The sequence below is a fragment of the Nicotiana tabacum genome, chromosome 8 (assembly GCF_000715075.1).
Source record: "Nicotiana tabacum cultivar K326 chromosome 8, ASM71507v2, whole genome shotgun sequence".
In the NCBI taxonomy this organism is placed as follows: Eukaryota; Viridiplantae; Streptophyta; class Magnoliopsida; order Solanales; family Solanaceae; genus Nicotiana; species Nicotiana tabacum.
The window spans coordinates 99,188,312-99,332,490 of NC_134087.1; the positions used below are offsets into that span (position 1 = coordinate 99,188,312).

At 40.1% G+C, this 144,179-nt stretch overlaps 1 pseudogene; it reads left to right on the top strand.

The window, feature by feature from the left end:
• Positions 1-132,236: 132,236 nt before the first annotated feature.
• Positions 132,237-134,467, top strand: LOC107789769 (aquaporin PIP2-4-like; annotated as a pseudogene).
• The last annotated feature ends 9,712 nt before the right edge of the window (positions 134,468-144,179 follow it).

A 144,179-nucleotide genomic window follows, 5' to 3' on the forward strand; every position in this document is an offset into this window, starting at 1 on the left:
TGTGTCAGAGTTCCCTAAGGGCCTCAATAGGACCCTGGGCAGTGCTCACACCCAAGTTTCACAACCAGAATAGGGACAAGTGCAGGGTGGAAATGCCAGCCCTCATGTATCCAAGTTCAGAGGGAGCTCATGGGTCCCAAGGCAAGGCTCACATGAGGGGGGAAGAACATAAGTCTATGAGGAGAGTGCAAGTGTAGAAATAGAGCTTTAAGAACTAAGGAAGTAAAGAAGAGGGAAAGAGGTGTTGGGAAACAGCCATTAACACTTCAAACAAGTTGATAATTTTACATCAAAGGGGCCAGGGGTTTGGGAATTCATTGCAAGGAGCCTATATACTTAGGCATAAATTAATTCTGGGCATGCACAACAATAAGGAGTGCTGTCATGCTGGTAAAATCAACCAAAACACACAACATATAAGGGTAACATGGAGGTTATGATCCTAGGAGGACCAAGTTTGAGTCATGTTCAGCAATATTCAATGTTGTCATGCCCCAAAAAAACCATAAGTACCAATCACATTGGGGTAGGGATTTAGGATTCATAATGCATTGATTCAAAATAGGAGAAAAGAAATTACAGCATGCTAAATAAGGTACTGAATTAGATACAAGCAATAGGCAGACAAGAAGGCAAGAATATTAAGTAACCATGTTGTTGTTGATGTTGAAAACTTAAATAGAACGTACCAGTCAAAGAAGCAAAAAATGCAGTAAAGAAAGGTAGCAGGACTTCAAAATATAGCTTTGGCTTCAGCCAGCTAAACAGGCCACAGTACAAGAAGTAAAGCAAGAGAGAGTGTTTTTAGTGTAAGTGTGAGTTCAGAACTAAAGAGTTCTTGTTTGTGTTAATGAGAGAGTATGTATATATAGTAGTTCGAAACCATGTAAAATAAGGCAAGAATTACAATTGTATAGTAATTATGGAACTTAGAACCAATTAGAACCAAAATTAGTACAAGTACTCCCTTAATTTAAGGGAATCAGTTCAAACGGTAAAAGCAAGTAACGAATAAGGAAAGAAATCAATGTGTAGACAAGGAAATAATTCGAACATATTAGGCATGGAGTAAACTATTAGAGCTAGGTTCAAAAAAACTCTAATTAGGGGAATAGACAGTAAGAATCAAACAGCCAAGGTAAGGGAATCAATCAGATTGAGTAGAAAGTAGGGATCGAAGGTCTAAAGGAAAGTGTTCAAATTAGACCAAGAAACGGGGAATCAGAATCAATCAAAGAGAAAGCAATATTTTGCATATAAATAAAGTAAGACACAGATGGTCAAGAGTCGACATACAAACCTAGCAAACATGAGAGTCAAATAATATTGATTTGATGAGAAAGAGGCAAGTTTAGAACAAGTCAAGATGAACATAAGCACGTAGAGTCAGTGTAAGTTTTTACAGTAAGAAACTGAGTAGAAACAAATCAAGGCAAGATAGTCACGAAGAATCACAGAAACTCAAAAACGAGAACTAGCTAGTCATGCTGATACACAAAACTAAAAAAAGAACCCCCTAAAAATTAGGACTTTCAACATAGATGAGTTAAAGAGAAGATAGAAACCCAGAATCAGAAGAATCACACAAAGGGAACAAGAAATTTTGAAAAGAACTTCTGCTCTTAAACGAATAGTCTCAGACCCCAAAACCATAAGATTATTCAACAATAGAAGGGTTTTAAAAAGAGGATAAACAGACAGATCGGACAAAACTTAGGCAAACAAACATTCATTTAATAAACAAATAAAAGAAATTAGGTCTTTTTTAACATGCAAACTGTGGCAGAAGGATAATACGAGCAAACACAGCAAAACATATCAAAAATCAAAGAAAGGCTTCAAAATAACTTAACAGAACTTTAATTAGAAAGATAAGGAGTTTTGAAAGCGGAGTTTTAAAAGAAACTTCGAGAAAAGTACTTAGAAGTTCAGAGTAGACATAGATCAGAAACAGATCGAAGAAAAATCGAGAGAACCTTAAAGGTTAGGGTTTCAGAAGAACCCCAAGTTGTGAGAAAGGCTTTGAAAACCATTGATCTAAGCAGAAGAGTCAAGAGTCAGACTCAAATAGCCATGGCTGGCCGGAGAAAGGTCAGAGATGAACAGAGAACAGCTGTAAACTGAAATTGACCAAGGTCTGGACCAAGCTCCTTCAAGATCTAGCCTTGAAACCATAATAATCGAACACGTAGAAGCCATGAGAGGTGGATACAGGTCTCCGATGACCTTGGAAGCCATGGATTTGGGAGGTTTTAGGGTTGTAGTTGAGGGCGGGGGCTAGGGTTTGAGATGGGTTGAGAGTGGATTGAGAGAGAAGGGGATTCAGAGGTGGCGGAGTGTGTGAAATGGGGTTAGGGTTAGGGATCATTTGAATTAAAAAAGGTAAGGATTGTTGTTGGCCGTTGATCTGAATGATCAATGGCCTGGATTAAAACGGGTGAGTAGGTGGGTTATGAAGACGGGTTTGGGTTGGATTAAACAAGGATTGGGTCAGGGAAATTGGGCCTCAGATTAGGTTTAATTAGGGTGCAAAATCAGGCTAAAATTGAAATAAAATGGGGCTAACATTTAAATAGCCACTTTTCCTTTTTTGATTTATAAAAAATAGTAAAATATTTTTTGGAAATAAATTAAGGTACTAAAATGATTAATAGTACATAATTATCAAATTAAAATACTGGACTTAATTTTTATGAATATAAACGTAATTAATCTTAATAGAGGCTAATGTTGTAAATATATACAATTTAACTTTAAAAATACTAAATGACTTTGTAAAAATATGTAAAACTTATATTACCTCTATTTTAGTATAAATATGAGAATCCATTAAGTGAGTCACCAAAATAATAATTTTGGGAAAAATTATTTGGTTTTTCTAGATAAAATGGGCAATAAATTGATTTAAAAATCTTTAAAAATTAAGGAAAAATAATAAAACATTTGGACATACATATGCTGTTTTGAAATTATTTTGCATATTAAAAATATATAGGGATAAATGGGGGTATCAACAACGTCTCCGATTGTACATGATGTAATGAACGAGCTTCCAAACATACTCTACTCTTAGAATCTAGCAGTACTTACATTGTTTCCCTTCCTATGGAGCGATTGATGCTGATGTTGCTTCTACTATTCTTATGTTATCAATGTTCTTGGTACTTCATGATTCTTATAAGATTCATGATGAATAGTTAGTCCTAATAACTTGTACAGAGGATACCGACCTTACGTCACTCCGAAAGGTTCTGAATATTATTCCATTTAGTCTAGCATGAATTATATATATGTATCTATTTTACTCTATCAAGTCGCACTATAGACGGCCGAGTATCGTACCTATTGTGCAACCACTAATCATTTCTGTTTTACCGAGCTCTACGTGGCCGGGTACGATTCTACCGAGCCTTATGATGGGCTGGTATGTTTTTATCGAGCCAATTACGGCCAGGTACGATATGATAATGATGATTCCCACAGAGGCGTATGTTTTAAAAGTTTATGTATATATATGTATGTATCATGCATTTCATGTCAGTAGCCCCCAGAGGTACCCAAATGTTATAGGTTGTATATTCTCTATCTCCGTTTACATTATTGTTCGTACTTATGATTTCCTGCCTTACATACTCATTAATTTATTCGTACTGACATCCTTTTTATTTATGGACGCTACATGTCGTGCTGCAGGTTCTGATACATGGGTAGACACAGGTCCCCTACCACAGTAGCCTACCTAGTTTAGCGATTATTGGCGAGATCCCTTCTCTGGACATGTCGTGTTCTTGGTATGCATTTTTGTTAAAGACATTATGGGTATGTCAGGGCCCTGTTCCGGTAATGTTGCATCACTTATGTTCCTTTAGAGGCTCATAGACAAGTGTCGACTCAAGTATAGTTTGGTATGCCTTGTCGGCTGATTTTGTTGTATAGTCTTTCATGGTAGTGTGGTAGCTCGTACCTTATATATAGTTTCTTGATTGTCTGGTCATCTCGTGTTATGTATATTCATGCCATAATCTTTTATTGTTGGTTGTCCATGATCCATGTCTACCATTTATAGTGATCTCGTCGACCCTAAAAGATAATAAAGAAGGTTAGATAAAATATGCATTGGTGCACGGCAAGTATGGTCGGGTGCTAGTCATGGCCCAATTGTTTGGGTCGTGACAAACTTGGTATCAGAGCAACTTTGTCCTAGGGGTTGTCTATGAGCTGTGTCTAGTAGAGTCTTGATTATGGATGTGTAGTGCACCACATTTATAATCAGGAGGCTACATGACATCTAGGGTTGTTACCTTCTTCCAGAATCTAGATCATCCGTAGAGTTGAGTCGTAAGTGTTCGTCTCTAATATTTACTTTGTTGTCTTTCAGCGATGCCTTCGACTAGGAAGCAAGCGATTAGTAGACGGGTTGATACAACTGCCGGAGAGGGTACCAATCATGTGCCCCAATCCAGAGCAGGCCAAAGTGAGGCTTACAGTGAGATGCCTTCTCATACCTTATCTACTTCGTCTCTTCCAGAGGATATTAGGAGGCACCCAGCACCACCAGTTCCTCAGTCTAGCACTACAGACCAGGATATGTGGAGTGCGGTGTAGTTGTTCAGGCTCAGAGGCAGAATACTGATGTTGTTGATAAACTAGTTAGTATGAGAGTTCGTGATTTTATTAATCTAGACCCTCCAGTGTTTACCGGATCAAACCCCAAGGAGGACCCACAGACTTTTATTGATTAGGTTCATCATACACTGCGGGTTATGCATGCTAGTGATATAGAAACAGTAGAGTTGGCTTCTTATAGGTTACGAGATTTAGCAGTTTTCTTGTATGATAGTCCAGAGAGATCTAGGGGTTCGAACGCTCCTCCAGCTGTGTGGAAGGAATCGTTTGAGGCCTTTCTTCATCACTACTTGCCAGTTGAGATACGACGAGCTAGAGCTGATAAGTTCTTAGATAAGGTAATATGAATGTGCGAGAGTATAGTATGCAGTTTGATTCTTTAGCAAGGTATGTTCCCCAAATGGTGGCAGAGATGAGCGTTAGGGTGCATCTGTTCGTGAACGGGTTGGGACCACATCTTATAAATGACTGCATGACAGCCTCCTTGGTGGAGGGCATGGTATTTCCCGTATATAGGATTATGCCAAGACCCTAGGAGATCTTAAGCACCAGCAAAGGGCAGATAGGGAGCAGGATAGGGCCCAGCATAAGAGGGCGAGGTTTGTAGGGTATTCTGATGACTTTAGAGGAAGTGTAAGGCCCCAGACTTTGAGGAATTCGGCGCTACCTATAGCTAGTGCTCTTCCACAGTTTCAGAGGCCTCGATATGATCGATTTACCTATTCTGGCCCAGGTCAGAGTTCGCAGGAATTAGGCTCGCAACATCAAAGGGATACCAGTCAGACGAGACCCCCAACACCACGTTGTGATCAATGCAGCAAGGCCCACTTTGGACCGTGTTGTCGAGGTTCTGATGCGTGCTATTCTTGCGGACAACCAAGTCATATGGTGCAGGATTGTCCTAAGAGAGGAGGTGGTGGTATGGCTCAGCCGACTGGATCTGTTTTTGGTTCTTCCTCATCAGTTCGACCTCTAGCATGGGGTTTTCAGCAGTGGACATGTCGTGGTAGAGGTAGAGAAGCAGTTCTGAGTTCGAGTGGTTCTCAAAATCGATCCTATGCTCTAGTAGGTCGACATAATCTCGAGTCGTCTCCAGATATTGTTACAGGTATATTGTCTGTGTTTTCTTATGATGTATATGCGCTGATTGATACGGGATCTACATTATCATATGTTACAACCTTTGTGGTTAATAAGTTTGGCGTTGAACCTGAATTGATAAGTAAACCCCGCGGTATCTACTCCAATAGGAGATTCAGTGATTGCTAGAATGGTATATAGAGGTTGCAGTGTGATAATTTGTAGTCATCAAACCTCGGCAAATTTATTTGAGTTACAAATGGTTGATTTCGATGTGATAATGGGAATGGACTGGTTGGCCTCATGCTATGTAAATGTTGACTATCGTACGAAGATGGTTAGGTTACAGTTTCCTGGTGAACCCGTCAATGAATGGAAGGGGAACATTGCTACACCGAAAGGTAGGTTTATTTCTGTCACAACCCCGATAACCCCTCCGTGAACCATCGTGACGACACCTAGTCTCTACGACTAGGTAATCCTAAAATACGGAAGATAAACAAAATTTGCGGAAGAAAACAATTTAAAACAGGAATAAAGTAATAAAACAACGTTTAAAAGTGTCGCTCGGCATACACAATATTAACTCTTAAAAACCAATACATTTTTCCCAAAACCCGAAAACCCATGAATCACAAGATACAAATATAACAAAAATGCTCTAACTCCAGAATGTCTACATCAACAGAAGAAAATAAAAGTGCTATCACTATAAGATAAAATGAAAAGGGACTTCTCGGTCTGCGGATGCGGCCGATATACCTCGATGTCTTTGGAGCAGTCGCCTCGCCTCAAGAGTGATAGGATTGAGTCAAAGTACATGGATCTGCACATGAAAAACATGCATAGAAAGGGCATGAGTACACCACAACGGTACTAAGTAAGTGTCAAGCCTAACCTCGATCGGGTAGTGACGAGGAAGGTTAGGTCCCTACTGAGGTTAAATAAAATATAAATTTGACAGTGTAGAACAAAATAGTATAAATAAGTACAACTATAAAAGTAACACAAGATATAAAGGGCAGCAACAACTATTATAGAGGCAAGGTAAACACAGAAAGAAATATGGCTCAACACCAAAATAACAATCGGGGATCTCCCAGGATACCATCTTGTAGTCCCAAATATACATATCCAATGGATCTCCCAGGATACCGTCCCATAGTCTAAAGTGCGTGGGGATCTATCGTAATCCCGTTCCGTAGTCAAAATGTAAATACCCAGTACTGGGGGAATCTACCATGTGCAGTCCCGTAGTTCCATATAACTGTGTTGGGGGATCTACCAGAATCCCACATCCGCAGTCTTACATAAACAGACAAGGGGGAGCTACCGAAATCCCTCATCCGTCCCAAATGTAATTACAGAACAGCATCAGAAAAAATATTCAAAAAATGTCAATTTCATATTATGGAAAACAAGTAATCCTAGCCTAGCATGCTTAACATAATTCAGGTAAGCAGTTGAGCAAATAAGGCAATTAAAACACTTAGACATTCTTTCCTACGTTAACAACATGCTTTAAGTGCAGGTAATATAAACAGGAAAAGAAACTTACTAGTAATTACTTAATGAAAATCAAATTTTCAACAATTAGCACAAGTACGCGCTCGTCACCTCACGTACAAGGTATTTCAATTAACAGCAATACCAAATCCTAAGGAGAAGTTCCCCACACAAGGTTAGGCAAGTCACTTACCTCGAACCGACTCAAAATCAACTCGAAACTACGTTCTTTCCACGAGTACTCGACTCCAAGTGGCCCAAATCTAATCAATTCAATTGCATAATGTAAATAACACTTCAAGTAACTGATTCTACAATTAAATTCTAAGCTAATATGTGAAATTAGGTAAAGTGACCCAAATGCCCATCGGGCCCACATCTCGGAATCAAGTAAAATATACTTTTTCCAGAATCCTCACACTCTCACGAGTTTAGTCGTACCAAAATCGAACCTCAAATGGTCCCTCAAATCATCACTCAAATGTCTCTAATTAATCAAGCCCTAACCCCCAAATTACCACTTATTTTCCTTAATTTTTCATGCTTATAATGATAGAAATCACTCCATTAATGTGTTTCGGGACCAAAGACCTTACCCCAATGAACTCCTCTAAAATCTCCCTTGAAAATGCTCCCCCAAGCCTTCTTCCCATCTGAAAAGAGGTGAAAAATAGCTTAAATTTGTGAAGGCAAGAATTTATATGTTTTTGCCCAGTTAATCCGCTTCTGCTGTCATGGGACCGCACCTGCAGTCCCGCTTTTGCAGACCAACGGTCGCATCTACAACAATCACTAACCCAACCTATTTTCGCACCTGCGATTCCCTACTCGCAGAAGCGGTACCGCTTCTGCGGTAAATTTCTCATATCTGCTGACCCTGCTGCTCCTGCCAAATTCTGCTTCTATGATGACAAATGCTGCTTCTGTGGCTATGCAGCTACGGGACCCAACCATAAGTGCGGTTAGGACAGAAGATCAGCAGTTCCAGCTGAAACTCCAAACTCAAAATCCTTCCATTAACCATCCGAAATCATCCCGAGGCCCCTAAGACCTCAACCAAAGGCACCAACAAGACACCCTTGCCCAAACTTATAAAACTCCTTAAAACACCTAAAACAACATCGAAACAACATATCAACCACGAATTCAAGCCTAAGAACTCCAAAACTCTAAAAATATGCTTTTGATCAAAAAGTCTACCAACTCTCGTCCGAATGACCTAAAATTTTGCACACACGTCACATTCAACACTACGGAGCTATTCCAACTTTCAGAATTCCATTCTGACCCTTGGATCAAAATATCACTATCGAACCGGAAACTTCAAAATTTGACCTTTCGGTATTTCAAGCCTAACTTACCTACGTACCTCTAAAACATAATTTGAATATGACCCTAGGCCTAAAATCACCCAACGGAGCAAACGGAACCTTCAAAATTCCATTCTGAGGTCGTCTTCACAATGTTCCAACTATGGCCAAATTTCCAACAGTTAAGTTCTCATTTAGGAACTAACTGTCCCAAAACTGTCCGAAACTCAAAACCGAACATCCCGGAAAATTAAAATAGCAGAAATAAACACGGGGAAAGTAGTTAATAGAGGATCGAGGTGTTAATTCTTAAGACGACCGGCCGGGTCATCACAATTTCCTATCTTAAGGCAAGGAAAACGATCTCAAAAGGTTATATTTATCATATCGTTAGCGTTAGGGATGCAGAGGCGAAGCCGCCTACTCAACAATAAATCCTCGTTGTCAATGAATTTCTAGATGTTTTCCCAGATGAACTCCCAGGCCTTCCTCCTGAAAGGGAGATTTAGTTTAGCATTGATGTGTTGCCTGACACTCAACCGATCTCTATCCCTCCATATAGAATGGCCCCGACAGAGTTGCGCGAGTTGAAGGTGCAGTTGAAGGACTTGCAGGATAAGGGCTTCATTAGGCCTAGCACTTCACCTTGTGGTGAGCCAGTCTTGTTCGTGCGGAAGAAAGACGGGTCGTTAAGGATGTGTATCAATTATCGACAGTTGAATAAGTTTAGTAAAAACAACAAGTATCCACTTCTAAGAATTGACGACCTTATTGACCAACTCCAGGGTGCCATGTATTTCTTCAAGATTGAATTACATTTAGGTTATCATCATGTGAGGGTTAAGGAGAAGGATATTCCAAAGACGGCCTTCCGGAAAAGATATGGGCACTTTGAGTTCTTGGTGATGTCGTTCGGGCTAACAAATGCCCCAGCAGCTTTTATGGATCTTATGAATGTTGTATTTAGTCCTTATCTTGATATGTTCGTGAGTGTATTCATTGATGACATTCTGATGTATTCTTGTTCGGAGGCGAAACATGCGGGCCACTTGCGGATAGTATTACAAACGCTTCAGGATCATAAGTTATATGCTAATCTCTCCAAATGTGAATTCTGGCTGAACTCAGCAGCATTCCTTGGCCATGTGATATTTGACGAGGGTATTAGTGTCGACACTTAGAAGATCGATGTATTAAAGAATTGGCCGAGACCTATAACACCATTAGAAGTTCGTAGCTCCCTAGGGCAAGCAGGATATTATAAGTGGTTTGTGGAAGGGTTTTCCTCTATATCAGCACCATTGACTGAGTTAACATAGAAAGCTACCAAGTTCCAGTGGTCTGACACTGGTGAACGTAGTTATCAGTAGTTAATGAATCGATTGACATCCGCGCCAGTGCTCACTCTCCCTGAAGGAACAGAAGGTTATATGGTATATTGTGATACCTCAGGTATAGGTTTGGGGTGTATATTGATGCAACGTGCGAAAATGATTGCTTATGCATCAAGACAATTGAAGAAGCTTGAAAAGAATTACCCAACCCATGATTTGGAATTGGCTGCAGTAATATATGCTTTGAAGATATGGCGGCACTACTTATACGGCGTCCATGTTGACATCTACACAGATCACAAGAGTTTACAATACATCTTCAAGCAGAAGGAGTTGAATTTGAGGTAGCGTAGGTGGCTTGAATTACTGAATGATTATGATGTCGAGATATTGTACCATCCTGGTAAAGCCAATGTTGTGGCAGACACTCTCAATCGTAAGTCAATGGGAAACTTAATACACATTGAGGTAGGTAGACAGGAGTTGACTGAACAGCTTCATCAGCTAGCCAATATGAGAATCAGATTGTTAGACTCTGATGACGAAGGTGTTACTGTACAGAATACAACAGAATCATCTTTGGTAGCCGAGGTAAAAGCACAACAATATGAAGATCTTATCTTAGTATGATTGAGAGAGAACATTCAATAGTGTAAAATTACGACTTTTGAGATTGGAGGAGATGGGGCACTGAGATATCAGGGCTGATTATATATGCCTAATGTGGAAGGGTTGCGTGAGAAGATTATGAATGAGATTCATCCATCCCAATATTCCATCCATCCCAGCTCGACAAAGATGTATCATGACGTTAATAAGCAGTATTGGTGGGCTAACATGAAGAAGTGTATTGCAGAATTTGTAGCCCAGTGTCCTAATTGTCAACAAGTAAAGATCGAGCATCAAAAACCCGGTGGATTGATTCAGAATATAGAGATTCCAACCTTGAAATGGGAGGTGATTAATATGGACTTCACTATTGGATTACCTCGCTCTTATCATAAGTTTTATTCCATCTGGGTTATAGTTGATCGCATTACAAAATATGCCCATTTTCTACCAGTTAACACAACTTACACGGCTGAAGATTATGCACAGTTTTATATCAAGGAGATTGTTAGGCTTCATGTTGTGCTGGTATCTATTATATCAGACCGAGGAGTTCAATTTATGGCTAACTTTTGGAGCTCTTTTCAGAAGGGTTTAGGCACACAAGTGAATCTCAGCACTACCTTCCATTCGCAGACTGACAGATAGACTGAACGTACCATTTAGACACTTGAAGATATGTTACGAGCATGTGTTCTAGATTTCAGGGGGAATTGGGATAACCATCTACCACTCATACAATTTTCCTACAATAATAGCTACCATTCCACTATTAAAATGGCTCCGTACGAAGCACTATATAAGAGAAGATGTAGATCACCAATTGGATGGTTTGAAGTCAGGGAAACAGAATTATATGGGTGAGATTTAATTCACGTGCCATTGAAAAGGTGAAAGTCATAGAAGAACGACTAAGGACGGTGTAAAGCAGACAAAAGTCTTATTCCGATGCACGATGTCGTGATCTGGAGTTTGAGGTTGGTGATTGGGGTTTTTTGAGGATCTCGCCGATGAAGGGTGTTATGCGTTTTGGGAAGAAGGGTAAGCTGAGTCCGCGATATATCGGTCCATATAAAATTATTCGACGAATTGGACAGGTTGTTTATGAGTTAGATTTGACATCCGAATTGGAATTTGTCCATCCGGTATTCCATGTATCTATGCTGAGGAAATGTATTGGAGACCCTTCTTAAGTCATCCCTATCAAATATGTACTAGTTACAGAGGATCTATCATATGAAGAAGTTCCAGTGGATATATTAGATCGACAAGCCCGCAAGCTGAGAACAAAAGATGTAACTTCCGTCAAAGTATTGTGTAGGAACAAGAAAATGGAAGAAATGACATGGGAAGCAGAAGAGGGGATGAAGTCTAAATACCCTTACCTATTCCAAAAGGAAGATAACGAGGATGCTAAGGGAACGCAGGACGCATTAGGAGGTGAAACAACTCTATGAGGTAAGCAATATGTTGAGAATACTCTTCCTTAATACAAAATGGTGATATGCAGATAATGTATATATCCCTTATGCTTTATATAACCTTGTGAGGCCATACGTTGGGCTTAACTGCTTGAAAGTTTGGCTAGTAACCATTTTATAGGAGAAAATTGACCGGAAATTTCCGTTGGAATCCACGATGATTTGGACTCCCCATAAACCCTTACATTCGAGGACGAATGTTCTTAAGATGGGGAGGGTGTTACAACCCATATTCATGTATGTTAGTTTAAGCCGTAAGTTAGTCAACTTAAGACCAAAAAGAGATTATCTTTGATATAATAAGAAGTTAATCCTATTGGTCATAAATGATACAAAGGTGTATAAGGGTGGTTAACAAGTATTAGAAGTTAAACGAATCAAGGATGTTGTCAGTCGTATTTTCTGGTAAACCTAGAGGTGATTAATACACTCAAGAGGTCATGTTTTAAGGTAGTTGAATCATATAATATCCATATCATAAGTCTTGAGGTCAAACGAGTTATGAAACAAAAGTCGACAAAAGTTGTCGCAACTTACGTTCGTAATTTTACTTAAACATTAGGACAAATGTTGCTAAGCTTTTCTCCTAATTTACTTTGAATTATGGGGTGATCAACCCAAATTGAAGATCTATGAATCTAGTTTCCAATGAATTTAAATGTTCATCGATACGATTCGGAGTAGAGAGATATTCGCATTTTTACGAGACTGCGCCAAGCACCTCTCTGTGGGCCCCACATAGTCGGTTTAAGAGATATAGATCTATATAATATTCCTAGAACCCGTTTTAAGTCATTAATTTTAAATATATTCAGACCTTAGAACCCTAGAAATACCCTCTCAAGGTTGTCTCAAGATTCTTGACCCAAACAAAGGGCAAACAACACAAATCAAGTGTCGGGAATCCCGTGGTGCCAGTACGTTTCTTGTTCTTCTAGTTGTTGCTCATTTTTGTGTTGTTCCGACTCGTGTGGGAGGTTGTTTTAAAGGGGTTTATGTTCTGTAAATACTCCCTAAAGTTTTAAATATCAACCCTTGGTGATTTAAAGCCTTCTAAAGTGATTCTAATACCGAAAAAACCTAATTGATTGCTAGTTTTGCTTCCTTGTTGTTGTGGCAGCATTGAAGAGATATTTTGTGGGAAATAAAAGTCAAATTGGAGTTGTTATTTTTGTCTAAAGGTAAGGAACCTATTATTCTACATGTATTCAATATTATCCAAGCTGCGGCTAAGTCATTGAAGCTAGAACTTGTGAAATATATATCGAAAGGCTTGGTAGTAATGTTATCGGTTGGTGGACTATTTTGGGAGGCTCAATATGATTAACATTAATGTTGTTTGGGCTGTTTGGTGATTTTTTTTCACTTGTGATAATTTATATAAATAGGGGAGGTGCTATCCGTTTCATCGTAAAAGATATTGTGGTCAATACATAATAGTTATGACGCTTAAACATTAACGATAGTGTCATTTCTCAAATTGTAGACTAAGGAGTCGTGACATTTGCATAGTGTTTACCATGAAAATGGTAACAACAATAAATTTGTAAATGGTATTCTAAAAATACGTGATTTATATTTATGCTAGTTGTTAGAGCAGATGATGCTAAGAATATGAAGATTGACGATAAAATACAAGCTAAAATGGGGCAGTGATCAAACCAAGGAGCCTGCTGCACTGGCTTCGAAATGGTCGATGTAGGACATCGAGGTCGATATCTAGGCTCGATCTCGAGCTATCGGGGGTATTCGGGAATGGGATAACAGTTAAGATATGATTAAACAAGGCACTTTATGGCCAATACCAAGCAATAAATAAAGAACAAGTAAGAGAACAGTAAGTGCTAGAGTGACCTCGAGCTAGTAGGAACGGGCAAGTTAGAGAAAAGAAAGAGATAGAGATATTATTGATCTTGTGGAGGAATAGTTGGAGCAACATCAGTCCCTTACAAAGTAGTATAGGTTCCCTTTATATAGGAGGGGAACCTGGTTATAGTACAACATGTATTAATTGTAAAGTATGGAGATGGGACAGCGAGATGCGACACTTCGGCATAGGCTCTGGATAGGCCGGCTCTGTCAGATTTAGCCGTGTGCCTTGGGAGCTTCCCCTTCTGCTCTAGCCTCGACCTCCATCTTCTTAGAGTCGGGCCTCGACAATACCCGAAGAAGGGGACTCGGTCGTGGATCCACGTCCTCGGGGTCTCGAGGCATTCTTCTGAAGTGGCTTGATATCGAGGAATTAAGTCCTCTAATTTAGCCGCATACACATACTCTCCGCATTTACCAGAAGGAAGAGATGGGAAATGATTTTGACATACACTGACATCGTACCAATGACGCGACCTGTGGCATGAGCTTCTGAGGCAATCGGGGTGTCCCATGGATTTGTGCATTTTGACATCATTTAATGCACTGTTGACTCCCGTTCTCCAAGGTGAATGTACCGTCGTCGATTCGGTTCTTCAAGAATGTAGTAATTGCGCCCACCGGTCAATATGCTTGGATGACCGCGTCGTTACCCCCTATAAATGGGGGTGCCTTGGCATTGTTTTTTCTATCCCAGTACCTTCTTTGGCTCATTTTCCCATTTCTTCCCATCATCTTCTTCTATCCTTGAACATTATGCTTAGGGCGTATGGCCTCAAGGCCGTTTGGCAAAGCTCCCGTAGGTTATGTTGTGGCCTCCTGCCAGAGCTTCCCTTTGTCGAGCATGACCATGTTGTCCTGTTGCTACTGTGTTTGTCGTTATGATTGACGCTACTATTGTCGTTGGCTCGAGATGATGACAAATAGGGAGTCAGTTTTCCCTTTATGTAGACAGTCATTCGGACTATGCACCGCTGCTCACTCTCCTACCTAGGCCTGATGTGGCACTTCATCCCTTGGGTTTTCCCTTTCCCAAGGGATAAAATGGCACTACCGGTCATTGAGGCTGGGGCCCGCCGAATCTTCAACCTTTGGCTTTGGCAGGCTATGTCTCTTTTCTCTGCCTCCTCTGCATCCTCTCAGTTTCCTCTTCTTCATCTTTTCCCGTAGTGGGGACCCCCAGGGGATCGAGCTGGGAACCTAGAGGAGGTGGCGGCCGAAGGAATCGACTTCGAGGATGCGTGCTCCAGGGGGTGACACTCGCGGATGCTAATACCGAAGATGGGCCTTCAAGGATGGACTGGGCTCTTGGGTTTCATCATATGTACATCCTTCCATTCCTCCATTTTTGTTTAGAGATCCTCTGTAGGCCTTTGTAATTGTATGTAAGGACCCCTCGAGGGCTATTGTACATGGATATTTATGAAAATGAAGATACATCCTTGATTTCTATTTTCGATTTTTGCCTTATTATTTTATGCTCTCATGCCCTTCGAGGCCTTTGAATATTTTCCTTTGTCGTTGACCGCTGATATCTAACTCGGACGTGAGCGTTCTTTTTTATCTTCTGCCGATTGACATGGTTGTTTTTCGAGTCCATTATCATACTTCGGACCAAGCCTGAATTGTTCTGATAGACCCAAACTGTCTGACCTTTAAGTTGCATGGAGATAGTTTACTGAGTTTCAGATCCTTCAAGAGTGGTATCCTGAGTGAGGCTCAACTACGGGTACCCGGAGGTCTGTTTTAAACTTGACACATATAGTCTTTTTAAAGCATAGTGGATAGACTTCCTTTAAGGGGTTGCCTATACTTAGGCGATGCCTTGAGCCCTCCTAGAGTCTTCACGATCAGAGCTTTGCATGCTTATTTTTCTTTTTAGGAAGAAAATTTTTGAGATCGGGTACCGCCTCGAGTTCTATGATGGCGGTAAAAGATTCCCGAAGCCTAACTTCTTTTTTGGCGGAGATCCTTGAGGTCGAACGCTGCCTCAAGACTGGAGACAATACAGGTGAAACAATAAGGCCTGACTTCTTGTCGATGGATGCCTCTAAGGTCGGGTACCACTCCGGGATCTAAATCGAGGTCGTTGGCCTCCCGGGGCTTACCCTAGATATGCGAATCGTCGCTCCTTCCTGCATATATGTGGGGTGGCTTTTGTTTCCTTGGGAGATCTCATTATTCAGGATACTTACCCCTCCGCCTTGGCATCGGGTCCTTCGTCTCTTCAAGCGCAAAAAGAGTTAGAGCACATCTTTGCCTTAGTCTGTCAATTCCATCATAGCCATGGTAGCTACTTCGGGGCCGGCGCGGCAGGGAGGGGAGAGTCCCACTCCCAGCATTCATGATCTATAGAAGTGCACTCTCAAGACTGTGTCTTTGATAAGAGAGGAACATCTGGAGATGGTGAGGAGATACTACGGATGGAGCGAGGGGATCGCGCTGCAGGTGCTTTCCCCGGATGAGAGTATTACGGACTCTACTGATCAAACTGTAGTTCCTTTGGGAAGGATCCGAGGAGTGTACCAGTCTGGGCCATCTAGCGTCCCTGATTTTGCTAATGGAGAACACGATGTCTGTCACATCGACGCTGAAGCTATACTCTGATAGGCGGGGCACCCCAGTTGACCCTACATATCCGTCGAAGCCACCTCTATTGAGGGTTCCCCGAGGGTTCTGTCCTTGGTTTACCAATCGGTCATTACGGGGCAGATTGCGCTTTGGAGCAATTCTCCTATCATCGGGGTATGGATAATACCTCTCTTTATTCGATCTTGACACATTCGCTAAGAGCTTTCTCGGGTATACTAAGCCCAAAGGGGCTCCTAGCTGGTCGTCCTCAACCCTGATCTTTGACTGGTATCGGTTGTGGACGTCCGACCAGGTTACAACGGGATACTCGATCAGATTTTCTTTCAGCTACCTTGATGCCAATGAGCTTCGTTCATTCAGGCCTTGAGTGAAGGCCTGCACTGCCCAGTCGTCGGAGACCGGGGGTAGCTCTTCGTTCTGCCTGAAAACAAGACACAAATTCTCGCAACAATTCATTCTCCCTTTACTCAATCTTGAATACGTCGACTGCCTCGTTGCTACTTGATGGCACCGGCGTGCGCCCTTACGAAGAAGTCCACCATTATGGCGAACGAATCTATGGAGTTGGGAGCTAGGTTTTGGTACCACATCATAGACCCCTTCAAGAGCGTTTGTCCAAATTTATTTAGTAGGACTGACTCGATCTCATCGGTTTTTATGTCGTTACCTTTCACCGCGCACGTGTAGGTGGTGACGTGCTCGTTGGGATCCGAGGTCCCATTGTATTTTGGGAGTTCTAGGATTCTGAACTTCTTTGGAATGGGTTTCGGAGCCTCTTCCTCTGGGAACGGCCGTTACACGAACTTCCTCGAATCTATACCTTTCAGCATCGGGGGTGTGCCCGAGATTTGGTCGACTTTGAAGTTATAGGTTTTGACCTTGTTATCGTTGGCTGCTATCATATTCTCTCCTTACTCAATCCTTCTAGTGAGATCCTCTAGCATTCTCATGATGGTAGGATCGGCTACCGATCCGTCATTGCTTCACCTCTTCGGTACCCGTTCGGCAGGGGGAGTAGTTTCTAGCGCTACTGTGCTGGGAGTCTTCGGATGGCTTTATAGCTGAGCAATAGCCAACTGTTGTGCCTGCAACATTTCAAAAATATTGTGAAGACTAATTTCCAGTTCTTCACGGGCTGGGGTTTTTTGTGCTTCCTATCGGTCGCTATGTCGTATGCTTTTGTTGGTGTGCGAGGTTTCGTTGAACTGTTGTGCGTCCTGTGAGTCCGCGTCCGTGTCCGCTAGAGTCGGCCCGGGTGCGTTATTGGGGTTCTGTGGTTGCGTTCCGGTAGCTGGAACAGCCACGCCATTTTCCCCGTGGTTTTAGAGGTTGTGATTCTCGATTTTGTTTACTGAGCCAGTCATTTTGACCTAAAGTCAAGAGATCTTGGACAAGAAAAAGTGTGAAAGGTAACTTGCATTTTTGTAATGAAACCAACAACAAAATAATCACTATTATTTTTAGCCCCACGGTGGGCGCCAAACTGTTTACCGTGAAAATGGTTACAACAATTAAATTTGTAAATGGGATTCTAAAAATACGTGATCTATTTTTATGCTAGTTGTTAGAGCAGATGATGCTAAGAATATGAAGTTTGACGATAAAATACAAGCTAAAATAGGGCAGTGATCAAACTGAGGAGCCTGCTGCCCTGGCTTCGCAATGGTCGATAGAGGACCTCGAGGTTGATATTTGGGCTCGATCTTGAGCTATCGGGGGTAGTCGGGAATGGGATAATAGTTAAGATATGATTAAACAAGGCTCTTTATGGCCAATTCCAAGCAATAAATGAAGAACAAGTAAGCGAATAGTAAGTGTTAGAGTGGCCTCGAGCTAGTAGGAACGAACAAGTTAGAGAGAAGAAAGAGAAAGAGATATTATTGATCTTGTGGATGAATAGTTGGATCAACATCAGCCCCTTACAAAGTAGTGTAGGTTCCCTTTATATAGGAGGGGAACACGGTTATAATACAACATGTATTAATTGTAAAGATTGGAGATGGGATGGCGAGATGCGACGCTTCGACATAGGCTCTGGATAGGCTGGCTCTGTCAGATTTAGCCATGTTCCTTGGGAGCTTCCCCTTCAGCTCTAGCCTCGACCTCCGTCTTCTTCGAGTCGAGCCTCGACGATCCCCGAGGTAGGGGACTCGATCGTGGTTCCACGTCCTTGGGGTCTCGAGGCATTCTTCCGAAGTGGCTTGATAGTGAGGAATTAAGTCCTCTAATCTCGCTGCATACACATAGCTTGAGGTTGGGCAGTATATACAAGGTATGTGAGGCTATCCCTTTCCTTCTTTTGCACGACTCCGATTGTACATGATATAATGAACGAGCTTCCAAAGATACTCTACTCTTAGAAGCTAGCAGTAATTACATTGTTTCCCTTTTTATGGAGCGATTGATGTTGGTGTTGCTTCTCTTATTCTTATGTTATCAATGTTGTTTGGTACTTCCTGATTCTTATAAGATTCATGATGAAGAGTTAGTCCTAATAACGTGTACAGAGGATACCGACCTTACGTCACTCCGAAAGGTTCTGAATATTATTACATTGAGTCCAACATGCATTATATATATGTATCTATTTTACTATAGTCGGCCGGGTATATAGTCGGCCGGGTACGACACCTATTGTGCAACCACTGATCAGTTGGGTTTTACCGAGCTCCATGTGGTCAGGTACGATTCTACCGAGCCTTATGATGGCCGGGTATGTTTTTACCGAGCATATTATGGTCGGGTACGATATGATGATGATGATGCCCACAGAGGCGTATGTTTTAAAAGTTTATGTATACATTCATATGTATCATGCATTGCATGTCAGTAGCCCTCAGAGGTACTCAGATTTTCACAGGTTGTATATTCTCTATCCCTATTTACATTACTGTTTGTACTTCTGCTTTCCTGCCTTACTTTGTCATGCCCCAACCTTGGAAGGCATGGCTGGAACCCGGTACCGCACTGGCCCGAGCGAACCACTCTCTAAATCATTTATTCCTTTGAAACTATCATAGGCCAACATGGCCACGACACGTAATGTACAATTTTAAGTGGGCAAATGTTATATGAATGAACCTTCGTTCACAAAACATGAATACATATGGGCCGTCAAGGCCTCTGACATACTGTACATAATAAACATGTGTCTGCAAAGTCTCTAAGATTATTTGACATAAAATGGGACAGGGTACGGGCCTACCCATGAGTCGGTAGTAAACCTCTGACACGATGACTGATAGATTCGGCTACACTACGAATGAGGTGGAGTCTTACCGATCCTTCGTTGAATGCCAATCTCGTCTACTATGCGGGCTCGTCAAACTGTTTATCTACACCTGCAAGCATGAATGCAGCGTCCCCAACAAAAGGAAGTCAGTACGAATAATGTACCAAGTATGTAAATTGGAACTAAAATATAACAGTAAATCAACTTTAATTAAGGACATGGAAGAAACATGGGATAAAAGACTCAACCTGTAAGTCTGGATAACTCCGTAAATCATGAAATATTTATAATTTCATGCATATGCGTGTGAATATCATCAAGCCTCTGAGGGCATCCCATCATAATCATATCATCTCAGCCACTTTGGGAAAATTCATTAACGTATACCAGCTGATCAGGCGGTGATGCATATATAACGTCATAACCTTTTCTCGTATCCTATATACATATATATATATATATATATATATATATATATATATATATATGTACGCGTATATAATGCCATTTGAGTCATATTTCAGCCACTGTGGGTAACATCATCATCGTATACTAGCTGATCAGGTGGTAGTGCGTATATAACGCTGTAACCTTTTCCTATATCCCATATATATACATACATATATACGCGTATATAACGTCGTATGAGTCATCGGTAAATGTACATGTAAACGAATGCAATGCATGAGAAGTACTTTAATAAAATTCTTCAAAATGTCATAAGACCATTATGCCTTTGAATAATATCATGAAATATATTTCTTTTCAACTTACGTATTTTTCTGAGATCCATGAACATACGATAGAATAATAAGCCCTATGAAAATTTCAGAACATAGGCATCTCTAATACTTTCCTGACTCAAGTGGATAATAATAGTGGCAGAACTATGGTTTGTTTATACGTCTCAAATTTTCACATTCAATATATTCTAAATATCTAAAGACGACAATGAGCTCACTTCTAGTTGCAAGTTTAGCATATGTGGTACTTCAACCAGAGGGATAATTTTTTTGATAATCAATCCAAAGGATTTGATGCAAATATTGAAACCAGATCTTGTCCAAAATTTTATTTTATCCAGTACTAATTGGATTTTGTCATTCTTGTTGCATTAGTTTCATTCATGACCTCGAAACCTGTTGCAATTAGTAATAAATAAACAAAAAGTGTTCATTTCAAACTACTTAAGTTTTTAGAGGAGGCGGTTCTAATGAATTGAAACAGGCACAAGTTCTTACCACCATTCATGAAAAAAAATAGTTTCCACCTACTTGGTCTAAGAAAAAATTAGGCCATAATGTGTTGCAGACATAAATAAATAAAGAAACCTGATTTATAAACCGATTCTGAAGCAAACAAAAAAAATATAAATAAATAAATACTAATAGTTTTCCATAAACGGATTCACTAAACAAATTATGTCTCACCTACACTCATCAACAAGAAGAAAGTATTTTCACGTACTTGTTGGAGTTTAATCGTATAAACAAATAGAATAAAAGAATTTTTAAATTTTTTTATAATAAGTGAGATTAATAGGTTAAAAAAATAAGTAACAAATAACTGGGTACAACAAGTTAAAATGGACTAATAATATTTAAATAAAAAAATTGAAAAGGTAAATATAAAATTCTTTACGTTATCGCACCTATATAAGTTAAATTGGATATTTAATACAGTAATAAAATCGAGACAGTACGTTAGGGGCGAGTTAAAATGTCAAATAAAGACAATTCAACCACCTACATGAACTAATATTTGTTGTCTTAAAATTGTAAACTACAAGCTTAAGGTATGTTGGATAAGCGTTATCCAAAACAGTTAAATTAATCTGTATACCTTTTACTAGTCAACGAGCAATTAGTTTACTTTACATATTTAGACAGGCTTGAATATCACTTTGCAGGAATGAATAATATAGATGTCCTTAACTGCTAAGAGTAAAACCTCTTATGGTATAGTATTACGTTTACGTATTTTTACTTGGATCATTCCAAAAGAAAGAAGAGATAGCCTTAACATACCTAAGTCAATTCTCTAGACAATCTCCCAAGCTATGCAAAGAAAATCTTCATCAAGTCTATCTAGATGCCCACTAACACTGTTGGATAGTATCAATTAAACCTTGTTGGAAAATCTTAAGTCCTGAATCTTAATGGAATGCCTTAGCAGCTAGAATCACATTAAAAAGTTTTGATCACCAGAATTTCAGCCAAAAGTTACTTAAATTAGCCGACATGGTAGTTGGATGTGTATTGGCTACTGAACATATATATTTGTGTTTCATACTCTCAGTTTTATAGGCAATCGGAAATGTCCCTAGCACATAGGCAAAATGGATCTTCTCTTCACTTCAGTTTGGTAGTGTTCTAGAAAAGTAGTTTCCCTTTATTACTTCATGCCGACTACTAGCCTTGCTAGAGCATTTGAGCAGCATCTCATTTATTCCTTTATACAATAGTTTTAATCCTTATAAAGGTTTTGTAATCAATAGGTGGTAGTTACCAATGCACAAGAGTTGAGTTAAAGAAGGATAAACTTACACTTCTAAATGCCACCTATATTAATGACTTAAGAGTCATTTTAAATTGAAAGGGTGGCTTCCATGTGCAAGATCTATTAGCCTTATCCAATAAACCAATTAGTTTGTTAATCTTCCATTAAAATCATTAATTACCCAATCATCCACATAATTAAGAATTATCTCAACTTACTTAAAATACTACTCACATTTTACACTTTATATACCTTACTATTATGGTCATTTGGTGTCATACAAAATAAATACATACACTATTAAAACATCCATGTAAAATTACACATATTTTCTTAATCTCATATTATGTGTATAATTTAAAGCATATTCGAAAGTAGTAAAATTAATAACTATATAAAATCATATATTTCAAACCACCTTTTTTATCTTTATAATAATGTTCCACTCAAAATACTATATCTAATATATATATATAACGGTATCAAGGCTTTTACAAAATACAAGCAATGCCGTAAAAATATAAATTAATAAATTAAAAAAGGGATAAAAATGATACTTAATTCTAAAGTCAATTCTTTCAGTCATATAGCTGAAGTAAGGTAAAATTTAAGAAAAATGATATATTCTAGGATTTACGTATATGAATAAACAGAAGGGCCATAGGTAATGTTCTCATCATTTCGGCAATTTAACCACCGCTAGATAACATTACTTGGGAAATTTAATATTGTATATTGCATATCCGAGCTTTTGAGTTGCAAACTACAGTGACATTTGCTGGAAGAGTCGAAAAGAAACCCATTATTGTTGTTGTCATCATATAATATAACTTAGGAAGAAAACAAGTAAAAATTGATATGTCTAAATATTGATGAACCGTGACTCATTCTAATCGAATGGCTCATTTTTATCTCGCCTACTATTGAAGTATGGGATGTAACATTCTTCCTCTGTTAGAAACATTCGTCCTCAAATGTTAACACTTAGATATTTACAAAATTTGTGTTAGGGTCTCCTCTGTAACTTAAACTAAACCCCAGACTATATCTGAAGTATTGACTATTCACAACCTTTGTACTTGATTATCTCGTATCTTCTTCACCTTTATTTTACCTAACTCACTTTTCAATCTCGCATCGTATCTTCTGTCGCTTTCATAACCTCCATTTCAGATAGGTAGAAATTTCATCTACGCCATAGAGCTCTATTGTAATAGTACCTCTTGTGCATACAAAATCTAGCGAAAGCTTTATACAGATTTCTTACAACTCAGCTTTATGGCACGATTTGGAAACAAAAGAAAGGTAGCATTTCCTAAATTCCATATATACTCTCAATTATAAATGTGGCGTGCAACACATCCATAAGTGAGACTCTACTAGGCATGGCTTTATAGACTCCCTAGGACACGACCCGCTCTGATACCACTTTGTCACGCTCTAACATTGCGAGGCGTGGCTGGAACCTGGTACCGCACTGGCCCGAGCGAACCACTATCTAACTCATTCATTCCTTTTGAAACTATCATGGCCAACATGGCCACGACTTGTAATGTACAATTGTAAGTGGGCAAATGTTATATGAATGAACCTTCGTTCATAAAACGTGAATACATATAGGCCGTCATGTAATGACCCGACCGGTAGTTTTGAGCTTTTGCACTTGATCGCTAGTTCTCGGGCATGACTTGCCCCGTGTAATGTATTATGACTGATGTAGATCGTTGGTTTTGGTTTTTAGGAAAATCAGAATGGATTTGAAAGAACAGTCTCAGATGAAAGCTTTGAATTTGAAAGGTTTGACCAAGAGTTGACTTATTTTTATATGATCTCGAAATGAAATTTTTATGCTTTGGTTAGCTTCATTGGGTGATTTATGACTTAGGAGTGTGATCGAAATTGGTTTTGGAGGACTGGAGTAGAACTAGCCTTTATTGGCGAAGTTGAGATTTTGGCGATTTCCGGTTGGTAGGTGAGATTTTGATCCGGGAGTCAGAATGGAATTCCGAGAGTTGCAGTAGCTTCGTTATGTCAGTTGGGATATGTGTGCAAAATTTCAAGTCATTCGGACGTGGTTTGGTTGGGTTTATTATCGAAAGTGTATTTCGGAAGATTTTTGAAACTTAGGCTTGAATCTGATGTGATTTGGTAGATTTGATGTTGTTTGAGCTGTTTTGACGATTTGATCATGTTTGAATAAGCTATTCGGTTATGTTTGTGCTTTTTGTTGAGGTCCTGAGGGCATCGAGATGATTTCGGGTGGTTAATGGAAGAGTTGAGGTGTAATTGCAGCTTCAGATTTTGCTGCTTCTGGCATTCGCATATGCGTGTTTTTGGCCGCAGAAGCGGGAGAGGAGAAGATGGTCTAGGATCGCTGAAGCGGTCAGGTTAGCCGCATCTACGGAGTCGCAGATGCAGAGGTTGTTTTGCAGATGCAGGGCTTGGTCCCTTTAGTGAGTTCCGCAGAAGCGGACGGGTGACCGCAAATGCGGTACTGCAGAAGCGGGCTATTGTTCGTAGATGTGAAAAATCCCTGGGCAGAATGTTTTAATTCGTTTCATCCGCAATTTTGAAGCTCATTTACTCTATTGTTGATCATTTTGAGATCCGGTTGAAGAAAATTGAAGAGGGATTCGAGGGGAATCACCTAGAGGTAAGATTTTTGAACTTAATACTCGATTATTATAGTCAAATCCACCTAGAAATTCATGGAACTAAGCTAAAAATGGAAGAACTAGGGCTTGGGATTTTGTACTTTTGAATTGGGATTTGAAGAACCATTTGAGGTCGGAATTGAGAAATTTTGTTATGTATGAACTCGTAGGGTGATAAGGAATCTAATGATGTGAAAATTTCTGAGTTTCGAGAAGTGAGCCCGGGGCTGGGGTTTTGGTAATTTCGGGATTTGTGCCCGTTATTGGTTTTTTCGCTTGGACTTTGTTCCCTTAGCATATTGTGATGCATTTGTTCTGATTTTCGATAGATTCGACGCGCGTAGAGGCCGATTTGAGGGGCAAAGGCGTCGCAAGCTAGAGATTTTGCCGGCTTGAGGTGAGTAATGATTGTAAATGATGTCCTGAGGGATTGAAACCCCGGATTGCACATCGTAGTGCTATATTAAGGCATGATACGCATTGGATGATGAGCGTGGGGTCTTTTACTACTGGGGATTGTGACTTAGTCCATCCCGATTGATGATTTTACCGCGTATTTGACTGAAATTCATTTATTATCATCATGACTTGGGTTGATTGCCATATTTGGGCTTCATGCCAACTGTTTGAACCCTTCGGGAATTTTTATCACTGTTTCCTCACTACTTGACTTATTATTTGAACTCAGTCCTGTTGATATCTACTGTTTTACAAACTCAGCCACTTTTACTCAGATTTGAAACGTAAATGATATTTCTACATCATGTTTTGGGATGAGAACTACTTTTTTACTAATGCCCAAGGGGCTTGTGATGATTTTGACTGAGTGAGGCCGTGGGCCTGAGATACTTTATATGCCACGAGGTGGCTTAAGTGATGTGAGGTTGTGTGCCGAGTGATGATACCATGAGGTGGCTTGATATAGCGTTTGGGCCGTAAGAAGCCCCTCTGGAGTCTGCACGCCCACAGTGAGCGTGGGTACCCATTATGATCTGAGAATGAGCCCGAGGGGCTGATACTATTCTGAGTGATTTATACTGAGCCCGGGGGGCTGATACTGTACTGAGAGTGAACTTGAGGGGCTGATACTGTTCTGAGCGATTGATATTGTGCCCGAGGGGCAAATTTTCTGTTTGTTATTTACCTGTTAAATTACCTGTTTTAAAAAGGAATAACATTTGATTTCTTCACTGATTTACTGCTTTAAGTGATTTTACTGCTTGATATGGAATTGCTTTGTGCCTTTACGTGTTTTCATACTTTCAGCCATTATTTATAATTATTACTCATTGGGTCGAAGTACTCACATTACTCCCTGCACCATGTGTGTAGATTCAGGCATCGCAGAGTCCACTCCTGAGTGCTGATTCTCCCATTTCAGGCAGTGATTCAGAGACTGCGAGGTAGTTGTTGGCGTTCGCAGCCCCGTGCCTCCCTTATCTTATCATTTTCATGTTTTTAGAACTATTGTATTGGAATTAGTGTTCAGTAGACTTGTAACCGGATTTCTTAGTTGCTCATGACTTGTGACACCCCGGTTTGGGCTATATCGGGATGGTTTCCCTTGTGTTATTATCGTTATTTCTGCAATTATGGCTATCTTAATCATGTTTTAGACTTGTTTATGTTAATTAATTGTTAAAAGAGGTGTTTCATTTGTTTTGATTGGCCTTGTCTTCACGAGAGGCGCCATCACGACCGGGTTTGGGAATTGGGCCATGACAAGTTGGTATCAGGGCCTAAGTTACATGGGTCTCGCGAGTCATGAGCAGGTTTAGTAGAGTCTCGTGGATCGGTACGGAGACGTCTGTATTTTTCCTCAAGAGGCTGCAGAATTTTAGGAAAAACTTCACATTCTTGAATTCCTATCGTGCGTCCTTGATTCAGCTTGAAAAGTAACTCTTGAAATTCCTTCCACATGTTCGTATGCGCGCATGAGCGCTTAATATCAGATGTGCCTTAATGGCTTGTGATTCCTTGATCGAGGGGCGAGATATGATCTCTGTGAGTTGATGTTAGGCCAGTCTGGAGGACTTGAGGCCGGATCTTTGCCTATGGCTTGAGCACCGAGGTGCTGATTGTGTGAGCAAGTGTTTTGAACTTATATGTTCTGTGTTGTCCCTATTAGTGGGAGTGACGGTTGGGTAACTATGTGATGAGTATGTTAACGAGGAAGGCCTGCTGGAGGATAGAAGAACTATTAGGTGTTGGAATTCCATCTTGATTCGAGGTATAGCCCCGAGTTTTGGGCGTGTGAAGGATCTTTTCACGTTTCCCAATTGAGAGTGAAGTAAATTTTATGTTGCGGTACGAGTTCAGACTCAGGAAGACCAAGCGATTGTGTAATGTGTATGACGGTGGAAGGTATACAGAAATGTTAGATTGAGGCGAAGCAGGTGGGTTATCTCCTGCGGAGTGTTCTAAAGTGGTGTGATCCTTATGTGTATGTGAGAAGATCTCATGTGCAAGTGATACATACGTGTGAATATAATTTGGGTCGCTTGAGAGAGTGGGTTTAACTGTTGCAAGAAAGAGTGCGAGGTTTGCCTAAGATTTAAGTACTAGATGATCTGTGTTTTCACAAGATTACAAAGGATTCGAGTTTAATCTCACTATAGAATTGTGGCATCAATGTAATATAAGTGTTATGAGTTATTGAGTGTATTTTGATCTATGGCTTCGAGCCAAGTGGGGGAGTCTGCTGTTGATTAGTTGATTGCACGGCTAGGTGCTATGTCGGTTCTAGTTTGAGGCGTTCGGGTGAATCAGTTATGGCCTACGGGAATTGAGACCGAGGATGACTCGATGCATAGAACAGGAAGTTGACTGGATGTGTTGGGATGAGGATTTCATTCTGCGGTGTCAGAGTGCTAATAAGGCATGGGTGGTTCTGTTCGTTTGCTCAGGCTAATTGCAGTTTGAAGAGAGTGAGTAACTCTCAAGAATGGTTCTAATGTGTTCGAGGTTCTACATGTAACAATTGGTTATCTTAAAGTTTTATATGGGGTTAGAAACTGTGTTTTCATGGGAAGAGGTCAAGACTTGTGATATTTCTATATTGAATATAGGACTCTATGTATCAGTATCAGGAAAGCAAAGGTAACGGATTTAGATTCGCAAGAAGTTCCTCAAAGTAAAGTGTTTTGGAATGTGGTGTTTCTGGGAGTAATTGAGTGAGTATTCAACGGCTTATAGGTCTTAGATAGCGTGGTCTTGTGCTTGGTTCTCGTGTTGTGAGCCTGGGTTGAGGAATTGTGGTACTACAACAAGAGAGAATATCAAGTTGAAAATGAATCAGAAGGAAATTTAGATAGATGGAATAGTTTGATAGTAGACCGAATCGGTATGGTAAGGATATGATTAATTCATTGTGTGTGTTCGAGGTAATGACTTCTTTCAGGTATTTTGCGGCGATGCTCTTAGGTTTTGATGGCTTGCTTAGCTTGATCGAGTTTGAAGGATTGAGTCCTGATATGTCTGATTTGTGCAAAGGGAACTTGGAGAGTTCTTGATGGTTTTTACCACGGTTTGGAGATGTATATTTTCTATGGGCATGCGGAGCATGGGATGTATAGTGATTTTCCTTCTAGATTAGGACCAGTGGAAAGTTCTTGACCAATTGAGTATGTAGTTGTTTGTGGCTCGGAAAGAAGATGAAGTTCTCATGTTATCCTGAGATGGTATGGTATATGCGGTAAGTTGTGGAGGATTGACAATTGCGTGTGGAAGGTTACGGTTTAGTTCTGAACGGAAAGTCATAAATTCTTAGGCAGCACGGGCAGTTTCAGATGATTAAGGAATAGGTAGTGCTAATTGGGGTGATTTGATGAGGGTATGTGTTTCAGAAAATACAATGTGATTAAGTTGATGGTACTTCGGTAGTATTGCGGAACATTCTTGTTAGATCGACTAGTGATATTCTAGTTTGCTTGGGGGCACAGGGAAATTTTTGAGTATCTATCGTGGAATGATTGGGTATTTGAGGCGTAGCATGTATTCAGACGGCGAAATTGGGATCGGATGTGATGATTCATGGGCCATGTGGATTTGGAGATGGAAGTTCTCATATTCAGGCTATGTTGTGGTTGTGGATCGTATGTATTGGCACTGTTTAGCGACTATCGGGATTTGGAGGCTCGAGTGGATTTTTCTTTGTTGGTATGTTAGATGTTGGATGTGATGTTGGAGATCAGACTGGTCGTCTCAGTGTTGGGTTATTCTGGACCATTACGCTATGGGCTATGCCAGAAATGCCACGGGTTGAGTGGTGAGGGGCAGCAAAATATGTTCTAGTATGGTGGTTTATATTTCAAAGACCTAGCGAATGGCTGGGAAGGATTGCCTTTCTTAATTGAGCCTTCATGATGGATGTCAGTGCAGAGGATTCTACCACTGATTCAGTTCCGCTGTTGAGGAACTCTCCAGATATGTTCCTTGTGGCCGGGCATGTCGCCAGGCAGGGTTGTTGATTTCGGTATTGATTTGGCGCCGGGCACCATATCATATGGCTCAGGCAGGAGTTTTAGTAGTGGAAGGAGCAGCTTCGGGCTTCTTTGATAAGGAGTTCGTTGGCAGGCCAATGTGGATGCGTGTTCTAGCTGAGTCGTCTTAGTTGGCCCCAAGCTATATTGTTGAGGGACAAGTTGATTCGACCGTTATTGAGCTTACTAGTGATCTGTGAGATCTATGAGTTGCCTTTCTATGTTGCGAGACGTTATGATTTGTTGGTTATGGGCACATATGGTGCAGTTCTATTGGGGTTCATAGTGGAAGTCGAGCGGGAAAAGTAATTGGGTGTTGCTCGGTGGATGGCGTATCAGTTACATCCTCTCGAGTCTGCGTGGTATATGTTCCTTGTTTCGCCATAGGTGTAGTGAATTGCTTTGGATCCAGGTGTCAAATTGTGTGTGGTTGTCAATTTCGAGCATAGTAACTTGAGGTGTTTCATGTGGAACAGTGTTTGGATAGGATCGTACATTTTGCAGCGAAGCTATGTGGAGATATGACCTTGCGGGTTAGATTCGGGTGTTCTATTTCTATGATGTGAAATGGGTCCTCAGCCTTGTGTTGTGGTGGTACGGGTGAGCTTGAGGTACAACTCTTTCATTTGAGCCATTTTCATGATTTGAGTATGTTCAGACCGTTGCTTATTGGTGCGCGTATTATGCCAGTTGTGTCTTAGGCCTCTATTGATGTGTCAAGTCACCAGAGTGGTGTGTTGGGTTAGAGGAGATCATTGGGATCATTGATGAATACGAACGGATTCAATTTCAGCATGTTGGAAGGACAAGATTGAGGTTCGGCTCAGAATTTTGCTATGGTATTTGTCAGGGGAGAAGTAGCTTCATGAATGATTGACCTGAGAAATGGTCGTGGTTTAGTGCATATTTCATTTATCGTTGGCAGTATATGAAAGTGTTGGAATGAGACTTTAGTTGATAAGAGGTTTTCTACAAATATTCGATAGTTGTGGGCAGCTACTGTGAATAGAAGTTATTGCTACGAGTGTTTGAGTTATGTGGTAATCATGGGATTGCTCCCGAGGTTGCAGGCATGGGTTATTACAGCTGGTTCGGGTCTTTTTAGAGTATAGGTGTGAGGTTTGGATCGTATTGATGGTTTCAGAAATGGAAATGTGGTTCTATGGCTTATAAGGCAGACTTGATTGTGTAATTTCAGTTGCAATGTGTTATCGGACCTATATGAGATAGGGTGACGTGGGATCACCCCCGGGTATATGCATGGTAAAGTTATTCAGCGATTGGTTGGCTTTTAGAACAACTCTGGGTACGTTCGAGGACGAACGTGTGTTTAAGTGGGGGAGGATGTAACGACCCGACCGGTTGTTTTGACCTTTTGCACTTGATCGCCAGTTCTCGGGCATGACTTGCCCCGTGTAATGTATTATGACTGATGTAGATCGTTGGTTTTGGTTTTTAGGAAAATCAGAATGGATTTGAAAGAACAGTCTCAAATGAAAGCTTTGAATTTGAAAGGTTTGACCAAGAGTTGACTTATTTGTATAGGATCTCGGAACAAAATTTTTATGATTTGGTTAGCTTCATTGGCTGATTTATGACTTAGGATTGTGATCGGAATTGGTTTTGAAGGACCGAAGTAGAACTAGGCTTGAATTGGCGAAGTTGAAATTTTGGCGATTTCCGGTTGGAAGGTGAGATTTTTATCCTGGAGTCGGAATGGAATTCCGAGAGTTGTAGTAGCTCGTTATGTCATTTGGGATGTGTGTGAAAATTTTCAAGTCATTCGGACGTGGTTTGGTTGGGTTTTTGATCGAAAGCGTATTTCGGAAGATTTTTAAAACTTAGGCTTGAATCTGATGTGATTTGGTAGATTTGAAGTTGTTTGAGGTGTTTTGACGATTTGAGCAAGTTTAAATAAGGTATTGGGTTGTGTTTGTGCTTTTGGTTGAGGCCCCGGGGCCTCGGGATGATTTCGGGTGGTTAACGGAAGAGTTGAGGTGTACTTGCAGCTTAAGATTTTGCTGCTTCTGGTATTTTCGCACCTGCGGTTTTGGGGACAGCAGGTGCGGCATCGCATATGCGTGTTTTTGGCCGCAGAAGCGGGAGAGGAGGAGATGGTCTGGGATCGCAGAAGCGGTCAGGTTAGCCGCATCTGCGGAGTCGCAGATGCGGAGGTTGTTTCGCAGATGCGGGGCCTAGTCCCTTTAGTGAGTTCCGCAGAAGCGGACGGGTGACCGCAAATGTGGTACCACAAAAGCGGGCTTTTGTTCGCAGATGCGAATAATCCCTAGGCAGAATGTTTTAATTCGTTTCATCCGCAATTTTGAAGCTCATTTACTCCATTGTTGATCATTTTGAGAGCTGGTTGAAGGAATTGAAGAGGGATTCGAGGGGAATCACCTAGAGGTAAGATTTTTGAACTCAATACTCGATTATCATTGTGAAATCCACCTAGAAATTCATGGAACTAAGCTAAAATGGAAGAACTAGGGCTTGGGATTTTGAACTCTTGAATTGGGATTTGAAGAACCATTTGAGGTCGGAATTGAGAACTTTTGGTATGTATGAACTCGTGGGGTGATAAGGAATCTAATAATATGAAAATTTCTAAGTTTTGAGAAGTGGTCCCGGGGCTCGGGTTTTGGTAATTTCGTGCCCGTTATTGATTTTTTTCGCTTGGGCTTTTTCCCTTAGCATATTGTGATGTATTCGTTCTAATTTTGGATAGATTTGACGCATGTGGAGGCCGATTTGAGGGGCAAAGGCGTCGAGAGCTAGAGATTTCGCCCGGTTCGAGGTAAGTAATGATTGTAAATGATGTCCTGAGGGTTTGAAACCCTGGATTGCACATCGTAGTGCTATATTGAGGCAAGATACACGCTGGATGATGAGCATGGGGTCTTTCACTACTAGGGATTGTAACTTGGTCCGTCCTGATTGATGATTTTACCACGTATTTGACTGAAATTCATTTGTTATAATCATGATTTGGGCTAATTGTCATATTTAGGCTTCGTGCCAACTATTTGAACCCTTCGGGGATTTTTATCATTGTTTCCTCACTGCTTGACTTATTATTTGAACTCAGTCCTGTTCATATCTACTATTTTACAAACTCAGCCACTTTTACTCAGATTTGAAACATAAATGATATTTCTACATCATGTTTTGGGCTGAGAACTACTGTTTTACTAATGCACAAGGGGCTTGTGATGATTTTTGGACAGAGTGAGGCCGAGGGCCTGATATACTTTATATGCCACGAAGTGGCTTGAGTGATGTGAGGCCGAGTGCGGAGTGATGATGCCACGATGTGGCTTGATATAGGGCTTGGGCCATAAGGGGCCCCTCCGGAGTATGCACACCCACAGTGAGCGCGGGTACTCATTATGATCTGAGAGTGAGCCCGAGGGGTTGATACTGTACTGAGAGTGAGCCTGAGGGGCTGATACTGTTCTGAGCGATTGATATTGTGCCCGAAGGGTGGATTTTCTACTTGTTATTTACCTATTAAATTACCTGTTTTACTTGTTTTAAAAAGGAATATCATTTGATTTCTTCACTGATTTACTCCTTTAAGTGATTTTACTTCTTGATATGGAATTTGTTTGTGTCTTTACGTGTTTTCATACTTTCAGCCATTATTTATAATTATTACACACTAAGTCGGAGTACTCACATTACTCCCTGCACCATGTGTGCAGATTCAGGCATCGCAGAGTCCGCTCTTGAGTGCTGATTCTCCAAGTTCAGGCAGTGATTCGGAGACTACGAGGTAGCTGTTGGCGTTCGCAGCCCCGTGCCTCCCTTATCTTATCATTTTCATATATTTAGAACTATTGTATCGGAATTAGTGTTCAGTAGACTTGTAACCAGATTTCTTAGTTGCTCATGACTTGTGACACCCCGGTTTGGGCTGTGTCGGGATGGTTTCCTTATTGTTATTATCGTTGTTTCCACAATTATGGCTATATTAATCATGTTTTAGACTTGTTTATGTTAATTAATTGTTAAAATAGGTGTTTCGCTTGTTTTGACTGGCCTTGTCTTCACGAGAGGCGCCATCACGATCGAGTTCGGGAATTGGGTCGTGACACGTTAAGGCCTCTAACATATTGTACATAATAAACTTGTGTCTGCAAAGCCTCTAAGATTATTTGATATAAAATGGGATAGGGTACCGTCCTACCCATCAGTCGGTAGTAAACCTCTGACACGTTGACTCATAGATTTGGCTGCACTCCGAACGAGGTGGAGTCTTACCGATCCTTCACTGAATTCTAATCTCGTCTACTATGATTACTCATCAAACTGTTTATCTATACCTTCATGCATGAATGCAGCCTCCTCAACAAAAGGTTGTCAGTACAAATAATGTACCAAGCATGTAAAGTAGAACTGAAATATAACAGTAATTCAACTTTCATTAAGGACATAGAAGAAACATGGGATAAATGACTCAACCTGTAAGTCTGGATAACTCCATAAATAATGAAATATTTATAGTATCATGCATATGTGTGTGAATTTCATGTAATGCATAGGTCTGTACGTACATAATATCATCAAGTCTCTGAGGGCATCCCATCATAATCATATCATTTCAGCCACTTTGGGCAAAATCATCAACGTATACCAGTTGATTAGGCAGTGACGCGTATATAACGCCATAACCTTTCCCATATCCCATATACATATATATATATATATATATATATATATATATATATATATATATATATATATATATATATATATATATATATATAAACGAGTATATAACGTCATCTGAGTCATGGGTAAATGCACATGTAAACGAATGCAATGCATGAGAAGTACGTCAATAAAATTCTTTGGAATGTCATAAGACCATTATGCCTTTGAATAATATCATAATTTTTTTTTCAACTTACGTATTTTTTTGAAATCCATGAACAGACGATAGAATAATAAGTCCCATGGAAATTCAAGAGCATAGGCATCTCTAATACTTTCCTACCTCAAGTGGATAATAATAGTGTTAGAACCATGGTTTGTTTATACATCTCAAATTTACACATTCAACATATTCGAAATATCTAAAGAGGACAATGAGCTCACTTCTAGTTCCAGGTTTAGCATACGTGGTACTTTGTTGCATTAGTTTCATTCATGACCTCGAGACTTGTTGCAATTAGTAATAAATAAATAAACAAAAAGTGTTCATTTCGAACCACTTAAGTTTTTAGAGGAGGCGGTTCTAATGAATTGAAGCAGGCACAAGTTCTTACCACCATTCATGAAAAAAAATAGTTTCCACCTACTTGGTCTAAGAAAAAAAATTAGGCCATAATGTGTTGTGGACATAAATAAATAAAGAAACCTGATTTATAAATCGATTCCGAAGCAAACAAAAAAAATATAAGTAAATAAATACTAACAGTTTTCCACAAACGGATTCACTAAACAAACTATGTCTCACCTACACTCATCAACAAGGAGAAAGTATTTTCACGTACTTGTTGGAGTTTAATCGTATAAACAAATAGAATAAAAGAATTTTTAAAATTTTCAATAATAAGTGAGATTAATAGCTTAAAAAATAAGTAACAAATAACTGGGCACAACAAGTTAAAATGGACTAATAATATTTAAATAAAAAAATTGAAAAGGTAAATACAAAATTCTTTACGTTATCACACCTATATAAGTTAAATTGGATATTTAATATAGTCAGCACGTTAGGGGCGAGTTAAAATGTCAAATAAAGACAATTCAAGCACCTACGTGAACTAATATTTGTTGTCTTAAAATTGTAAACTACAAGCTTAAGGTATGTTGGATAAGCGTTGTTGTGACGACCCGACCGGTAGTCTTAAGAATTAATGTCTCGATCACTTATTAACTGCTTTCTCCGAGTTTATTTCTTCTATTTTGATTTACCGGGACGTTCGGTTTTGAGTTTCGGGGAGTTTTGGGACACTTAGTCCCTAAATGAGAGCTTAAGTGTTGGAAAGTTGATCGTAGTCGGAACAGTGTGAAGACGGTCTCCCTCGGAATGGAAATCTGATGGTTCCGTTAGCTCCATTAGGTGATTTTGGGTTTAGGGGCGTGCTCGGATTGTGTTTTGGAGGTCCGTAGCTAATTTAGGCTTGAAATGCCGAAAGTTGAATTTTTGAAGTTTTCGGTCCGATTGTGAGATTTTGATTCGAGGATCGGAATGGAATTTCGGAAGTTGGAGTAGCCCCGTAGTGTGGAATATGATGTGTGTGCAAATTTTTATGTCATTCAAACGAGGTTTGATATACTTTTTGACCGAAAGCGTATTTTTAGAGTTTTTGGAATTCTTAGGCTTGAATCCGATGAAAAATAGGTGTTTTGATGTTGTTTTGAGCATTTCGAAGGTTGGAACAAGGATGAATGTTGTTTAAGTATTGGTTGGTATGTTTTATTGAGGCCCCAGAGGCCTCGGGATGAATGTTTTATTGGCTGGTTCTGTCATAACCGCACCTGCGATTTGGGTTCCGCAGGTGCGGCACCATAGAAGCAGCTCACTGGCCGCAGAAGCAGAATTTGGTCATTCTTTCAGGAACATAAGAAGCAGTGGTAATACCGCAGAAACGGTACCGTATCTGCGGATTGGGAGTCGCAGATGCGGAAGCTGGTCCTTTAATGAAAATTCGCATATGCGACCTTGGCTTTGCAGAAGCGGGACCTCAGATGTGGTCCCTAGGCCGCAAATGCGGAAATCGCTGGGTAGAACATATAAATTCTTGTCTCGCGAAATTTAGCCATTTTTCATCTTTTCAAAATGGGAAGAAGCTTGGGGAGCACTTTTCAAGAGGGATTTGCAGAGGAGTTCATTGGGGTAAGGTCTTTGGTCCCTAAACTCGTTATTGGAGTGATTTTTATCAATTTAAGCATGAGAAATTAAAGAATATCAGTGGTAATTGGGGGGTTAGGGCTTGTCTAATTGGAAACTTTTGAGTGATGATTTGAGGGACAAAGTGAGGACCGATTTTGGTACTTTTGATATGACGGAACTCGTGAGAGCGCGAGGTTTCTAGAAATATAAATTTTTCCCGATTCCGAGTTCTGGGCCCTAGGGGCGTTTTGGTAATTTTACATAAATTCCCATATTAGCTTAAAATTTAATTGTTGAATCAGTTAGTTGAAGTGTTAGTTACATTATTCAATTGTATTGAATAGATTTGGGCCATTTGGAGTCGAGTACTCGTGGCAAGAACGTGGCCTCGGGTTGATTTTGAGCCGGTTCGAGGTAAGTGGCTTGTCTAACCTTGTGTGAGGGACCTTCCCCTTAGGATTGATATATTTGGTAATTGAGATGCCTTGTACGTGAGGTGACGAGTGCGTACTTGTGCTAATTGTTGGAAATCCAGTTTTCTTTAAGTAATTACTAGTATGTTTCCTTTCCTATCTCTATTACTTGCACTATTAAGCATGTTGTTAGCTTAGGAAAGCATGTCTAAGTGACTTAATTATTTTATTTGCTAAACCTGTCTTACTTGAATTCTGTGCAGTATGCTAGGCTAGAATCACTTGTTGCCTTAATATGAAGTCTTGCCATTTCTGTATATTTTCCTGTTGTTGTTATGTATTTATTTTGGGACTAAGGATGTGGGATTCCAGTAGCTCTCCCTTGTCTGTTTATTTTGGTATCACGGATGTAGAATTCCGGTAGCTCCCCTTTGTCTATTTATTTTGGGACTACGGATGTGGGATTCCGGTAGATCCCCCTGTATAGTTATATGGAACTACGAGAATGCACCCGGCAGATTCCCCTAGTACTGGGTATTTACATTTGTAACTACAGAACGAGATTCCGTTAGATCCCTGCGCACTATGAGTTGGACTACGGGACGGGATCCCGGGAGATCTATTGGATATGTACATATGGTGCTGAGCTGTATTTCTTTTCCGTGTTTACCTTGCTTCTGTATAGATGTTGTTGTCCTGTACATCCTGTGTTATTTTACTACCGTACTTTTTATAGTGCTCTATTTTATACTGTTGATCCTTATATTTTATTTAACCTCAGTAAGGCCCTGACCTTCCTCGTCACTACCCAACTGAGGTTAGGCTTGACACTTACTGAGTACCACTGTGGTGTACTCATGCCCCTTCTGCGTATGTTTTTCATGTGAAGATCCAGGTACCGCTACTCAGGCCTACCATCCTTGAGGGAGGCGACTGCTCTAGAGACTTCGAGGTACATCTGCCGCGTCCGCAGACCAAGAAGTCCCTTTCTATTCTAGCTGCTAAACATTGCCCTTCTGTATTTTCTTTCTTGTTAGATATTCTGGAGTTAGACTGTTAGATATTCCAAAGGTTTGTGATTTCGTGAGTTTCCGGGTTTTGGGATAGTGTATTAAATTTTGAGAAGTTGCGTTGTATATGCCAAGCGGCATTTTAAATATTGTTTTATTTGGTTATTTTTGGCTTTTGATTATTTCTTCCGTAAATTTTGTTTATTTTCCGCATTTGTTAGGCTTACCTAGTCGTAGAGATTAGGTTCCATCACGATGGTTCACGGAGGGCGAACCGGGGTTGTTACAAGTTGGTATCAGAGCTCTAGGTTCATAGGAGTCGTGGATAACAAGCCGATTTATTAGAGTCTCGCTGATCTGTACGGAGACGTCTGTACTTATCTACGAGAGGCTATGTAACTGTTAGGAAAATTCCACTTCATTTGATTTCCTTGTCGTGCGGTATTTTGACATCACAATTCTTAACTTATGTCTTCTATTCTCTTGTAGATGGTGAGGACACGTGCTACCCGAGATGATCAGGCACCCCCACCCCCTACTACAGCCATCAAAAGGCTGGGGCCGGGTTAGAGGCTAAGGACGCGCACGTAGTGCAGCCAGAGCACCTGCGCGAGCTCCCGCCGAGGTACCACCAGTAGTTCCAGCCAGAGTCCAGGCACCTGACACGCCTACTGCTACTACTACTCCAGATATTCAGGAGACTCTGGCATAGTTCATGAGCATGTACACCACTCTAGCTCAGGCAGGGTTACTTCCCCTTGCTGCAGGTACATCTCAAGCCGGGGGAGGAGCATATACTCTAACCGCCCGCACTTATGAGCAGCGAGTGCATGTTGAGCAGGTCTCTAAGATTGTTCCTGTATATCCTACAGTGCCAGTTCATCCCGAGGATAGGGCAGCGGCTTCCGAGGAGGAGCACCTGAGGCTTGAGAGGTTCAAGAGGTACAAGCCTCCTGTATTCAGCGGTTTAGCATCGCAGGATGCTCTGTGATTTCTAGATGAGAGTTACCGCATTCTCCATACCATGGGTATATCAGGATCGAGAGGGGTTTCCTTCACTACTTTCCAGCTTCGAGGAGCCACCTATGAGTTAGACAGTCCGGATGGGGCTGCTTCACTGACTTGGGCTCAGTTTTCAGATCTGTTCCTGAGAGAGTATGTTCCTCAGAGCCTCAGGGATGCATGACATGAAAAGTTTGAGCATTTGCGCCACGGTACTATGACTGTCTCAGAATATGCTGTCTATTACACCAGTTTGGCTAGGCATGCACCAGCCTTGGTTTCTACTATTCCCGAGAGGGTTCGCCGGTTTATTGAGGGCCTGATTACCAGCATCAGGCCTAGCATGGCTCGTGAGTTGGAGATGGATATTTCTTATCAGCAGGTGGTGAACATTGCTAGAAGGATTGAGGGTATGCATGCTAGGGAGAGAGAGGAGAGGGAGGCCAAGAGGTCTCGAGAGTCGGGCCATTATTCCGGTGCCTATACCCCAGCTGCAGGTTGTCATGGTAGGGGTTATATGAGTCGCCCTGTTCATTTAGCTCTTCTAGTAGCCAGTGGTATTCTAGCTCCTCCTGGACCTCGGGAGCCTTATTATGCACCTCCGGTATCTACTGCTCCTTCCGCACGGGGTGCTTTCTGAGGTCAGTCTAGCAGACATGGACCAAGCCAGTTACAACCACCACGTCCTTCCAGAGCTTGTTTTGAGTGTGGTGACACATGTCATATGGTGAGGGATTGCCCCAGACTTTGGAGGGGTGCACCTCAATAGACTTCTCATCCACAACATGCCCCGCAGAGTTCTCAGCCTATAGTTACAGCCGCAGTTGCTACCCCACCTGCTCAACCAGCTAGAGGTGGAGGTCGGGGAGGTAGAGTTCGCCATAGAGGGGGAGGCTAGGCCAGATACTATGCCTTTCCTGCCCATAATGAGGTTGTTGCCTCCGATTCTATCATCACAGGTATTGTATTGGTTTGTCACAGAGATGCATCGGTTCTATTCGATCCAGGCTCCACCTATTCTTATGTGTCTTCTTATTTTGCTCTGCATTTGGGTGTATCTCGGGATTCTTTGAGTTACCTTGTTTATATTTCTACTCATGTGGGAGATTCTCTTGTCGTGGACCGCGTTTATTGGTCGTGTTTGGTTAATCCTAGTGGTTTTGAGACCAGAGTTGATTTATTGTTGCTCAGCATGGTATATTTCGATATTATCTTGAACATGGACTAGTTGTTTCCCCATTATGCTATTCTTGATTGTCACGCCAAGACCGTGACGCTGGCTATGCCAGGTGTACCACGTGTTGAGTGGAGGGGTACTTTAGATCACACTCCCAGTAGATTTATTTCTTTTCTTAAAGCTCAGCATATGGTTGAGAAGGGGTGTGACGCGTATTTAGCTTATGTGAGAGATGTCAGTATTGATACCCTTTTAGTTGATTCAGTCCCAGTAATACGGGATTTTCCCGATGTGTTTCCAGCTGATCTTCCAGGCATGCCGCCTTATAGAGATATTGATTTTGGTATTGATCTGTTGTCGGGCACTCAGCCCATTTTTATTCCTCTGTATCGTATGGCTCTTCCTGAGTTGAAAGAGTTGAAGGATTAGTTATAGGAATTGATTGATAAGGGTTTTATTCGGCCCAGTGTATCACCTTGTTGTGCTCCTGTCTTGTTTGTGAAGAAAAAGAATGGTTCTATGCGTATGTATTGATTATCGCCTATTGAAAAAAGTTATAGTTAAGAACCATTATACTTTGCCTCATATTGATGATCTGTTTGACCAGCTTCAGGGCGCACAAGTATTTTCTAAGATTGACTTGCACTCAGGTTACCATCAGTTGAAGATTCGGGAGCCAGATATCCCGAAGACTGCTTTCAGGACCCGGTATGGTCATTACGAAATCCTTGTTATGTCATTTAGGCTGACCAATGCCCCAACAGCCTTTATGCATTTGATGCACAGTATGTTTCGTCTGTATCTTGACTCGTTCATCATTGTCTTTATTGATGATATTCTGGTGTATTCTCGGAGTCGGGAAGATCATGAGCAGCACCTGAGGACTGTGTTTCAGACTCTAAGGGAGAAGAACTTATATGCTAAGTTCTCGAAATACGAGTTTTTGTTGGATTTAATGGCATTCTTTGGCCACATGGTATCGAGTGAGGGTATTCAGGTAGATCCTAAGAAGATAGAGGTTGTGCAGAGTTGGCCCAGACCATCCTCAGCTACCGAGATTCGTAGTTTCCTTAGTTTGACAGGCTACTACCGTCGTTTTGTGGAGTGGTTTTCATCGATTTTAGCCCCTATGACTAGGTTCAGCCAGAAGGGTGCTCCGTTCCAGTGGACGGAGGAGTGTGAGGTGAGCTTCCACAAGCTCAAGACAGTTTTGACCACAACCCCAATTTTAATACTGCCTACAAGTTCGGGGTATTATACGGTCTATTGTGATGCCTCGAGGGTTGGCCTCGGAGCGGTGTTGATGCAGGATGGTAGGGTGATTGCCTACGCATCACGACCTTGAGTTAGCTACCATTGTTCATGCCCTGAAAATTTGGCTCCATTATTTATACGGGGTTCCCTATGAGATTTATACTGACCATCGAAGCTTGCAGCACCTGTTCAAGCAAAAGGATCTAAATTTATGCCAGAGGAGGTAGTTAGAGTTGCTGAAGGACTATGATATCACTATTTTGTTCACCTGGGTAAGGCCAATGTGGTGGCCGATGTTTTGAGTCGCCGGGCGAAGAGTTTGAGGAGTTTGGCTTATTTAGCAACATCGGAGAGGCCTATGGCGATGGACATTCAGGCCTTAGCTAGCCAGTTTTTGAGATTGGATCTTTCGGAGCCCCCGGGCTCTAGCTTGCATGGTTTTTCGGTCTTCCTTATTTGATCGTATTAGGGAGCGGCAATATGATGACCGTCATTTGCTTGTCCTCAAGGACAAGGTTCAGCACGGTGATACCAGAGATGTGACTATTGGTGATGATGGGGTATTGTGGATGCAGGGTCGGATTTGTGTATGTAATGTTGATGGGCTTCGAGAGTTGATTCTAGAGGAGGCCCACAGCTCGCGGTATTCCATTCATTCGGGTGCCGCGAAGATGTATCAAGATTTGATGCAACACTACTAGTGGAGGTAGATGAAGAAGGATATAGTTGGATTTGTAGCTCAGTGCCTCAACTTTAAGCAGGTGAAGTATGAGCACTAGAGACCGGGTGGGTTACTTCAACAGATAGAGATCCCAGAGTGGAAGTGGGAGCAGATCACCAGGACTTTGTAGTTGGGCTCCCACGGACGTTGATAAAGTATAATGCTATTTGGGTGATTGTATATCGGCTGACCAAGTCCGCTCACTTTATTCCTGTGTGTTCTACTTATTCCTTGGAGCAGTTAGCGGAGATTTATATCCGGGAGATTATTCGTCTGCATGGTATTCCAGTGTCCATCATTTCAGATAGAGGTACTCAGTTCACATCACGATTCTGGAGGGCCATTCAGCATGAGTGTGGTACTCGGGTGGAGTTGAGCACAACATTTCACCCTTAGAAAGACGGACAGTCCGAGTGCACTATTCAGATTCTTGAGGATATGCTATGTGCGTGTATGATTGGGTTCGGAGGGTCTGAGGATCAGTTCTGGCCATTGGCGGAGTTTGCCTACAACAACAGCTATTAGTCCAGCATTCAGATGGTACTGTATGAGGCTTTATATGGGAGACGGTATAGATCCCAGTGGATTGGTTTGACCCGGGTGAGGCCAGATTATTGGGCACAGACTTGGTTTAGGATGTTTTGGAGAAGGTCAAGGTGATTCAGGATAGACTCCGTACAGCCCAATCCAGACAGAAGACTTACGCGAATTCCAAAAGCTGGAGTAGCTCCGTAGTGTGGAATGTGATGTGTGTACAAAATTTCAGGTCATTCGGATGAGGTTTGATAGACTTTTTGATCGAAAGCGTATTTTTAGAGTTTTTGGAATTCTTAGGCTTGAATCCGATGAAAAGTAGGTGTTTTGATATTGTTTTGAGCGTTCCGAAAGTTGGAACAAGTTTGAATGATGTTTTAGGATTGATTGGTATGTTTGGTTTAGGTCCCAGATGCCTCGGGATGAATTCGGATGGTTGACGAAAAGATTTTGGAGTTAGAGTTGCAGTTTCAGCTGTTGGTTCTGTCACCGCAAATGCGGCCTCTAGGCCACAAATGCGAAAATCGCTGGGCAGAACATATAAATTCTTGCCTTCGCGAAATTTAGCTATTTTTCATCTTTTCAAAATGGGAAAAAGCATGGGGAGCACGTTTCAAGAGGAATTTTCAGAGGAGTTCATTGGGTAAGGTCTTTGGTCCCTAAACTCGTTATTGGAGTGATTTTTATCAATTTAAGCATGAGAAATTAAAGAAAATCAGTAGTAATTTGGGGTTACGACTTGTCTAATTGGAGACCTTTGAGTGATGATTTGAGGGACAAAGTGAGGTCCGATTTTGGTACTTTTGATATGACTGAACTCGTGAGAATGCGAGGTTTCTGGAAATATAAATTTTACCCCATTCCGAGATGTGGGCCCGAGGGCTGTTTTAGTCATTTTACATAATTTCGCGTATTACCTTAGAATTTAATTGTATAATCAGTTACTTGAAGTGTTATTTACATTATGCAATTGAATTGAATAGATTTGGGCCATTTGGAGTTGAGTACTCATGGCAAGAACGTGGTCTCGGGTTTATTTTGAGCCGGTTCGAGGTAAGTGACTTGTCTAACCTTGTTTGGGGGACCTTCCCATTAGGATTGGTATATTTGGTAATTGATATGCCTTGTACGTGAGGTGACGAGTGCGTACTTGTGCTAATTGTTGGAAATCTGATTTTCTTTAAGTAATTACTAGTATATTTCCTTTCCTGTCTCTATTACTTGCACTATTAAGCATGTTAGCTTTGGAAAGCATTTCTAAGTGACTTAATTGCTTTATTTCCTCAACCCGCCTTACTTGAATTCTATGCAGCATGCTAGGCTAGAATCACTTGTTGCCTTAATATGAAATCTTGCCATTTCTGTATATTTTCCTGTTGTTGCTGTGTATTTATTTTGGGACTACGAATGTGAGATTCCGGTAGCTCCCCCTTGTCTATTTATTTTGGGACTACGGATGTGGAATTCTGGTAGCTCCCCCTTGTCTGTTTATTTTGGAACTACCGATGTGGGATTCTGGTAGATCCCCTTGCACAGTTATATGGAACTACGGGAATGCACCCGGTAGATTCCCCCAGTACTGAGTATTTACATTTGGGACTACAAAATATGATTCCGGTATATCCCCATGCACTATGAATTGGACTACGGGACGGGATCCCGGGAGATCCATTGGATATGTACAGATGGGACTACAGGACGGTATCTTGGGAGATCCTCGATTGTTATTATTGGTGTTGAGTTGTATTTCTTAACCGTGTTTACCTTGCTTTTGTATAGTTGTTCCTATCCTGTACATCCTCTGTTATTTTACTGCCGTACTTTTTATACTGCTCTATTTTATACTGTTGATCCTTATGTTTTATTTAACCTCAGTAGGGCCTTGACCTTCCTTGTCACTACCCAACCGAGGTTAGGCTTTGCACTTACTGAGTACACTGTGGTGTACTCATGCCCCTTCTGCGCATGTTTTTCATGTGCAAATCAAGGTACTTCTACTTAGGCCTACCATCCTTGAGGGAGGCGACTGCTCTAGAAACTTCGAGGTACATCTGCCGCGTCCGCAGACCGAGAAGTCCCTTTCTATTCTAGCTGTTAAACATTTCCCTTATGTATTTTCTTTCTTATTCGATATTCTGGAGTTAGACTGCTAGATATTCCAAAAGCTTTTGTTTTTGTGAGTTTCCGAGTTTTTAGATCGTGTATTAGATTCTGAGAAGTTGCATTGTATATGCCAAGAGGCATTTAAGATATTGTTTCATTTGGTTATTTTTGGCTTTTGATTATTTCTTCCGCAAGTTTTATTTATTTTCCGCATTTGTTAGGCTTACCTAATCATAGAGACTACGTGCCGTGACGATGGTTCACGGAAGGCGAACCGGGGTCGTGACAGTTGACCAAAACAGTTTAATTAATTTGTATACCTTTTGCTAGTCAACAATCAATTAGTTTACTTAACATATTTAGACAGGATTGAATATCACTTTACAGGAATGAATAATTTAGGTATCCTTAATTGCTAAGAGTAGAACCACGTATGGTATAGTATTACGTTTACGTATCGTTACTTGGATCTTGACAATCTCTCCAACACACATTGATTGCAACAAAATACGGAATAAGTCGTATGAAAACTTGAAGCAATCATGTAGCTATGCAAAGAAAATCTTCATCAAGTCTATCTACATGCCCACTAACACTGTTGTATAGTATCATTGAAACCTTGTTGGAAAAGCTTTAAGTCCTGAATCTTACTGGGAATGTCTCAGCAGCTAGAATCACATTAAAAAGCTTTGATCACCAGAATTTCGGCCAGAAGTTACTTAAATTAGCCGACATGGTAGTTGGATGTGTATTGGGTACTGAACATGTATAGTTGTGTTTCATACTCTCAATTTTTATAGGCAATCGGAAATGTTCCTAGCACATAGGCAAAATAGATTTTTTCTTCACTTCTGTTTGGTAGTGTTCTAGGAAAGTAGTTGATCTTTATTACTTCTTGACGACTACTAGCCTTGCTAGGGCATTTGAGTAGCATCTCATTTATGCCTTTATACAATAGTTTTAATCCTTATAAAGGTATTTTTTTGTAATCAATAGGTGGTAGTGACAAATGCACAAGAGTTGAGTTAATGAAGGATAAGCTTACTCTTCTAAATGCCACCTATATTAATTACTTAAGAGTCATTTTAAATTAAAAGGGGCCTGCCACGTGCAAGATTTATTAGCCTTATCCAATAAACCAATTAGTTTGCTAGTCTTCCGCTAAAATCACTAATTACCCAATTATTCACATAATTAAGAATTATCTCAACTTACTTAAAATACTACTCTCTTTTAATACACTTTATATACCTTACTGTCATTGTCATGTGGTATCATACAAAATAAATACATACACTATTAAAACATCCATGTAAAAATACATATATTTTCTTAATTTCATATTATGTTTATAATTTAAAGCATATACGAAAGTAGCAAAATTAATAACTATATAAAATCATATTTTTCAAATCATCTTTTTTTTTTAATACGAGCTTTTAAGTTGGAAACTACAGTGACATTTGCTAGAAGAGTCTAAAAGAAACTCATTATTGTTGTTGTCATCATATAATATAACTTAGGATGAAAACAAGTAAAAATTGATAGGTCTAAAATATTGATGAACCGTGACTCATTCTAATCGAACAACTCATTTTTATCTCGCCTACTATTGAAGTATGGGATGTAACATTCTTCCCCCCTTTAGAAACATTCGTCCTCGAATGTTAACTCTTAGATATTTACAAAATTTTTGCTAGGGTCTCCTCTGTCACATAAACTAAACCCCAAACTATATCTGAATGCTTGACTATTCACAACCTTTGTACTTGATTATCTCGTATCTTTTTCACCTTTATTTTACCTAACTCACTTTTCAATCTTGCATCGTATCTTCTGTCGCTTTCATAACCTCCCTTTCACATAGGTAGAAATTTCATCTACACCTTAAAGCTCTATTATAATAGTACCTCTGGTGCATACACAATCTGGCGAAAGCTTCATACAGATTTCTTACGACTCAACTCTATGGTATGATCTGAAAACAAAACAAGGGTAATATTTCCTAAATGCCATATAGACTCTCAATTAAAAATGTGGCGTGCAACAAATCCATAAGTGAGACTCACATAGGCACGACTTTGTAGACTCCCTAGTACACGACCTGCTCTGATACACTTTGTCACGCCACAACATTGGGAGGCGTAGCTGGCACCCAGTACCGTAGTGGCCCGAGCGAACCACTCTCTAACTCATTCATTCCTTTTGAAATTATCATGGGCCAACATGGCCACGACTCGTAACTTACAATTGTACGTGGGCAAATGTTATATGAATGAACCTTCGTTCATAAAACATGAATACATATGGGCCATCAAGGCCTCTAACATACTGTACATAATAAACTTGTGTCTACAAAGCCTCTAAGATTATTAGACATAAAATGGGATAGGGTACCGGCCTACCCATGAGTCGGTAGTAAACCTCTGACACAATGACTCATAGATTCGGCTGCACTCCGAATGAAGTGGAGTCTTACCGATCCTTCGCTGAATGTCAATCTCGTTTACTATGAGGGCTCGTCAAACTGTTTATCTATACCTGCATGCATGAAAGCAGCATTCCCAACAAAAGGACGTCTTTACGAATAAGGTACCGAGTATGTAAAGTGAAATTGAAATATAACAGTAAGTCAACTTTAATTAAGGGCATGGATGAAACATGGGATAAATGACTCAACCTGTAAGTCTTGATAACTCCATAAATCATGAAATATTTATAATGTCATGAATATGCATGTGAATGTCATATAATGCATAGGTATGTACGTACATAATATCATCAATCCTCTGAGGGCATCTCATCATAATCATATCATCTCAGCCACTATGGTCAAAATCATTAACGTACAACAGCGGATCAGGCGGTGATGCGTACATAATGCAGTAACTTTTTTCCATATTCCATATACATATATACGTGTATATAGCGCCGTCTGAGTCATGGGTAAATGCATATGTAAACAAATACAATGCATGAGAAGTACGTTAATAAAATTCTTCAGAATGTCAAAAGACCATTATGCCTTTGAATAATATCATGAAATAATTTTTTTTTCAACTTACGTATTTTTCTGAGATCCATGAATAGATGATAGAATAATAAACCCTATGGGAATTCAAGAACATAGGCATCTCTAATACTTTCCCACCTCAAGTGGATAATAATAGTGGCAGAACCATGGTTTGTTTAAACGTCTCAAATTTTAACATTTAACATATTCTAAATATCTAAAGAGGACAGTGAGCTCACTTCTAGTTGTAAGTTTAGCATATGTGGTACTTCTACCAGAGGGACAATTTTTTTTTGATAATTAAACCAAAGGATTTGATGCAAATTTTGAAACCAAATCTTGTCGAAACTCTTTTTTTACCTAGTACTAATTGGATTTTGGCATTCTTGTTGCATTAGTTTCATTCACGACCTCGAGACCCGTTGCAATTAGACATAAATAAATAAAAAGTGTTTATTTAAAACCACTCATCTTTTTAGAGGAGGCGGTTCAAATGAATTGAAACAGACACAAGTTCTTACAACCATTCATGAAAAAAAAAGTTTCCACCTACTTTGTCTAAGAAAAAAAATCAGGCCATAATGTGTTGCGGACATAAATAAATAAAGAAACCTGATTTATAAATCGATTCCGAAGCAAACAAAAAAAATATAAGTAAATAAATACTAATAGTTTTCCATAAACGAATTCACTAAACAAACTCTGTCTCACCTACAGTCATCAACAAGAAGAAATTATTTTCACGTACTTGTTGGTGTTTAATCGTATAAACAAATAGAATAAAAGAACTTTCTAAATTTTTTATAATAAGTTAGATTAATAGCTTAAAAAAATAAGTAACAAATAACTGGGTACAACAAGTTAAAATGGACTAATAATATTTAAAACAAAAATTGAAAAGGTAAATACAAAATTCTTTATTTTATCGCACCTATATAAGTGAAATTAGATATTTAATACAGTAATAAAATCGAGACAACACGTTTTGGGTGAGTTAAAATGTCAAATAAAGACAATTCAACCACCTACGTAAACTAATATTTGTTGTCTTAAAAATGTAAACTACAAGCTTAAGGTATGTTGGATAAGCGCTGTCCAAAAAAGTTAAATCGATATGTATACCTTTTGCTAGTCAACAAGCAATTAGTTTACTTAACATATTTAGGCAGACTTGAATATCATTTTATAGGAATGAATAATGTAGATATCCTTAATTGCTAAAAGTAGAACAACTTATGGTATAGTATTACTCTTACGTATCATTACTTGGATCATGCCAAAAGAAAGAAGAGATAACCTTAACATACCTGAGTCAATTCTCTTGACAATCTCTCCAACACACATTGATTGCGACAAAATATGGAATAAGTCGGATGAAAAATTTGAAGCAATCACGTAGCTATGCAAAGAAAATCTTCATCAAGTAAATCTACATGCCCACTAACACTATTGGATAGTATCATTGAAACCTTGTTGGAAAAGCTTAAGTCGTGAATCTTACTGGGAATGTCTTAGTAGCTAGAATCACATTAAAAAGCTTTGATCATCATAATTTCGGCCAGAAGTTACTTAAATTAGGCGACATGGTAGTTAGATGTGTATTGGCTACTACATGTATATTTGTGTTTCATACTCTCAGTTTTTTTAGGCAATTGGAAATGTTCTTCAAAATAGATCTTCTCTTCACTTCTGTTTGGTAGTGTTTTATGAAAGTAGTTGCTCTTTATTACTTCATGACGACTACTAGCCTTGCTAGGGCTTTTGAGCAGCATCTCATTTATGCCTTTATACAATAGTTTTGATTCTTATAAAGGTATTTTTTTGTAATCAATAGGTGGTAGTAACAAATGTACAAGAGTTGAGTTAAAGAAGGATAAGCTTACCCTTCTAAATGCCAATTTTAAATTGAAAGGGTGGCTTCCATGTGCAAGATCTATTAGCCTTATCCAATAAACCAATTAGTTTGTTAACCTTCCACTAAATTCACTAATTACCTAATTATCCACATAATTAAGAATTATCTCAACTTACTTAAAATACTACTCACTTTTAATACACTTTATATACCTTACTATCATTGTCATGTGGTATCATACAAAATAAATACATACACTATTAAAACATCCATATAAAAATACATATATTTTTATAATCTCATATTATGTGTATAATTTGAAGAATATTCGAAAGTAGTAAAATTAATAACTATATAAAATCATATTTTTCAAACCATCTTTTTCTTTCTTTACAAAAATGTTCCACTCAAAATACTATATCATATATATATATATATATATATATATATATATATATATATATATATACGGTCGAAATAGATTTCAACATCCGTACGATTGGTCGAGTTCGAAACATAATCGATCGAAGCGAGACTTGATACTTAATTTTAAAGTCAATTCTTTCAGTCATATAGCTGAAGCAAGGTAAAATTTAAGGAAAATGATATATTCTGGGATTTACGTATATGAATAAATAGAAGGGCCATAGGTAATGTTCTCATATTTCGGCAATTTAACCCCCGCTAGAGTTATAACATTACTTGGAAAATTTAATATTGCATATTGCATATCCGAGCTTCTGAGTTGCAAACTACAGTGACATTTGCTGGAAGAGTCGAAAAGAAACCCATTATTGTGGTTGTCATCATATAATATAACTTAGGAAGAAAACAAGTAAAAATTGATAGATCTAAATATTGATGAACCGTGACTCATTCTAATCGAATGACTCATTTTTATCTTGCCTACTATAAAAGTATTGGATGTAACACATACTCAGTACTTTATTCATACTGACGTTCTTTTTTATTTGTGGACGTTGCATCTCGTGCTTCATGTTCTAATAGACGAGTAGATACAGCTCTCCTACCATAGTAAGCTGCCCAGTTCAGCGGTTATTGGTGAGATCCCTTCTCCGAACTTGCCGTGGTCTTGGTATGCATTTTTGTTATAGACATTAGGGGTATGTCAGGCCCTGTTCCGTCAATGTTGCAGCACTTATGTTCCTTTAGAAGCTCATAGATAAGTGTCGACTCATGTATAGTTTGGTATTCCTTGTTGGCTGATTTTTGTTGTATAGTCTTTCATGGTAGTATGGTAGTGTGGTAGCTCGTACTTTATATATAGTTTCTTAATTGTCTGATCATCCCATGTTATGTATGTTCATGCCATCATATTTCATTTTGTGTTGTCCATGATCTATGTCTACCATTTATATTGATCTCGTCGGCCTTAAAAGATAATAAAGAAGGTTAGATAAAATATATGTTGGTACTCAGCAAGTATGGTCGGGTGCTAGTCATTGAACCTCCAGTTTGGGTCGTGACATCGAAAACCGAATGCAATGCCCGGAGATAGGAGTACGAAGAATACTGAAGCCGAGTATGCTCGACCCCGAAATAGTACCATTATGGGTTTGTAATAGAATGAGCAAGATTCCTGCCAGGCCCCCAAGATCATGGCACAAATCCTAGAATAGCATTGTACTATTCCGTACTAGGCGATTAGACAGCTGTACCAATAATATTCCTTACTATAAATAGAAATGTACCTTATTTAGGGATACTCTATTATATAAATGGGACCACAATAATTTTGTAACATCATCTTATCATTGAGAAAAGAATACACTCTCTACTTTTCGCCTACTGTTTATCAGAATTGTCCTTTACATTTATTGTTCTTACTTTATTGTTCTTAGTTCACCTCGAGGTCACTACTACTGAGTAACAGTAGTTTGATTAACTTATTTCTTTCATTTCTGCTTCATATTTCTTGGTTATTAATTGGTACTGAACTAAATCACATATCTTTAAAATCACTAATCAAATTTAATTGTTATTCATGTTTTCGAGGTAGATAGTTTGGCGTCCACCATGGGGATAAAGATAATAGTAATTATTTCTTTACTGATTCTCATTACACACGTTTTTACACTTTTTTTGTCAAGATTTTTTTATTCTCAGGCTGAAACATGTCTAGCTCACAAGACGCACCTGTTCATGACAACAAAGGTCTTGGAGAAAACAGCAATACAGGGGTTGGTGTACCACCGATTAACCTAGGGGAAGTGCCTAATATGGAACAAGTTGATGTTAGTTTGCACATTGCTCTAAACGCATATTTAGGCATAGACCCCAGGGTAAATGTACGTAGGGAAGCCTGATCTGGTGACCAAGGAGCACAATGAATGGGAGATGGGGGAATCAGCCTCCAAGTGATATTCGAGATGCTGCAAGCTCAGCGGATTGCTATCGCTTAACTTCAAAGTTAGAATAAGACTCCGAGTGTAGTTGGAGATGAAAACGCTCGACGCGCTGAACCAGTGCCAGAGAGGCCGAACAGAAATGACTCGGGGACTATCTCACCATTATGAGGATTCTCGATGAGCTCATCAAGAGGATCGAGTTCGGAGAAAAGAATATTGAAGACAATGACAAAAAAGTAGAAACTTACACCTCCCGTGTTGACCAAATACTTGGGGCACCTGCTATTTTGAAAGGTTTAAATGCCAAAAATTTCATACAAAAACTATTCTCTTAGAGCGCTACTCTGATGCCCATTCCCAAAAGGTTTCACATGCCCTATAGACCCAAATATAACGGAACAACCGCCCTAATGAGCATATTTATTTATACACTTGCGGGATCATAGGAAATGACTTGAATGACGGTGAAATCGAATCAGTCTTACTGAAAAAGTTTTGAGAAACACTATCGAAATGTGCTATGATTTTGTACCACAACTTGCCTTCTAACTCTATTGATTCATTTGCTATGATAGCATATGCCTTTGTGAAAGCACACGTCCGGGCCATAAATGTGTCTACGAGGAAATCGGACGTCTTCAAGATAAAATAAAGTAACAACGAGATGTTGAGGGAGTTCGTGTCTAGGTTCCAGATGGAGCGGATAGAGTTACCACCAGTCTCGGATGACTGCGCAGTACAAGCTTTTATGCAAGGTTGGAATGAAAGAAGCTCAATTGTGTTTCAATTATTAAAGCAAAACATAATCGAGTATCCAGTTGTGACATGGCCGGATGTGCACAACCATTACCAATCAAATATCAGGGTCGAGGACAACCAGTTGGGAGCCCCCTCAGGTTCAATTCATCCTAACAGGTTCACAGTCAAGCCTTCGAGGGATGCAGATAAGGAATCGAGATTAAACAAGGAATGGTATCAGCCATACGTAAAGCGGAGAAACAACGACTCGGGTCGTAACACCCCTCGAAATGATCGAAAAAATGATCGAGGCCAAAGTTCTCGAGGACTTATGAGTAATAGTGGGTTCGATAAGTATACCGACCCCGCAGAGGCACCTCGACTGTCAAAGTATAATTTTAGTATAGATGCATCAAGGATTGTATCAGCTATTGGAAGAATCAAGGACACCAGGTGGCCTAGACCAATACAAACCGATCCTTCTTAAAGGAACCCAAACTTGATGTGCAAGTATCATGACACACATGGCCATAAAATCGAAGAGTACAGGCAGCTCAGGGAGGAGGTGGCTCGGTTGTTCAACGAAGGTCACCTTCGAGAATTCCTCAGTAATCGAGCCAAAAACCATTCCAGAGAGAGAGATGCAAGGAAAAATGAGCAAGAGGAACCACAACATGTAATTCACATGATCATTGGCAGAGTCGATGTCCCTCAACGACCTGTATTAAAATGCACCAACGTATCAATCACCAAAGAAAAACAGACTCGGAGCTATGTGCTCGAGGACGCCTTATCGTTCTGTGATGAAGAAGTAGAAGGCATATCTCAGCCACACAACGACGCTCTGGTAATTTCTATCCTTTTAAATAAAATTCAAGTTAAACGTGTTTTAGTGGATCCAGGTAGCTCAGCAAACATAATCAGATCGATGGTTGTAGAACAACTCAGCCTACAAGATCAGATTGTACCTGCATCCCGGGTCCTAAATGGCTTTAACATGGCAAGCGAAACAATAAAGGAAGAGATTATCCTTCTAGTAAACGTATTCGGGACCATACAAGATTCAAAGTTCCATGTCATCGAAGGTGACATGAGGTACAACGCGCTCCTCGGGAGACCATGGATACACAACATGAGGGCAGTGCCTTCAACTCTTCACCAGATGATGAAGTTCCCAATAGAGGAATGAGTGAAAATAGTCTACAGAGAGCAACATGCTGCAAAGGAGATATTTGCGATCGAGGAAGTGGTGTCGATACCAGAGCCCGACCTCGAAGAAATCGAGCATCGAAGGTAAACAGGCAGCCAAATAGAAATCACCGCCTCCAGCCTCGTTGGAATCGGAGCAATAGGTAATCAAAGATGAAGATGAGGATTTCCTTACTCCTTGAACCTTCGGCGTTCCCAAAGAGTTCGATGCAACTAAGTTAATGATCGAAGAAATGGAGCAGGTCAAACTGATCGAATATATGCCCAGAGAAAAGTATACCTGGGAACGGGGTTAACCCCCGAACTCAGGAAAAAACTCAATCAATTTCTTATCAATAATATGGATTGCTTTGCTTGGTCCTATTTAGATATGACAGGTATTCCACCGGAAATCACCACGCATCGGTTAAGCATTGACCCTAGGTTCAAACCGGTGAAGCAAAAAAGGAGGCTCAGTCCGAGGTGAAACATGCATTCATAAAGGATGAGGTAACCAAACTTCTTAAAAATATGGTCTATTCGGGAGGTAGAATACCCCGAATGGTTAGCCAATGTAGTTGTTGTTCCTACAAAAAGAAACAAACTTAGAATGTGTGTATACTATAAGGACTTGAATAAAGCATGTCCAAAAAATTCTTTCCCACTGCCCAACATCGATCATATGATCGATGCCACGGTCAGCCATAAGATCCTAACTTTTTTCGATGCCTACTTCGGGTACAATCAAATTCAAATAAAGTCGAAGGACCAGGAAAAGACTTCTTTTATTACTAAATTTGGAACTTATTGTTACACCGTAATGACTTTTGGGCTAAAAATATTGGAGCTACATACCAACGCCTAATTAACAAAATGTTCGAAGAACAAATAGGTAAAACAATGAAAGTTTACATTGATGATATGGGTTAAGTCCGTGAGTACAGAGGACTATTTAGCTCATTTGCAGGAAACATTCAAGATCTTGAGGAAATACAACAAGAAGCTTAACTCGGAGAAATGTGCCTTCAGAGTTGGCTCGAGTAAGTTTCTCAGCTTCATGGTGTCGAATCGAGGCATCAAAATTAACCCCGATAAAATCAAGGCCATCGAGGATATTGCGATCGTGGATAGTGTGAAGGTCGTGCAAAGGCTAACAGGTCGAATAGCTGCTTTGGGTCGATTCATTTCGAGGTCATCAGATCAAAGTCACCAGTTCTTTTCCTTGCTCAAAAAGAAAAAGGATTTGGCATGGACCCCGGAATGTCAACAAGCCTTAGAAGAATTGAAGCGATACTATCGAGCATGACTTTGCTTCATACCCCGAAGGTAGATGAAAAACATTACCTACATTTGGTGGTATCCGAGATAGCGGTAAGTGGGGTACTAGTTCGAGAAGAGAAAGGTACGCAATTTTCTGTTTGTTATGTAAGACGAACTCTAGGAGATGCTGAAACCAGATACGCTCACTTAGAAAAATTAGCATTTGCATTAATAAGCGCATCTAGAAAACTAAAGCCATATTTTCAGTGTCATCCCATATGTGTATTAACCATATACCCCTTCGTATTGTTTTGCATAAGCCCAAACTATTGGGTCGACTAGCCAAATGGGTCATTCAACTTAGCGGGTATGATATCAAATATCAACCCTGAATGGCCATCAAGTCTCAGATTCTAGCTGACTTCGTGGCTAATTTTACGCCGACCCTCGTACCCGAAGTGGAAAAAGAACTCCTACTGACTTCAAGTACACCATCGAGGGTATGGACCCTTTTCATGGACGGATCTTTGAATGTGAAGAGGTCTGGACTTGGCATTGTCTTGAAACCACCTCTGGGCAGAATTATTAGACAATCAATTAAAACTTCTAGGTTGACTAATAATGAGACCGAGTATGAGGCAATTGATTACAGGTCTCGAGCTAGCCAAGAGCTTGAGAGCAGAGGTCATTGAAGCCAAGTTCGATTCACTATTGGTGGTAAACCAAGTAAACAAAAGTTTTGATGTTCGAGAGGATAGAATGCAATGGTACTTGGATAAGCTATAGGTAACTTTGCACGGCTTCAAGGAATGGACTTTGGATCATGTGCCTCGAGAACAAAATAGTAAGGCCGGTGCACTTGCTAATCTGAGATCCTCGGTCAATGAAGATGACATCATCCCGGGGACTGTCGTCCAGCTATCGAGGTCTATGGGTGAAGAGGGTCATGCCGAGATAAATTCAACAAGTTTGACTTGGGGCTGGAGGAATAAGTACATCGGTTATTTGAAAGATGGCAAACTCCTATCGGACCATAAAGAATCGAGGACCTTACGAACCAAGGCTGCTAGGTTTGCATTAGACGAAGGTGGAATATTGTACAGGAGAACGTTCGATGGGCCATTGGTAGTATGTTTAGGGCTGGGGCACACCGATTATCTGTTACGAGAGGTCCGCAAAGGATTTGTGGAAATCATTCCGGCACCGAGTCATTGGTTCAAAACATCACAGAGCAGGGTATTACTGGGATATCATGGAAAAATATACTAAAGAATTTTTCAAAAAATGTGATAAGTGTCAATAATTTGCACCGTTGATCCTTCAGCCCGGAAAATAACTCCATTCGGTCCTATCGTCGTGGCCCTTCATAAAATGGGGAATGGATATAGTCGACCCTCTACCAACGGCCTCAAGTAAAGCTAAATTTATTTTGTTTATGATTGATTATTTTTCTAAGTGGGTGGAAGCATAGGCCTTCGAGAAGGTCAGAGAAAAAGAAGTTATTGACTTTATCTGAGACCACATCATATGCTGGTTTGGGATACCTACCGAGATTGTATGTGACAATGGAAAACAATTCATCGGCAGCAAGGTGACGGAGTTTCTCGAGACACATAAAATAAAGAGGATTTTATCAACACCGTACCACCAAACTAGAAATGGACAGGCCGAGTAAACAAACAAAACAATCATCAAAACATGAAGAAAATGTTGGACGATGCAAAGGGGAAATGGAGAGAAGTTCCACTCGAGGTCCTTTGGGCATATCGAATAACATAAAAGTCTAGTACAGGGGCTACGTCATTCTCTTTACTTTATGGCTCTGAAGCCCTCATCCCTGTCGAGGTCGGAAAACCCAGCGCCAGGTTTTGGCATGCATCGAAGGAGTCAAATAACGAGGCTATGAATGCTAGCCTCGAGTTATTAGATGAAAAACGAGAAGCAACGCTTGTTTGGATGGCCGCACAGAAGCAAAGGATCGAAAGATACTACAATAGAAGGACCAACCTTCGACACTTTGGAATCAGAGACTTAGTTCTACGAAAGGTCACCCTCAATACTCGAGCACCTAATGTTATTCGATATGCCCAAAGGAACATATCATTACTCAAATGATACTACTGCTAAGGTATGACTTTATCCTTTTGTCCATTTGTGTTTAAAACTAACTCATTACAGATTTTCGATCGAAGGCATACAATTTTGAAGGCACCCTTCTTACACAAAGGACTTAGGTTTTAAAGCACGTGTTGCACTCTTTTTCCCTTAGATCGGATTTTGTCCCAGTTGTGTTTTACCGGCAAGGTTTTTAACGAGGCAATTATGTGCTACCTAAGGAAAACTCAATAGTATCCCAGGCTTCTTTTCAATCAACCTAGAATACTGGGGGGAATCACCCTCAGAGGTTATATTTTCAAGGAAAATACTTCATGCCTAAGAGGCCCTCGATATCAGAACTTTGTAATAGGACAAACGGTCAGATGAACCATGTCCATATAGAATAGTCGAGCCCCGACAGCAAAACATGTACGCATGTATCAATTATTTGACAAAGCATTATGTTTATGTCAAAAACATTGTGTCTCAAAGAAGCTTACTATTATACGAGTTCCACACTTACAAGGAAATGGCTCAAGAGCCATAATGTAAATGTACCCCGAAATACTCGGGACTGTCACCGACAGTCAGCACATCCGATTCATCGAAAACTCAGACTCATAAGACCTCAAAAAGGCATCCCCTCAAAACAAAGGTCAAGGCCAATATACTCGGGGACTAACTTTTCGAACAAGTTCGAAAAGTTATCGAAAAACAAGTCCAAGTGGCATACCCGAAGACTACGACCATATTAAAGACTATGGTCATGTAAAAACGATACGCCCTGTGAGTCTCTTGTTTTACCTGTTCATCTATCTACTGGTTAAACTATGTTACCCTCGGCAAAAGCAAAAATAAAGGGCTTTGATAAAATCAGCCCTCTAATAATTTTAAGGCTTCAATAACATCAGCCTTCGAAAAAACCTCTAGAGGTATTCGAATATGTTTACAAAAATAAATTACTAATAAGGTTCTGATATGTCAAACCTTCGAAAACCCAAACGGGTACAAAAAACACATGCTAAGGCATGCAAGAATTTTCACAAAGTCTTTTAGCCGAAAAGAGGGAAAAACGATATAGCCACTTTAGAGGCCAAATTGGCCACACTCAAAGATCCTAAGGGCCAACCTAAAAGAGCCTAAGGGCCGACCTAAATGAGCCGAAGTGCCAAAATACATAGAGTTTGAGACTTTGCTCTCAGCCAAATCGGACTCAAGAGTCTCGACATTCCGAGCTCGCATCAACTCAATTTAAGATTAGCTCGAGGAGGTATTATATTGATCAATAAAAATCGAAGGGTTTATTATGTTATAAAGTCCAAACCAATACTCGAACTGATCATTTGAGTCGTACAATTGAAGTTTCCACAAACGAGGACAAAACATGATTCAACATAGGCCAAAGTTGAAACAAAGAGGTCCTTTTGTATTTCAAAATAGATGTTTGCAAAAAATATTTACAATACCCACGAGGGGTCCTTACACAAAAACAAAATAAAGAAACCTAAAACAACTACGGGACAACATCTTCAGCAGTTGCATCTTCGGGAGCCGCATCTTCGAGAGCCTCATCCTCGGGGTCTTCATCTTTGTCCCCCCACTCTCGGAGCCACTGGCTGAATCCTCGTCATTAAAAAGCAAAGCGGCAGCCTCTTCTTCCAAAGTCTTTGCCTTTTAAATATCGGCCGAGAGATCGAAGCCGCAAGCATGCACCTCCTCGAGGGTTTCTCTCCGTGGCTGTCGCCTGGCATGGTCAAGTGCACATGATAAATTGACTTCAGTCGCAGCAAAGATCTCCTTTGCCCGGGTGTTAGCTGCTTCAGTGTCAGCTTGGTATGAATATATAATTACCTCAGCGTCAGATTTGGCCTTGTCAAGCTCAGCAGCTGATTCAACTTTAACCTCTTCAATTTTGCGTCCTTAAGCTAGGCTCTCCTCCTTCACACTTTGAAACTAGTATTCGAGTGAAGCCAGCTGCTCCCGAAAAGTATCTTTCTTCGAAGCAAGACTGTTCATGCCTTGCCTCTACCCTAAGGTCTTGGCCTCCTTCATCTTGAGCTCCTCCCGAAGCTGCTCCATCAACTCGCCCTTCTACTGAAACTACAAAATTGATGTATTAGCCACCAAAATAAGCAAGTGCGTAGCAGACCTTCAAAGGCTATATTACCTTTTTAATGAGCTCGGTCTGTTCTTGACGAGCCTTCATCAATTCAACTCGGAGATCGCTGATCTCCCCCTTTATTTTGACATAGAGGATCTTAAGGGTGTCCCTCTCCTCCACGAGCTTCTTAAGTCTGGCTTCACATCGGGCAAGCTCAGTCTGAGATATGGCGAATGCTTGTCGGTGAAGTGATACAGCCTTCTCACAAGGAAAGGAGGTCAGACTTAGAAAGATGAAGATTAAATTCGATGTAATGAAAGACAAAACTTACTTGTTTTAGAAGCTTTTCGGCCTCCTCGAGAATAAATGAGGAATGTGGATCGGGACCTTATTTGATCCTGCAAGACACTCCCGAAATATATCGTTCCCTTCATGGGTCGTTCCCACATCAGGAGTCCCCTTTGCTTGGCATCTCAAAATTGCCCCTCGGAGAAGATTGGGCCCTATGGCGAGTCATTTATGCTGATTACCCCAAGCGGTTCACTTGGGATATTATCTTTTCTTTGAAGAGCCTCAGGGTTAGGCTCTTCGAGCTCATCCACCAAGTGCCCCCCCTCCTCCCCAGATAAAGCACGCATTTTCCACCTGGTGAATCGGGGACTTTGTTCGAGCTCCCCTCTAAAATTTCTTCGGTTCTAGATCGAACCGCCTCTTCCAACGTTGGTTCAGTGGCCTTCGAAACGTCATAGCCTCCCCTTTCTCGAGCTACCAGCAGGCAGTCATCATCTTCTCCCTCTTCTTCCTGATCTCGAAGACGTTGGGCCGTTTCTGAAGATAGTGCTACGGTGTCAGCCTTGGGCATATGAGCTTTGCTTTTCTTTGGCTTCGGGGAATTTGCAGGCGAACTACTCTTTATTTTCTTTTCTTTGGAAGGCTTTGTCATCTCTTCTTCACTAGGTGGGGGTGGCCTCATATCAACGGCATCTTCGAGGCCTGCATAAATATAAAGTGAATCATTAATTTCGAGGCCATCATAGGGACTCCCCTCCTCTTCCAAGTGGGACAAGTGTCCGCCACTTGATTTTCACTTCCTTTTCAATAAATAATTTTAAGGTCAAATTCTTGAAGCAGAATAACCCATCTCATCAACCTAGCCTTAAAGTCCTTCTTTGTCATCAAGTAACGGAGTGTCGCGCAATCGGTGTGCATAATCACTTTGGTACCCATGAGATATGGCCTGAACTTTTCCATGGCGAAGACAATGGCTAGTAACTCTTTCTCGGTCACCTATAATTGACTTGGGCGTCACTCATTGTTTTGCTTGCATAATAGACCGGATGAAATATCTTGTTGATCCTTTGCCCCAAAACCGCTCTTACCGCAACGTCACTAGAATCGCACATGAGCTCAAATGGTAAGCTCTAATTGGGTGCGGTAATGATGGGAGTGGTAGTCAATCTATACTTGAGAAGCTCAAAAACTTTCATCCAATCATCATTGAACACAAACTTTGCGTCCTTTTCAAACAACTTGCACAAGGGATTCACCATCTTTCAGAAATCCTTGATGAACCGACGATAGAACCCCGCATGCCCTAGAAAACTCCTAACTCCCTTGACGGAAGTAGGAGGAGGGAGTTTTAAAATCACTTCAATCTTCACTTTGTCCACTTCAATACCGTTATTTGAGATCTTATGGCCGAGGACAATGCCCTCCTCGACCATAAAGTGGCACTTTTCCCAATTAAGCACTAGGTTACTCTCTTCACATCGGGCCAACACTTTGTCCAAATTATTCAAGCATTCTTCAAAGGAGTCACCTACAACACTAAAATCATCCATGAACACTTCGAGGAAGTCCTCCACCATATCCGTAAATATTTCCATCATACATCGGTGAAAGGTAGCCGATGCATTACACAAACCAAATGGCATCCATGAGATTGAAAAGGTGTTATACGGACATGTGAAGGTGGTTTTCTCTTGGTCTTCCGGTGCAATCAAAATCTGGTTGTAAATTGAGTACCCATCTGAAAAGCAATAGTAGGCACACCCGGCAAGCCTATCCAACATTTGATCAAGAAAGGGAAATGGAAAATGGTCCTTGCGGGTCACTTTGTTCAGATTTCGGTAATCCATGCACACCCTCCATCCAGTGACAGTCCTAGTGGGGATCAACTCATTTTTCTCATTTTTGACCACAGTCATACCACCCTTCTTCGGCACACATTGTACCGACGAAGTCCATGAACTATCCGAAATAGGGTACACAACCCCTGCATCTAGCCACTTGATGATTTCCTTCTTGACTACCTCTTGAATAGCTCATTCAACCTCCTTTGATGTTCTCACGGAGGGTTTGACATCATCCTCAAGTATAATTTTGTGCATGCAAAAGGCGGGGCTTATACCCCGAATGTCAGCTAAAGTCCATCCAATTGCCTTCTTCCTTCTTTGGAGCACCGCAAGGGTGGCATCTACCTGCACATTAGTTAAGCAAGAAGAAAGAATAATAGGTAAAGTCAAACAAGGGACTAAAAATTCATACCTGAGGTGTGAAGGCAAAGGCTTCAACTTCAGTATGGAGGCTCCTCGACTGAGGGCTTTGTTGGTGGAGTCTTTTGGTTCTCAAGATCCAAGGAAATTTTCTGGGGCACATATGTGTATGAATCCATTCCTTGTAAAGCATTGACATATTCCACCAAGTATTCATCCTCAGCCACATCATGGTTCAACAACACACCTTCCAAAGAATCGTCCACATTAATCACAGCAATGGTGTCTTCAACAATCACCTTGGTCACAAGATCCACAAATGAACATACTCATTGCTATTGGGCTGCCTTATTGACTTACAGACATGGAACACAACTTTTTCATCACCCACGTGGAAGGTGAGCTCCCTTTCTCAAACCTTCCCTATAGCTAGGAAGGTTATCCCCAATATGATCGGCACCTCATAGTCATCTTCGCAGTCAAGTATTACAAAATCCGTGGGAAGTATGAACTTGTCAACCCACACTAACATATCATCAATTATCCCCAGTGGCCTCTTTATTGTCCTATCCGCCATTTGCAATAACATGGATGTGGGCCTTGGCTGCCCAATCCCCAATGTCTTAAATACAGAATATGGCATCAAGTTAATGCTTGCCCCTATGTCGCACAAAGCTTTGGCAAAATCAGCACTACCAATAGTGCACGGGATTGTAAGAGCACTGGGGTCCTCTAGCTTTGGGGCCATGGAATTTACAATGGAATTCACTTGGTGCGTCATCTTGATTGTTTCATAATTCATAGATCTCTTCTTTGTTACCAAGTATTTCATAAACTTGGCCTATCCTGGCATTTGTTCTAGAGCTTCCACCAAAGGCACATTTATGGACAAACTTTTCATCATATCAATAAATTTCTTGAACTGGTTCTCATTGTTTTGTTTTGCAAGCCTTTGAGGGTATGGTGGATGAGGCCTTGGAAAAGGAGCCTTGGCTTTAGGCACTACCATTTCTGATATGTCCATCACGTGTTCCCTGGATGGGATGACATCAATTTGTATTTCCTGCACATCGTCATCAATGTCAATTCTCACTTCTTCATTCACATTCTCGTCACTCACTTGCACATCATTGCTTTGCTCATCATCATCTTGCACCAACACATCATCACTCACAACCTTTCTTGCATTAGAGGTACTAACATTTCCACCTCTACCACTTCTTGTAGTCACCGCCATAGCATGGCCCGTATTGTTCCCTCCCTTCGGGTTTAATACCGTGTCACTAGGTAGTGCCCTCTTAGGGCGAGTATTCAAAGCTTGAGAAATTTGGGCAAGTTGGACCTCCAAGTTGCGGATAGAAGAAGTGTAGGACACCAATTGGGCATCGTAGTTGGAATTTTTCTTCATCATTTTGCTCAAACAGACTCAATTCATCCAATCTCATTTGTTGGATGAGCTAGGACCTTGTGATGGATATGGAGGCAGGTTGTTAGGTTGTTAAAACATCAGAGGCCTTTGAAATTTCGGCCTCTGATTTCCCTGATTATTATTATTCCAACCCCCTTGGTTATTATTGCCTCCCCAATTGCTATTGTTATTGCCACCCCAGTTTCCTTGGTAACCTTGGTTGCCCCAATTTTGATTTTTTTCCCCAGTTACTTTGGTTGTTGTTGTTGCCACTGTTCCAATTTCCTTGGGATCTCCACTGTTGTTGTTGATTCAGAGCATTTCCCGTTGTCCTTGGTAGTTGTTCACATACTGAACCTCTGCATTTTGATCATCATACACATCATCTTGATTGTAACCACTACCACCTTGCTCAAATTGATCCGAATTTCCTTGACTTTGTTGACCTCTTTGCCTCATCTTGTTGACCATCATATTTACCCCTTTCATGGCATTCACTTTCCTTGGCCCTTGAAATTGCTACCATTGAGCTTTGGCCAACTGGTTCATGGTTGTAGTTAACTCGGCTATTGCTTGGTCGTGGTCATGGAGTTCTTTGTGTAGGTGAATGATATTGGGATCATCTTGTGGCACATTAGCTCAACTTTTCCATGCCGAGGAAGTATCCTCCATCTCATCAAGTATATCACACGCCTCAGCATAAGGTGTGTTCATGAAGTTTTCCTCGGTGACTTGGTTAACTACACACTGGTTGGTAGTGTTGATGCCACGGTAAAATGTTTGTTGGATCATGGCTTCAGACATTCTTTAACCATCGTCCAATACCTTTCCCAAATCTCATGAAGTGGTTTATTTGGCTCTTGTTTAATGGCAGGGATCTCATATCTAAGTGTCGCATATGTCCCGGTGAGAAGAACTTTGATATAAATTTCTCGGCAAACTCATCCCAAGTGGTGATGGAATGGTTGGGCAACCTTTCAAGCCAATCCAAAGTCTTCCCACTTAGAAAAAATGGGAAAAGCCTTAATCTCAACGCATCCTCAAAAATGTTAGTTTGCTTGCTCCCCCAGCATCTATCAACAAAACCTTTGAGATGCTTGTAGGCATTTTGGTGTGGAGATCCGATGAAGAAACCCCTATGTTCCAAGAGTGTAAGCATGATGTTGGTTATTTGGAAGTTGCCCGTCCTAATCTTAGGCGGGACTATTGTACTTGCGTATCCTTCTTTGGGCAACACCCGGTGTACTGCCCTTGCTGGAGGTGGGGGAGGTTTTGGTATATTATCATGAGGCGGTCAGCCTCTCCTTTGTACTTGTGGTTCGGGTTGAATCTCATCCACATTATCATCATCTATCTCCTCCCCCAATGGCAAATTTCTGGAAGCATCATTGTTAAGAGCCATTTTGTACCTAAAAGCAATTCACAAACAAATTAGATAATTAGAAGGAAAGAAAAACAAAACACACAAATACTCGGAGATATAGCTAAAATCGTTTAACTCCGTGGAAATGGAGCCAAAAATTGATCGGTTCCAAACCTGCACTACTATTGAGTAGCAAGGATGGTCGATGTAGTTTTACCTAACAAAGGTCGGGATCGAATCCACATGGAGTTAATTAGTTTGGAGTTATGTTTATATACGAGTAGAGATGCGGGGTTTGCTCTTAATTGCACTTCCACAAATGGTTGCTTTTGTTCTTTCTACCTCTACTTCTATACAATAGCATGCAATAGTTAAAACTAAGTACAATGTTTTTTGTTGGTTATTTTCAAAGATTAAAAGGGACTAGGGTCGTGACTTCCGCCTAGGTGGATACCTAACGGGTAGCAAGAATCTAGGGCAATAATGTGATTAATTGGGGTCGTAGTATATCTATCACACTCGGGTACTCACCCTATACCTCTCGGTAGTTTGAGTGATATTGTCCAATTTGGCTTTCTCAAGTCCAAATGGGTATTCATGCAATTCAAGTGAATTTAGCTCAATTCGGGTATTATATCTCTAGGTCTAACCCTTTATCTAGGTTATCAATTTCTTGAGTTCACCCCAATTCCTTGTTAGCCTAATTTTCCTAGACTTAGTTCCACTTTCTCAAGTAGAGACTAAGTCATAAAGGCATGAATCAGTGTTTGCAACTACCAATCCCTTAGTTCTAGCAAGAACTAGGCTAAATACTAGTAACCCATACACATTCAAGCCCTAAAATTCAAGACTCATTAAATACCCACACTAGGGTTGGATCACAACCCTAGCTATGGGTTTAGCTTCTCATGAAAACAGCAGAAATAAAAGATAAAGAGAAGATAAAACCATAATGCTAAATTAAAAGATGAAAATCTAAAGTTATAAGGTAAATCTTGTACAAAATTGTCCAAATAGGAAAAACTAGTCGTCTCACGTGTTCAGCAAAACATAACTTAACCTAAAAATGTGAAAAAGATCCATTTATACTAGGCTTAAATTTTCAGACAATATTGCCCTCACGGAGGTTTCGCGACCGCGTATTCTGACTGCATCCGCACTCCTCCTTTTGCGGTTGCATAATACTGAACGCGGTCCGCGTTTCTTACATCTAAGGCTGGGCTAGAACTTGATTCGCGGCCCGCATATTTCTCATCGCATCCGCGTTGGTGATTTTTGCAGCCGCGTATTCTTATCACAGATCGCGTTCTTCATTCTTGTACAACTTGCAAAGTCTCTGAATCCTTAGCATCCGCTGTCATTTAGTGGCCGCTTCTTTTTGTTGATGTTCGTGCCTCTGAAGAGCCCAAACTACAACCTCTCTGATTCTCTCATTCGCGGTCCGCAAATTCATGACCGCATCCGCAGTGACACTTCCGCGGCCACACTTTTCTATCGCGATCCGCGTTCTACAGTCTTGGCCTAGTCTAGGTCTTTAATCCTATTTTGACTTCTTTATGAGTTGATCATGGCCACTTTGGCTCATTGTGAACAATTCCCTACAAGCAAGCATATTACATTAGTTTTCGAGAATACCTTTATGCATTTTAAGCCCAAAATCCAAGTGAGAAAGAAAAAATAATAGGTTAAAATCTCCACTTATTAGATGCCAAACCCTTCGTGGAACATCAAATAAGGTTGAATGAGGCTATGCAAGAGGTCGTCAAGAAAGAGGTCATCAAATGGTTGGATGCTAGTGTTGTCTACCCCATTTCTAATAGTTCATGGATTTCACCGATACAATGTGTCCCAAAGAAGGGGGGCATGACTATGATTACAAATGACAACAATGAGTTGATCCCCACAAGAACTGTCACCGGTTGGACGATATGCATAGATTATAGGAAGCTCAACAAAGTGACTCAGAAAGACCATTTTCCACTTCCAATTCTTGAATACATGTTGGATAGGTTAGCCGGACGTGCTTTTTATTGCTTTTTCGATGGGTATTCCAGTATAACCAAATTCTTATTGCACCTGAAGACTAAGAGAAGACCACATTCACTTGTTTGTATGGCATATTTGCATTCTCAAGGATGCCATTTGGTTTATGTAATGCATCGGCTACTTTTCAGCGGTGTATGATGGCAATATTCACGAATATGGTGGAGGACTTCCTCGAGGTTTTCATGGATGATTTCTCTATTGTGGGGGATTCGTTTGATGAGTGTTTGGATAATCTTGATAAAGTCTTGGCACAGTGTGAAGAGACTAACTTGGTGCTTAATTGGGAGAAGTGTCGCTTTATGGTTGAGGAGGGCATTGTCCTCGATCATAAGATCTACAAGAATGGTATTGAAGTGGATAAATCAAAAATTGAAGTGATATCAAAACTCCCACCTCTTATTTCCATCAAAGAAGTGAGGAGCTTTCTAGGTCATGCGGGGTTTTACCCTCGGTTCATCAAGGATTTCTAAAAGGTGGTGAACCCCTTGTGCATGTTGTTGGAAAAAGATGAAAAAATTGTGTTCAATGATGATTGTATGAAGGAATTTGAGATACTCAAGTATAGTTTGACTACCACTCCCATCATTACCACACCAAATTGGAGCTTACCATTTGAGCTCATGTGTGATGCTAGCGATGTGGCAGTAGGAGCGGTATAGGGGCAAAGAATCAACAAGATATTCCATCCGATCTACTATGCTAATAAGACCATGAATGACGCCCAAGTCAACTATATGGTGACCGAGAAAGAACTCTTAGCCATTGTCTTTGTTATGGAAATTTTTTGCCCGTACCTCATGGGTACCAAAGTGATTGTTCACACCAATCATGTTGTGCTTCGTTATTTGATGAATAAAAAGGACTCAAACACTAGATTGATGAGGTGGGTACTACTTCTACAAGAGTTTGAACTTGCAATCATAGAACAAAAAGGGAGTGAGAATCAAGTGGTGGACCACTTGTCCGGATGAACAACTCCTTTCCATGTCATTGACCGGGATGCCTTGGTTTGCCGATGTGGCTAACTATCTTATGAGCAGAATTGACATGAATGAGTTCTCTTCAAACCAAAGAAAGAAGCTCAAACGGGACTGCTTGGATTACTATTGGGAGGAGCCATATCTTTTCAAAATTTGCACTGATGGTGTTATCCAGAGATGTGTTCCAAAAGAAGAGCAATTGGGTATTCTTGAAACTTGCCATTCCTCACTCAATGGTGGTCACCATGGTGGGGCGAGAACTGCTACAAAGATCTAAGCTGTGGATTCTATTGTCCTACCTTGTATAAATATACTAACGTGCTTGGTTAAGCGGTGTGACGATTGCCAAAGAGCCTGTGGGATTTCCAAGAAGAACGAGATGCCTCTCACCACCATCCTTGAGATTGATATTTTTGATTTATGGGGCATCGACTTTATTGGTCCATTCCTGAGTTCGTATGGGAACACCTATATTCTTGTTGCTATGGATTACGTTTCCAAAGGGGTTGAAGTGGTGACTTTACCTAACAATGAAGCATGGAGTGTGGTGGCTTTCTTGAAGAAAAACATATTTACAAGGTTCGGCAGCCCAAGGGCCATCATTAGTGATGGGGGTTCTCATTTTTGCAACAAAAACTTTGACACTTTACTCTCCAAGTATGGTGTCACTCACAAGGTGTCAGCCCCCTATCACCCACAAGCAAATGGATAGGTTGCGGTCTCCAATAGGCAGATCAAGAGTATTCTATCCAAGACTATCAATGCAAACTGGACTGATTGGTCAAGGAAACTTACTGATTCTTTATGGGCCTATAGAACAGCTTACAAGACTCCAATTGGTATGTCTCCGTATCATTTGGTATTTGGGAAAGCATGTCACCTCCTGCTGGAATTAGAGCATAAGGCTATGTGGCGTTGAAGAAGTTGAACCTAGAATGGGATGTAGCTGCCAATATTCGGGTAGAGCAACTGAATGAACTTGATGAGTTCTGGTTCCATGCTTACTCTAGTTCGTCCTTGTATAAGGACAAGATGAAGTACCTACATGATAAGTATATCCGGAACAAAGAATTCAAAGAAAGTGACCTTTTTCTCTTATTCAACTCTCGGTTACGGATGTTTCCAAGAAAGCTAAAAATAAAATGGAGTGGTCCCTTCTAGATTTGAAAACAACAATGGTGAGATCTTTAGAGTCAATGGGCACCGAGTGAAGCACTACCTTGGTAAGGTTGATGATGGCCATGTTGTGGCATTGATCCATTTCAAGTGAACAATGGTAACATGCGTCGTGCCACGACGTTAAATCAGGCGCTTCTTGGGAGGCAACCCATGTATATTTTTCTTTCTTTTGATTTTTCTTCATAGATTAGGAATTGTTTTGGACTAACTGGTTGTGAAATGTATGTAGGAATTGGTTCTGTAGTGCAGGAAATTGACAAGGAAGAAATTTGGCTAAGTGACAAAAGTTCGCGGACCGCGCCCAAAATTTCGCGGACACGTGAGTATTTTGCGGCCGCACAATTCTATGCGCGGTTGTGTAGTTGAATTGAACAAAATGCCAACTCTCTGAAGTTGGCTGGTCCAAAACCCTTTAGGGTTCGCGACCGCGTTCAAATTTTTGCAGACCATGGTTATTTCCAGTCGTGGTCATTATTTCGCGGCCCACGCCCATGAGATTAAAGCAGTTCTACAAAAAGGTAACGAGTGCGGACCATTACAGTCGCACTCAGGTAAGGCGGTGGGTCCGCTGGATCTGAGTATAAATAGAAGATTTTGATTCTTTTCATACTTTACGAATCCTACGTGTTCAAACTCATCTAAAACACTGTGCATCTCTACTTGGTTTCCAATTCATCTCATTCTCATCAAGTGTAGATTTCCTACCACATTATACAACTAGTATGTTTATTTCAATGATTTGATTTTATCTTATTCTTCTCTTTTCTCTTTGTTTTAATTTTTCTTTTTAGTTAGGGTTAAATGCATGCCATAATGTCAAATTAATTCTTAATTGTTGCTTAAATACATGTGGGTAGTGTTTGTATGCCTAGTGGGGGTTGGGGTTAGTAACTTTGCATGTTTATTTTCTATAATTTGCACAATTAGTGAAAACCCTAGCTATCAGTGTTCTTCAGTGCCGAATTCAATTGAATTTTGCGGTTGCGGTCAGTTTTCTGTGGTCAACGATAGGGTATGCGGCTACATTTAAAACATTGCGGTCCGCGATACCCTAACTTCAAAGCTTTGAAGGCTGTTTAGTTTTTGCGGTCGTGGTCACTTTCTGTTGTCTGTGATTGGTCCTTCACGGCCACGTCCAAGGTTTTGTAGTCCGCTCTTTGAAAATTCAGTGATTTTATCATTTGCCTTCGCGGCCGCATTAACTTTTACGAGGTCCGCGATGGGTCATTCCGACTGCGTTCTATTTTTTGCGTTTCGCATTTTATCAGTTCAGAGAGTTAGTAGTCTTAGCCTGACCTCTTCGCGGCCTCGTTCACTTTTACGCCGTCCGCGATGGGCATTTCACAGCCGCTCTCACTTCTACGCGGTCTGTGGTGCCCTGTTCTAAGAAGTAGTGTTTGCATTTCATCTGTATTGTTTTACCACATGCTTAAAGCCGTATTTTAAATATATTTCACTGCTTCTATGTTACCTACAATGGTACATTCTGGAGGTAGAGGTAATACGTCCAAAGGGAGGGCAGAACCCTCCCGAGGCAGGGGTAAAGGCAAGACTAAGCTACCTCTAGCAGTGCAAAAGTCTAGCAGAAAATTAAGAGCCTCCATCAAAGTTGTGGATAAAGCCGCGGACCATTCTGACACCAGTAGTATGTCCCATCCCAGGAAGCTTCTGAAGGAGACTCCATGCTAACACATATCCCCACACAATTCCGTGAGAGACTACATTTAGTTGATGAGCCCCCCTCCTTTGAGGGTTCATTTGAGGGCTCGAGAGAGGGTAGTGCATATTCTGAACCCTCTTCCACACATGCTTCCCCAGCTCCTATTAATGTTGATGATGATAACGAGGTCCCGGATAACGGGAGAGGGGGTGATACCAATGCAGGGGGGTTGGCCAGGTCCAGAAAGCCTGAGGTGTGGGCTGATAGATTCGTGAGCAAGAAAGCATATTTGAAATTTCAGGAATGGTGGCCACAAAAGTCGCTCACCCCTGAGCGACAGTTGTTAGAGAGAGACCTCCTTCCCCACAATCCAAATGTCAAGACACAGTTTGAGGAGAGAAAAAGGTAGAAGTTCTTCACCAGCAAAGTGGTGGATGCAAATGAGTACCTTGTCAAAGAGTTCTACGCAAATGTTGCCCACATCAAAAAGGGCACCACTGTGACAAAGGTTTGGAAATTGAAGTTCCGATTTGATGGCCACACTTTGAACGAATATATCGGTTGTGATGATGTGGAAGCCATGCAATACTTGGATAATCTGGCCCTAGATGAAGCATCCCGTCCATGGATAGCAGAGATATTATCGCTTCTAGGGACGACACCAATATGGCTCACAGTTGGAGTCCCAATAGCCATAAATACCCTCAGCTTTGAAGCCAAAGGATGTTCCACATTTGTGTGTAGTCGGCTGGACCTGTGCCAGCAAAATAATGTCCTCCCACTCACCTAATAGATCTTGATAGCTTCCATTATTGCGGGGTATCCAATCAATGTGGGGAACCTCATGTACCACCACATCTCCAAGGCAGTTGGAAAAGAGGAAAGATCATATCCCTACCCCAACTTCCTCACTATGTATCTCGAGGACCAAGGGGTCGAGAAGAAGAACTATGACACAAAGGTGAAGCCAAAAAAGCCTTTTTGTTGGTATAGACTCCAAGGACCGGACAACCCTTAAACAAAAGGTAAAGCCACTACCTCCACTGGCCAATCTAAAGAGCCAAGGTTAGTGGCCATAGGGTCAGAGCCTTCCACATTAGCAGGATCATCAGCTGCCATGCCTCCTCCTTCATCCGGGCCATCCATCACTGTGCCATTATCTATGCCCTCATCTTCCACTTACCCTCAGACTGCATTGAGGGTTTCTCAGACATTATCCAGCATCAACAAATGAATGCAGGCAACTACATTAAAGATGTTTTTCTTATCCAATGTACTAGAAGCATAGTCAACCCCAGCACAACTTCAGGTACCTCTATCAGTGGAGGATTCATTGAAGGAGCTTCTGGACAACTAGAAGAAGATCTTGGAGACTTTGGATACACATGGAAAGGTTATCAAGGAACCGGGCAAGCGAGTGAATAAGATGAAGAAGACTTGGGCCTCAAAAGAGTCAATGCAGCTGTTGAAGAAGGAGGTAGAGAGGTTTACTTCTGCTGGAGACATCCCACTGGACTTTGCTCATAGAGGAGCAAGCCCTAGTAGCACAGGCACCAGATGTAGTAGATGGCGAGTCTGAAGAGCCGACTGCCATTGCACATATTGATGAGGAGATGATCCGGATGCTCCGTAACCCCGTGGTTCCCCAGTCAAATGATTTGGAGATCAAGTTAGAGCACTTGGAGGGAGCTGATGAAATGTAGTCCGAGGACTATACTCATGTGTCTGACCTGATGCAGACAGAGGCCACATAGGGAGTTTTTCTTTACTCTCTAATCCTTTCCCTGATCTTATTTTGATATTAGCATTGAGGATAATGCTATCTTTTATTTGGGGGGAGGGGTGGTCCATTTTGATTTGGTGGTGATGTGATGACATTGGTATATAATAACTATGATACTATTTTTCTTTATCTTTACTTCGCTTTATTTTCACTTTTGGTATGTGTATATTCATTATTTTTACTTTTGGTATGTATATATTCATTACTTTCACATTTGGTATGTATATATTTTTACCATTTGATATATATATTCATTTTTATTAATGTATATATTTGCTTTACTTCAAGTTTGTATATATTCAGTTTGATTTCCGTAGTTTACTTCATAACTTCTTTCGTAATTTTACTTCATAGCTTCTTATTTCCTTTAGTAGTTTCTTTTTAAGTTATTAGCTTCTTTTTATGTTTTATGTGAATAATAAGTCTTTGGTTTTCTTAATGCCACGATTCTTTCCAAATGTGGATGTTGTGTGAACCGAGTGGCTCTTCCCGACGATGGATCGCGTGACAACCTTCTTAACGGATTGAGTCCATTTTCATTATGTTTTGTTGTAAATAGTAGTAATGAATAAAAGTGTCTGAAGCAAGCTTCACTTGGGCCTAACACATTTACCTTCGACCTTATGGTTAAAAACAAGTTGATTAGCAAAGAATAGTTCTAGTTGTGACCTTTAGACTCTTGTGTTGACTAAAATAATCATCAAGTGGTTTCTTTGAGCCATTTGTGATGTTCAATCTTAGCTAGGGTTGTTGTGGGCCCTCGACTCCATCTCTTTAACAATCCAATAACTTGTGAGGTGAGGTATTGAATTGCAAGTTCAAGTTATGTGCCAATAAGTCTAGAACTTGCCCTAAATGTTTGTTTAGGTAACATTCTAAGTGCAGCTCAACTTGAGAAATGATTATAGGCTCTCATTGATCCAATTTGAAACTTGAAAGCTTTCGTAGCCTACCAATATGATATCCCTAGTCAACCCCTTTGAGCCGAAGCCCTTTTTTTCAATAATCGCGTTACAAGCCTTTATCCGTTCTATGATGACCCTCTCTTGGCAGCCGATCTTTCCTTGGCATTTTTGATAGAAAAGTAGCAAACGCATAAATTTGGGGGAGAGATGAGGAACGTGAAAGTGATAAAAGGTACAAAGATCAAAAAGAAATGAAGAAAAGGGAAGGCAAAAGAAAAGAAAGAAAAGACAAAAAAAATATGTCAAAAAGAAAGTGAATAAGATAGAAAATTGAAGGGATTCAAACAAAGCAATGATGAAAGGCATGGAATGATTAGAAAAGGAGAAAAATGATCATCATGAGCAAGAAAGAGTGATAGCATGTCTCTCTAGTTCCCCTATGGAAGAAGAAAATGATACAAAAAGTCAAGAAAGTAAGGGCCGAAATGAGAAAATAGAGTGCTTAAGGAAAGATGAAGCCTTCATATGTCCATAAATCCTACCATGATCCAAAAGCCTTCATTACATTCCCACAAAATCCCTATATGATTTCGAGTTGAGTGAGCTTACATTAGTGGTGATTTACATAAGGGACAAGCTTATGGTACTTAGAGTCGCACTTGTGACATTCCTTTGAGAGAGATGAGTGTATTTCTTCACAATCCTTGTTTTGAGTGTTACAATTCTAAAGTGAGATTTACTTATGGAGAGTAGAAGAGAAAGATTTTGGGTTCCACAATGACCTACGTAATAGAGCGAGCTTCCTTGGTGAAATTAAGTCAACTCTTGATGCACTAGTGTTGCAATAGAACTATGGTCTTCAAAAAGGTTTTGTGTTGTTGATAATTCATTTGTGTTGAGGGTAATTGTTAGTCCCAATTGATGCATAATTGATTCACATTAGGACAACTGAAATATCCTTCTATTTTGTTTTAGTGGAGGTGGGAATTACCTTATTTGCTTGAGGACAAGAAAATGCTTAAGTTTGGAGGAGTTGATAAGTAAGGATTTTAACCTATGATTTGCTCTCTTTTACATGTGTTTTAGGCCAAAAATGCATAAAGGTATTCCCGGAAACTAATGTAATATGCTTTATTGTAGAGATTGTTCAAAATGAGCCAAAGAAGTAAGAATAAACTCATAATGGAGTCCAAACTTGAACAAAAACCATGACTGGGCCAAGAGATCTGAAACGTGGACCACACAATTATAGTGCGGTCACGGAAGCCACAACGTGGCTGCGGTCACAAATACGTGGTCCGTGAAAGGAAGATTCACAGAATGCATTTTTCAGGCCAAATGAAGCAAGGTCCACGTTAGAAATGTGTGGCCGCTAAAGTCTCACCATGGCTGCTATGGAAATTATGCGAACCGCGGTTGCTGAGGTTCAGAGAGTTCACTTTTTAAGCTAAAACAAGAAGTGCAGTCCGCGTTAGAATTACGTGGCCACGGAAGTCCATTACGTGGCCGCGATGGAAATTATGTGGCCCGCAAAACTAACCTCACCCTAGATCCAGAATTGAAGAATGCGGTCCATAGTCAAAATTTCACGGCCGCGAAAGTAAGAGTGCGGCGACGGTAAGAATTATGTGGCCGCAAAACCTCCGCATAGGTATTTTTGTCCGAAAATTTTAGCTTAGTATAAATAGATCTTTTTGATATTTTTAGGTTAAGTTTTGTTTTAGCTGAGCACGTGAGATGGTTGGATATTCCGTTTTGAGTGATTTTGTATTAGATTCATCGTTTAACATTAGATTTTCATCTTTCAATCTAATATTATGAATTTCATCTTCTTTTTATCTTCAATTTCTATTATTTCCATGAGTAGCTAAACCCATAGCTAGGGTTTTGACCCAACCCTAGTGTGGGTATTTGATGGGTATTGAATTTTAAGGCTTGAATGTGTATGGGTTAGTGATATTTAGCCTGATTCTTGCTAGAACTATAGGATTAGTGGTTGCAAATACTGATTCATGCTTTTATGACTTAGTCTCTACTTGAGAAAGATGGACTAAGTCTAGGAAAGCTAGGCTAACAAGGAATTGGGGTGAACTCAAGAAATTTATAGCCCCAATTAAATGGTTAAACCTAGAGATAGTAATACCCGGCTTGAGCTAAATTCACTTGAATTGCATGAATACCCATTTGGACTTGAGAAAGCCAAATTGGGCAAAATCACTTAAACTACCAAGAGGTATAGAAAGAGTACTCGAGTGTGATAGCTATATTACGACCCCAATTAATCACATGAATGCCCTAGATTCGTGTTACCCATTAGATATCCACCTAGGTAGAAGTCACTGCCCTAGTCCCTTTAAACCCTTAAAAATCAGCAACAAAAACATTGTACCTAGATTCAATTATTGCAATCAATAGAATAGAGTTAGAAGTAGAAATCAAACCAAACATGTGTGGAAGTGTTCTTATGAGCAAAACACGCATCTAAACTTGCATATAAACCTAATTCCAATTATTAACTCTCTGTGGATTCGATCCCGGTCTAGTTGGGTTAAAACTGCATCGACCATCCTCTTTACTTAATAGTAGTGTAGGCTTGGACCCAATCAGTGCCAGCCTCATCCATTTATCCATACACTGTGCGGCGAGTCTCCCAGACATTGTCATGTCTCAACAGCTGGATGCAGGCAGCTACTTCAAAGCTTTCTGACATATCCAATGTTGTTGCAGCACAATCTTCTGTCCTAGCAGCACCATAGGTACCTCTGTCAGTGGAGGAAATATTGAAGAAGATCTTAGAAAATCAGAAGACTATTATGGAGACTCTGATGGCGCATGGGGAAGTCATTGAGAAGTTGGGAAATCAAGCTAAGAAGATGCGAAAGTCTCAGGCTACGAAAACATCCGTGGACAGGTTACGAAAAGAAGTTGCCAAGATTGCATTTGCCGGAGATCTACCACTAGATTTACTTATGTAGATGGAAACTTCAGCCCCAGCAGCATCAGCAGTACCCGAGGCATCACATACAACAGCCTACCAGTTTGAGGAGTCGGACCCTGCTACCTACACCGCTGAGGAGATGATCCAAATGCTCACCAACCCCGTTGTCCTTCAATCAGGTGATGATGAGATACAGTTAGAGGAGACCGAGGGTGCTGAGGATGCCATGAAGACTGAGACCACATAGGGAGTTCTCTTAACTCTCTATTCTTCCTTGTTCTTATTTTTGTTAAGCATTGGGGACAATGCTTATTTTTATTTAGGGGGGTGGTCTATTTTGATTGATTTGACATTAATATTTGGCCTGTAATAACTCTTATACTATTTTTCTTTTATATTTATTTCTCTTTGGTTATTTATATATTCTTCCCTTTCCCTTGATTTATATATTCATTTTTCCCTCGATTTGTACATTCATTTGTCTTACTTTACGTAGTTTATTTCATAGTTTCTTTAGTTTATCTTTCTCAGTAGTATAACTTCTTATTTATTTTAGTGTCTTCTTTTTTATTTTTTAGCTTTTTTTTATGTTTGAGCGAACAATAAGCCTTTGGTTTTCTTAATACCATGGTTCATTCTAAAGGTGGGTTTTGTGTGAACAGGGTGGCTCTTCCCGACGATGGATGGCGTGACAACCTTATTAAGGGATTGAGTCTATTTTCTTTTATGTTTAGGAAATTAGTAGTAATGAATAAAAGGTTCGCAAGCATGCTTCACTTGGTACCAACACATTTACCTCTGACCTTATGGTTAAAAACAAGTTGTTGGTAGAAAATAGCTCTAGTTGTGACCTTTTGACACTTGTGTTGACTTAAGCAGTCATCGAGTTGTTCAGTCAAGCAATTTGTGATTCTCATTCTTAACTAGGGTTGTTGTGGGCCCTTGACTCCGTTCTCTTTAGCAATCCAGTAGTGTGTATGGTCAGGTATTGAATTGGAAGTCCAAGTACCCCTGCTAATAGTCTAGAACTTGCCCCGAATATTTTTCTAGGAAAAATTCTAAGTGTAGCTTGGCTTCAGAAATGATTGTAGGATCTCATTTATCCAATTTGAAATTTGAAATATTCCATAGCCTACCAATGTGATATCCTTATTCAACCAATTTGAGCCTAATTCGTTTTTCTTTCAATAACCACATTACGAACCTTTATCCGTTTTGTAATGACCCTCTCTTGACACCCGATATTTCCTTATAATTCTTGAGAAACAATTGGCAAAAACATAAGTATGGGGGAGATACGAGGAGTTTGAAAGCTATATAAGTTACAAAGAATAGAAATGTGTACGGTGAAATCGGAGGGTCCAATTCCTCATAATCGAGGCACCTTAGAAGATCATCTCGAAGCCTCGAGGCTACAAGGCTATGGTCAAGTTTCCTTCCTCGAGGTTCGTCGAGGCCCGACCTTGGGACAATGTTGACCATGGCTATGGTATAAATGGGGAGTTCTCTAGGCACACAGCTAGGACTGACATAGCCTAGTGGGCTACCCTAACCCTGAATTAGGGTGTTATCTAGCTGTCCTATCTCTGCTTCTTTGTCATTAATGTATTTTGTACTATGTTGGGATTTCCCTCCTATATAAAGGGGATCCTTGTCATTTTGTAAACCTCTATTGCTTTAGTTGCTCCACACGAAATATACAAGAATATTTGCTTTGCTTTCTAACACATTCTCTTGATATTATTGCTTCCATTTATTATCTTTATTATTGTCCATCATTTATTTCTTATCACTGGCCATAAAGAGCCTTCGCTGATTTTACTATAACTGTTAGCCATACTTTGACCACCTTCGATACTTCCCAGTGGAGCTCAGGAATCGACCTCGAGGCCCCCGAATCGACAAGATCGAGGCCCCGACTGTTAAACTATCGGTTTGGTTATCACCTTATTCCTAACTCTTATCTCGTTTCTAAGTCTCACACATAGCATCAACTGCTTAACAACTAGCATAAAAATAGATAATGTATATTTAGTGTCCCATAATCAAATTAAATTGTTATTACCATTTACACGGTAAACAGTTTGGCGCCCACCATGGGGCTAAAAATAATAGTGATTATTTTCTTACTGGTTTCATTACACAATACAACTTATCTTTCACACTTGTTCTTGTCCAAGATCTTCAAATTTCAAATCGAAATGCCTAACTCAGTAAATAGAGATGAAAACAACTACCTCAAGAACCGAGGAGCGAAGGGTGTGGCTATTCTAGGTATTGGTATACTGCCACAGAACCCTGTGAAAGCACCGGAGCCGACCTCCAAGAGTACAACCTCACGCAACGCCCAATGCGTTAGCACTGCTTCTCACATAAGTGTGCCGAAAAGTTCCGCGGGAAACTTGGCAAAATCCAACCTGGGCAGAAAAAGAGATTCCTCGGCATGTCATTCATATGATTATTAGAGGGACCGATATTCCCCAAGGGCCCACGATCAAACGGAAAAAAATTATCCGCCGCAATAGACGGGTTGATCCGAGACCGCGTGGCAGAAGACACCCTCGCATTCAGCAAAGAGGATCTCGAGACCTTGGAAGAACCACACAACGACGCGCTGTTAATCTCATTTCATTTAAACAACATTCAAGTTAAATGTGTGCTCGTGGATCCAAGCAGCTCGACCAATGGCGACATGAGGTACAATGCATTGCTTGGCAAGCCGTGGATACACAGCATGAGGGAAGCACCGTCAACTCTGCACCAGATGATAAATTTCCAACAAAGGATGGCATAACAACCATATAAGGAGAATAGCATGAGGCAAAAGAAATGTTCGCGATTTACCAGGAGGCGTCAACCCCCGTACTCCCGACCTTGGATGTGTCTAGGAGCATACGGACCCTTGAGGATGACAAAGAAGATTTCCTCACCCCTCGAACATTCGTTGGCCCCGAAAAGTCGGATGCAAAAAAATCTACAATTGAAGATCTGGAGAAAGCTATTTTGATCGAACACCTCCCCGATTATAAGGAATACCTGGCAACGGGATTAACCCCCAAACTCAGGAAAGAATTCATTTAATTTATTATTAATAATATTGACTATTTTGCTTGGTCCCACTTAGATATGATAGGTATCTCGCTGGAAATAACCTCTCACCGATTGAGTGTTGACCTTAGGTTTAAACCGGTAAAGCAAAAAAGAAGACCCCAGTCCGAGATAAAACATGCCTTCATCAAGGATGATGTAATGAAACTCCTCAAAATTGGGTCCATTAGAGAGGTAAAGTACCCCGAATGGCTGGCCAACGTAGTAGTGGTACCCAAAAAAGGAAATGAGCTAAGAATGTGTGTAGATTATAAAGACTTAAATAAGGCGTGTCCCAAGGATTCGTTCCCATTGCCTAACATCGATCGTGTGATCAATGCTACGGCCGGCCACGAGACCCTCACCTTTCTCGATGCCTACTCGAGGTACAATCAAATTCAGATGAACCTCGAAGATAGGGAGAAGAGTTCGTTCATCACAAAGTATAGTACCTACTGTTACAATGTAATGCCCTTCAGACTAAAAAATGCAGGGGTGACGTACCAGTGTCTAGTTAATAAAATGTTTGAGAATCAAGTAGGCAAGTCTACGGAAGTTTATATTGAGGACATGCTAGTTAAGTTCCTACGCGCAAAGGACAATGTAGCTCATTTGCAGGAAACATTCGACATCCTCGGAAGTTACAACATGAAGCTCAAACCCGAGAAATGAGCCTTCGGAGTAGGTTCGGGCAAATTATTAGGCTTCATGGTATCGAATAGGGGGATCAAGATTAACCCCGATAAAATAAAGGCCATCGAAGAAATCATGGTGGTAAATAATGTAAAGGTCGTGCAACGGCTAATAGGGCGAATAGCGGATTTGGGCAGATTCATATCAAGGTCATCTGATAGGAGCCATCATTCTTCTCTTTACTCAAAAGGAAAAAAAACTTTGAATGGACTCCAGAATGCCAACGCGCCTTAGAAGAGTTGAAACGATAACTGACTAGCCCACCTCTTCTCCACACGCCAAAGGAGGATGAAAAACTATATCTATACTTGGTCGTATCCAAGATAGCGGTAACTGGCGTAATAGTTCGAGAAGAGCAAGGTACGCAATTCCCTATTTATTATGTAAGCCGGACCCTTAGGGATGCCGAAACTAGGTACCTACACCATGAAAAATTAGCTCTTGCATTAATAAGTGCACTGTGAAAATTGAAACCCTATTTTCAATGCCACCATATTTGCATTCTAACGACATACCCCCTCCGGAGCATATTGCACAAACCCAAACTATCGGGTCGATTAGCCAAATGGGCCATCAAACTCGGGGGGTATGATATCGAGTATCAACATCAAACGACCATTAAGTCCCAAATTATGGCAGACTTCATGGCCGATTTCTCGCCCTCCCTCGTGCTCGAGGTAGAAAAGGAACTTTTACTAAAATCCGGGGTATGGACCCTATTCACTAACGGCGCCACAAGCGTGAGAGGATCCGGACTCAGTATAGTCTTAAAGCCACCTACGGGCGGCATGATCAGACAATCTATAAAAACTACAAAATTGCCTAACAATGAAGCCAAGTACGAGGCTATGATTGCAGGTTTAGAACTGGTCAAAAGCCTGGGAGTCGAGACCATCGAAGCGAAATGCGATTCACTCCTGGTAGTGAACCGGGTAAATGGAAGCTACAAGGTCCGAAAGATAGGATGCGGAGATATTTGGACAAAATCCAAGTCGTATTACGTCGTTTCAAAGAATGAACTTTAGTCCATGTACCTCGAGAGGAGAATAGCAAGCTCGATGCCCTCGCAAACCTGGGATTATCTGTTGAAGAAGATGACCTACTCCCTAGGGCTGTTATTCAACTGTCTAAATCAGTGATCGAGGAAGGTCATGCAGATATTAATTCCACCAGGCTAACATGGGACTGGAGAAATAAATATATTAATTATCTGTAAGACAGAAAATTGACCGCGGATATAAAGGAATCGAGGGCCCTGCGAACCAAAGCAGCCCGATTCTTGCTAGATGAAAACAAGACATTGTACAGAAGAACTTTTGATGGCCCCATAGCAGTATGTCTGGGGCCAGGGGATACAGATTATGTACTCCAAGAAATTCATGAGGGTACTTAAGGAAATCACTCCGGTGCCGATTCCTTGGTTCGAAAGATAATCAGGGCAGGCTACTACTGGGACAACATGGAAAAAGATACTAAGGAATTCGTCTGAAAATGCGATAAATGCCAGAGATTTGCCCCTATGATTCACCAACCCGGCGAACAACTACATTCGGTCTTATCGCCACGGCCATTCATGAAATGGGGGATGTACATCGTCGGGCCCCTTCCGACGGCACCAGGTATAGCTAAATTCATTTTATTTATGACTGACTATTTCTCAAAATGGGTAGAAGCGCAGGCCTTCGAGAAGGTAAGAGAGAAAGAAGTCATTAACATCATCTGGGACCACATTATGTGCCGATTCGGGATTCCTTCCGAGATAACATGCAATAACGGGAGGTAGTTCATAAGAAGCAAGGTAACACAATTCCTTGAGGATCATAAAATCAAGATAATCCAATTGACGCCTTACCACCCATGTGCGAACGGCCAGGCCGAGTCCACAAATAAAACCATCATCCAAAACTTAAAAAAGAAGCTGGAAAGTGCCAAGGGAAAGTGGAGAGAAATGCTACTCGAAGTGCTGTGGGCATACCAAACAACTTCAAAATTAAGCACAGTGGAAACACCTTTGTCTCTAGTGTACGGTACCGAGGCTGATACCAGTGGAGGTCGGGGAGCAGAGCGCCAGATTCCAACACACCAATGAGAGCTCGAATAACGAGGCCATGACAACGGCCCTCGAACTACTAGATGAAAAACGAGAAGCCTCGCTGGTCTGGATAGCCGCCCAAAAGCAAAGGATCGAAAGATATTATAACAGGAGAACAAACCTTCGACATTTCGGAGTTGGGGACTTGGTTCTAAGGAAAGTCACCCTTAACACCCGAAACCCTAATGAAGGAAAGCTAGGACAAAATTGGGAAGGACCGTACCGTGTACTCGGAGTAAAAGACAAAGGGTCTTACAAGCTCGGTACCATGGAAGGGCGAACAACATCCAAGCAATTGGAACATATCAATGCTAAAACGATATTACTACTAGGGCATCCAATTGAAAATTCCAAAACTGCCCTCGGGTATGCGTTGCACTCTTTTCTTTCAACTGGATTTTATCCCTAGAAGGGTTTTACCAGCAAGGTTTTTAACGAGGCGACGGTCATACGGTACCTAAGGAGACTCAACAAGTATTCAAGATTTCTTTTGCAATCCACCTTGAATACTGGGGGGCATCCCCCTAGAAGGTCACCTGCTCGGGAAAGCCAAGATACTTTAAATGGGACCTCGATAGGAAAGCAATATACCGGGCCAAACGGTCGAACGAACCGTGCCCATATAGAGCAACCAAGCCCTTAGCAACAAAAACATGTATACTTGTACCATGTAATCAAAGAATACTTTTCGTCAAGGCATTTCACGCTGCAAAAGAAACTCGATGTTTTAGCAAAAAGAACTCCTCTGTCAAAAATACCCAGAACACTCAGGGACTGACATCAACAATTCAACACCTGAACGACCCCCGAGTCGGAACTCCAAACTTGCAAGCCCTCAACGAGGCAACATCAAAATCATAAGGCGTCTCCAAAGCCGAAAGTGACCCGAACACTCAGAGACAAGCGTCAAAATCTCTAAAATAGTACGACCTCAAGGTCGAAATCTCCGAAATCGTAAGCCCTTAATGAGGCAATACCAAGTTTACAAGTAACAACTCCCGAGCCAAGATACCCTTGATGACTCGGGGATTGTCTCCAATCACCATTCATTAAAAAACCCTAGGCCATAAGACCCCGAGCGGGAAAACTCGGTCTCATGAGACCTATATAAGGCAGCAATGACATCTGTAAGACCTCAAGCAAGGCATGAACCATACTTGTACCAAGTATCTAAAAACTGTAAGACCTCAAAGGCATGAAAATTTTGTAAGACCTTACTAAAGGCGTAAACCCGATCTCAAATTTAAGGCTATATATTGAACTTGTAAGACCCCTAAAAGGCATACCCTCGATATAGACGCCGAATCTACTTCACTCGGGATCAAAAATGGCTCCGGCCAAGCACAAATGACTACGGTCATAAGGCTGTAACAGCCAAACTAACGTGTCTCGGGGACGCCCGACCGTCGCTACAAAATCACAGGCCTTTAATTACTTTGAATCTACTTTGAAAAGAACCGGTTAAACATGCTACCCTCGATACATGCAAAAGAGCTTCGACCACGTCAGCTCCTAAACACCGATTTCGAGTTACTCATCCTCCAAACCAAACCTCTCGAGGTGCTCGATCATCGCCATATAACAACTCACAATTGAGGATTTTTATTAAGCCGTCGAAGATTTAGGCAAACATTATTTCAAAAAATCCTTATCGAGGGAAAAATAAAGCCTACATAAAAGGTCGTTTCAATCCAAGGCGTAAGAGCCATTGCCGCCAGCTTACCTAAAAGGTTGCTTCGACCCAAGGCATAAAAGCCATTGCCGCCAGCCCATATAAAAGGTCACTTCGACACAAGGCGTAAGAACCATTGTTGCCAGCCCACACAAATCCAAAACTTGAGGGTCGAATGAGCTCGAATCGAAACCTAACTCGGAGACTGAACTCAAAATAGTTAACTAAATATGCCTAAGGGCAAGGCGTAAGAGCCGTTATCGCCAACCCACAAGACTCCGACTCCGACTTGGAAGCCACCATCTCTATAGCCCAAGGGTCGGCCAGGTTTATCCCTCCCTCGGGCGCTGTCGAGAAGCTATTTTCCCCCTCAACTTCAACTCGAGGGTTTCCCGCCATTTCCGAAGTTAGGGCTGCCAGGTGGGCCTTAGTTTCTTCCGCCTTAATCTTCTTGGAATCCAAAGGCCCGTCCGATGGATCCCTTTGTCTCTTCTTCCCTTCATCAGGTACCAAACCACCCTCCTCGCCAGGTAATGCTCCCTTCATCAAGGCAACTTCCCCATACCTAAACAAATGCAAGAGGAAAGCACAGGGAACGAGAGCGCTACCAGTGGCGATTTAGGTCGGAAAGAATGAATACAACAGGGGTATAGGCTCACCATGATCCTAAGCTTCCCATCGAGCTTGGGATAAATCATGACTCACTCGCTCAACATACGGGCAAATCGAGTTTAGACGACTGACCTAATTCGGGAGGTCCGGAACCGCACCAGGATAAATTGCTGTAGCTGCATTAGTAAGAAAAATTAAATGCCTGGAAGAACGTAGTCAAAAAGAAGCAAGGGAATGCTAGATAACGTGTCTACTTACGTTCCACATTCCACCTCTCGGGAAATGGTATCATTTCCACAGGGATCAGGTCAGAAGTCCTTGGGGCTACTCAGTACAAGCGAAGAGGGCCCTTGGGCCTCGACAGCGGATCTTGATTAGACCCTCGCGGAAAAGACAGAGGTTGTATATCTTGATCAGTTGATCGAGGGTGAAGGGCATCTCCTCGATCATGTTCACATAGTACCTGATCATAAAAACAACACGCTAGAATGAAGGATGAATTTGTCCAAGGGTCACTTTATACCGTTGGCAGAAGTCGAGAATCACGGGGTCGATCGGAGGTGAAGATGGCTTCACCGGCCCTAGGGTAAATGGGTAAGTATACACACTGAGAAAATCGGTTTTGAATGTCATAATATCCTGCTCCCAAGAAGAGATATCCACAAGCACCGCGTCCCCCCAGCGAAAATCAGTTCTCACTCTTCCAACGTCTGTTATCGAGCTAATATACTAAGTCACGGGCTCACGGCACCCCGACTTCGAACAAGGCCTCTCGACCTTGAAATTAGAAGCCATCGCGAAAAATCCTGGAACACATTCCTTGACACGAGGAGGCATTGCCGCTTCACCTTGAGATAAAAGAGAAGAGGATGAGGCCACATTCTCCTGAGAAACAGAGGCGGATGTTTTTGCCATTACTAGAAAATTCTGGAAGAAAAAGGGAAGTCGCGTTCCTAGGAAAGAACAAAGTAAAGGCAGAAGGAACCTTTTTTGGGGTATGGAAATGTAGTGAGTTGGAAAGAATGAGAAGCAGAGTATTTATAAAAGCCTCACGTGCGCGTTGAAGAAGGCCAAGGGGCAGCTAACTGCCATAATCAATGCGGAGGACTCAAGGGCTACGTGTGCATCGTCTTTTGGCACCTTATGACTTTTGTCGTTACAAAGGTATCAGAGGGGGAAAAGGTTCAAGGTCGTTTCTTATCACTTTCACTCTAAGAAACACGGAGACTATATATGTATGGTGAAATCGAAGGGTCCAATTCCTTGTCATCGAGGCACCTCAGAAGATCATCTCGAAGCCTCGAGGATATAAGGGTATGGTCGAGTTTCCTCCCTCGAGTTTCGTCGAGGCCCGACCTTGGGACAATGTTGACCATGGCTATGGTAGAAATGGGGAGTTCTCAAGGTACATGGCTAGGACTGACATAGCCTAGTGGGATACCCTAACCCTAGATCAGGGTATCATCTAGCTGTCCCATCTCCGCTTCTTTGTCATTAATGTATTTTGTACTATGTTGCAATTCCCCTCCTATATAAAGGGGATCTTTGTTATTTCGTAAACCTCTATTGCTTTAGTTGCTCCACACGAAATATACAAGAACATTTGATTTGCTCTCTAACACATTCTCTTGATATTATTGCTTCCATTTATTATCTTCATTATTGTTCATCATTTATTGCTTATCACTGGCCATAAAGAGCCTTCGTTGATCTTACTAAAACTGTTAGCCATACTTCGACCACCTTCGATAGTTCCCAGTCGAGCTTTGAAATCGACCTCGAGGCCCCCGAATCAACAAGCTCGAGGACCCTCATGTTAACCTATCAGTTTAGTTATCACCTTATTCCTAACAGTTATCTCGTTTCTAGGTCTCACACATAGCATCAACTTCTTAACAACTAGCATAAAAATAGATCACGTATTTTTAGAGTCCTATAATAAGATTTAATTGTTATTACCATGTTCAAGGTAAACAAGAAAGAAATGAAGAAAAAGGAAGGCAAAGAAAAGAAAGAAAGAACAAAAAGAAAAATGCCAAAAAGAAAGTGAATGTAGAAAGTTGAAGGGATTCAAAGAAAACAATGATGAAAGGCATGGAGTAAATAGAAAAGGAGAAAAATGAATGTCATGACCAAGAAAGAGTGACGTTACGTCTCTCTAGTTCCCCCGAGGAAAAAATAAATTGAATTTAACTCAGAGAGTCGACAAATTATGAGCCAAAAAGAGAAAATGGAGTGCTTAAGGAAAGATGAACCCATTCAATTCCATCAAGTCCTACCTTGATCAAAAAAGCCTTCATTACATCCCGAAAAAGCCCTACATGATTTCAAGAGGAGTGAGTTTACACTAGTGGTGATTTACATAAGGGGCAAGCATATGGTACTTAAAGCCATACTTGTGACATTCTTTTGGGAGAGATGAGCACTATCCTTGAATTGAGTGTTACATTCTAAAGTGAGATTTTCTAAGGGAGAGTAAAGGAGGAGGAGTTTGGGATCCACAATGACTTACATGAAAGAGCGATCTTCCCTGATGAATAAAGTAACTTTTGATGCTCTAGTGTCACATTAGAACTATTGTACTCAAAAAGTCAAATCGTTGTGTTGTTGATAATTCATATGTGTTGTGGGTAATTATTGGTCCAAATTGATGTGTGATTGATTCACCTTAGGCCAGCTGAAATAGTTCTTGTCTTGTGGAGGTGGGAATTACCTAATTTCCTTGAGGACAAGCAAAAGCTTAAGTTTGGGGGGAGTTGATAAGTAGGGATTTGCCTACTTATTTGCACTATTTTACTTTCGTTTTAGCTCAAAATTGCTTAAAGGTATTCCCAAAAATTATGAAATGTGCTTGCTTGCAGGAGTGTTAGAGTATGAGATAAAGAGATGAAAAATCAACACAAGAAGGAATAATTTTGGATAATGACAAAAACAAGTCTAAAAGGGCACTATGCGGACCGCACAATATTGAGTACGGCCGCAAATTATGAAGAAAGCCTCTGACAAGAAATGATTTGCAAATTGCAGACCGCACAATTCTTGTGCAGCCGCAAAAGATAAAGTTCAGAGAGATAGGATTTTAAGGTTAAGAAGAAATGCGGACCGCATTATTTTTGTGCGGCAGCATAATCAAGAGAGCGGCCACACTCAGAAATGTGTGGTCCGCAGAAGTCCCACAATGAAAAATCCCAAGGTCAAGAAGTGTGGACCGCACTATAATTGTGCGGCCGCAGAAGCAAGAGTGCGGCCGCACTCAGAAATGTGTGGTCCGCAGAAGTTGAAGGAGTGTGGCCGCAACCCAGAATTGTGCGGCCGCAGAACTGGAACCTATCAAGTCAAGTCTCAATGTGTGGACCGCACACATAAATGTGTGGCTGCACAACCTCCGCATGGGAAATTTGGTCAGATATTTTAGTATAAATAGAACTTTTTGTCATTTTTAGGTAAAGTTGTGTAAGTTGGGAGCACCTGAGCCGTTTTTATTTACTCTATTGGTAACATTATACTAGATTAGCTTCTAAATATTAGATTTTCTTTCCTTAATCAAGTATTGTGAATTCTATCTTTGTTTGTTCTTTAAGTTCTTCATTTTCCATGAGTAGCTAAACCCTTAGCTAGGGTTGTGACCCAACCCTAGTATGGGTACTTAATGGGTAATTGATTTATGGCTTATTTATTATTGGGTTTATGATATTTAGCCTAGTTCTTGTTTGAATTTGAGAATTGATGGTTGCAAACATTGATTCATGCCTATTTGACTTAGTCTTTACTTCAGAAAGAGAGTCTAAGTCTAGGAAACCTTGGCTAGAAAGAAATTAGGGTGAACTCAAGAAATTGATAGCCCCAATTAAAGGATTAAATCTAGAGATAGTAAGACCCGACTTGGGCATTTATCACTTGTTTTGTGAAATACCCATTTGGACTTGAGAAAGCCAAATTGGGAAAAATCACTTAAACTACCGAGAGGTATAGAGTGAGTAATTGAGTATGATTGCTATATTGTATCATGATCAACCGAATATGCCTTAAAGATCTCAACCTGGTAGGTATCCATCTAGGTGGAAGTTACAATCCTAGATCTTTCATAACTTGAAAAACAACCAAAACCAAAATATTATCTCTTAGCTCTACAATTACAATCAATAGCTTAAAAGTAGAAGTAGAAACAACAATTGAAAATGTGGAAGTGTAATTTGAGGGACATCATACATTCACACTAGGTGTATACCTAATCCAAAATCTAACTCTCTATGGATTCGACCTCGACTTGCATTGGGTTTTATTATTGCTTCGACCGCCTCACAACCTATATTTGTGGTGTGAGTTTGGGAGACATTAAAGTCTACCAAAATTTGATATTTGATGGCGGTTCGGGGTCGATATTCAATATCACACCCGCTAATTTCCATGGCCCATTTGGCCAATTATCCCGAGAGCTCGGGTTTGTACAGTATGTTCCTCAATGGGTAAGTAGTTATGACACATATGTGATGGCATTGAAAATACGGCTTTAACTTCCTAGAGGCACTTAGCAAATTGTGCGTCAATTTCTCCATGTGAGGATACCTTGTTTCGGCCTCGCCTAAAGTCCTTCTAACATAATAGATAGGAAATTGCGTTCTAAGACTCCACATATCGCTTTCTCGGATACCGCTAAGTACATGTACAACTACTCATCTGCCTCCGGAGTATGAAGTAAAGGTGGACTTGAAAGGTACCATTTGAGTTCCTCTTAATCTTGCTGGCACTCCGGGGTCCACGAAAAGTTATTTTCCTTCTTCAATATTTAGAAGAACCGGTGGCTCTTATCGGAGGACCTTGATATGAACCGATCCAGGGTGACTATACACACGGTCAACCTTTGAATGACCTTGACATTTTCCACTATGGTGATGTCTTCTATAGCTTTAGTTTTGTCTGGATTGATCGCGATTCCCCTGTTGAATACCATGAATCCAAGGAACTTCCCGGACCCGACCCCCAATACGCATTTCTCCGGGTTCAACTTCATATTGTATTTCTTCTGTATGTTGAAGGTTTCCTGCAAATGCTCCATATGGTGCTCTACTTGCAGGGACTTAACTAATATGTCGTCAATGTAAACCTTCATTGTACTTCAAACATCCAGTTTACTAGTGTCACACCTCCTTTTTACCTACACCCCCGTAAAAGGTATATAGGGGAGTTTTTTTTCCAACTTAAAGTGACAATCGAAACGGGATTTATTTTAAGAAATTCAGAGTCGCCACTTGGGAGATTTATGGTGTCCCAAGTCACCGGTTGAATCCTGAATCGAGGAAAATATTGACTCTATTTAACAGTCCGCGAACCAGAAATCCGAGTAAGGAATTCTATTAACCCGGGAGAAGGTGTTAGACATTCCCGAGTTCCGTAGTTCTAGCACGGTCGCTCAACTGTTATATTCGGCTTAATTATCTGATTTTAAACAATTATGAACCTATGTGCAAATTTTGACTTTTAATCATTTTTATTTTTAAAGAAAATTGCAACGTTATTAAAACATGTCTTGAACCACGTCACATAAATGCACCCGTGATTTTTGACATATTTTAACATCGTTGGGATTTGGATTTGGGTCACATAAATGCACACCCGAGCCCCTTTAATCTAATTTGACGTAGTTCAGTTGATTAATAGTAACCCAATTTTCATACTGTGACAAAATCATGTTCAGCTATAACCAATTCGAGTAAACACGAGCCTCAATTTCTTTGAAACTGAGATTTGTAATCAACTATAACAATCGAACACAATCTAATTCCACAAATACTAATGTGCTTCTCTTCAACACTATCACCAACCACTCAGCACTACCATGTATGATTTAGCAATGGAATAAAACTTATCCCTCAAAAGATCAACAAAATACTGTAAGACCTCTCAAACTTCGTACCCGTGGGTCTAATTTTGATGAAACTAATCGATTTCCAAAGATAAGGCCACAAAAGGGCTATTTGAAATCAGTCGATTTCCTTTTAGCACAAACCAAAACCAAACATACTTCTACTGTACTATTCAACTTCAAATACAAGTAATAACTTGACAACATAATTTAAATAAGGAAAACTCAAGGAAAGAAAAGTAGGCGATTGTACTTCTCAAAGTTTTATATATGTATATAAAAATGGTCATGCACAGAACCGACATAATAGCATTTATAAGAAGTGCAAATTCAAATGAATTAAAAGCAACATAACAGAAACTGTAAGGAAATGCAAACTCGACGCTCTAAGAATTTAAATAAGTAGCGACCAACCTGGTTAAATAGAGCATATAGCCGTGAATCGTTCACATTGAAAACATGGTCACCCACGAATGTACCTCAGACCAGCAACCTCGACAGACCGAAGATCTCGCCAGAAATTCAAAACAGTCGAAATCGCGAACAGCGTATCAACGAACACCTCGACGGAACTGAACAGATTCACTCGACATGGATTTGCGTAGCGTCTTTGAGCTGACTTTCGCACTGATTTGAGTTAGTTTCAGGGAGTTTTGGATCTAGGTTTACTGTTGGGTTCGAACCCGGTTCGCCGGATTCTATGGCAAGTCATTTGTGATGTGCAGCTTCGCCGGAAATGGCAGCTTCGCGGTGAACAGAGGTCCAGTGACGATGGTGAGCTGGGTGAGGTCCCTTGGTTCTGTTTGTCGCATCTGGAAGCAGGTGGAGCTCGTTTTTCTGGCAAGTTTCAGGCAAAGACGAGGTCGTTGGTGTTTTCTCCGGCGAGCTGGGTTGTTCCCGGTTTTGGGGGCTGTTGGTCGAAGAAGAAGAACGGGGAAGGGGTCGTTGGAGAAGAAAACGTGAAGGGGCTGGGGGTCGCTCGTTTGTACGCAGCCTTCTTTAGCTGCTGCTTTTTCATTCCTTTCTTATTTTGTTCCCTCCATGCGCAGCTTTTGTTCATCCGTTTCTTTTCGTTCAATCCCCTTCTCCGTTATCTCTTTGTTCCATTCTTTTTTTATGTGCAGCTTTGCGTTTTGCCTTTTGTCCGTTCCTCTCTTTTTGTTCGTTGTTTTTCTATTTATATAGTCTAGGTGTTGGTAGTGTTTTAGGTTAAGGGGTATGGGCTTGGCAATTGTGGGCTAGGTCCAAAATTAGCCTAAAGATGGGTTGCTCGAGCCTAAGTTCTATTCTTTCGCTACGAACGAGATTAAAAATACGGGCCCATTCATTAATTAATCATACTATTCAAATAACTACTAAAATAAAACTAACCATTAAAACAAATCTATTTTTGGTATTTTAAAATATCATATTAAAATAAAAATACGATACTATTTTTGTGTATTTGTTTTAGATTAAAAATGACTACAAAACATTAATGAACGTATTTTTTGTAATTTTTGTTTTCTTGTACTAAAATAAAGTAAAAGAGTCAAAATTACTTAAAATATCTATAATTATGCCTAAATTAAATATTTTACGCTAATATATAAAAAATCTCGGAGAGGTTCAAAAATCACATGTCTACAGCAGCCCCTCTTTGACTAGAAACGTATAGAGTTTTCAGACAAAGACTGACTAGACAGGTTTTTGACCTGACCCTTATTTGAGGAGACTAAAACTGAGAAAGAGGGGAATGTAACCGACCCCTGGTATCTGGGTTTCCTACATATCCTTGGCTATAAAAGAATCAAGCCACGTGTAGTTCAGAGATGAGTGAGATGACGGAGTACTGAGGTGAAGAGCCGATCGAGGTGCCGTTCCGTCAAGGTTACGGTCCGCGGTCCCTGTTATTACATCAAAAATCAAATGAAAAAGACTAACTAAACCTGTTAACTATGAGTTACAAGATTCCCATCTATATGTCTTCTGAAGCTGGATCTTGAGTCTTGAATGGTTCTTCATGCAGACTTTAGATTTGAACCTTGGAGCCTGTTAGCTGTAGGTGCTAGCTCGTTCTTCTTCAGCTTTTTGGATCAAAACCAGGCATGCAGTGCTTTAGATTTGTCTGGATTGATCGCAATTCCCCTGTTGAATACCATGAATCCAAGGAACTTCCCGGACCCGACCCTTATTTGAGGAGACTAAAACTAAGAAAGAGGGAAATGTGACCGACCCCTGGTATCTGGGTTGCCTACATATCCTTGGCTATAAAAGAATCAATCCACGTGTAGTTCAGAGATGAGTGAGATGACGGAGTACTGAGGTGAAGAGCCGATCGAGGTGCCGTTCCGTCGAGGTTACGGTCCGCAGTCCCTGTTATTACATCAAAAATCAAATGAAAAAGACTAACTAAACATGTTAACTATGAGTTACAAGATTCCCATCTATATATCTTCTGAAGCTGGATCTTGAGTCTTGAATGGTTCTTCATGCAGACTTTAGATTTGAACCTTGGAGCCTGTTAGCTGTAGGTGCTAGCTCGTTCTTCTTCAGCTTTTTGGATCAAAACCAGGCATGCAGTGCTTTTGACCTCAACCATGTCTTGAGAAGCTCATATCTTTCATCAACTTCAGCATTTGGATTAACTTGTTGCCTTTCTCTCTTTTCCTTTACTGACTAGCTTCTGTTGATCATCTAGGACTGCTGACTCGCATTCTTGACGCGAGCTTCTTTTGTTATTGACCTGAATTGCATTCTGAATTGAATTCCCTTTCTTCCAGGTGGGCGCCTGATTGCTGAACTTGAATCGTCTTCTCTTGTTACTTGTAACTGTTTTCCCTTGCACCTTGAACCATTTTTCCCTGAAACTTGAACTGTCTTCCTTCGAAACTGTTTTCCCTTAAAACTCGAGTTGTCTTCCTTCGACACTGCTTTCCCTAGAAACTTGGGTTGTCTCCCTTTGTTCTCTAGGTGGGTGCCTGATTACAACAAAACAGACAACACAAAGAAGTTTTTCTGCCCCAGTTTGCACTAGAAAGATTTGTGGGTTGTTAGCAAAATTGTAAACCACTTGTACTATTGATGCAGTGATTAAATTAAACTAAATAATAGACTAGGAAAACTATAAGCTAAGCTTGACTAAAGTAAAAACTGAACCTATTCTCCAGGCGGGGCTCCCTGACTGCTGACGTGAAATGTATTCCCTGCTCTTCAGGCGGGCTCCTGACTGCTGACATGAAATGTATTCCCTGCTCTTCAGGCGGGCTTCTGACTGTTGACTTGAAATGTATTCCCTGCTCTCTAGGCGGGCTCCTGATTGTTGGACTTGAAATGTATTCCCTACTCTCCAGGCGGGCTCCTGACTTCTAACTTGAAATGTATTCCCTACTCTCCAGGCGGGCTCCTGACTTCAAGATAGACAAAACAAAGAATTTGAAAGCTAAAGTTTAAATTGTACTCCCTTATTCTCCAGGCAAGCTCCTGACTACTGCGCTTGAAAGTATTCCATACTCTCCAGGCGGGCTCCTGACTTCAACTTGAAATGTATTCCCTGCTCTCCAGGCAGGCTCCTGACTTCAACATAGACAAAACAAAGAGTTTGAAAGCTAATACTTAAATTGTACTCCCTTGTTCTCCAGGTGGGCTCCTGACTGCTGCGCTTGAAAGTATTACCTGCTCTCCAGGTGGGCTCCTGACTTCAACTTGAAATGTATTCCCTGCTCTCCAGGCGGGCTCCTGACTGCTACTCTTGAATCTATTCCCTGCTCTCCAGGCGGGCTCCTGACTTCAACTAGACAAAACAAAAAAAAACTTCTGCCCTAGTTTGGTGGCTGGGGACAAATGTGATTGTAAAACTAAATCATATTACCAAGTATTACTAAGGATTTGAAAGCTAGGTCCCATTATTTAGGGGGGTCCTGACAATTCTTAACTAAACGACAATTTAAAATCTAAGTTATATCTTCTTCAGGTGTGACTTCTGCTAAATCTTGCTATCTAAGAGGATCTTTAAACTACTCCCCATTATCCAGGAGGGTCCTGAAAATCAAAAGTCCAATTTTATCTTAAGAGTGACAACTTTTATGGCTGAATTATACTACCCTACAGCAGACTTTACGCTAAATGTTGTTATCTAATCGAAATCTTAAAGCTAAGTCCCATTATTCAAGAGGGTCCTGAAAACCTCTAATTGAATCCTATCTCGAACATGCAAACTTCTAAACCAACTTATATTCTTTTGGGATACATTTATGTTAGATTATGCTATTTTTTGAACTTTAAACTAGGTCCCATTTTCCAAGAGGTTCCTGAAAATCAAAAAATCAAACCTGTTTGGTGACTGCCTTTCTTCACGGAGAATTCCTCTGAAACAAATGAACTTTTCTGCCCCTGTTTCAATCAAAGAAAAATATTGTCAGTTTAAAATGTGGTGGTTGGTTTGTGGCCTTGACTTTGAGGGCGATTGCTCCTTCACTTCCCATGATAACTGATTTCCACTCGAGGACCTTGCTTGTTTATGGACTAACCACTTTCTCTGTCATCCTTATCACAGAAAATACCTTTTCTCCGTTCAGACCCAATTCCCTCTATCTGTTGCATTGCTCATGAACTGACATTTACCAACCTTTGTATTTTACCGAAAATACCTTTGATTCGTCCACCCAACACCCTTCATCTATTGCATCGTGATCTTGTGTTGACGTGTATTGCACCTTTGTGTTTCTCATGAATTCCAAAGCACGTTAATTGACATCCACTTAGTGCGCATGCTGTTCTTTCCTGACTTAAATCACTGGCCCTGGCCTTGAGGTCTGTTGCTCCTTCACTTGCCACGATAACTTTAATTTCTGCTCGGAGGACCTTGCTTGTCACTGATTAAACACCTTTTGTCGATCTTACCACAGAAAATACCTTTGATCCGTTCACCAAACCCCTCCATCTTGTTGCATTGTTTATGAATTGATATGTACCAAACCATCGTGTTTCACCGAAAATACCTTTGATCTGTTCACCTAACACCCTCCATCTGTTGTATTGTTCCTGAATTGATGTGTACCAAACCTTTGTATTTCATAAGGATCCCAAAGCATGTTGATTATTACCAGCTCAATGCGCTTGTTGTTCTTTCCTGACTTACGCCACTATGATGTACTGGCCAGATCCCGTTTTGTGCATTGAAAAGTTGGTGGCAAATTTTGAAGTCATTTCTCACTTATTTTGACCAAACTGACTCAGGAAGAGGAAGTAAACAAGACAAAAGGAACAGAGTAAAGGGCAAAGGAAAGAGATGACTCCTAACAAGAAAACTACAAAGTAGAAACCTATCAGATGTGGATACCAACTCCAATGACCATGACATTCACATGTTGATTAAGTGGCCTAATCTGTCAAAAAAGTCTGATGTTCAACTCTTGTTATACCCCTGAACCATGAAACTGGACTTCAATGCTCCGATTATCTAATCTGATTCACAATCCTTATTCGACTTGTAGTGCCCGAAGGGTTTTCACCATCAATCCTTTATCATTCTGTTCTTTCTCTCAACTTATCGTCGCCTTATGGTGCCCGCGAGGGTTTTCACCAATAAAACTCTCTCATTTTTGGATTTCTCTCAGCTCTCATCGCCCTACGGTGCCCGTGAGGGTTTTCACCAATAAGACTCTCTCATTTTCATTATTTTTCTGCTTAGGCCAGAGCATTGCCCCTTATATGAATTACCTCTTCTTGTTTGACTTGGCATCTCTCGAAGACTGATCGGAAGGTCTTTCTTTGGACCGTAACGTGGGCTTTTGGATAGGGTTAAAAAGAAAGGATGTCAAAGGCTCAAAAACAATTCTCATGGGTTCAAAATTACAACTTTCGGAATCAGATTTCTTACAACAACCACAACTTCTGCCCCGTTTTCTTGTTTGGGGACTTTTGGATTTTTATTTTGATGAGACCGAACCTTGAGGCTGCCTACTTATTCTTAAAAGGAATCAGGTCGAACGTAGTTCATGACATAGGAATTGCTCTGTTTTTGTGATTTTTCTTTTCTCTTACTCTCTTCTTTTCTTTTCTTTCTTCATTTTTCTCTTTTTGTTGATTTGTTTTTTTTCCTTTCTTCTTTTTCCTTTTTTTTCTCCTTTTTTCTCTCTTTCTTTTTCAATTTTCATTTTTTCTTCTCTCCCTTTTCATTCTTTTCTTTTCTCTTTTTCCTTTTCATATCTTTCACGCTTGTGTTTCTTATCTTTGCTACTGATTCCGAAAGAGGGGTATGAAAGAAAATAAATGAGGCTCAAAGGAGTAACGAAGGATAAAGTGTTTAGATAGCAGAACAAAATGCCTTCGTCATTCCAATCTCCAAAACATGACAAGTGCAAACTACACAATTTAAACAAACCAAGGAAACCATTCGTAACATCTTTTGATTGCGCCACACTTGATGACCATATCCACACATTCGCCTTCTACATCTGTTACATACAAAGTACCATTGGATAACATTCTTACTCTCATTACCACGAACAACCCCTGTCAATTTGGGCTAACTTTCCTTTAGCTTCAAACCGATGCAGCATGATGCATTTCAATAGGGTTTCATCATATTCCATCTGCCCCAGTTTCACGCAATTCGGGCTTGAAGTGATCTCAACATGCCTTTACTTGTTTCCCTCAAATGTCCCTATCATCTTCAAAATTGTTTCATTCATTGCTTCATGACTAAACTGAATTTTTAAGACCAGGCCGAGAATTACGCATACATGTCATGTTACTAGAGTCAACAGGAAAAGAACTATAAAAGAAAAGAGAACTAAACGAAGATGACTAGAAATCACAGAAAACAAAAAATTGCATTAGACAGATGGTGACAGGGTTTGGACAACAAAACAAACAAACTAAATTGGGGATACAAACCTAGAACAAACCTAGACAACACTAAACAGGCTACTAGACTAAACAAACTAGGCAAAATAAGAGAATAGAAGGGTTTGAGTCACAAGACAATATCTGGATTACAACCCTGAAATAACCCGGACAAGAGAAATGACAACAAAATAAACCACCAAAACTCCTCTCTGGCTAACCAAGACTGGAGCGTCTTTCCAATTGCCAAGCTCGGCATCTTAGCTACTGAATTCTGCATCAACATTATAAGGACCTTCACAAACTTCCATCACATTGTTATTAACAAATTGCTTTTGGGTTCCCTTTGCTGACTTGTTCTTAAGATCAACCTCAAATAGCACTGAAAACTTTGCAGCGCGTGGGCCTTCGAGGATCTCAGAAGAATTTTCATATTCCTTTTCAAAACAAATCATACTCACCATATGCGTCTCAGGCGATGGACTTTGGCTAGTGTCTGTTGCACCTGGATTTTACACGACATTGTCACCTGTATTAATAAGCTTCTGAATTGCTTTCTTCAGATTCCAACACTTCTCTATGTCATGCCCCGGTGCATCTGAGCAATATGCGCACCTTTGAGAAAAATCAAATTTCTTTGACAGAGGGTTTGGCATTTTTATATGAATCGGCTTCAACATGTCCAATTGCTTCAACTTTTGGAACAAACTGGCGTATGACACTCCCAATGGGATGAAAGCCTTTTCTTTTTTCAGCAACCTCTCATTCTTAAATGCTTGATTGGGTCGGAAACCTGATCCATGGGGTTTTCTATAGGCTCGTGGGGGGTGGATAGGCATTTTGTGGAGCTGGGTACTGAGAGAGTGATGTACGATTTTGGGAGTTCCGTGGAGAGAAGTGGCATTGGGGAGGATCACCTGGTGCATCAGGATATCCATGGGGACGATGTCGAGGCTGGAAGTGTTGATTGGGAAAGCCCATCGGATCATCTTTTCTATTTCCCTTTCTTCTACCCAAGCTTACTGGGATGTTTTGAATGTCTTTCGAACAACTCATGATTTTGCCTGACTTGATTCCCTCTTCTACTAGCTCCCCCATTTTTAACACATCTTTGAAAGGTCTTCCCAAGGACGGGATCAAATGACTGAAGTAGGTGGGCCCCTGGGTTTGTAGGAAAAGCTCAACCATTTCTTCTTCACCAATCGAGGTATTGACTCGAACATATTGCTCCCTCCACCTGAGCCCAAACTCCCTAAAGCTTTCCTCTGGCTTCTTTTCCATTTTAGATAGGGAGGAGCGGTTTGGGGTAACACCCGATCTGTATTGAAAGTATCGAACAAAGTCTTGAGCCATGTCACCCAATGTAGGCCAATTACCAACATCTTGACGATTATGCCATTCCAAAGTTGCCCCAGTCAGGCTCTCACTGAAGTACGCCATCAACACATCATCTTTCTCGCCAACACTTCTCATTTCACTGCAATAATCCCTCAAATGGGCTACCAGATCTCCACACCCATCATACAAGTTAAACTTTGGCACTTTAAACCCCGCTGGCAGGCAAACGTCAGGGGACACAGACAGTTCTTTGTAAGACATGCTATCCTGGTCTCCCATTCCTTGCTTGTTCTTTAAGGACTGTTCTATGCCTTTAGGCCTCTTGGGTATCCCATCTCGCCCTTTTCTTCCTGTGAACTTTTCATTTTCAACATGAGGCTCATTTCGTGGACCCGGCTTGTATGAGTTGGGAATCTTGTGGGCAACCTCTAAGGGGTAATATTAGGCATCGTGAGCTTTGAGTGGGTATTCATAGCCGGGGATAGTAGATGTGATAGGAGGGTGATTTTGGGGAGAGGTAATTGGAGTATGAGTGATGGAGCTACTAAGACGGTTGGGAAAGCTGTGATAAGCGGGTCGATCTGGAGAGTATGGAGGATCATCTGGCATTGTGTCCGGAGTTTGGGTAAGGGCAGTATCTAGGAAGCTAGGTGGTGGCAGGGGTGGTGCCTTCCCAGTCATCCAAGCCTGATACATGTCAGCCATATGTTGTTATAACATCTTTACCTCTTCAACCAACCCATTGTCCTGTTCAACCAACTGTTTTCGAGCGTCGGTGTCAACCAACTCAATTATGTTGTTGTCTGCCATTGCCTTTTGACTTTATGTTGCAGAGAAGAGTTACTACTTTAAAACCACAAACCAACCACCCTTCTGCTATGAATATAACAAAATGAAGCCATCACGTTAGCGTTAGGGCATTTAACATAAGATAATCTCATTTTATATGCAATGCACCTAGCCACAGTTATCGGTTCTAAAATGACTTCGAGGGTACAAAGGTCAGTTGGCATCATCCCAATTTGTTCATTTCAACCTCTTTTTTCTTTGCTTTTCTAGCACTTGCTGGCTTACCCATTTTCCTTCATTTCTCTTTTTTTTTCATCATCACTCTTTTCTTTCTCTCATATCTCACATCCCACAATTTCACCTCTTTTTTTTTTGTTTCCCCCTTTTTTCCCTTTTTTCCTCTTTTTTCCTCTTTTACTTTTAATAATAATAAAAAAAATAATTCGATCGAATCCTATGTAGGTTGCCTACGTATCATGACGCCGCATGAATCAGATCTTTGTGTAGTTCTGGAAGATCGAGAGTAAAGCACATAAACTAACATTTTCTTTTTCATTTTCATCTTCTTTTTTTCTTTTTACCTTAGTGACTAATCCGATGAGAAAAGAGAAATAAAAGAAGCAAATCTTTTTTTTTTAATTTTGTAGACTGAATGCTCTATAACCGATTCTAAATTCAAGCTTAATGAGCACATATTTTTTTCTTTTTGAAATAAATACTCTATGGGAAATTATTAAGGAAAATCCCTACAAGAGAAAAAATGTTTTTTTGATTTTTTTCTTTTTTAAGAAGGAAATCTTAAGTCCAGACCAAAGAAAAATATTTTGAATTTTCACTTGATATCCTGAAGAAAAAACTTCGAAACAAGAAATGAAAAAGATAAAAAACTATTTTTGGATTTGAATTTTGATTACCTAAGGAAGAAACTCCGAAAATAAACCAAAGAAAAGTATTGTTGTTTACTTTTTCTTATATGTACAATGTTCTAAAGTTCTAATAAAAATAAAAGAATTTTTTTGAAGTCATTTTTCATCAATTTTCCAAAGAAAAACCTCAACAGAAAATCTTTTTGGATTTTGGAATTAACACCTTAAAGAAAGCTTTTAAAGAAGTACTAAAAGAAAAAAAAATTCATTTCTAGAATTAGTATTCTAAAAGAAAATTTATAACGAAATATAAAATGTAACATCTCTTTTTTGGATTTTTACTTGTAACACATTTCCAAATGCAAAATAAGAAATACAGTAACAAAAGACTATACAAACTTAACCAGACAATGCAAACTCTAACATCACCTAAAAGACTAAATACTACTATACGAGACTAGAAAGTAAAACATGAACAATTGACTCAAAAATATAAAATGACTCCTCGAGCAACTTCTGAATGTAGTGATCCTGACTAGATGTCCTAGGGCTCCGTCATGCTCCAACTCCGATAAATAAATCCGCACCTGTATAAGAAAACTTGAACCAGCACTATGTGAGACGATAACATTCCCTACTAGACACATGCAAGACATAATTGAGGCTACTTTTGAAAAATGGCTTATTTGGCCAAAAGGTGGCTAGAAGTGCAAAATTTGGCTATGACCCCGCAAAGACAAGAACCTAAGATTTACTAGGAAGACCGAACCCTATGTGGGTTGCCTACATATCCCGCCCAGAGAGATGAGAATCAGGTTCGCGTAGTTCGGGCCGATTGGATACGGGCGAGAATAAAGAAAAAACAACTGACGTATAGCAAACACATTTATTTTCTTTTTTTTCGAAAAATGATGAAACATATAAAATCTTTTTGGATTTTCTTTTCTTTTTTTTCGATTTTTGATTTTTGAAAAATGATAAAAAGTGCAAAATATTTTTGAAGTTTCCATGCTCTTTTTTTCTTAATAAAAGGTAACAAAATTATAATTGGGCCCTACTCGCTTCATCCTCACACTTCAGCCTCTCTTTTTTCTCTTTTTTTTCCTTTTTTTTTTCATTCGCCCTCAATTATCATTGGTCCGCCAAATGACCCTTTTACCCTTGAAGAAATGCAACCTGTAGCACATAGGATGCATCAAGATGGTCTGTTATTTTGGGTACACCTGTCCTATACAGACCCAACCCCTGTGTTGAGTCTCCAAAGTCAAAATGCACAAGATGCAAACAAACGTTCCTACTAGGGATCCGGCATGAGGCTTTGTTATACTAGGTTTAAAACCTGGGTTTATTTGTTCTAGACCTAGCTTACCCGAGCGGACAACTCGAGCCGGGGGGGGGCTGCGTACCAGTAACCAAAAGATAATCCGGCTTTGCAACTTGTTCGAACCTCATCCTATTTGGTATTTGACACAAACAGAAAGAAGTCACGACCAGCGTGCACTCCTCAAGAGAGGGAAGAGAGGGGTTTCGTAGCAGTTTATGTACAGTTCAGATAATATCAAAGCAGTAAAAGCAACATTTAGCACATTAGGCCCGAACAAGTAATAAAATCAGATAATAAATAAAGCCAAATATAACAATTCATCTTAAGTCGAATTCTGAACCCTGAATCAGAAGTTCTGGGTTCTTATCCCCAGCAGAGTCGCTAGAGCTGTCACACCTCCTTTTTACCTACACCCCCGTAAAGGGGTATGTAGGGGAGTTTTGTTTCCAACTTAAAGTGACAATCGAAACGGGATTTATTTTAAGAAATTCAGAGTCGCCACTTGGGAGATTTATGGTGTCCCAAGTCACCGGTTAAATCCCAAATCGAGGAAAATATTGACTATGTTTAACAGTCCGCGAACCAGAAATCCGAGTAAGGAATTCTGTTAACCCGGGAGATGGTGTTAGGCATTCCTGAGTTCCGTGGTTCTAGCACGGTCGCACAACTGTTATATTCGGCTTAATTATCTAATTTTAAACAAATATGAACCTATGTGCAAATTTTGACTTTTAATCGTTTTTATTTTTAAAGAAAATTGCAACGTTATTAAAACATGTCTCGAACCACGTCACATAAATGCACCCGTAATTTTTGACATATTTTAACATCGATGGGATTTGGATTTGGGTAACATAAATGCGCACCCGAGTCCCTTTAATCTAATTTGACGTAGTTCAGTTGATGAATAGTAACCCAATTTTCATACTGTGACAAAATCATGTTCAGCTATAACCAATTCGAGTAAACACGAGCCTCAATTTCTTTAAAACAGAGATTTGTATTCAACTATAACAATCGAACACAATCGAACACAATCGAATTCCACAAATACTAATGTGCTTCTCTTTAACACTATCACCAACCACTCAGCACTACCATGTACGATTTAGCAATGGAATAAAATTTATCCCTCAAAAGATCAACAAAATACAGTAAGACCTCTCAAACTTCGTACCCGTGGGTCTAATTTTGATGAAACTAATCGATTTCCAAAGATAAGGCCACAAAAGGGCTATTTGAAATCAGTCGATTTCCTTTTAGCACAAACCAAAACCAAACATACGTCTACTATACTATTCAACTTCAAATACAAGTAATAACTTGACAACATAATTTAAATAAGGAAAACTCAAGGAAAAAAAAGTAGGCGATTGTACTTCTCAAAGTTTTATATATGTATATAAAAATGGTCATGCACAGAACCGACATAATAGCATTTATAAGAAGTGCAAATTCAAATGAATTAAAAGCAACATAACAGAAACTGTAAGGAAATGCAAACTCGACGCTCTAAGAATTCAAATAAGTAGCGACCAACTTGGTCAAACAGAGCATATAGCCGTGAATCGTTCACATTGAAAACATGGTCACCCACGAATGGACCTCAGACCAGCAACCTCAACAGACCGAAGATCTCGCTGGAAATTCAAAACAGTCAAAATCGCGGACAGCGTATCAACGAACACCTCGACGGAACTGAACAGATTCATTCAACATGGATTTGGGTAGCATCTTTGAGCTGACTTTCGCACTGATTTGAGTTAGTTTCAGGAAGTTTTGGAGCTAGTTTTATCGTTGGGTTCGAACCCGGTTCGCCGGATTCTATGGCAAGTCATTTGTGACGTGCAGCTTCGCCGGAAATGGCAGCTTTGCGGTGAACGGAGGTCCAGCGACGATGGTGAGCTGGGTGTGGTCGCTTGGTTCTATTTGTCGCGTCTGGAACTCGTTGATCCGACGAGCAGGTGGAGCTCATTTTTCTGGCGAGTTTCAGGCAGAGACGAGGTCGTTGGTGTTTTCTCCGGCGAGCTGGGTTGTTCCTGGTTTTGGGGGTTGTTGGTCGAAGAAGAAGAACGGGGAAGGGGTCGTTGGAGAGGAAAATGTGAAGGGGCTGGGGGTCGCTCGTTTGTGCGCAGCCTTCTTTAGCTGCTGCTTTTTTGTTCCTTTCTTATTTTGTTCCCTCCATGCGCAGTTTTTTTTCATCCGTTTCTTTTCGTTCAATCCCCTTCTTTGTTATCTCTTTGTTCCATTCTTTTTTCATGCGCAGCTTTGCGTTTTGCCTTTTGTCCGTTCCTCTCTTTTTGTTCGTTGTTTTTCTATTTATATAGTCTAGGTTTTGGTAGGGTTTTAGGTTAAGGGGTATAGGCTTGACAATTGTGGGCTAGGTCCAAAATTAGGCCTAAAGATGGGTTGCTCGAGCCCAAGTTCTATTCTTTCGTTGTGAACGAGATTAAAAATATGGGCCCATTTATTAATTAATCAGACTATTCAAATAACTACTAAAATAAAACTAACCATTAAAACAAATCTATATTTTGTATTTTCAAATATCATATTAAAATAAAAATATGATAGTATTTTTGTGTATTTTTTTAGATTAAAAATGACTACAAAACATTAATGAACCTATTTTTTGTAATTTTTGTTTTCTTGTACTAAAATAAAGTAAAAGAGTCAAAATTACTTAAATTATTTATATTATGCCTAAATTAAATATTTTACGCTATTATATAAAAAATCTCGGGGAGGGTCAAAAATCACATGTCTACAACTAGGCTTTAGTAGGTGGCACCAGCATTTTTTAGTTTGAACGGCATTACGTTATAACAATAAGTGCCGAATTTAGTAATGAAGGAAGTTTTTTCTTGATCGCCCGATGGAGAGTCCATCCGAATTTGGTTGTACACGGAATAGGCGTCTAGAAAATTGAGTATCTCGTGGTCGACCGTCACATCGATCATGCGATCGATGTTAGGCAAAGGAAAAAGAGTCCTTAGTGCATGCCTTGTTCATGTCTTTGTAATTTACACACATTCTTAATTTATTTCCCTTTTTAGGCACCACCACTACGTTATCTAATCGGTCCTGGTACTTAACTTCCCGAATGGAACCTATTTTAAGGAGTTTGGATACCCTGTCTTTTATGAATACATGCTTGACTTCGGATTGAGGCCTTCTCTTCTACTTAACCGGGTGGAACTTCGAATCCAATCTCAGCTTATGAGTAGTTATTTCTGGCGGGGTCCCCATCATATCAAGATGGGACCAAGCAAAACAATCAATCTTAGCTATAAGGAATTCAATGAGTTTTTTCCTGAGCTCGGAAGTTAACCCCGTGCCAAGGTATACCTTCCGATCGGGAAAATGTTTGATCAATATGACTTGTTCCAGCTCCTCGACCATTGACTTGGCGGCATCGGAATCGTCAGGGGAGACGAATGACCTGGAACTCCATAATTATCATCCTCGCCTACTTATTGCGTCTCCAAATCAGTCGGGATTGGTGTCGGTGATTGCTACGTAGTTTCTTCCTTCCTAACTGATTCCGAGTTCTTTGATGAGAGAGGGCGTATATCGGGATCACCTCATAGACCGTGAACATTTCTTTTGCGGTCGGCTATTCTCTATAAACTATTTTAATCCCTCCTGATGTGGGGAACTTCAATGTATGGTGCAGTGTCAAGGGTATTTCCCTCATGTTGTGAATCCATGGCCTTTCGAATAGAGCGTTCTACCTCATATGCCCCTCGATGACGTAGAACTTCATTTCCTAAATGGTTCTGATGGTGTTTACCAGCAGGGTTATCTCCCCTTTAGTAGTTTCACATTACATATTGAATCCATTTAAGACTCGAACCGTGGTCACTATTTGGTCTTGTAGACCCAGCTTCTCTACGACCCTCGATCTGATGATATTGATCGAGCTACCTGAATTAATCAACATGCACTTAACTCGATATTTATTTCTGAGTACAGAAATTACCAGGGCGTCGTTACGCTATTGCATGATGCCTTCAACGTCTTCATCATTGCAAGAGATGGCCCCCTCTGGCATGTAATCTCGAGTTCGTTTTTTCCTTATAATGGACACCTTAGTGCGCTTCAGCATTGGACCTTGGGGGATGTCGACTCCACCGATGATCATGTTGATGACGTGCTCAGGTTCCTCTTGCTCAGCCTGCTTACTAGAGACCCTATTCTTGAAGTGATTTTTGGATCAATCACTCAGAAACTCCCGAAGGCGTCTGTTATTGAATAACCGGACAACTTCTTCCCTTAGCTATCGGCAGTCTTTGGTCCTGTGACCGTGGGTGCCATGGTACTTACACACTAGGTTAGGGTATCTTTGGTAGGATCGTACTGCAATGGCTGAGGCCATTTGGTATCTTTGATGTGTCTATTGGCCAATATAATGCTGGGATCATCGACGCTGAAGTTGTACTCTGATAACTCGGTGCCTCCCCGGTCGCGATTGGCCTGTCGAAACCGTTTTTGCTCATGAGTCCCCGGTTATTATGTCCTCGATCGCTTCTTTTTTCATTCCTTGCTGGGTTAAATCCGGATCCACTGCCCCTTCGATCTCGGCTATACAATTGATACCGATCCCTTATCGGTCTTGGTTCATTATCAATGAATCTTTTAAACCTGTTATTAGTTCTGATGGGATACATAGACCCAGAGGGGGCTCCGAGCTGATCATCATCCACTTTGATCTTCGATTGGTACCTGCTATGGACGTCAGCCCAAGTTACCATCGGGTACTCTATCAAATTTTATTTCAGCTGTTGTGAGGCTAAATAGCTTTGGAGGATGAGTCCTTGAGTGAATGCTTGAACATCCCAATAGTCCGTAACCGGGGTGCAGATCCATCATTTCCATTTGAAACCTCAACTCGAACTCCCTGAGCATTTCGTTATCTCTTTGCTTGACCTTTAATAGGTCTAATTTTCTAGTCTCGGCTTTGATGGCCTAGGCATGTGCTTTTACGATGGCATACGCAAACATTGCAAATGAATCAATGGAATTGGGGGGCAGGTTGTGATACCATATCATTGCTCCTTTCGACAGTGTTTCCCCAAACGTTTTTAGTAGAACCGACTCAATTTCGACATCTTCCAAGCCATTTCCCTTCATGGCACACGTGTAAGAGGTCACGTGTTCATTTGGATCTGTGGTCCTATTATAATTTGGAATTTTAGGCATACGAAACTTCTTTGGGATCAGTTTTGGAGCTGCACTCGGAGGGAAAGGTTTTTGGACAAACTTCTTGGAATCCAGGCCTTTCAATATTGGGGGTGCTCCTGGGATTTGATCAACCCTGGAGTTATAGGTCTTCATTTTTTTGTCGTTGGCTTCGATTTTATTTTCCCCCGATTCCACCCGTTTTGTCAGTTTTCCTCAAGAATCTTTATTATCTACGGTTGGTCCCAGGTTCTGCTTCACTCGGCCTTTCTATGGCTGGTTCATTTCTGCGAGTGTTTTCCCGGGATGGTTCGGCCTCAACTCTATTTGGGGTGCGGCTTTGGTTTTGCAACTAGGTTATTGTTGCTTGTTGAGCCTCTAACATTTCGAAGATCACTCGTAAGTTGATCCCATCACCTTCGATGTCATGTGTACTCCAGGCTATTAATCGAGCTCCCTGTGAATGCTATTTTTGGGGTCGGTAGGCAAGTTTTCTATGATAGACACATGTGAGTTAGCATCGATGGGGTCCGTCACTATAACACTCCTCAAATTTATAAAAGTTTCAAGATATGCTAAATACAGAATTTAATTTTTTTTATCTTAAATTATACTTCTATTACGGATTTAAACCCTTGTGATTGATTTTTGAGTTACTTCTCTATTTATCAATGATTGGATATACAATTAGGGGAATATTAATAATTTTAATGTTATTAATTACTAAAAGTAAGTATAATTAAATAAAAGTTAAGTCATAAAAAAGGAAAACAAATAAAAAAAGGAAAACGTGAAAAGTCTTTAACCCATAAAGGGTTGTGGAATGCAAAAGAAGTAAAAAAAGGGTTTGGACTAAGAAACAGAATACGGACAATCTAAAATGCAGAATTAACAAAGCCCTCGTTCACACACAAACGCAGAATCGTGAGACAAAGCCTTGCTGCTCAATACTCACGCAGGCAACGGGAAGTTTAGGTTTCTTTACAAGTCACTAATTCTTGAACTCAGGCATATAAAATTCCTTATTGTCAATTACCCTACAGTAGTATTAGATAAGAATTGAGTAGTTAATTCCTTTCTACCTCTATATCAACAATAAATTTCATATTTAGTTGTAGTACTTAAAATTGATTAAAATGCACTGGTTGTTGTAGAATCAATTGTTTGACTGGTGTCAATTGGACTATAGCCTACATATTGGATCGAGAAGTTTTGAAGTGAGTAGATATAACCCCTTTACTAAAGTGGTTTAACTCACAAAAGCACGCACACAAGGTGTTTGATGAATTGCTTAAAAGCGTTTATATTTACTTAATTGGAGCGAGTGAGTACCTATTAACTTAGAATTGTTCTAGCAAAAGTTTAGACGATTTATTATGATATACGTGCATAAATTTTCAGATTTTTGTGTTATTCTTATATGCTATTTTCATGTTGAAAATTGATAAAGAAGCAAGAATCTTTATAAATACTTTTACATGTTTATTTCATTCTTATGTCATGCTTTACATTTAAGGATACCAGCATGAGCATGTACATGATGTTCTATAAAGAAAAGATCTAGACTTGAAAAGTCACAAGAAGAAGTTTTAGAAAGAAAAGATTTTTGGGAGTATCCTTTATTCTGAGAAAGGGCCATCGTCCAGGCCGAGGGTCCTGACCAAGGTGTTGACTTCCTGAAACTACTTGTGCCAAAGTAGGGAGAACACGAGCCGAGGGTCTCAATGCTGAGAATTTACTTTGCCATGTTAAGGTATGATACATGCGCGCTGAGAACCATGAAGCGCGTGGCACCTCGTGGATTGGGCGTATTCGATCAGGTTGGGATCGAACCCGTGCCGATCACACGGTGACTGAAACAAAATTAACTCAGGATAGTTGGAACTCCCAAAGTATAAAGTGAAGTTTTTTTTATAAGAAAGAAAAAGAAAAAAAATTCTTTTAGAATATTCATAAACTGCTATTATGCAATTATTTAGAATTATTCTTATAAGCTTTATGTTTTACATGCATTTAGAAACTTTGCTCGTAATGTATATGTTATTAAAGTTTCGCCCCCTATTGTTGAGACTCACTGAATACAATGGATGGTACTGACGTTCTCTTTTGGGAACCTACGTTGGTCTGCAGTACAACGTAGGAACCGATTTTGCAGGCGAGCAGGTTTAGGACTTCTTTCTCTTCCAGTGCTATTGGTGAGCTCCGCTTTTGTTCGTGGAGTATTCCTTAGAGTCATCTTTATTTAGTTATTTCTTTGTTTACTTAGAGAACTGTCTAGGAAATCTCATGTCCTGAGCAGTGCGTCAGTTTATCAGTAGAGGCTTCATAGACATAGTCGTTGGGATAAGATTCAGATGTTTTTGATAATAACATGGCAGTAATTCAGTAAATACTACGAATAACGTTTTGGAGTTGATTTATTTAAATTAATCAACAGTGTTTAGTTAGAGTATTGCCTTGTTGCATATAAAGTTTGGAGTTATAATAGATTTCATAAGCAGAGATCGTTCGCTCGGTCATGTTTAGTGATCGAGTGTTGGTCCCGGCTTGTTTAGAAAATGGGTCGTGACAAACTTGGTATCAGAGCCTCAGGTTCATGGAGTCCTAGGGGTCTATGAAGCCGTGTTAGTAGAGTCTTGTTTATGGGTAAGAAGCGCGTCGTACTTATATATAGGAGGCTACAAGCATTTAGGAAAAATCTCATTTTTAATACTTTAGATCGTGCAGTAGAGCCTACCTCTAATAAATTATCTAATGTATTCATTTCTCCAAAACTCGCAGAAATGGCTCATACTTGCAACTCTGGCACCTACACTCAAGATGCTGCTCAAGAAACTATTGCTACTATTGTGGCTCAAGGTAGAACAAAGAAGGCTTTAACTCAGAAAAGGAAGGGTAGATCCACAAACGGGGTCCAAGTACCCCTAGTTGAACGTGAAGAAGGGGTGGATAATGATGAGCAAGTACCTCAGGATCTAGTGCTGCCCCCAACAACAGCTCTTGCTGAGGCAACTATATCTCCCGAGGTGGGTCAGATGTTTAATGTTGTCAACAGTGCTATGGAGATGTTTAAAGCCTTTATGGCCAACCAGAACGAGAGAAGAGATGAGATTCTACCTCAATCAAATAGACAGAACAATTCTGAGTCCTCAAGAGTGAATGAATTTTTGAAGTTGAGTCCTCCAATGTTCCATGGTTCTATAGTTGATGAAGATCCAATGTTGTGGATAGAGGGTGTCAAGAAAGCCCTCCGAGAGATGAAAGCATTTGATGATGAAGCTGTGGAGCTGGCTGCTTACCAGCTTAGAGATGTGGCTGGCACTTGGTTTGAGATGTGGGAAAAGGAAAGAGATGAAGATGATGGTCCGCCTACTTGGGAAGAATTTGAAGAGGCCTTTATGGCTAACTTTATCCCGGAAGAGGATAAGGAAGCTAAGGCTATAGAGTTCGAACAGCTCAAGTAAGGGAATAAAAGTATGCAAGAGTACTACATGGAAATCATAAGGCTAGCCAAGCATGCTCCTCACATGGTTAAGACAGAAAAAGCAAAGATTCGTAGGTTTGTTAGTGGTTTGGCTTACCACATTAAGGATACAACATCAGCTGCTGCGGTAGGAATGACAGCTTTCTCCTCTGTTTTGGGATTTGCCAAGCACTTAGAAAAAGACAGACAACATAGGAGACAAGAAAAAGAGCATAACAAGAAAGCCCAGACAGCGAGCAGATTTAATGGTATATCCAGCGGAGGTGGAAGGGATTCCTCTAATAAGGAGTCATTAGCACCAGCTCAGTCTATCAGTCAGGTGGTAGGTCTCCTTCAGACGTATTCAGAGTTATGGAAATCAATCTCGCCAGAATCAGAATTTTAGGACATCATCCTCACATAGCCAGAGTCATGTTGAGCAACATTCACAACAACAAGGTCTTTGTGGAACATGTAAGCGGCAACATTCAGGTCAGTGCAAGCTCGAGTTTCATTGTTGATGTCATTGTGGAGACATTGGTCATATAAAGGCCAACTACCCAAAGTTGAGACGTAATTTTAGTGGGGGATCAACTCGTCCTTCTAGTTCCTCAGCTACTTCAGTTGCACCACCTCAGGCTCGTGGTTCTCATGATCAGGCCGGGCATAGGGCAGGTAGAGGTGCAGATTGAGTTACTCAAGGAAGGGGACAACCCTGTTTGTTTGCTACACTTGATCGTCAGAGTGCAGAGGCATCTGCAGAAGTTATTATAGGTATACTTCTAGTCTTATCACATAATGCTTATGCCATAATGGATCCAGGTTCAACGTTTTCATATCTGACTCCATACTTTGCAATTAATCTCGAGCTAGAACCAGAACAACTTAGTGAGCCATTCCTAGTATCTACTCCAGTTGGCGAGTCAGTGAAAGTCACAAGAGTCTATAGAGGTTGTATAGTTTCAATCCATGGTAGCAACACCAAAGCCGATCTCATAGAGTTAGAAATGGAGGATTTTGATGTGATCATGGGTATGGATTGGTTGTCTTCCTGCTATGCCATGTTAGATTGTCGTGCCAAGATAGTCAAGTTCCAATTTTCAAATGAAGAAGTCTTAGAGTGGAAGGGTAGTTCAGCATCGCTTGTAGGTAAGTTTATTTCTTATCTTAAGGCACAACGAATGATCGGTAAGGGGTGTCTCACCTATTTGGCTCACATCACTAATCCAGAATCAAAACCACCATCTCTTTAGTTTGTGCCAGTTGTTAGAGAATTTCCAGAAGTTTTCCTAGATGACCTTCCCAGACCTCCTCCAGAAAGAATCATAGACTTTGGTATTGATCTCATGCCAGGCACTCAGCCCATATCTATACCTCCTTATAGAATGGCTCCAGTAGAACTTAATGAGTTGAGAGAGCAGTTGAAAAACTTTCTTGACAAGATCTTCATCAGGACCAGTGTTTCACCATGGGGTGCCCCGATCCTATTTGTCAAGAAGAAAGATAGGTCCCTCAGAATGTGCGCCGACTAGCGGTAGTTGAATAAAGTTACCATTAAAAACAAGTACCCACTGACAAGAAATGATGATTTATTTGATCAACTTCAGGGTGCAAAGTACTTTTCATAAACAGACTTGAGGTCGGGGTACCATCAATTGAGAATCAGAGAAGAAGATATATCTAAAACAGTGTTTAGAACTCGGTATGGGCACTATGAATTTCTAGTAATGTCCTTTGGGTTGACAAATGCTCCAGCTGCATTCATGGACCTCATGAACAGAGTTTTCAAGCCATATAGACGATATTCTGGTATACTCTAAGAGCAAAGAAGATCATGCAGAACACCTCAGAACAGCCTTGCAGACCTTGAAGGAGAATGAGTTTTATGCCAAATTTTCAAAATGTGAGTTCTGGTTGCAGTCAGTGGCATTCTTAAGCCACATGGTATCTAGTGAAGGCATAAAAGTAGACCCTCAGAAGACAGAAGCATTCAAGAGTTGTCCTAGGCTGACAACACCAACCGAAATTAGGAGTTTCTTAGGGTTATCTGGCTACTATAGAAGGTTTGTAGAGGGGTTTTCCTCACTTGCAGCTCCATTAACTAAGTTGACTCAGAAAGCAGTTAAGTTCCAGTGTCAGACGCTTGTGAGCAGAGTTTTCAAGATTTAAAGAAAAGGTTGACCACTGCACCTGTGTTAACCTTGCCGACAGGCTCGGGTGGGTTCACAATGTATTGTGATGCCTCCAGAGTTGGTCTCGGTTGTGTTCTTATGAAAAATGAAAAAGTTATTGGTTATGCTTCCCGGCAGTTAAAGAATCATGAAAAGAACTATCCCACACATGACTTGGAGCTTGCAACAGTGGTGTTCGCATTAAAGATATGGCGACACTGCCTTTATGGCCAGCATTCTGAAGTGTTTACAGATCACAAAAGCCTCTAGTACATTTTCAAGCAAAAAGAATTAAATTTGAGACAGAGAAGGTGGCTCGAGCTATTGAAAGATTATGAGATCAATATCTTTTATCACTCGAGCAAAGCTAATGTGGTAGCAGATGCACTTAGTAGGAAGCCAATGGGTGTCTTGGCCCATCTTGCAGTATAAAGGTGAACTTTAGGGAGAGAAATTCAAAAACTAGCAAATGATGGAATTAGATTGGATGAGACCGGAGAAGGAGGTATAACTGCTTATGCCTTAGCGCTATCCTCTCTAGTTGCACATGTTAAGGCTAAGAAAGACAAAGATTTGTACTTAGTGAAGTTAAAAGAAGGAGTCAGAAACAAAGAAATCATTGCTTTCACTCTAGGAAGTGATGGAATTTTTAAGTAGAATGATCGGTTATGTGTGCCTGATATAGGTAGTCTTAGGAAGGCCATAATGGAGGAAGCTCACAGTTCGAGGTACTCTATCCACCCAGGTGCTACAAAAATGTATCTAGATTTGAAAGAGTTATATTGGTAGAAAGGCATGAAGAAACAAGTAGCAGATCATGTGGCTAAATGTTTGAATTGCCAGCAAGTCAAAGCTAAGCATCAAAGGCCTAGTGGCCTAGCTCAAGATATAGAGATACCACAGTGGAAGTGGGAGATAATTAATATGGATTTTGTAGCAGGTCTACCTCACACGTACCGTAAGCACGATTCAATTTGGGTTATTGTAGACCGACAGACAAAGTCCGCGTATTTCCTACTAGTAAAAATGATAGATTCCGCAGAGCAGTATGCGCAGTTGCACATTAAAGAAATAGTCTGATTGCATGGTACTTCAGTTTCAATCATATCTGATAGAGGCCCTTAATTCACAGTGCATTTTTGGCAGGCATTTCAGAAAAGATTAGGTACCAAGGTCACTTTGAGCACCGCTTTCCATCCACAAACCGATGGCCAGGCAGAAAGGACCATTCAGACACTCGAAGATATGTTGCATACATGTGTTATAGATTTTGGAGGTAATTGGGATGATCACTTGCCACTTATAGAATTTGCTTACAATAACAGTTATCAGGCTAGCATCGGTATGGCTCCTTATGAAGCGTTGTATGGGCGAAGATGTAGGTCTTCAGTGGGTTAGTTTGAACCAGCAGAGGTGCTGTTGATTGGTCCAGAGTTTGTTTGTGAGGCCTTAGAGAAAGTTCAGCTAATCAGGGAAAGACTGAAAGCGGCCCAGAGTTGTCAAAAGTCTTATTCTGACAAGAGGCATCGTGAGTTAGAGTTCATGGTTGGTGATAAGGTGTTTTTGAAAGTTTCACCAATGAAAGGAGTTATGAGATTTGGTAAGAAAGGGAAACATAGCCCTAGATTTTTCGGACCTTATGAAATTCTAGAAAAGAAGTGAAACGTGGCTTATGAGCTAGTGTTGCCCGTTGAGTTGTCCTCTGTTCATCCTGTCTTTCATGTGTCTATGCTTAGAAAGTACATTCATGATGAGTCGCATATAATACTTGCTGATACCATAGAAAATAAAGAATGCTTGACTTATGAAGAGGTACCTATAGAAATTCTCGATAGGCAAGCAAGAAAGTTGAGAACAAAAGATATAGCATCGGTAAATGTTTTGTGGAGTAATCATGATTCAAAAGAGGCTATGTGGGAGGTCGAGGAAGATATGAGAGAGAAATACCCATATTTATTTGAGGAAAAGTTATGTGAACCTAATTTTGGTTTGACATTTATATTTCATTTATTAAATACAAGTTAGCATGTGTTTATGTCCTTGCTAAATTATACTTAGCTGCTGAAGTAATTTAGTTTTTGTCATGGTATCTTTAGTTATTTAATAATTTAGTGTCATGCCAGAGTATATTTAATTCATTAAAGTTATTTACTTTTTGTAAATTGTTGTGCTTTAGAATTTGGTTGGTTATTGTGGTACCTCCTTGCCGGAGTGTGTGTAACTAGTTTATGAGCTGTGTATGGTGCCTATGAATGGCCTGTTATGATGTATTTGGTTGTTGTTGGTGTATTTGTGATATTTGTTATGGGGAAATTTTTTGTATAGTCCAATTTACAAGGGAAACTCTGCCGAAATTTCTTAAATTTTACGGAGTTAGCAAAAATTTTGAGTCCCTTGCAAGAGTGCGTAGTGCTAAGAAAACTTAAGAGGTTCAAGGACCTAAGAAATGATTGTTAGCTTAAGAATAAGGCCCTAGAAACATTCGAGGACGAACGTTTTTCAGGAGGGGATATTGTAACACTCCTCAAATTTATAAAAGATTCAAGATACGCTAAATATAGAATTTAATTTTTTTATCTAAAATAATACTTCTATTACAGATTTAAACCCATGTGATTGATTTTTGAGTTACTTCTCTATTTATAAATAATTGGATATACAATTAGGGGAATATTAATAATTTTAATATTATTAATTACTAAAAGTAGGTATAATTAAATACAAGTTAAGTCACAAAAAAATAGAAAAGGGAAAACAAATAAAAAGGAAAAACGTAAAAAGTCCTTAACCCATAAAGGGTTGTGGACTACAAAAGAAGTAAAAAGGGGTTTGGACTAAGAAACAGAATACGCACAATCTAAAACGCAGAATTAACAAAGCCCTCATTCACGCACAAATGCAAAATCGTGAGACAGAGCCTTGCTGCTCAATACTCACGCAGGCAACGGGAAGTTTAGGTTTCTTTACAAATCACTAATTCTTGAACTTAAGTATATAAAATTCCTTATTGTCAATTACCCTACAGTAGTATTAGGTAAGAATTGAGTAGTTAATTTCGTTCTTCCTCTATATCAACAATAAATTTCATATTTAGGTGTAGTACTTTAAAATTATTAAAACGCACTGGTTGTTGTAGAATCGATTGTTTGACTAGTGTCAATTGAACTGGGGCCTACGTATTGGCTCGAGAAGTTTTGAGGTGAGTTGATATAACCCCTTTACTAGAGTGGTTTAACTCATAAAAGCACGCATACAAGGTGTTTGATGAATTGCTTAAAAGAGTTTATATTTATTTAATCGGGGCGAGTGAGTACCTATTAACTTAGAATTGTTCTAGCAAAAGTTTAGACGATTTATTATGATATACGTGCATAAATTTTCAGATTTTTGTATTATTCTTATATGCTATTTTCATGTTGAAAATTGATGAAGAAGCAAGAATCTTTAGAAATACTTTTACATATTTATTTCATTCTTATGCCATGCTTTACATTTAAGGATACCAGCATGTACATGATGTTCTATAAAGAAAAGATCTAGACTTGAAAAGTCACAAGAAGAAGTTTTAGAAAGAAAAGATTTTTGGAGTATCCTTTATTCTGAGAAAGGGCTATCGTCCAGGCCGAGGGTCCTGACCAAGGTATTAACTTCCTGAAACTACTTGTGCCAAAGTAGGGAGAACACGAGCCGAGGGTCTCATTGCTGAGAATTTACTTTGCCATGTTAAGGTATGATACATGCGCGCTGAGAACCATGAAGCGTGTGGCACCTCGTGGATTGGGCCTATTCGATCAGGTTGGGATCGAACCCGTGCCGATCACACGGTGACTGAAACAAAATTAACTCAGGATAGTTGGAACTCCCAAAGTATAAAGTAAAGTTTTTTTTATAAGAAAGAAAAAGAAAAAAAATTCTTTTAGAATATTCATAAACTGCTATTATGCAATTATTTAGAATTATTCTTATAAGCTTTATGTTTTATATGCATTTAGAAACTTTGCTCGTAATATATATGTTATTAAAGTTTCGCCCCCTGTTGTTGAGACTCACTGAATACAATGGATGGTACTGACGTTTTCTTTTGGGAACCTACGTTGGTCTGCAGTACAACGTAGGAACCGATTTTGCAGGCGAGCAGGCTAATGGTTAGGAATTCTTTCTCTTTCAATGCTATTGGTGAGCTTCGCTTTTGTTCGTAGAGTACTACATAGATTCATCTTTATTTAGTTATTTCTTTATTTACTTAAAAAACTGTCCAGGAAATCTCATGTCCTGAGCAGTGCATCAGTTTATCAGTAGAGGCTTCATAGACATATTCGTTGGGCTAAGATTCAGATGTTTTTGATAATAACTTAGCATTAATTCAGTAGTTACTACGAATAAAGTTTTGGAGTTGATTTATTTAAATATTTAAATTAATCAAAAGTGTTTGGTTAGAGTATTGCCTTGTTGTATATAAAGTTTGGAGTTGTAATAGATTTGATAAGCAGAGATGGTTCGCTCGGTCAAATTTAGTGATCGAGTGTCGGTCCCGACTTGTTTAGAAAATGGGTCGCGACAGTGACTGGAACTCTGTTGGGGTCAACCGGGGGCATCTCCTTGCTGGGCACTACATCGTTATTCTCGCCATGGTGGCAAGACTCAACATCAACATTCAAATTGGCATATTGGGAGTTTGATATTTTTAATTTGACCTGATATTAAAAGCTCAAAGAACAAGTTTAAAATAGAGTGTGTCATAGAAATTTATATCAAATTGCCACTATTATCCTTAGCCCTATGGTGGGGGCCAAAGTGTTTGCTTAAAAATGGGTAACAATTAAATTTATATGTGGTTTTAAGCATATGAGGATTAATTCAATACAAATGATAACTGACGTTAGATTAGATAGATAAAAAAACGTAATAACTTGCCAAACCAATAATGAGAGTGATCCTGGACATAGTAACGGCATAACGAAGTGCCTACATTCGATTCGGAGATCACGCTAATGAAGAACTTATGAACAAAATTAAGAACTTTGAATAAAAGAGAGAATAAGAGCATATTGCCTTGATATGCATGTTACCATGTGTCTAATGAACAGTTAGTTTTTCCTTTATATAGTAAGGGAGCTTTACCCTAAGTACAATTCTAAAAAAGGATAAAAATATTTCTTTATGCTAATCACTGATTCACTACTGATACGGGCTGAATTTACGCCATGACATCCGGTTGGGCACGGATGTCACAGCTCTTAGTCAATCATGTTCGGCCATTTGGTTATGCACTCCGAAGTTGAGGGACTCGAATCGGACCCTGGAGATGTGGCCCATATGCTTCCGAGGGTGGATGTTTTGCTCGATCCCCAATGTGAGAGGTTTTTCCCCCAAACTTCTATTCCTTATGATCATATTCCAGTCCCGTTTGTCCTACCGGAAAACCGAGATGTTCAACTGGCTCGATTTTACCCGTATACAAAACTGAAGCAGAGAGGAAAACTTGTGATGAAACTTTATTCTAGTGTTCAAAACATTGTACTAGACCATTTATTTTTCTCAAAATTATCTTTGTATTATACTTATGCGAAGTAGAAGTATCCTGAATACGTAATGTTATAACGTGTATAGAAAATATAATACCACTTCTCATAGAGTATACGTAGTAGCTTTTTGAAATGCAATGCTGTCACGACCCTAAACCCAGACCCGATCATGATGGTGCCTCTCGTGAAGACAAGGGCAGCCGACACATACCCAATTCATTTTTTTAAGCAATTAAGATAATACAAACTAAGTCCTTAACATGATAATAATCCTAAAATAAAGGTGAATAATATAATTTGTGGAATAGACATAGAACCAGTCATGAGCATCTACTATCCGAATAGAGAAAGGAAAAGTCTACATAGTATATTACAGAACTAAAACAGGGAAAATAAGATAGGGAGAGAAGCACTGGGCTACGAACGCCGAGCAGCTATCTAGTGAATCTCCGAAACCGCCTGAGCTGGAAGAAATCAACACTCTCTAGCGGGACCTGAAGCGCCTGAATCTGCACATTGCAGGGAGTAAAGTGAGTACTCCAACTCAGTGAGTAATAATAATAAATGAAGACGGAGCAATAAGAAAGCACGCAAAAGCAAATCAACATACTATAAAGAAGCAGTACGAAACTAGTAAAAGCAATGAAACAGTGAAAACATATAAAGACACCTTAGTTCAGAAGAAACTTCTTTAAAACACCTTTTTAACAGTTAAACAATTAAATGAAAAGCAGTTAGAACAAATAAACACATAAAATCCGCCCCTCGGGCTCAATACCAACAAAATCCGCCCCTCGGCAATATCATGGAACAACACCAGCCCCTCGGGCTATATCTCATATCACAATGGGTACCCGCGCTCACTGGTGGTGTACAGACTCTGGGAGGGGCCCCTTACGGACCAAGCACAACATCAAGCCATCTCGTGGCATACATCAGTAGGCTTTCGACCTCATATCAACAAACCACTTCGTGGCGTACAATCTCAGGCCCTCGGCCTCATAATCATAAATCGGTGTATCCTCACAACACAGGCCCTCGGCCTTACTCAGTGAGAATCTCATAAGCCGCTCGGGCAACAGTAAAAATTGATGCTCAGCCCAAAGTATTATTTAGAATATAATTTAATGTGTTAAAATAGAGTAAACATGGCTGAGTTATGAAAACAGTAGAATATAGCATGACTGAGTACAAGTATAAAGTCAAAACAGTGAAGAAATATCAGTAAAAATCCCCTAAGGGTGCAAATAGTTGGCACGAGTCCCAAATATGGCATTCAGCCCAAAATATGATGATCGCAAACAGTTTTCAATCAAATACGCAGTAAAATAGTCATTCGGGATGGACTAAGTCACAATCCCCAACGGTGCATGACCCCACACGTCATTTAGTGAATGCGTCACCTCAATATAGCAAAACAATATGGAATCCGAGGTTTCATACCCTGAGGACAACATTTACAATCATTACTCACATCTATCCGGTCCAATCTCTAGCCCGCGATGCCTTTGCCTCTCGAAATGACCTCCGAATGCTCCAAATCTTACCAAAATCAGTGCAAAGCCATCAAAATATGCCAAGGGAACAAAGCCCATTCAAAAGAAATCAAATTACAACACAAATCCTGAAATTGGCCAAACCCGACCCCCGGGCCCACGTATTGGATTCCGATAAAAATTACATCAATAGACTCCTTATCACTCCCCGAGTTCATTCATATCAAAAGCATCAAAATTCAACTACAAACGACTCCTCAAATCCCAAATTCTAGGTCTATAATTACAAGCCCTAGTTCTCCAATATTAGGCATAAATTCCATGATTAATTAGGTAGAATGCACATTAGAATCGAGTATTAAGTCCATAAATCTTACCTCCAAGTGTTCCCCCTTGAATCCCTCTTCAATCCACTTCAAAAAGCTTCAAAATCGCCAAAAAATGGTGAAAGTTAGCCCCAAAATCGCGGACAATGGCTATTTAAACATTCTGCCCAGGCATTCAAAACCTTCTTCGCGAACGCGGTCAAAGCCTTCTTCGCGAACGCGGTCAAAGCCTCGTTTCAACCTTCGAAATGCTCAAAACAACATCAAAACACCAAATTCGCATCGTATTCAAGCCTAAGAATTCCAAAATTTTCTAAATTCCGCTTTCGATCAAAAAGTCTATCAAACCACGTCTGAATGACCTGAAATTTTGCACACACATCCCAAATGACACAACGGACCTACTGCAACTTCCGGAATTCCATTCCGACCCCTATATCAAAATCTCACCTATCAACCGGAAAACGCCAAAATTCTAATTTCGCCAATTCAAGCCTAAATCTACTCCGGACCTCTAAAACACATTCCGATCACGCTCCTAAGTCCCAAATCAGCTCCCGAAGCTATCCGAACCATCGGAACTGACAAACCTCGCTGCATAGACCTCCAAAACTGCGAAGTAAACTGAGCGCCCCAAACTGAAATGATGGAAACTGGGACACCATGCAAACGAACAATCTCCCGGATATAGATCTCTGCCAACCGCTCTGAAGAATAGGTACTACACACAGGAATGAAGTGTGCGGACTTGGTCAGTCGATCCACAATCACCCAAATAGCATCGAACTTCTTCAAAGTCCGTGGGAGCCTAACTACAAAGTCCATGGTGATCCGCTCCCACTTCCACTCTGGAATATCCATCTGCTGAAGCAAGCCACCCGGTCTCTGATGCTCGTATTTCACCTGTTGACAATTGAGACATCGAGCTACAAATTCCATAATGTCCTTCTTCATTCTCCTCCACCAATAATGTTGTCTCAGATCCTGATACATCTTTGCCGCACCCAGATGAATGGAATACCGTGAGCTATGGGCCTCCTCCAGAATCAACTCCCGAAGCTCATCTACATTGGGCACACATATCTGGCCCAGCATCCTCAATACCCCCATCATCACCAATAGTCACATCTTTGGTATCATCGTGCTGAAATCTATCATTAAGGACAAGAAAATAAGGATCATCATAGTGGCGCTCTCTGATGCGATCATATAAGGAAGACCGAGAAATCACACAAGCCAATACCCGACTGGGCTCCGAAATATCTAACCTCACGAACCAATTGGCCAAGGCATGAACATCAACTGCAAGAGGTCTCTCCCTATCTGGAATATATGCCAAAGTCCCCATGCTCACTGCCTTTCGGCTCAAAGCATCGGCCACCACATTGGCCTTTCTCAGATGGTACAAGATAGTAATATCATAATTCTTTAGCAACTCCAACCATATCCACTGCCTCAAGTTGAGATCCTTCTTCTTGAACAAGTGTTGGAGGTTACGATGATCAGTAAACACCTCACAATACACACCATATAATGCCTCCAAATCTTCAATGTGTGAACTATGGTAGCCACCTCCGAATCATGGATGGGGTAATTTTATCATGGGGCTTCAACTAACGAGAAGCATAAGCAATAACTATACCCTCCTGCATCAATACACACCCAATACCAACTTTCGAAGCAACACAATACATGGTATATGAACCTGAAGCTGATGGCAAAACTAATACTAGAGTTGTGGTCAAGGCTGTCTTGAGCTTCTGAAAGCTCTCCTCACACTCATCCGACCATACAAATGAAGCACCATTTTGAGTCAACTTGGTCAAGGGCGATGCGATAGATGAGAATCCTTGAACAAACCGGCGATAATAACCCGCCAAACCAAGAAAGCTGCAAATCTCTGTGGCTGAGGACGGTCTGGGCCAACTCTAAACCGTCTCTATATTCTTTGGATCAACTTGAATACCCTCACTAGACACCACGTGCCCCAAGAAAGCCACTGAACTGAGCCAAAACTCACACTTGGAGAACTTTGCATAAAGCTTCTCCTCCCTCAATCTCTGCAACACAACTCTCAAATGCTCTGTGTGCTCCTCCTGACTATGCGAGTACACCAGAATATCAACAATAAAAACTATGATGAACGAGTCAATATAAGGCTGGAACACGCTGTTCATCAAATGCATGAATGTTGCTGGGGCATTGGTCAGCCCAAAAGACATCACCAAGAACTTATGATAACCATATCGGGTCCTGAAAGCTGTCTTAAGAATATCCGAGTCCCTGATCTTCAACTGGTGATAACCTGAACGGAGATCAATCTTGGAGAACACTCTCGCTCCCTGAAGTTGGTCGAATAAATCATCAATGCGAGGCAAAGGATACTTATTCTTAACTGTTACTTTGTTCAACTGCCTATAATCAATGCACATCATCATCTTACCATCCTTCTTCTTCACAAATAGAACCGGCGCACCCCAAGGTGACACACTAGGCCGAATGAACCCCTTATCAAGGAGTTCTTGAAGCTGCTCCTTTAACTCCTTCAACGCCGCTAGTGCCATACAATACGACGGAATAGAAATGGGCTGAGTGCCCGGCACCAGGTCAATACCAAAATCAATATCCTTGTTTGGTGGCATGCCCGGCAGGTCTGTAAGAAACACATCGGGAAACTCCCTCACAACTGAAACAGAATCAATACTGGGAGTCTCTACACCGACCTCCCTCACAAAGGCTAGATACAAAAGACAACCCTTCCCAACCATACGTTGGCCTTCAAGAATGAGATTACCCTACTGGGAACATAATCAGTCAAACCTCGCCACTCAATCTGTGGCACACCCGGTATAGCCAATGTCATTGTCTTAGCATGACAGTCAAGAATAGCACGACATGGAGATAGCCAATCCATGCGCCAATGTCACTGTCTTAGCATGACAGTCCAAAATAGCACGACATGGAGATAGCCAATCCATTCCCAAAATAATATCGAAATCCACCATACATAACAACAAAAAATCGACTCGGGTCTCCAGACCCCCAATAGTCACCACACACGACCGGTAGACACATTCTACAACAATAGTATCGCCCACCGGAGTAGATACATGAACAGGTGAAACAAGAGACTTATGGGGCGTTTCCAAATAACGAGCAAAGTATGATGACACTTCAGCAGATTTTTCTGCAACTTCCAACAACTTGAAATGGTCCGCTTAACCACCCGAAACTCACTCGAGGCCCCCGGGACCTCAACCAAACATTCAAACTTGTTCCAACCTTCGGAACGCTCAAAACAACATCAAAACACCAAATTCGCATCGGATTCAAGCCTAAGAATTCCAAAATCTTCTAAATTCCGCTTTCGATCAAAAAGTCTATCAAACCACGTCCGAATGACCTGAAATTTTTCACACACATCCCAAATGACACAAAGAACCTACTGCAACTTCCGGAATTCCATTCTGACCCCTATATCAAAATCTCACCGATCAACCGGAAAACGCCAAAATTCTCATTTCGCCAATTCAAGCCTAAATCTACTCCGGACCTCCAAAACGCATTTCGATCATGCTCCTAAGTCCCAAAGTACCTCCCAAAGCTATTTGAACCATCAGAACTCACATCCGATCCCTTTAACACATAAGTCAACATCCTGTTGACTTTTCCAACTTAAACTTCCTTGAAAGAGACTAAGTGTCTCAAACCTTACCAAAACCACTCCGAACCCGAGCCAACCAACCCGACGATATATAGAACTGATAAACAAATTAATAAGAAGAAGAAATGGGGGAAACTGAGTGGTAACTCATGAAACGACCGGCCGGGACGTTACAAATGCCACATACTTATATATAGGTGTTGACATTCTTGATTTTGTTATTCCATTTCGGGTTTGCTATTCATATTGAGGCTAGACTAAATTCGAATTAGCAAAAGAAAAGCTCCACATTAGGGGCAAAACTTATCCTAACAAAAGCAACTGTATACCCAAAGCTCTAATTCGAGATATCAGATTGAGGATGAAAAATTACTTATCAAATACCATTCTACTACAACCTTGTTGGCCGCTTAAATTTTATTGCATCCCTTATTGCGATTTCTGACTCTGTCTATGGTCGACGAAGGTATTCTAAAAATTCCGTATTTTGGATATATGAACCAATGTCGCTTCAACAAGGATAAGCTCTTGGAAGGACATAGAGAGAAGTAAAATCCTTGTTGGAACAAACTGTATTTTTGTTTTAGACTTAAGAGTAGTTAAAAAAAGGAATAAGAACATGATGAAGATCATCAAAATCTCATATATTTACAAAGAAATTTTACCTCCTATAGCAAAGCTTTACACCCTATTTATTATAAATAAAAACTCGTTTAAATTATTATTTTCTATAGCTATCTTTTAGATTTTGTAGCAAAATATGTATTTATGGTCACTTCCTACTGTTAAGCCATTAAATACGTTATCTAATATTTTTCTCTCTCATTCTTTCAGTTTATTCTCTCCCAAAAATGTCACGACCCTAAAACCTACCCGGTCGTGATGGCGCCTATTGTGAAACTAGGCCAGCCGACACAATTCCCAAATCAAACCATTATTCTATAAAAGCCATTTTTAAGCCATTAATTAACAAGAATTCTCATAATATGAGTCTAAATAACCAGTGCGGAAACATAACACAAGCTCGACATCGAGATATCACAAGTCATGAGCATCTACTACAACTGTCTGACAACTTCAAGACCAATATGGTCGGAAAAATCACAGAATACACTAAGGGAGAATAAGAAGGGAGAAAAGCAGGGCTGCGATCGCCAAGCAGCTACCTTGCTAACTCCGATGAACTTGCCACCGAGCTCAGAAATACCTGAATCTACACACAAGGTGCATGGAATAATGTGAGTACGCCAACTCAGTAAGTAATAAAAGTAAATAAAGGCTTAGCAGTAGGAAACGATAAATCCACATCATGATAAACTCAGTAAGCACAACAAGCTTTCAAATCAGAATACGAGTCAATCATCTCATTTAAAATCTAGCTTTTGGTAAAAATCATTTGAAGATGCTTTCTAACAGTTTCAATAGAGGTTCAATACAGTTTATAGTAAAAGTGATGAAAATCATAGTTGGCCCCTTGGGCAAAACATAGTACGTATACAGCCCCTCGGGCAAACATAAATCATATACATCTCATAACATAAAAATCTTAGTGGAAATAACGAAGTCAAATCAGTGATTAAATTCCGACATCTCGTAAAAACTCCAGTTTCATTGAAAGTTGTTTAAAAGTATTTGTTCAACATTTTCAACAGAGGCTCAGTATAAAGAGGAGTGAAAACGGTAATTTCATAAAACCAAGCCTCTATATATATATATATATATATATATATATATATTATATATATATATATATATATATATAGGGAAAGGCTCTCAGTCACTCGAGACTCAACCCTCATCAATCAGCGCTTACACTCAGAACTCAAGCTCAATAGGTACCTTATAATAACCGCTGTAGTGTGCAGCCCGATCCATAAATATATATAGCCGCCTGCGCTCACTGGGGGTGTGCAGACTCCGAAGGGGCTCCTATAGACCAAGCGCTATATCGTTGCGGCGTGCATCCCGATTCATATAAAGGTTGCGGCGTACAGCCCGATCCATACACACACACACACACACACACACACACACACACACACACACACACACACACATATATATATATATATATATATATATATATATATATATATATATATATATATATATATCGCTGCGGCGTGCAGCCCGATCCATAAATATATAATCCTCACAACCAGGCCATCGTCCTTTCTAAGTCATCAATCTCACAATCAGGCTCACGGCCTCTCTCAATCATCAACCTCACAAGCCACTCAGACTATCAGTAAAACAGGGCGTTCAGCCCAAAATATCATTTATATCATCAAAACTGGGTAATAACACAGCATGATTGAGTACAAATATTAAGTCAAAACAGTGAGGAATAGTAGCAAAAAGTCCCTAAGGGTCCAAACAATTGGCACGAGGCCCAAATATGGCATTCAGCTCAAAACATAATAATACTTTCCAAAACACAATAGTATCAAATAGTTTTCAAGCAAATACGCGACTTAATAGTCGTACGGGATGGACCAATTCACAATCCCCAACGGTTCACGCCCCCACGCTCGTCATCTAGCGTGTGCGTCACCTCAAAGTAGTGAAACGATGTGAAATCCAGGGTTTCATACCCTCAGGACAACATTTACAATCATTACTTACCTCAAAGCAGTCCAATTTCTAGCCCGCGATACCCTTGCCTCTCGACTCGGCCTCCAAATGCACCAACTATAACCAAAATTAGTATATTATCATCAATATACGCTAAAGGAACAAAGCCCAAGCGAAGATAATCAAATTAACTCAAAAATCCCAAAATTAGCTCAAATTCGGCCCCCGGGCCCATATCTCAGAATCCGATAAAAATTACAACACAGGAAAACCCATTCGCTCACGAGTCTACCCATATTAAATTCACCAAAATCCGACATCAAATGGCCATCCAAATCCCCAAAATCAACTCTCCAAATTTTCTTCTATTTTCCCCAATTTTCACCCCAAATTCCCAAAATTAAATGAGAAGAATCAAGACATAATCATGGTATTTAACCAAATTTGAGTGAAGAACACTTACCCCAATCAATCCTCTGAAAATCCATTCAAAAATTGCCTCAATCCAAGCTCCATAGCTCCAACAATGCAAAAATGGCCGAAAACCTCGAAATAGAGTACTTTATAATCTGTCCAGGCATTTACCCTATGCTATCGCGGACAAACTAATGCAATAGCTAAGCATAAAATTTTCCAGCCCTTCTTTTACCCTATGCGATTGCGGTCATTCCCCCGCGATCACGTAGAACAAATTTTTCCAACAACCTTCTCCAACTCTTCCGGACATCCTCTAGTATAATCATCATAACTTTTTGTACAAAACTCCAAATTGCAATTGGTATAACTTTCTAAAACCTAGACATCAAGGGCTACAACTTTCATTCCTGGATCATCTTCAAATTCCTTATAGAGTGTGAGATATAAGCTTCCAAAGTCGGGTCAGTGCAGCAGAGATTTTACTCTATGCGATCGCGGGAAGACTAACGCAATCGCATAGAACAACTCCATTTTTTCAAATTTTCTATATGCTAACGCACTATACACCCCGGAAGCCAAAAACCAACAACTAGAAATGGCCTAGAAATGGTCCGAAATCATCCCGAAACTCACTGAAGCCCCTCGGGACCCCGCCCGAACATACCAACAAGTCTCAAAATATATCACGAACTTAGTGGAAGCCTCAAATCATATCAAATAATGCTAAAAACATAAATCATACCTCAATTCAAAATCAATGAACTTTGAAACTTTAATTTTCACAACCGATGTCGAAACCTATCAAACCACGTCCGATTGACCTCAAATTTTGCACACAAGTCATATTTGACATTACGGGCCTGCTCCAACTTTTGGAATCGGAATCCGACCCTGATATCAAAAAGACCACTCCTGGTCAAACTTTTCAAAATTTTCACTTTCGCCATTTCAAGCCAAATTCTACTACGGACCTGCAAATCACAATCCGGATGCGCTTCTAAGTCCAAAATCACCCAACAAAGCTAACAAAATCATAAAAATTCAAATCCGGGATCGAATACTAAAAAGTCAAAACTTGGTCAAACCTTTCAAATTTAAAGCTTCAAACTGAGAATTGTTCTCCAAATCTATTCCAATTATCCTGAAAACCAAAACCAATGGTTTTTATAAGTCATAATACATCACATGGGGCTAGTCATGCATGAGAACTGGCGAGCGAAGTGCAAATGCTCAAAACGATCGGTCGGGTCATTACAAAAAATTTCCGCATAGTATCTTATTTCCCTCTCCACGATCTCTCTCTTATCTCTCCTCTCTCTAGGCGACATGGAGACCTAGCAGCTGCCATTGCCGTTTTGAATATTTTTTGCTCCAAATTTCTCTCCCCGGCTCTCTCCTTTATTAGCGCCATTGTCTCCCTCAATTTTTAATATTTGTGGCTCCAAAAAGTTGTGATAAGTGTTAAAGTTTTTGGGTTTTTGACCGGTTAAAGCTTCTTCTTTTTCTCTTCAATAGTTTTTTTTAAAAATATTCACCATTGTTAGGTTTTCTGCAGAATACCCACTAAAGCACTCAATTTCAAAGGGCCATCTTTCGATACTATAAAAGTTTTGTTAGGTTTTCTGCAGAATACCCACTAAAGCACTCAATTTCGAAGGGCCATCTTTCGATTTTCAAATCACTGAAGAGGAACCTATATTTGCAGGTTTATCAGCAACCATTGAAGTCAAAAGGAGAACAAAAATACGCAATAACCCTAATTGTATATATATTTATATGTATTCGAGTACGAATACATTGATTTTTAGTTTGTACAGTAATTTTCTCTTCTTGTATTTTTATATTTTTATATTTATTCGATAAGGCATACACTTATTTTTATTTTATACAATAATTTTTGACTGTTGTATTTAGATGTATTTATATGTATTTGAGTTCATACAACAACATTTTTAAATACATTGTTAGTTCTATCATTTTGATGTTATTCATCAATTAGTTATGCATTCAATCTAACTGTATTTATGTGTATTTTCAACCTAACTGTATCCATCTATAGTTAAAATAACAATACAGTGAAATACAATAAAATGCTCTCAATACAAATAGAAAACCAATGAATACAACCTATGAAATATACTAAATAAAGCAGTAATACCATGTATTAAGAATAAATAAAATATTGTGAATACAAAAATAAACTTGAATATACTGAACACAACTGTTAGATACAACAGAATACAAGCACTAGATTTATTATGAAATATGCAGGCAGTAGGTTACTATTACGGGTTATATCCGGCATAAATACATGATGTATTCATATATAGAAAATCGAATACAAATACTAGGTTTATTATGAACCTCGAACAATGTCAGAAAAGAAGAAAAAAAGCTCGAACTGTATCAGAAAAAAAGAAGGACTGAAACTCTGAAGACTGCTTTGTTTTTTTGGTGTTTAGCGTCTGATAAATCTTCTCATTAATTGGATTGATAATGTTGTGTGTTATAATTAATTTAGGTGAATTATATTAGGAGGGTATCCCATTAAATTAGTAGCTTTCGCTATTAAATAACTGGAGAGACCTATTATTATGTTGTATTCATGAATACATAGTATAAATACATGTGAATACAATGGCTGGAAGTTGGACTACCCTATTTTTTAGCCGATTTTTGCTGTTGTATTCATGAATACAGTAGCTCGAATATATGGAATACATTACCATAACAACTGAAAGATAGCTACGGAAAGTAATTATATATATGGTAGCTATAGAAAGTTAAAAACCACTAAACAATACTCCCTTCGGTCCACAATAAGTGATCAATTTATTTTTTTTATTTTGGTCCAAAATTAGTGTCCAATTATATAATCAAGAAAAAATACAATTTATTTTTTCAAATTACCCTTATATACGTATCATTAAGAAGTCATTTACTCCTCACATTTGAGAAGAGAAGTAAGTGCTACTATAACTGTGCTGCAACATAATTAAGGGTAGTTTAATCACACTATCTATTTTTGTCTAGAATTTAGTATTTCCTTAATGGGTGTGCCCAAAGCAAATGTTAAAATAGCACGGGCTAGCCAATTTTCGGACTGGTCATTCAAAAATAGCCACCGTTTGCAAAGTCATTGAAAAATAGCCACTATTTTGCTGCAACACGGAAAGTTCCAACATAATATACTGGAGATTGGTGCACTTGTGTATGAACTTCCAGCATATTATGCTGGAACTCCAACACGCGAAAAGTTCCAATATAATATACTGGAGATTGGAGCACTGATGCTCCAATCTCCAGTATATTATGTTGGACCGGTATATTATACTGGAACTCTAATATATAATATTGGAATTCCAGTATATATACTGGAGTATTTTTACGGATTTTGAACAGTATTTTCGTTCAGATTTATCTTTACATAAAAAGAGGCTAAATTTCGATTACTTTTAAAATTGTGGCTATTTTTGAATGACCACTTGTAAATCTAACTATTTTTGAATTTCTATCAAAGCAAATTGCTTATTATGGACTGGAGAAAATAATCTTTTCTGAAAATTCCTCTATTTACCACAATATTGCATATAGTTATTTGTGGGCTTGCGGTGTTTACGCTTTTAGGTGAGTCCTCCAGTTAGATTTATCTGGCAGGCTTAGTTGGCTATAAGCCAGCCAATAATATGACAACATCGTGCCTCAAAAATTCCAAAAAGAAAGAAATGTCTTAATTTGTTGTATTTAAAGTTGTGACGATTATAAATGATTAGTGATAACTGATAAGATTAATAATTGATATTCTCATCAGATATGATTATCAGTGTCATTACCTAAAAAGGAATCGCATATTAATATAGCAATACACAATAAATGAAGGATTTAATCTTGAATTATTACACCGACCATCAGTAATAAATTTATTGTGATGTCAGTGCATAAATAACAAAAAAGAAAATCAGAATTATAATATCAGGAAAAAAGTATATCAGAAAAGTTTAGTAAATAACTTGATATGATGGTAAGTGAAGACAGCAAACTAAAGACATCATTATCTTTTTTTTGTGTGTGGGGATATTCTTTGGTTTATTTTCTTTACGATTTCTTAATTTTGATATGATAGATGATGTTTGAACCAGGAAACTCCTAATGACATAACTTGTCTTTCAATTTGGTTCGCTAATCTTCATTTTCGACTAAATTTTCTCTTGCTATATTTTTTTTATAGAAAAAATTTTGAATACACATAAGCTAGCTAGTACTTAACGTGTGTCTTTTTACAGTTTTCTTTTTATTGGCGAGCAGTAGTAAATTCACAATAATGTGTCTTAGACCATCTCTAAAGTATACACATAAAAAGTATAATTGAATTCGATCCTTTCATGTCCAAATCTCCATTTCTCTGAGATTTTGAGATGGGTATTGGATGTAACTCAAAAAATTATTTCCAGCACTTATTAACCTCTGATGTTGGAAACATGATAAAAAAAAAAAATTAATTATTCTACTAACAAATGATGAATTAGAATTTAAAGTTTATGAATTTTGAACTTGCCATCGAGTGTATAGTTTGTTATAATTACCAGATTCACAATTAAATATTAATATATATATATATATATATATATATTTATTTATTTAATAGATTTTTTAATACAAATATAAAATTTAAACAAAAATAATTTAATTCGTCTTAACGAGTAACTTATACTTTCCATCCGTCCATAGACCAAGAATAAGAGAATACTAGAAGTGAGAGCCGTTGTGTGACAACGGTGGCGGTGGGACCAATTCCACAATAGTAATATATATTGGGCGGCTTAAATTTTTAACTTAAATAATTAATCATCCCTTCTTTGCTCTTCCCCTTCGTTCTAGACTCTGCTAGCTACGGTCATCTAGATAAATGCAACTCACCTCAAGTCTCCGTATGAATCATGTCACTATGTCGCTTGCCACACATAAACCTGTGCAACAAAAATGTACAGCAAGTGTAGTACGAGTACGAAAACAACGTGTACCCAATGAGTATCACATCTAATCTCGAAGAAGTAGAGACGAGAGTTCGACTTCGACATCTACTAGTGGTCCAATAGTAATATATTATTAATGCGAGTAATCATGGATTTATTATGAACAACAATAAATTCAAATAAGTCATGAAACATGTAAGAATTCCTTTTTATTTAAAAGTCTCCGGATTCATAATCCATTAATTAACAACTATCTCAAGTCAGGGAGAGCAATATCAATATCAATAACTCTCAAGGCAAGCAATACAAGCATGCGCAAATCATGCTGAGGATGTACGACCCGATCCAACAATATTTAAACTTTGCACTGCCAGAGGGTCGAATGGCGCGAACTATAGATGTATCTATTTAATTTGCCGAGGCATTCGGCCCATTCCAGAATTTAAACACGCACAGACAATCAATGAAGAAGTCATCATGAAACAATTATCCAAAGAAAACCAATTCTCTTTTGACAATTTAGAAAAAATGAAGTTTAATTCTTTTTAGAAATCCATTTACCAATTCAATAGGATTTAAGCAATCAACTATCAATAAAGTTACAGATATTCCAAGTATAGCATGCTTTTGGGTCCTAGACTACCTGGACAATAGCATAATAGTAGCTATGCACGGACTCTCGTCACCTCGTGCATACGTAGCCCCCACAAATAGGTGCACATAACCAATTATTTTACATATGGGGACGATTCCCTCTTACAAAGTTAGAAATGAGACTCACCTCACTCCGAAGATCCATAACCGGCATTCCACGCCCTTCCGAAGACTCGAATCGATGCACAATGCTCCAAAACTAGCCAATAATTATGCAAATACATTAATACATGTTCCATTACTCATTACAATCCAATTTATAGCAACTCTTAACCCCGATCGAAAAGTTGACAAAATTTTCCTCAGGCCCACGTGCCCGGATTCCGAAATTTTTCGAAGATAAAGTTTACCCATAACCTCACGAACCCAAAATTTACTCTCATTTTCATGCCCAAAAACATTGTCAAATTCCAAGAATATCAATTTTCTAGGTTTTCCCTCAAGCCCCAAGTTTTTACAAATTTCATGCTCAACTCCGTGCATGTTTACCATGAAAATGGTAGCAATAATTAGATTTGTAAATGTGATTCTAAAAATACGTGATCTATTTTCCAGCTAGTTGTTAAAGTAGTTAATGCTAAGAACGTGAAGTATAATGATAAAATGCGAGCTAAAACGAGGCAGTAATCAAACCAAAGGGGCCTGTTATCCGAGTGCAGAGATGGTCGATGGGACCTCGGGGTCGGCATTGATATCAATCTCGAACTACCGGGGACAACCGGGCATGAGATAACTGTTAAAGGTATAATTAAATATGGCTCTTTCGGCTAATATTAAGCTATAGAATGAAGAACAAGTTAAGAAGCAATGAATACGGGGGCGACCTCGGGCCAGTACCAAGTGGTAAGGAGAACGACCGAAGATAAATGACTTTGAACCAAGGGGAATAAGCAAATTGGAGAAGAGAGAGAGAAGATATTATTGCACTTGAGTAGGATCAATGGAGCTCTGCCTTGCAAGGTGTTGGCGACCCCCCTTTTATCGAAAGGGGACGCCCAAACTTAGTACAAAATACTTAGTATGACAAAAAAGAATGAGATGTGACAGCCCGTTAGTTTTACGTCGCATGAGGGCTGGCGTCGAGCCGCTTGAATAGATTTGATCGACCCCGGGTGCATTCCTCTGGGAATTCCTGCGTTCGTCGGGGCCTTGGTCAATGTTTATACTTGGCAGGGCATCGACAGGTTTCGAGGGAAGCGACCGACTCGAGATCCTGTGCTTCCGGGGTTACTCTCCGAAGCATTACGTGGGGGTGGGGGGTGAATCGGTTCCCCGGTTTTCACTACACACAGATAGTCTCCGCATTTCTTAGAGGGAAGTGATAAGAAACAATATAAACATATCATTTCCCGATCCCCTATAGCGGTATTATGTTGATGGTGCAGCCCTCCTTTGATTCTAATATAAATACCTGCCCCTCACCTCTCACTTCTCATCACGCCAAAAAACAGAGCAGCAACAGAGTGTCGAATATATAGTTAGTGATGGGAAAAGACGTAGAAGCAGCAACAGAGTTTTCAGCAAAGGACTACACGGACCCACCACCAGCGCCCTTGATTGATTTTGAAGAGCTGAAACAATGGTCCTTTTACAGAGCTGCTATTGCTGAGTTTATAGCCACTTTGTTATTTCTGTATGTAACTGTATTCACTGTCATTGGATACAAGCACCAATCGGACGTTGATGCTAATGGCGACGTCTGTGGCGGCGTTGGCATCCTTGGTATTGCTTGGGCCTTTGGTGGCATGATCTTTGTTCTTGTTTACTGCACTGCCGGTATCTCTGGTAAGTGGGTTTTTTCAAGCTGAAACTTTTCTTTATTATTTCTCGTCTATTTATAGTAAAGATTGTCCCATCCTTGCTTTGCATAATTGTTTATTATTGTACTGATAAATTAATATGTGAATAATGCAGGAGGACACATTAACCCGGCAGTGACATTTGGGCTGTTCTTGGCAAGGAAAGTGTCACTAATCAGGGCCTTGGTGTATATGGTAGCACAGTGCTTGGGTGCAATATGTGGTGTGGGTTTTGTGAAGGCTTTTCAGAGCGCTACGACAGATATGGTGGTGGTGCTAATGAGATGGCTCCTGGCCATACAAAGGGTGTTGGTCTTGCTGCTGAGATCATTGGTACCTTTGTTTTGGTCTATGTTGTCTTCTCTGCCACTGACCCCAAAAGAAGCGCCAGAGACTCCCATGTTCCCGTAAGTATTCCATCAAATGCAATTACTTGTACTAGAGTTTAACTTTAACTACTCCCAATGTTTGAATTTATAGGAACTTGGCTGGATACCAAGTTCAATTGATAATAAACAAACTATAATATTTGTGCGGCTATAAATTTTTTAAAATTTTGTTCTAATATATAACATAATATTTGTGTGGTTTTAAAACTTCTTATTGAAAGTAAATTGCAAGTTTAAGTTTCCATATTTATAAAGAATTTTCTTTTGAAACGGACTAAAAAGAAAATATAGGTTCATATAAATTGAAACGGGGAGTATTTAATTTGCCTAGCAAGTCTGCGTTTAAGTACTTTTTGGTTGTTTCCCCTAGTGATTGTACATAATATAGCACTATTTTTAAAAAAATATATATATCTCATTTTAAGTTTTCTCCTCTAGGTGGAATGTCTTTTTTTTTTCCTCATAATTATTGTGACTAAAAACAAGACTAATTAGAGATGATTTAATCTTGTTTTTAATTTGAATGTGAAGGTATTGGCTCCACTTCCAATTGGATTCGCAGTATTCATGGTACACTTAGCCACCATTCCAATCACCGGAACCGGTATCAATCCGGCTAGGAGTTTTGGAGCAGCCGTGATTTACAACCAGGACAAGGCATGGAATGAGCACTGGATTTTCTGGGTTGGTCCATTTATCGGAGCCTTTGCTGCCGCCGCCTACCACCAGTATATCCTCCGAGCTGGTGCCGTCAAAGCTCTCGGTTCCTTCAGGAGCAATGCCTAAGACTTCTTATTGTCCAATTGATGAATAAAGGGCCTAAAATTGAATGCAAAATGAGCTATGCAAAATTGTATATAAAGAGGGTGTCTTTTTATCCCTACTATTTGTTATTTCTCCTTTGGTTTTCTTTTATATTTGTTTCTAGTTCGTATGTGTGTAAACTTCAGTTCCTTCTTTTATATCCTTTTCGTCGTAGCTCATTCTATCTTTGTGTATTTTTTTCCCCTCCTCGTAATTAAATGAAATGCTTTGTGTCTTTATCACATCAGACATAAAAATCGCTATCGTAGGCCGTAGGCTTTATCATCTACAAAATAGAGTTAAGATTCCCAAATGATCATGCAACTTGAGGAATTCACCTAATAAATTTATTTTTTATTTTTATTTTTGGAACAAAAAGTCACTAAACTATTCTTTAGGTTCTTTAATAGTCATATACACCGATAAAGAATATAAGAACCATTAAAGAAGCCTTGTTTAATATAAAAGATAAATTTATATATTTTCTCCGACCATGAAAAAGTAAATTATTTTTATGTAGAAACTTCAGGTTCAACTACCGACCCTGCACCCTTTCAATGTTCAAAATCCTACCGTTGAAAAATAGAGTCATACTTATAGATATAATAAGAACATACAACTTATTTATTTACATTGTATTTTTTTAAAGTTTAATCCATTTTGTGGTGGTCAAATGAATCTTTTTTTTCAGATTTAAATTAATTTCAAAACTGTTAGTAAGTATTGTTCTTCCCATTAGGGATGTTCATCAAAATCCGAAAAATCGAATTAAACCGAAAACTGAACCTAACCGACTATTAGATTTGGTTTGGTTTTGGTTTTAATCAAGAAATAACAAAAAAAAGCGAACCAAACCGACTATAAAAGTAGCTATTTAAATTTATTATTATACCTATATATATGTATATTTTTATATAAAGTTTCTAAAATTTTATGGTACATATTAGTCATTTATATTTTTAGTCTAGTTCTTTGCTATTATAATAATCTAATTCTTTGCCTTCTAGTTTGAGTTTGGTAGTTTTCTTTTGCTATGTACAAAAAAAATTTATTTCATGTTAAAAATAATGGATTTTTTATTGAGTACTTAAATTATTCATCACTATTTGATTCAATTATCATCAATATATCTTGGTAAATGATAGATTTCTCAAAGAGCAATTGATTTGATAGTGTTATGTTGAAAATAGTCGCCGGAATATCCGCTTGATAGTGTATGTATCATATTTAAGAAAAAATCTGATAAATAATCGAAAAACCTAAAAAACCGACAAAAACCAAATCAAAAAAAAAAAAGACTTAATTGGTTTAGTTTTGTTCCAATATTTGAAAAATTAATTGACTTGATTTGATTTCTTTTTGGAGAAAAACCGACCCAAACCAAACCATGAACACCCCTACTTCCCATTACTCTAAACATTTTGTCTTGGAGTATATTTCTACTCCTTTTGTTTGGTAGAAGGAAAGGGTTTTCATTCATTAGCTAATATGATTACATATGGACATAGTCCCGTTGGGATCCCTTGCAATTTCGCCCATAGGGCTGTTGATACTAGGATTACAATTAATAAAAGGATTTTCAAGCTCAGCCAAGCTATTAAGAACATTAATAGTTACAAGTCTAGAACTAGTTGATCCATTTTTTCCTTCATGGAGGAGCTTCAAAAAGCCGACAGTTGGGTAATTCCAAGTTGATATTGGGCTGCTGCTTGCTTGCTTGGATTCTCCAGTAGCGAAAAATTGAGCAACTTTGTTTCCTTCCCTAAAATTATGCCGGATCGGCGGATTCCCGAATCTCTTCGGCAGTCCTCTGCACTCATTAACCAAGTGAGTATAGAGGGAGCAATTGTTTTGGCCAAGTAAGCGGATGACACCCGTAGCATCAATTTTAATTTCCAAACTCTGGAAATTCTTTTCATAAGCTAATTGTAAACCAGTTCTAAAGGCCATGTAAGTAGGAGTGTAGCCATGAGATGTGTTATAGAAGCCCAGAACTCAATCCCCATGAAGGTTTTGAAAGACTCCACTAATACCTCCTTTCTTATCTTATCTTTAAAAACCATCAATGTTAAGTTTGATAGATGTTGTAGTGGGAGAATGCCATTTGATTGTGATGGATGAAGTGCGGGGGGAAGTGTAACGTGAAGAGTTGGTACAATATTTATATTCCATGCAACACATAACTATAGTATTTAAGGGAAGTTGGTTGCAGAGATTGTTAAAAGAGTTACTGTTTCTATTAATCCAAAGATACCAAATAGAAAATGGGAAGAAGACCTGCCATGGAATACTCAGATGATCAGTATTAATGTTAGCTTCTTTGAGTAAAGTAAGAAGTGTTCGGAGTAGAGATCTAATGGTAGAAAGTTTGGATGCACGTCATTCCAAAAGTTTATGGCTATTGGGCATTCAAAAAAAAGTGAGTAATAGTCTTCTCTTCTCCTTTACAAATTAAATAGGTAATGTCTATGTCAATGTCAATATAGTGGAGGTAATGCTTAGTGGGAAGTCGATTATGGGAGCTTTTCCAGAGAAGGAATCTGATTTTATGAAGCATATTTAGTTTCCAAATCCAATGGAACTTATAGTTATTGGATGATTAATAGGAAATTAGCCTATAGGCAGATTTGATAGAGAAAATATCATTTGGAGTAAGCGCCCAGATTGAAATATGTAACGACTCGGCTGGTTGTTTTGAGAGTTAGAGCTCCGATTCCCCATTAACTGCTTTTCTCGTATCTTTTTCTACTATTGTGACTTACCGGAAAGATTCGTTTTGAGTTTCGAAGTATTTTGGGACACTTAGTCCCTAAATGAGAGCTTAAGCCTTAGAATTTGAACCGGAGTCAGAACAGTATTAAGATGGCTCCAAAATAGAATACTGTCGATTCCGTTAGCTCCGTTGGATGATTTTGGGCATAGGGGCATGTGCAGATTGTGTTTTGGAGGTCTGTAGCTCAATTAGGCTTGAAATGACGAAAGTCGAATTTTTGGAGTTTTAGGCCGGTAGTGGTATTTTTTATATCAGGGTCAGAATCTGATTCCGGAAGTTGGAATAGGTCTGTAGTGTGAATTATGACTTGTGTGTAAAATTTGGGGTCAATCGGATGTGGTTTGGTAGTTTCGACATCGGTTATCGGATTTGGAAGTTTCAAGTTCTTAAAGTTTAGATTGGATGGTGGTTCGTGATTTTAGCGTTTTTTGATGTGATTTGAGGGCTTGACTAAGTTTGTATGGTGTTTTAGGATTGTTTGGTATGTTTGGTTGAGGTTCCAGGGGCCTCGGGTGTATTTCAGATGCTCAACGGGTCATTTTGGGACTTAGAGAAGTGGCAGATTTCTGGTGTTTTATTGCAGAAAAATCCTTCATCGCGTCCGTGAGAGGGGTGTCGCGATCGCGTAAAGCATCTGGGAAAGGCAGCTAAGTTGTTCTTCATATTCGTGATGTTTTTCCCGCGTTCGCGAAGGTGTGGGACCTTAAGCCTACGCGTTCACGATATAGTCCTCGCATTCGTGTAGAGGAACGTGGCAGAGGTAGCTTCCGACATTAAGCCTACGTGTTCGCGAAGAGGTTCCCACGTTCGCGAAGAGTCCGTCAGTGAAAGGTACGCATTCACGAAGGAGGAATTTTGGTCCAGTGGAAGATTGTTCATCGCGTTCGCGAAGAAGGCCGTACCTGGGGAGATTTAAAGTTCAAAAAATGAGGGTTTGAGTTCATAACACAAAATTTGATTGAGAGCTCGGTAGAAGGCGAAATTTGGAGATATTTTCAGAGGAAGTTTGTGGGTAATGATTCCTAACTCCTTTATGGTTATATCCCACTAATCTATGCTTGATTTTATCATTTAATTTTGGATTTGGGGTGGAAAATTCAAAAAATTGAGAAAAGCTCTTAGGCCGACTTTTGGGGTTTTGATCGAGATTTGGTATCAGATTTGAGTGAATTTGGTATGGTTAGACTCGTGAGTGAATGAATGTTCATAATTTGAGACTTTTACCCGATTCCGAGACATGGGCCCGGGGAGGCGTTTTGGGCGTTTTTCTATTTCCTTGCCTTAGCTTTAACTTCATTAGCTAAATTAGTTGCTTGTAGTTATATTTACGTTATGTAATTAATTTGTCTAAATTTGGGCCATCCGAATCCGTATATTCGCGGAAAGGGCATTGTTTCGGATTTAATTGAGCTTGGTTCGATGTAAGTTGCTTGTCTAACCTTATGTGGGGGAACTCCCCTTTGGATTTGGTATTGTTTGATATATGAGCGTCGTGTACGTGAGGTGACGAGTACGTACACGGGTTATTTGTGGTAAAACTCCGTTTTTCACTGAGTCATAACCTGTTTTTCTCCTTGTTTGAACTACACTAGCATATGTACTATCCTGTTTAGATTATAAAAGCATGCCTATATGTTTTAACTGCCTATTTGAACTATGTGGAGTATGTTTAGTGAAATTTCTTGCTTTTCCTTTGAATTGGACTTAGTAAAAAATGTAGATTTTCTTGCTCTAACTGTTGTTTACATTGGTTGAGCTGCATATTTACCTTAGGGACTACAGAACGGTATTTCGAAAGATTCCCCAGCACTGCATAATTACTTTGGGGCTACAGAACGGTATTCTAGGAGATTCCCGTATACATTTACGTTTGGAAATATGGGACGGTATCCTGGGAGATTCCCTATTGTTACCATTGTGTTTCTGAGTTGTTGTTCTTCTATGCTTATTTCCTGGTTAAATTTCAATACTTATTTCTTTACTACGATGTTTCTTTCTATTAAATTTTATTATATTCAAACAAGTAGGGCCTTGACTTGATCTCGTAACTACTTGATCGAGGTTAGGCTTGGCACTTACTGGGAACAGTTGTAGTGTACTCATGCCCTTTCCTGCATATTTTTTCGTGTGCAAATCCAGGTACTAGCTATCAGCCTCGAGTCTAATTGTGTGGTTGCTGTTTTAGGAGACTTCAAGGTACATTTAGATCTCGGAGTCCCCTTCTATCCCCTTATATTGATTTCCCCCTATATTGATTTCCCCTTGTTTTCTTCGGACATAATGTATAGAGAAGTTAGAAACTCTTAGAAGCTTGTGACATTGCGACATTCTGGGTTTTGGGAAAATTGATTATTGTATATGCCGAGCAGCATCGTTTCTGCTTATTAACTATATTCATTAGATGTTATCTTTGTGTTTCTATTTCATTTTCGCAGTATTAGGCTTACTTAGTCGTAGAGACTAGGTGTCATCCCGGTAGCTCACAGAGGGAGAACTTGGGTCATGACAAGTTAGTATCAGAGCTCTAGGTTCATAGGAGTCATTAGTCACAAGCCATTTTATTTGTCTCGCGGATCAGTACGGAGACATCTGTACCTATCATTGGGAGGCTATGGAACTATTGGAAAATTTTGACTTCATTTGATTGCGAGATTATTGACTTCAAAATTCTAAACTTTTGTCTTCTATTCTCTCACATATGGTGAGGATACATGCTACCAGAGATGACTAGGCACCCGTGCCCCCTATTGGAGTTGCCCAAGGCCGGGGCCGGTGTAGATGTCGAGGACGTGCACGTGGTGTAGCCAGATCACCCACGCGAGCTACTGTAGAGGATTCACCAGTAGCTCCAGTCGAAGCAAAGGCACCTGATACGCCTACTACTACTACTACTACTACTACTACTCCAGCTCTCTAAGAGACCCTTTCATAGTTCATGAGCATGCACAAAACTCTAGCTCATACAGGGTTGATTCCCCTTGCTGCAGCCACATCTCAGGCCGGGGGAGAAGCACAGTCTTCTGCCACCCGCACTCCAGAGCATCGGGTTCAGGTTGATCAGATCCCAGAGGTTATACCAGTACCGCACGTAGCCCCAGTTCAGCCTGAGGGTAGGGCTATAGCTTCAGAGGAGGAGCAGCAAAAGCTTGAGAGGTACAAGAAATACGTCCCTCCTACATTTAGTGGTCTAGAATCAGAGGATGCTCAGGGATTTGTTGAGGAGTGCCATCGTATCCTCCATGCTATGGGCATAGTAGAGTCGAGTGGGGTTTCTTTCAATGCCTTTCAGCTTCGAGGAGTAGCCTATCAGTGGTGGCTTACTTATGAGTTGGACAGTCCAGTTGATGAAGCTTCCCTTACATGGACTCCATTCTCTAGCATGTTTTTGAGAGAGTATGTCCCTCAGAGCCTCAGGGACGCTTGGAGCGTGGAGTTTGAGCAGTTACGTCAGGGTAGCATGATTGTTTCAGAGTATGCAGTCGGTTTCAATGACTTGGATAGACATGCACCGGTTTTGGTTTCTATAGTTCGAGAGAGGGTTTGCCGATTTATTGAGGGGCTCATTCCCAACATCAGGACTAGCATGGCCTAGGAGTTAGAGATGGATATCGCGTATCATCATGTGGTGATTATTTCTAGGATAGAAGAGGGCATGCTTGCTCGGGATATGGATTAGAGGGAGGCCAAGAGGTCTCAAGAGTTGAGCCATTATTCTGGTGCCCGTGCCCCAACTGTGGTTCATCATGGTAGGGGTTATGTAAGTCGCCCCATTTATTCAGCTCTTCCAGCAGCCAGTGGTATTCCAGCTCCTCCTAGACCTCATGAGCCTTATTATGCACCTCTAGTATCTAGTGTGCCTTCTGCACGGGGTGCTATCACTGGTCAGTCTAACAGACCTGGCTCGATCCACTCATAGCTGCCACATCCTCCCAAAGTTTGTATTGAGTGTGGCGGCACTCGCCATATGGTGAGGGATTGCCCCAGCCTTAGGAGGGATGCACCTTCATAGACTTCTCATCCACAGCGTGCTCTACCAGGTCCTCAGGCTATGATTACAGCACCACCTGCCACCCCACCTACTCAGCCAGCCCGAGGTGGAGGTTGGGGTGGTAGAGGTTGCCCTAGAGGGGGAGGCCAGGCTAGATACTATGCACTTCCTGCTCGTATAGAGGTTGTTGCTTTCGATTCTATCATTACAAGTATTGTTCCAGTCTGTCATAGAGATGCATCAGTTCTATTCGATCTAGGCTTCACTTATTCTTATATGTCATCTTATTTTGCCTCGCATTTGGGCATATCTCAGGATTCTTTGAGTTCCCCTATTTATGTTTCTACTTTTGTGGGACATTCTCTTGTTGTGGACCACATGTATCGGTCGTGTTTGATTACTCTTAGTAGTTTTGAGACCATAGCAGATTTGTTATTTATCAGTATGGTAGATTTTGATGTTATCTTGGGCATGGACTTGTTGTCGCCCCATTATACTATTTTTGATTGTCACACAAAGACCGTTATGCTGGCTATGCCAGGTTTACCATTATTAGAGTTGAGGGGTACCTAAGATTACACTTCCAACAGGGTTATTTCATTTCTTAAACCTCAACAAATGGTTGAGAAAGGGTGTGACGCGTATCTAGCCCATGTGAGAGATGTCAGTATTGATACCCCTACAATTAATTCAGTCCCAGTAGTGAGAGACTTCCCATATGTGTTTCCAGCTGATCTTGCAGGCATGCCTCCCGATAAAGACATTGATTTTGGCATTAATTTGTTGTCGGGTACTTAGTCCATCTTTATTCCTCCTTATCATGTGGCCCCTCTTAAGTTGAAGGAGTTAAAGAAACAGTTGCAAGAATTTTTTGATAAGGGCTTCATTCGGCCCAGTGTATCACCTTGGGGTGCTCCTGTCTTGTTTGTGAAGAAAAAAGATAGTTCTATGTATATATGCATTGATTATCGCTAGTTGAACAAAGTTACAGTGAAGAACCGATATCCTTTGCCTCGTATTGATGACCTATTTGACCATTTACAAGGTGCCCGAGCATTTTCCAAGATTGACTTGCATTCAGGTTATCATCAGTTGAAGATTCGGGAGCTAGACATTCCGAAGACTGCTTTCAGGACTCGATATGGCCATTACGAGTTCCTTGTTATATCATTTGGGCTGACCAATGGCCCCAGCAATATTTATGCATTTGATGCATAGTGTATTCTGGCCTTATCTAGACTCGTTTGTCATTGTCTTTATTGATGACATTCTGGTATATTCCTGGAGTTGGGAAGATCATGAATAGCATCTGAGGACTGTGATTCAGACCTTGAGAGAAAAGAAATTATATGCAAAGTTCTCAAAATGTGAGTTCTAGTTAGATTCCAAATCATTCTTGGGTCATGTGGTATTGAGTGAAGGGAACAAGGTTGATCCGAAGAAAGTGGAAGCAGTACAAAGTTGGCCCAGACCATCCTCAGCTACGGAGATCCGGAGATTCCTTGGTTTGGCGGGGTAGTACCATCAATTTGTTGAGGGATTTTGATCTATTGCAGCACCCATGACCAGGCTGACCCAAAAGGGTTCTCCATTTAGGTGGACGGAATAGTGAGGATAGCTTTCAAAAGCTCAAGACAGCTTTGACTACAACCCCAGTATTAGTATTGCCTTCAGGTTCGGGGTCTTATACAATTTATTGTGATGCATCACGAGTTGGCCTTGGTGCTGTGTTGATACAGGACCATAGGGTGATTGCCTACGCGTCCAGACAGCTGAAGGTGTATGAAAAAAACTATCATGTCCACGACCTTGAGTTAGATGCTATTGTGCATGCCTTGAAGATTTAGAGGCACTATTTATAGGGTGTCCCTTGTGAGATCTACACTAATCACCAGAGTTATCATCATCCGTTCAAGCAAAATGATCTTAACTTGCATCAGAGGAGGTGGTTACAGCTGCTTAAGGATTATGATATCACCATTTTGTACCACCCGGGGAAGGCCAATGTGGTGGTCGTTGCTTTGAGTCGTTGGGAAGAGAGTTTGGGGAGTTTAGCTTATCTACCAGCAGCAGAGAGGCCCATGGCATTGGTGTTCAATCCTTAGCAATCTAGTTTGTGAGATTGGATATTTCTGAGCCTAGTCGAGTATTGGCTTGTGTGGTCTCTCAGTCTTCTCTTTATGATTATATCAGGGAGCGTCACTATGATGACCCTAGTCTGTTTGTCCTTAAGGACACAGTCTAGTTCGGTGATGCCAAGGAGGTCACTATTGGGGATGATGGTGCATTGAGAATGCAGGGCAGACTATATGTGCCTAATGTAGACATTTTGCGTGAGTTGATCCTTAGAGGAGGCCCATAGCTCCCAGTACTCTATTCATCTGGGTGCCGCGAAGATGTATCAGGACTTGAGGTAGCATTATTGGTGGCATAGAATGAAGAAAGACATAGTGGAGTATGTAGATCGATGTCTAAATTGCAAGCAGGTGAAGTATGAGCATCAGCGACTGGGTGGATTGCTTCAGAAGTTAGAGATTTCGGAGTGGAAATGAGATCTGATCACTATGGATTTCGTTGTTGGACTCCCACGGACTCAGCGGAAGTTTGATGCAGTTTGGGTGATTGTGGATAGACTGACCAGGTCAGCTCATTTCCTTCTTGTGATGACTACCTATTCTTCCGAGCAGTTGGCCCAAGTTTATATCCGTGTGATTGTCAGACTTCATGGCGTGCCGGTTTCAATCACTTCAGATAGAGGTACTCAGTTTACATCACGGTTCTGGAGGGCCGTACAACATGAGTTGGGTACTCGGGTGGAGTTGAGCATAACATTTCACCCTCAGACGGACGGGCAATCTGAGTGTACTATTCATATTTTTGAGGATATGCTTCGTGCGTGTGTGATGGATTTTGGGGGTTCTTGGGATCAATTCTTGCCCCTTGCAGAGTTTGCCTACAACAACAGTTATCAGTCCAGCATTCAAATGGCACCGTATGAGGCTCTGTATGGTAGGCGGTGTCGGTCCCCGGTGGGTTGGTTCGAGCGGGGCGAGGCCAAATTATTACGTACAGGATGCCATGTAGAAGGTTAAGGTGATTCAGGATAGAC